The following is a 144,179-nucleotide window of genomic DNA, read 5'->3' on the forward strand; positions in this document are numbered from 1 at the left end:
TGGGAATTGGAGCTGAGACTGGCATAGCTCAATAGGTTCTATTGTAGGTAAATATTTCTAGATAAGCCTACAGAGTAAGATTCGTTATACTTATAACCACTTTTTCTTGATTAGTAAATTCTTAGGGAGTGGTGACCTAAAATTCACCTAGTAAGGTTTTGCCTACGAGTATTTTCCTCATCATTTTCAAATCGTTGTGTTGACCTTATTTTCTGCTGCACTCTAATTTAGTTTAGTGATTTAATTGTACCTTAATCTTATTTACAAGTAATTTGATTAATTAATCAAACTGAGTAATTGAATTGATTAACTGTGGTCAATCTATAACCCAACACAATTAATTAATACATAATTACTAACTCTAATATCTTAGACCCATTAGTTTGAGAAAATATGTGTTCAAAGTTAATGCTTTTGTAATATCCAAATGCACTCATTTTCTTACACGTTATCTAGTTGGGTGAATGTTAAGGCTATCATTAATGTTTGAAAAGATATTCAAGTTATTGGAGAAGTCTTGAATCTTTTTTTCTTTTCTTTTCTTTTTTTTTTTTTTTTTGAGAGAGAAGTCGACTTATATTATTCCAATGAAACGGCTTAATCGGCCTGAACAAAACAAAAAACTGATGGTGGAACATCCTCCATCCATATTATTAGGTTCTAAGACTTTAGGATCTAAATGTATTAGAACTTCAATGTGTAATGTTGGCAAACCATGAACAAAACTTAGAGTTTAGATTTAGGCTGCTCAAGGTGTGTTTATGTGTAAAGTTGGAATTGAGTAATTGTAGGAAATTACTATTCAATTTCTGCAAGGCTCGATCAATCGAAGCTTGTACAGATTGTTTTTTCTACAGAATTTCCAACTCAGCCCAAGCCCATATGACGTGTAGGGTTTTATGTTTTGCTTAAAGTATAAAAGAAAAAGCCCTAGCCACGTTTTAGAAGTTGTTAATATGCTGTGTGTGTGAATCTTCTGTGAGATCTAGAGGTGTTTACCTTCATACACACTTAGGGTTATCAAGATCAAGATTGGTGTCGAGAACTTGGTGATCTCTTCAGTTGCTATTTTAAGAGCTTAAAGAAAACACAAGTGGGAGTACTTGTGGTTGCTGTGGATCAAGGAAAGAAGTAGTCCATGGACTTGAAGCTGTCACGTGGTCGTGATAGTAAGTTTTTTACTCGAGGTAGTAACAGGATGTTAATGGTCTAAGTCTTATTGTAAAATTTCAATTTTTTCATAGTGGATCTATTTTACCTTGAGGATAGCTAGGTTAAATCCTCCTCAGGTTTTTTTACTGGTTTGGTTTTCCTGAGTTATCATATCGTTGTGCTATTTACTTTTCTGCATTGTTTACTTGATATGACTTGTTTGTGTTAACCTAAATCTGTATAATTTATCTAAGTGATCACTTAGCTAAATAACTCAGTTAAACAACTTGTGTTTTAAGGGGTCTAAAAACATACAAGTGGTATCAGAGCGGGTTAGCTCTAGTATTTAGATCCTTTGATTTAAGAGTTGATCCTTGACCCTTGTTGTCGTGGAACATGGTCACTCTCTTGTGATCCCACCTCACTTTGATGGGAACAATTATGCCTACTAGAAAGTAAAGATGAAAGCATTCCTGAAATCTATTGATGAGAGAGTTTGGAATTCCGTTGAATACAGATGTGAGAAGCTGACTACTCCTATAAGCGAGTGGCAAACTTCTCAGAAAGAAGCAGCCACTTTTAATAGCAAAGTCATGAATGCTATTTTTAATGTTGTATCTATGGAGGAATTCAAGAAAATCTCTAATGTTGAGGTTGCTTATACTGCAAGGAATATTCTTCAAACTGTGCATGAAGGCACAAAGGCAGTTAAGATTAACAAACTGCAACAGTTAACTACTAGATTTGAAAGTATTAGAATGTCTGATGATGAATGTTTTGATGAATTCTATGCTAAACTGAATGATATTGTTAACTCTAGTTATAATTTGGGTGAAATATATGATCAACCTAAGATTGTTAGGAAGATTCTTAGATCCCTGACTGAGGACTTTAGACCCAAAGTGACTACCATTACTGAAAGCAAGGATGTGGACTCCATCCCTGTTGATGAACTTGTAGGATCTTTACAGTCCTATGAGTTAGACCTACCTAAGACAAACAAATCCAAATCAATGGCTCTTAAGTCAGTTGATGATGTTGACAGTAATGGATTTAATGATGAACTCACTACTACTGAGATTGCATATCTTGCCGAGAACTTTGGAAACTTTCTTAGGAACAACAACAGAAGGGAAAGAGGTAAAAACAATGTTGTACCTAGGAATTTTAAGAGGAATGAACCCAATAAAGTGAACAGTACTGATAAACCTAAAGAGAAAGTAGGTCAAACCTCTAATAATCCTATGGATCAACAATGTTTTGGTTGTCAAGGGTATGGTCATGTGAAATCAGAATGTCTTACATTCTTGAGATCAAAGGGTAAAGCTATGGCTATAACCCTTAGTGATGATGAAGTTTCTGATCATGAGTCTGGTAGTGATGAGGATGGAAACTTCATTACTTTCACAGCTACTACTATAGTTGATGAAAGTGTTGTGATTGAGGAGAACCCTTCTAATGGGGAACTCTCTGAGAATGCTAATTTGCAAGAAGCATATAATAAGTTTTGCAAGGTTGCTGCAAAGGATGCTATGAATGTTGATTTAGGTTTAAAGAAAATTGCTTCTCTTGAACTTGATAAGAAAAATTTTCTGTTGAAATTGTTTGATGCTAATGAATTGCTTGATAAGGTGAAGACTGAGAACATGTTGTTGCTTGATAAGGTTAAGAACTTGGAACTTGAATTATCTATTGCTAGAAAACAAAAAAATAGGTTTGCTAGTTCTAAACTTAAACACATGTTGAGTATTCAGAAGTCTCCCTTAGAAAAAACTGGTCTAGGTTTTGAAGATAGCATCTCCATGTCTAAGACTCATTCCACAAACTTTGTTTCTTTTTCTGTGCCCCCCCGTGAGTGAGATTGTCAAACCATTAGAAGTTACACCTCCAAGGAAGATTAGGGTTGATCTTAAAGAATCTAAGCCTAAGAATCCTACCCTTCCTAAGGATAAGTTGCATGATAAACCTTTATGCATTTGTCATTTTTATGGAAAGACTGGACACATTTGTCCAAACAGTTTCAAGTTGCAAGCTACTAAACCTGCAAATAAGCCAAAAGTATCTGTGCCTCAAGTACAAGATCCTATGGTACTTATTGGTGAGTTGGTAAAGGCTTTGAACTTTTATACCAATCCTGGAGTTGCTCATCATTCTAATATGAATAATAACTTCAATGCAAGAGTGACATCTAAAAAGTTTTGGATATAAAAGGCTCAATCTAATTAAGTCTTTCTAACATGGTCCTTGTGCTTCATCTCTCTACTCTTTGTGACCATTCTTCTTCGTTGTTTTGTTTTCTTTATTTTTAGGATTTGCATTCGATAACATTCATACATTTTATGATAGGTTGTTTTTGTTATTCTTTTCAAAAATAAAAAATTTAAAAAAAAAAAAAAAAAAAAAAAAAAAAAAAAAAAAAAAAAAAGGAAAAGGAAGGAAAAATGTGTTTTGCATTATTTTTCTTGGATTTGTAATCAAGGCTAACCATATTATCTTTACATAACATGCTTATGTACTTTTTTTAGCTTGGATGAGCTTATTTTACTACACTTTGCTAGTTTTAGTTTTGTAGTGCATGTTGTGTGGGAGTTGTTTATAGTTTTTGATCACATGATCTTGATCTTGAAGTCACATGTTTTTTATTATAAGAACTAAAAAATCCTAAGAGAAAAGCATAAATAACCATCTCACCATTGTTTACTAGCCAATCATGAACACCTTAGTGCATATCATAAGATTTTGTGCTCGAGAAAGTATAGCACATGCACAAAAAGAACATAATGTGTAGTCTTGGCTTCATAATAAAATTGGTGTTAGGTTCTAAGGAATTATGAACTAATGTATTAAAACTTCATTTTGTAATGTTGGCAAACCATGATCAAAACATTTTAGTCTTGTTTAGACTTGCTCAAAGTATGTGTTTTTATATAAAGTTGGAATCAAGTTACTGCAGGATTTACTGTGTAAATCTGCCTAGCCACGTTTTCTGGTTGCTCTTTATGCTGTGTGTGTGAATCTTCTGTGAGATCTAGAGGTGTTTGCCTTCACATACACTTAGGGTTTCCAATCTCCAGATTGATGTCGAGAGCTTGGTGATCAATTCAATTGCAGATTCAAGAGCTTAAAGATACACAAGCACTCGTGCTTGTACTTGCTAGGAATCCAAGAAAGAAGTAATCCGTGGACTCGGAACTATCACGTGGTCGTGGTGGTAAGTTTCCTGCTCGACGTAGCAATAGAATGCTAGTGGTCTAAGTCGCTATTGTATAAATTTCAATTCTTTCATAGTGGATTCGGTTTACCTTAAAGATAGCTAGGTTAAATTCTCCCCAGGTTTTTTACCGATTTGGTTTTCCTGGATTATCATATTGTTGTGTTCTTTATTTTCCGCACTTTTCAATGATATGATATATTTGTGTTAACTTAGATTTGATAATTTGACTTAGTAATCACTTGGCTAATTAACTAGATTAATCTAGTTGTGTTTTAAGAGGTCTAAAAACAAACAAGTGGTATCAGATTAGGTTGTTCTCTTGTTGTAGATCTTTTGATCTAAAAGCTAATCCTTGACCCCTGTTGTCATGGAACACAGATACTCTCTTGTCATTCCACTCACTTTAATGGGAATAATTATACTTATTGGAAAGTAATAATGAAAGTATTCCTAAAATCAATTGATAAGAGAGTCTGGAACTCCGTTGAATACGGATGGGAGAAGCCCAATACTCCTGTTAGTGAGTGGCAAACTTCTCAGAAAGAAGCAGCCACTTTTAATTGCAAAGTCCTGAATGCTATCTTTAATGTTGTTTCTATGAAGGAATTTAAGAGAATCTCTAATGTTGAGATTGCTCATACTAATTGAAATATCCTCCAAACTGTGCATGAAGGCACAAAGGCAGTTAAAATTAATAAGTTGCAGCAATTAACTACTAGATTTGAAAGCATTAGGATGTCTGATGATGAATCTTTTGATGAATTCTATGTTAAGCTTAATGATATTGTTAATTCTTCTTATAATCTGGGTGAAATCTATGATCAACCTAAAATTGTTAGGAAGATTCTTAGATCTTTAACTGAGGATTTTAGACCCAAAATGACTGTCATCACTGAAAGTAAAGATGTGGACTCCATTCTTGTTGATGAACTTGTAGGATCTCTTCAGTCCTATGAGTTGGACCTACCTAAGACAAGCAAATCCAAATTAATGGTTCTTAAGTCAATTGATGATGTTGATGTGAATGGATTTAATGATGAGTTCTCTGCTACAGAGATTGTCTATCTTGCTAAGAACTTTAGAAATTTTCTTAGGAACAATAATAGAAAGGCAAGAGGTAAAAACAATACTGAACCTAGAAATTTTAGGAGGAATGATCCCACTAAGGTTAATAACACTGAAAAACCTAAAGAGAAAATAAGTCAACCTTCTAATAATTCTATGGGTCAACAATGTTTTGGGTGTCAAGGGTATGGTCATGTGAAATCAGAATGTTCTACATTCTTGAGGTCTAAGGGTAAGGCTATGGCTGTAACCCTCAGTGATGATGAAGTTTCTGATAATGAGTCTGGTAGTGATGAGGATGAAAACTTCATTGCTTTCACTACTACTGCTGTTGTTGATGAAAGTATTACTGTTGAAGAAAACCCTTCTGATGGGAAACTCTCTGAGGATGCAGATTTACAAGAAGCTTATAATAAACTTTGCAAAGTTGCTGCAAATGATACTATGAGTGTTGATCTAGGCTTAAAGAAAATTACATCTCTTGAACTTGATAAGAAAAATTTGCTTGTGAGACTGTTTGATGCTAATGATTTGTTGAATAATGTGAAGACTAAGAACATGCTTTTGCTTGACAAAGTTAAGAATTTGGAACTTGAATTATCTATTGCAAGAGAACAAACTAATAGGTTTGCAAGCTCCAAACTTGATCACATGCTGAGTGTTCAAAAGTCTCTCTCTAACAAAACTGGCTTATGTTTTGTAGAAAGCATCTCTATGCTTGAAACCAATTCCACAAATTTTGTTCCTTCTTCTAAGTCCTCTTTGAGTTGTCAAACCTGCTAAAGTTACACTTCCTAGGAAAATTAGGGTTGATCTTCAAGAATCTAAACCTAAGACTCCTAACCCTCCTAAGGGCAAGTTGCATGATAAGCCTGCATGAGTTTGTCATTTTTGTGGAAATTCTGGGCACATTCGTCCAAACTGTTTCAAGTTGCAAGCTGCTAAGCGAGCAAAAAAGCCAAAAGTACTTGTGCCTCAAGCACAAGATCCTATGGTACTTATTGGTAAATTGGTAAAGGCTCTAAACTTTTATTCCAATCTTGGAGTTGGTAATCATTCAAGTGTGAATATGAACTTCAATGCTTGAGGTGCATCTAAAAGTTTTGGATGCAAAAGGCTCAATCTAATTGAGTCTTTCTGACATGGTCCTTGTGCTTCATCGCTCTACTCTTTGTGACCATTCTTCATTGTTGCTTTTGTTTTCTTTGTTTTTCTAGGATTTGCATTACATAACATTCATGCATTTCATTCTAGGTTTTTTTGTTATTTCTTTTCAAAAATAAAAAATAAAAAATAAAAAACAAAAACAAAAAAAAAGGAAGGAAAAGGGAAGCAAAATGTGTTTTGCATTACTTGTCTTGGACTTGAAATGAAGGTTGGCCAATTTATCTTTACATAACATGTCTTTGTACCTTGTTTAGCTTGGATGAGCTTATTTATTGCACTTTACTAGTTTGAGCTTTGTAGTGCATGTTGTGTGGAAAAATGTTTATAGTTTTTGATCATATGATCTTAATCTTGAAGTCACATGTCTTTGATTGACAGACTTGAACTTATTGAGAAAGGTATAAATAACCATCTCACCACTGTTTACTAGCCACCTTAGTGCATATCGTAAGATTTTGTACTCGAGAAAGTGTAGCACATGCACAAAAAGAACATAAGGTATAGCCTCAGAATAAATGCTAAAATTGATGAGTACATTATCAGGGCTTTTATTAATAAGTTTTTGATCAAATAAAATTGGTGTGTACAATATGAGACAAATCAAGAAACTTACATGATTGCAAGCTTTTATTCTAGAAGATGTGGGAGTTATATGATGTAACTCTTTAGGTGATAGTCTCTTTCAAATCTATGTTGTTAGGTTCTAAATGTTAAGAACAATTGGCAAATCGTGAACACAAACTTGTCTAGATATAGATCTTAGAGTCTATAGGTTTTATTAGACAATGCTCAATGTGATTCAAGTCAAGATTCAAGAACATACAAGCTGCAGGAAGAAGATTTCATAATCTGTCTGGTTCGATCGATCGAAAGTCGTATCTCCAGAATTTTAATTAAGCCCAAACAGCAATTCAAGTCCATTTAGGATTAGGGTTTCTAATCTACTTCTCCCAGTATATAAAAGAAACCCTAAGCACGTTTTTATGAGGCTTTTTAGAGAGAAAAGAGTGTGCCTCTTTTGTATTTAGGGTTTTGTTCCTAAAAAGCTCTCTTATGTCTTCAACCGGTGCTATTCCTTGAAGAATCTCAAGATCCGGTATTGTAGAAGTTACTGCCTTCTCTTGTCATCAAAGGTGTTGATGATCTAAACCTTCAAGGGTGGTCTTGGAGTCACAAACAGGAGAGTTTGTTTTGCAAAATCTTTGAGTGGGATCTCAAAGTCACAAACGGGGGTGTTTGTGTTTTGCAAAAGCCAAAGAAAGAAGGAGTCCGTGGATTTGGAGCTTGCACATGGTCGTGTCAGTAAGTTCTACTGGTTGGTAGCAATAAGAAGTCAAGCATGGGGGTTTGTAAGTCTTATTGTATGAACTTCGATTCTTTCTAGTGGATTTGCTTTTTACCTTGAGGATAGCTAGGTCAAATCCTCCCCAGGTTTTTTACCGGTTTGGTTTTCCTGGGTGATCATATCATTGTCTTATTTATTTTCCGCTGCTATACATTGATATGATATATTTGTGTTAACCTAGATCTGTTAATTTGACTAAGTAATCACTTGGCTAATTACCTAGGTTAATTTGTTTGTGGTTTTAAGGGGTCTAAAAACTAACATATGTGATGAATTTTGTAGAAAGTGTGCTTAATTACTATTCACATATCACCTCACATGTATCTCAAGTTTTTGCTAGTTGCGCACACTACACATGTTACTCTTTCTAAACTTAGTACATGTTATTGTGTGTGATTTTTTTTTGGCCATCCAAGATTGAAAATCTCTTGATTGAAATGCAAAATATGTTTGAAGTTTAAGAATTTAAGGATAATTGATTGAAAACCTTATTTTTGAGAAGTCTGGGTTCAAAACAAGTGTTTTTGAAGAGCATTTCATTTCATACTCATGCATTTTATTCATAAAATACTATGCTTCGAGGAGTTTCTGCATAAAATTGCTCTGTTTTTACAAAAATTGTGTTTTCCAGATTTTCGATTGATCAAATCTGTTTCTCGACCGGTCAAAAATGCGATTAAAATTTTGGTTTGAATATGACCATTTCAATCGCTACTCGATTGGTTCTGGATCAATCGAAGGCATTTTCAATCGATCGAATCTAATTTTCGATCAATCGAAAATCGCATAAAGAGTTATTTTAAAACCTTGAGTTTTCACGTGTTCAATCACTTTCAAACTTTTTCAAAACACTTTTCTCTCTCTCTTCGATCGGTCAAGGCTTCAAATCACTATTTTTGTTGTTTTCCCTCAAATTTCTTTAAGGGTTTTTGTCCTCTAAGGCTGGTAAGACCTTTTTGCCCCTCCTTTTTTCATTTATTTTCATGTTTCATGCATTTTTTCATGCATTTTAGGGAGAATGTCAAACCTATGAAAATTTGGGATTTTTTTTAATTTCATTCAATTCTTTTAAAATTAATCATTGGGTTTTTGTTATGGGATGTTATTAAACTATTCCTTGGTGTTTAATTTGATCAATTTGATAATTTTGGAAAAATTGGATTTCCTAGGGCTGGTAACTACCCGAATTGGGGATTTTGTTCAATTGAGCTTCATTTGATAAAATTGGCTTATTAGATTGATTGCTTTGATCATTATTTTATGTTATCTATCTTGTGTAATGATCAATTTGGTCAATTTGCTGGATTTTTGAAAGTGGGTTTTCAAATTTGGGGTTTTTTTTATTTAAACTCTATGCTCAAGCCAATTTTGTGATTGTAAAGTGCAATTGAACTTATTCTCATTGCATTAAAACATGCATCATATGTTGATAATGTTCATGCATCATAAAGAATTATTATTTCTATATTTTTCTGTGCTAACATGTAGTCTACCTTTGGTTTTTCTATTTTTTCTTTCTCTCTATCTCTGTTGTGTCGGTCATTTTGATCCTTAGCATCATGGTTAGGAAGACTAGAGCCCATAGGACCTCCACCTCTTCTTCTTCCCCCACCTTTGATAGTGAGAGGCTCCTGAGTGAGAAAAACCAGGAAGCATATGAGAAGCTGAACCTTCGTTGGAATATTTGGGGTGAAAGGAAAGTTTTGTTAGACAAGCTAGATGGTGAGATTAGGAGAAACTTTAACCGTAGGGGCTGGTTACCTTTGTTGGATGTTGATCATCCTTCTCCAGCTACCTTGATCAGAGAGTTCTACTTGAACCTCTATGTCCACTCCTATGATTCCAACACTCCTGTGAAAAGTTGGATACGGGGTGATGAGTACACCATTACTCCTTCGGTAGTGGCTGCTGCTCTTGGGGTGCCATTGGTCCAGCATCCTTTTTATCCGAAAGATTAGTCTCCAGCCCTTGATGACATTATGTCATTTATTACTGGTACTTCTATCCAGTGGGGTTCTAATCCTCGGATCACCTCTCACGAGTTGACCAAGACTCATTATCTCTTTTTCCTAATTTCTTGCCATTCCATCTAGCCCATCTCTCATTTGCAAACCATCCCTATCGAGCGTTGTGCGTTTTTGTATGCCCTTGTCTCGGATGCTCCTATGAGCTTTTCTCATCTTTTCATTTGTTCTTTGATTGAGGTTCATAGGAGTAGTTCTACTGCACATGCCCTTTTCTTCCCCGTTTTTATTCACCAGATTTTGTTACATCTAGGTTTAGATGAGTTTCCAGCTCAGCCTCCTTCTCTTGATGACATTATGTCATATCTCACCAGTACTTCCATTCAGTGGGGTACTGATCCTCATATCACCTCCCATAAGCTTTCTGAGATCCATTATTTGTTTTTCCGGATTTCTTGTCATTCTATCTGACCCATCTCTCACTTGCACGCCATTCCTATTGAGCGATGTGCAATTTTTGTATGCTCTTGTGACTGATGCTCCTATGAGTTTTCCTACTCTTTTCATTCGTTCCTTGGTTGAGGTTTATAGGAGTAGTTCTACAGCACATGGTCTTTTCTTCCCTGTTTTTATACATAGGATTTTGTTACATCTAGGTTTAGAGGATTTTCCCGAATCTGAGCCCATACATATTATAGCTCTCATAGGTGCCACCTTTCTTAGGCAGAAAGCAGCTCAGATGAAAGCTGGCTCTAAAAGCCCTAGAGTAGAGTCTTCCACAGGTGCTGCAGCTCAGCCTCCTTCTTCAGGTAACCCTATTGCTAAGGCTTATGTCGATCCCACTGTCGCTGTTGATCCTCCACCTTCGTCTTTGTGTGATTCATCCATTCAGAATATGTTGGATACTGTCATAACCGTTCAAGCGACGCATGGATAGCTTTTTGTGGATGTGCTCACAGAGCTTCAGGCTTTGCGTACAGATTTGGCGAGTGTTCGATAGTCTACTCCACCACCTTCTTTTAATGATGAGTCTTGATTGCCCTTTGGCAATTCGTCACAAAAAAGGGGAGTATATATTGATGGAGATAAGGGGAGATTTTGAGTTTTTGGAGCTTTGGAGCTTTAAATTGTATCTAGGTGCTTCATGATGTATTATTATCTTTGGCTCATGATGTATTTATCTTGATGTATTTATTTTTATGGGTTGTATATGTTAGGGGGAGACACTTTGTTTTATGTTTTTATTTCTATTATTGTTTCTTGTTTCACATGTGCTACATTGATTATTGATTTATATTATAAGGTTATTCATGATATATGTCTTTTATTTTTTTTTTTTTGTGAAATCAAGAATTTTATTTTGTTTTACTTGTATTTTCCATACATGTGTTTATGTGTTTGTTGAGTGTTTCAGAAATATACAGGTTTATTCAGTCGTGTTGTTGTCTACACTGGCAACTGAGACATAGTAGTTAGGTTGAATTGTTTTTAGGCATGTTTAATGGGCTATTTTGTAACTTTAAGCATTTCAGTTTTGTTATATGTTTTGTCACGGATTGTCAAAGGGGGAATTTGTTAGGTTCTAAGACTTTAGGCTGCTCAAGGTGTGTTTATGTGTAAAGTTGAAATTGAGTAATTGCAGGAAATTACTATTCAATTTCTGCAAGGCTCGATTGATCGAAAATTAAACTTGATCGATCGAAGCTCGTGCAGATTGTTTTCTCTGCAAAATTTCAAACTCAGCCCAAGCCCATATGACGTGTAGGGTTTTATGTTTTGTTTCAAGTATAAAAGGAAAAACCCTAGCCACAATTTAGAAGTTGTTGATATGCTGTGTGTGTGAATCTTCTGTGAGATCTAGAGGTGTTTACCTTCATACACACTTAAGGTTATCAAGATTAAGATTGATGACGAGAACTTGGTGATCTCTTCAGTTGCTGTTTTAAGAGCTTAAAGAAAACACAAGTGAGAATACTTGTGGTTGCTATGGATCAAGGAAAGAAGTAGTCCGTGGACTCAGAGCTGTCACGTGGTTGTGGTAGTTAGTTTTCTACTCGAGGTAGCAATAGGATGGTAGTGGTCTAAGTCTTATTGTAAAACTTCAATTCTTTCATAGTAGATCTATTTTACCTTGAGGATAGCTAGATTAAATTCTCCCTAAGTTTTTTTCCGGTTTGGTTTTCCTAAGTTATCATATCGTTGTGTTATTTACTTTTCTGCATTGTTTACTTGATATGACTTGTTTGTGTTAACCTAGATCTATATAATTTATCTAAGTAATCACTTGGCTAAATAATTAAGTTAAACAACTTGTGTTTTAAGGGGTCTAAAAACGTACACATACAACAGTATCTGACAAGCTAAGCACTAATCTCGCCAAATAATGTGCAACTTTGTTATTCTCTCTTTTCGTATGAGAGTAGGATAATTCTGAAAAATTTCTCTCTACTATGTTCGCATCTTGAATGAGTAAACCATATGACGCTCAACTTATATTTTTTGACCTCAAGGCTTCCGTAACAACACTCGAATCCCCTTCAATCAAAACACTATCCACTCCAACTTCTTCAGCAAACTCAATGGCTCAGGTTGCTGCCATAGCTTCAATCTCCACCGGTTTGTAAGCTTGACTGAGTCATTGAGCAAGTGATGCGATCATCGACCCATCATGATCTCTAATCACAATGCCAATACCTAAACGGTTTGAGTTTGAACAAACAATGCCATCATAATTGATTTTGAAGGAATTAGAGGGAGGGGGCATCCACTATATTTGACTAGCTGGTACAGACCTTGTAGAATCAATTTGGAATAGAGAAAGAAGAGAAAAAAATTACAACCGCTTTGTTAATTGTACCCTCATAAAAATTTGATCTTTGATAACTGAATCTCAGAATAAAAAGTCATCAAAATATGCATGCCACTCTATTTTAAAGCTAACAATATGGTTTTATTATACCCAAAAAAGCAATGTGGATTTATTAGCCTTTGGTGCCAAATCAAATTTAAGAGATATATAAGTTTTTTTTTTTTCTTGGATGAATGAATGAATGAATTTATTAAAGAAAAACAACCTATACAAACAACAATTCAACAACTACTAATGTTGTAACAAAACATATATACAATTCAACGTCAATTAATGTTGTAACAAAACACATATATTCAGCAACAAGTGATACAAACCACATTAGCTGCAAGAAGGTAATTGGCATCAACACAACATCCCTCAATTAAGCCTATTAGGTTTTTAGTTTTGGCTAATTCTAGGACAAATTTCTATGTCTTTTGGGTTATGCTTGTATTGTAAGTTTAGGTACTGAAGACCATATTGAAGCTGGAAAAAAAGTTCTAATCAAGCCAGTTTAATTGTTCGAGCAAAGTCAAACCTCAGCTGAGCCAAGTTGAATATCTTAGTAGAGCAAGACCATTTTCAATCGAGCGAGATTGAACCAAAGACTTTCATTAGACCTTTGTTCAAGGGTGGAACCAAGGGGCGGCGAGAGGGGGCAACTGCCCCCCTTGACTCCACTAGAAATTTCGCATACATATTACCATTAAGCAAATTTAACCTAACATATAAAAAAATAAATAAATAAATAAATAAAAAACACTCCAGACTTGGGAACAGTGAAACCTAACATCAAAAAGAAGGAAAAAAAAGTTACTACGTAGTCTTTATACTCCAAAGTCTATATCATACCAATCTTGTCCTATGCTTTTTTTGCCTTATCCCAAATTTACCCTTATCATCACTCACAGACTCATTACACTTTTTCTAGCTAATCACTTTAACTTTCTTAGTAATCTTCAACCACAAGGCTTAAATTATTTGAACAAATTAAATTAGATGTTTAAAATTTATGAATTTAGATTACTATCTTACATTAATTGTTATTAACAATAAATTGATTATTTTCATTCATTGATGATATGAAATTAAGAAATGATTAATTTCATTGTTATTTGTTTTGATTAACAATTATTTGTTTATTTTTTTAATATTGATTAATATTTTTAAAGTTAATTTCATCTTACAATCTTGCCCCTCCTGGATTGAAATCCTAGCTTTGCCATTGCCTTTGTTAGAGGCTCCTCGAATGAAACTCTATTACATAAATTTTCATGATGTACTTCCAAAGTAATATATATATTCTAATAACAATTATTAAGTAACTTATTATATAATTTCAAATATTTAATATAGTTTTCTAGAAATATATCAAAATTCTCATTCCGAAGATATCTTTAACTTCAAACACATGAAAAGGGGTGACCGATCAATCCTCAAAACACAGAACCAACAGCGGGAACTATCTTCGTCTTTTGTCGGAGGTTAGTACGAGAATTTTGCCATTTTCTAAATAGATCAACCCTTTGATTTAGGCAATGGGGATCAACTTCCAATACAGGAAAGGGTGGTTTAGTAATATTATCAATACTATGTTCCACAGGAAAGCCGCACACCCTACTATTTATATAGTATTAAAAAAAAAAAAAATAGAAAACAAACAAACAAACAAAAACCTAGAGTTTTTGTTTTAGACCCCCGTATCTTAACCTCGAAGTAGGGCAAGGGCATCCCTAAGATCCTAAAATGCCCAACCCGCTCAAGTTATTCTTAAAAAAGAAAATCATTATGTTCAGTCGAAGATAGGAGCTACTAGTTTTCGTGTGATAAATTATTACTTGTTCCAAAAGTTTAAATAGTTAAAAAAATGTTAACTGTGGGGCCCAATAATCTATGGGCCAGGCCCATTTGCTTGTGGAGAGTCCGAAAGCCCAAGCCGAGGAGAGCTATGGCCCAAGCCGAGGAGAGCTATGGCCCAAGCCCGATAACATAGAGCACAAGACTATTTTGGAATACAGCCGAGGAGAGTTCAGTCCTCGGCAGATCCAAAATCCCACCGGAATAAAGGGGGTAAAACTGGTATAGGACTAAACTTGAAAGGAGACCTAAAATATCTTGGAAAAGTTACCCTTATGACCCTTCCCAGATAAGACTCTGCACCTAGCAGAGCCGTATTCTTCAGCCTTATCAATCATCTCCAACAATTCTGGGATTAGACTGATGGGACAAATATCAATCTTGTAAAGGTTGACCCTACACGTGGACGAAGGACAGTTAACGCAGACGAGTATAAAAGAAGAAAGTAAGTAAATCTAAGAGGAGGCCCCATTCCACCTCCAAAAACAAAGACTCCATGGGGGAAAATATCAGGAGAACACCTGCATATCACAGAAAAACCCACTGTCGGGTAACCGGGGTAAGACCTTAATGACCTTCAGATCAAGTCCGAGGAGTCCAACCCCATAAGATGCAACCCTGCAGAGCTTAAATATTCAAACCCAACTCCTCTTGCTATACGAATTCCTCTAAAATCAAGACCGGAGCATCGCCCCGTGACCAACGGCTAGTTTTTCAAGTCCACTCTCTACAAATCATATTGTGAGGGATCTTTCATGCGCGAGCCCAACATCCTTATTGGGCCGCCAAAGAATCGTGTCTTTACAATTGGCGCCGTCTGTGGGGAGAACTAAGGCATCAGCTAGCACGACGGTCAAGCATGGCAGAACTAGGTCCACACCAGGAGAATCCTCACCAGGCTAACTCCCAACAGGCACAACCCACCGAGTCCTAGAGGCAAAATAACCCCGTCAACCCAGGCCACAGGGGAAATCGTGAGGGAAGTGTGCATACTATCTGGATAAGCCAGAGTCACACTCAGATAGGTAGTCACGTGTCCCAGAGGCGAAATAGTCACCAGGCCATGCAGCGAGAGATAGATGATCTGAAGAGGAAGCTACGATGTGCACAGCGAAGGCGATCTCCTTCAGACTCAGACGAGTCCTCTAATGCGGAGGATGTGAGTTACCGACGGAGGTCAAGGACCCCCCTAAGTGAAACCTTTTCCTACGAAAAGGAACCACGCCCTGTGCGGAAGTATGAGAGCACATCCAGCAAAGGTTCAGGGAACGACGCCATGAAGAAGGCGTTGGACCAGGTTTCAAGGTCCCCCTTCACGTATAGAATTGAAGGGGCTAAGCTGCCTCGACGTTTCAACCAACCGGCATTCGCCATCTATAACGGTCGAGCAGACCCGGTAGAGCATGTGAGTCACTTTAACCAAAAGATGGCGATCTACTCGCAAAATGAAGCCCTTATGTGTAAAATCTTCCCATCCGGCCTGGGATCAATGGCGATGAGGTGGTTCAACGGCCTGAAGACAAATTCCGTAAGCTCATACAAGCAGCTCACTTGGGATTTCTACTCCCGCTTTATCACCAACACCAGAGTCCCCAGGCCCCTCGGTTCGCTATTGTCCTTATCCATGCACGAGGGAGAGACTTTAAAAGCATACTCAGATAGATACTGGGAAGTGTATAACGACCTGGATGACAGCCATGATGCTGTCGCTATCAGCACATTCAAAAGCAGGCTCCCCACCGACCATGGCCTAAGGAAATCCCTCACTGGTAAATCAGTTGCCAACATTGATCAGTTGAGAGATAGGATCGACAAGTACAAAAGAGTGGAGGAAGATCAGCTGCAAGGGAGGGGAAAGGAGAAGGTGATCCCCTCCAAAGCAAGTGATTTCAGGACGGAACGGCACAACCCTGGTCAGCCGAGGAGAGATTTTTCGCGGCAGGCTGGGCAGAGCAACCCGCAAACAGTGAATGCCGTGTTCAGAGAGCCAGTACAACAGGTACTGGAGAAAGTAAGGGATGAGCCCTATTTCAGGTGGCCGGGAAAGATGGCTAGAGACCCTTCCAAACGTAACCAGAACCTGTACTGCCACTATCATCAGGACCATGGGCATACTACTGAGGACTGCAGGAATCTACGGAATCACCTAGATCAGTTGGTCTGAGAAGGAAAGTTACGTCACCTGCTGCACCCATCGAGTGGCCATCCCGACCATGCAACACAAGAGCCTCGAAAGGACGTGTCCTTAAAACCCCCCACTGGGACAATACATGTCATCCTCGCTGCACCAGGAAGAACGGGGCCGCCCATCCCCAGGGTGTTAGCTGTTGATCGGCTCCCCTCCGAGGGCAGGCAAAGGGAACCCAAAAGGTCAAAAAAGGGAAGCTCTTTAATACTGGGATTCTCGGATGAGGATAAGAAAGGAACTATTCAACCTCACGATGATGCCTTGGTGGTCACGCTGAGGATTGGGGGCTTCGACGTGAAAAGGGTGATGGTGGATTCGGGAAGTGCAGTAGAGATAATGTACCCTGATCTATACAAGGGGCTGAACCTGAAGCCAGAAGATTTGGCAGCTTATGACTCCCCCCTTCTCAGCTTCGAGGGAAGGATGGTTACACCAAAGGGGCAAATCCGACTACCCGTACAGACTGGAGCGGAGGTGGTGGAGGTGAATTTTATCGTGGTCGACGCTTATTCACCCTACACCGCAATAGTTGCAAGGCCATGGATCCATGCCCTAGAGGCCGTGACCTCCACACTTCACCATAAAGTAAAATACCCATCCAGAGGACGAGTAGAAGAGATCTGAGGAGATCAGGCCGTATCCAGGCAGTGTATGGTGGCCGCCGTCTTACATCGGCCCCATACCGAGTCCTCGGCCCCTGAAAGTTTATAGCAATCAGCCGCCTCGGCAGAGCAAGACGATGGGCTGGCCGAGGAGATAAGGTGTGAAAGTTTAGATCGGATCGCTGTGAACGACGACCCAGAGAAGTTCTTTCAGGTCGGCTCTGAATTACCTTCTCAGGAAAAAGAGGAGCTGGTCAAATTTCTCAGAGAAAATGTCGACGTGTTCGCATGGGACGCCTACGACGCCCCGGGAGTTGATCCCAATCTTATTTGTCACCACCTAAACGTCAACCCCTCTTCAGCTCCGAAGAAACAGCCACCCCGACGTCCTTCGAAGGAACACGCTAGTGCCGTAAGAGACGAAGTGGCGAAATTGAAAAGGGCAGGGGCTATCAAAGAGGTCTTCTATCCCGAATGGTTGGCAAACACGGTGATGGTAAGAAAGAAGACAGGGAAGTGGAGGGTCTGCGTGGACTTCACGGACCTAAACAAGGCGTTCCCGAAGGACCCATTCCCCCTACCCCGAATCGATCGATTGGTGGATGCAACCGTGGGCCACCCTCGAATGAGCTTCCTGGACGCCTTCCAGGGCTATCATCAGATACCCCTTGCGCTGGATGACCAAGAGAAAACGGCTTTCATGACGCCCATCGGAAACTATCATTATAAGGTGATGCCGTTTGGGCTGAAGAACGCAGGCTCAACTTACCAAAGGATGATGACTCGGATGTTCGAGCCACAACTGGGCAAGATCATTGAGGTTTATATGGACGATATGGTTGTAAAGAGCAAAAGGGTTTCCGAGCACGTGAATGACCTCGGAGTAATCTTCGCTATCTTAAGAGAGCACCGGTTGCGGCTGAATGCTTCCAAATGTTCATTCGGGGTCGGGTCTAGGAAATTCCTGGGGTACATGGTCACCCACAGGGGAATAGAAGTAAGCCCCGACCAAATCAAAGCCATTAACAGCCTACAGGTTCCTCGGAATCCAAAGGAAGTGCAGAAGCTCACTGGCATGATTGCAGCGTTAAACCGGTTCATATCGCGATCAGCGGACCGATGTCGACCTTTTTACCTCCTGATAAACAAATGGAAAGGGTTTGAATGGTCGGAGGATTGTGTTCGGGCTTTCCAGCAGCTTAAGGAATACTTGTCACGACCACCCATCATGTCCAGCCCTGAGGCAGACGAGGTGCTGTTTGCGTACATCGCTGTAGCTCCCCATGCTGTAAGCCTGGTACTGGTACGGGATGATAATGGGGTGCAGCGACCGGTTTACTATGTGAGCAAATCCTTGCATGAGGCTGAGGTGAGATACCTACCTCTAGAAAAGGCAATTCTGGCGATAGTGCACGCAACCCGGAAGCTTCCTCATTACTTTCAGGCGCATACGGTCATCGTTCTAACCCAGCTTCCCCTTCGAGCAGTACTTCGAAGCGCTGACTATACAGGAAGGATCGCCATGTGGAGTGCGCTCTTGGGAGCCTTTGATATTAAATATATGCCCAGATCCTCCGTCAAAGGACAGGTCCTCGCAGACTTGGTGGCGGAGTTTGCTGAGCCCTCCATAGAAACAATAACCGAGAAGAAAGACGGGGATGGAAAATCAGTTGGTGCGGTTTCAGCAGTTGGGACCATGCAATGGAAGGTCTACGTGGATGGCGCAGCTAACCAGAGAGGGTCAGGAGTGGGGATAGTTTTAACATCCCCGGACGGTGCTGTCATTGAAAAATCATTGAGGCTCGGGTTTTCGGCCACGAACAATGAAGCCGAATACGAAGCCTTACTTCAAGGGATGACGATGGTTCAAAGATTGGGCGGTAGAATAATAGAAGCGTTCTCGGACTCCAGACTGGTGGTCGGACAAGTGATGGGTGATCTGGAAGCTCGAGACACCAGGATGCAAGAGTATCTGGGACAAGTCAAGCGGCTACAGGCGAATTTTGAATCCTTCAATCTGACGCACATCTCCAGGAGTGTAAACACCCATGCAGACTCGCTGGCCACTCTCGCCACGTCCTCGGCGCATAATCTGCCGCGAATGATCCTGGTTGAAGATCTAGCCCAGGCAAGCCCCATCAGCAGAAGCCCGGCCAGAGTCCATCAGATCAGAAAGAGTCACAGCTGGATGGACCCCATAAAGAACTTCCTTCAAAACGACGTCTTGCCGGAGGAAAAATTGGAAGCCGAGAAGATACGAAGGAATGCTCCTCGGTTCTGGCTATCAGAGGACCACAAACTATATCGACGTTCTTACTCTGGACCGTACCTACTCTGCGTACATCCAGAAGAATCCGAATCTCTACTTGAGGAGTTACACGAGGGGATTTGTGGAAGTCATACCGGAGGAAGGTCGCTGGCACACAGGGCACTCATCCAAGGGTATTGGTGGCCGAACATGCAAAGAGAGGCCCAAGAATACGCTAAGAAGTGCGACCAGTGCCAAAGATTCGTCCCGAATATCCACCAACCCGGAGGGGTTCTCAACCCCCTCTCTAGCCCATGGCCGTTCGCACAATGGGGCCTTGATATAGTTGGACCTTTCCCCAAAGCTGCGGGGAACAAACGATACATAATAGTCGGAACTGATTACTTCACTAAATGGGTGGAAGCTGAACCCTTGGCCAACATTAGGGACGTGGATGCCCAAAAATTCATCTGGAAGAACATCATCACCCGTTTCGGGACTCCGCGTACACTCATTTCCGACAATGGTCTGCAGTTCGACAGTAAGAACTTTAGGGAGTATTGCCGCGAGCTTGGGATCATTAACCGATATTCCACCCCTGCCTATCCCTAAGGAAATGGGCAGGTTGAGGCCGTGAACAAGGTCATAGTAAACGGACTGAAGAAAAGGCTGGATGAGGCAAAGGGGAGATGGGTAGAAGAGCTCCCACACGTTCTATGGACCTATCGGACAACGCCGCGACGATCAACCGGTGAGACCCCTTTTTCATTGACTTATGGGGCAGAGGCCGTGCTCCCAATCGAGAACAACTTTCCCACGCTAAGATCTATCTCGTTTACCCCAGACGGTAATGATGAGTTGTTGGGAAGAAGTCTAGACTTAGCCGAGGAAAGAAGGGAAAAAGCAACAATTCATATGGCCTATTATCACCAGAAGCTGAGGCAGGGATATGATGCCAATGTTAAACTGCGACCCCTCGGTCCAGGTGATCTCGTGATGAGGAAGGTTCTCGGCAGCGCAAAGAACCCCTCTTGGGGCAAGTTGGGGCCCAATTGGGAAGGACCGTACCGTATAACGTCCGTAGCCGGGATAGGCGCCTACTATCTAGAAGATTTGGATGAAAAAGCCGTACCTCGACCATGGAATGTAAATAACCTCAGAAGATATTATTATTAATGAAAATGGCTTCGCCCACATTTTGTTTCGTGACTATCCACTGCTTGCTGGTCTACATGACAATTTTTATAAGTTTTAAACAGAACCTAAGTCCTGCATGGCTCCTCGGACCACAGACTTAGGGGAAATTATCACTTAAGGCAACTATTCATAGTTTTAAACAGAACCTAAGTCCTGCATGGCTCTTCGGACCACAGACTATTACTCATGGAAGTCCTGCATCGGACCACAGACTTAGGGGAAATTATCACTTAAGCAACTATTCATAGTTTTAAACAGAACCTAAGTCCTGCATGGCTCTTCGGACCACAGACTTAGGGGAAATTATTACTCATGACAATTTTTATAAGTTTTAAACAGAACCTAAGTCCTGCATGGCTCTTCGGACCACAGACTTAGGGGAAATTATCACTTAAGGCAACTATTCATAGTTTTAAACAGAACCTAAGTCCTGCATGGCTCTTCGGACCACAGACTTGGGGGAAATTATTACTCATGACAACTTTTATAAGTTTTAAACAGAACCTAAGTCCTGCATGGCTCCTCGGACCACAGACTTAGGGGAAATTATCACTTAAGGCAACTATTCATAGTTTTAAACAGAACCTAAGTCCTGCACGGCTCTTCGGACTACAGACTTAGGGGAAATTATTACTTATGAGAGATTGGGAGATTATTACTTAAAGGAAATCATTTTAATGCATGCACGAAGTCTGGCACCATCGCAAACCTCAAATGCGCAGCCCAAAAACCCATTTTATTTTGACCGATTACCTGTATCTACATCGTTGCAAATGTTTAAAGAAGAGCGCTACTAACATGCATCCATAGTAAGCAAAAACGAACATTTTATATTAATATTCCAAGTACATTAGAAAGAGAGGTCCTTACAAAAGAATGGAAAAATAGGACGACTCTCAGTCAAAAAAAAAAAAAAAAAGGAAAGAATACAAAGATCAAAAGCCTAGAAGGCTAAGCCTTAGTAGGAGGATCTTCTTTCTGCTCGGGCTGAGGAGGAGGAACCTCGACGGTAGAGTCTGCGACGGGATCCTTCGCCATATCAGGCACAAGGACAGCATCAGGCACCGCCAGGTCCTGCTCTAAAGCCACTTGGGCGTCATCAGGCTTCTCTCGGATCTCCTGAGGATAGAAGATGTTCTCGGGCAGTCTTAGTGCCGAATCCGCAGGAACCCCTGCAGCGTCGAGAGCATGAGCCCATGAAATACTGCAGTAATCCCTGCACACCTCGGGGATCTCCTCGGATAGCCTGGCCTCCGTCTCTTCGGCCCCGAGCTGGCGAGCAGCATTCTTCTCAGCCTCTGTAGCCTCTCGGATCAGCTGGGCCTCCTCTTTGACCAGCCGCAGCTCATCCTCGACTTTTTGCAGAGCAGTCTTGAGATCTTGCACTGCCTGCCTCTCGGTGGCGAGGTTAATCTGTGTCGAGTACAGCTCTTTGCGCTGATCCTCCGCCTGCGTCTCGGCACTCTTCAAACCAGCCTCTGCACTTTTGCGCTGTTTCTCCGACTCCTTGAACTCCTCCGTAAGTTTAAGATGATCGTGCTGGAGGGACCCCAAGGTTTTCTCCATCTCCGTCCGAGCCTGGGTCTCGGCCTCAGCCCGATTACGGCTACCTCGACAGAATTCCTCAGCCACGAATACCTGCTGAGTAATCTACGGGCGAAACGAGAGTGCTTTAAAAAAAAAAATCTAACAAGGTCAAATAAATTAATGAAACAGTAGAAGGATTACTTACCATCGCGAGATCCCTTTTAAGGGATAGGAAGATCTCGGACTGAGAGAATCGCCTATAAGCCTCCATGTCCCGTGGAAGGAGTAGGGGTTGCTCTAAGGCCTCGGCCACGTACCCTGCTCGGCCTCGGTTGTACTCTCGGACCGAAGCGTTGTAAGGGATGGCAACCCCATCCAGCTCCAACTTGGGGCTCCATACACGCGGGGTAGCACGTACCTCCGCAAGGCTCTCCTCGTCCCGACTCTCCGAGGAGTTGCCCCTTCTGCTCCTTGGTGCCCAAGTAGTCTTTTGCTGCTTGGTCGGCTGCGCAACCACCTCACCCTTCTCAGGGGTGTCAACCGGCCTTTTCTTCTTCAGGTCCGGATTAGCCTTAAGGCCAGGTTCCGAAATGCCCTGAGGGACCACAGGAGGAAGGGTTTTGACTTGTGATGGAGGTGGTCCCTTCGATGACTGACCTTTCCCTCGGGAGGCCATCAGCTCCTTTAAAGATTTTCCCTTTCCTGCCATGGGCTGTGTCTCTTCGTCTGAAGTATCGTCCGAGCAGATAACGATGGAAGGAACACCAACTGCAGAATGTCGGTCCCGCTCTCCTTCAGGATCGGAAAGTCCCACCAAAGGGGCTTGCTGAACTTCCTCCTCAAAATAAAACTCGTCTATCTCTTCTTCGAGGGAAAGACGAGATGATTCGGCTTCCTCTTCAACCTGAACGGCAACACCAGGCTCGTTTGGCGGAGGTAGCTGCTCTGCTAAGTAGGGATTTCTAACACCGGGCAACACCACTGGTGGCAGATCGTGTTCAGCTAGGAACCCGTCCTTGGACACGTCAATCCTAGCCAACCTCGGACTGCCCGCCCTTATAGCGTGACCGATAGCCTGGAAAGAGCTGCTCAGGGGTTGATAGCCCAGAACCAGATGGGCCGCACGCAACTGTCCGTCCTCGGAAACGTAAATCTCCGACCTAAGAAGGTAGTTCAACACTGGCACGTTCACAAAGTTTAGCCGAGGAGCGACGTGAACTTTATCTGCAAGCAATCGAGGAAAGTGGGGTTAGTTCACAAAATTTTTCAATTACAAAGAAAGCAAGAAAAATAAACCCTCAATACTAAATCCTTTCCTAAAAAGGACCGATCCTAAAAACGCCGCACCTGGGTTTCCTGCCCGAGTTGGACAATGAATACCGTCGAACCACTCCCCAGAAGCAATCAGGAAGTCATTCTTCACGGTCTTATTGGATATTGAGAGACAAGAGATCAACCTAACGTCCTCGTTCCGGGATTTAAGATAATACCCCTCATCCCCGAGGCGGTGACATTCGTACAGATAAGCCACATCATGCCAAGTAAGGCCTACATTCATCCGCTCGTCTAAGACATCTACACAGCCTAGTATCTTGAACATATTCGGGACACACTGATACGGCGTCAACCTATGGTTGAACAAGTATTCTCTTGTGATCCTACGCATGGGAAGTGTCATCCCTCCCTCTATGAAAGCAATCATGGGGATAACGACTTCTCCCTCACCTCTATCTGTCAATACTCCTTCAAGAGGACAGTATCGCAGCCCAACCCCTGGGGGAATGTGGTATTTAGCCCTAAAGGCCTCCATAGCGGCTGGGGTTTTTACTAATTTCTCAAATCTACCCATCTGGACTGAACCAGGGAAACAAAAGTAAAGACTGAGAAGAAAAGTAGAGTCCGAGGAGGGAATTGAAACAGCGAGATGAACGAAATGTACTGGTACCTTCACAAAACGTTCAATGAAGACGCCTGGGAATCTCTCGTGGACGAAACGCTTCACAAAAACGGCTATGGTGGCGTAACGGATGCAAGTGTTCGTATATCTCTGGGGTTCGATGGAGTTCTCTGGAAGCCTCTGAGGTTTATGAAATGCAGATAAAAAGAAGAAACTGAACCCCTATGACGTCTTATATAGCCAGGAGGAGAGAGAAAAGATCACTCCTGCCTAAAAATATGGGAAAAAACGATAGCCGTTCGATCTACGCCACACCATTGGATGAGGGAACATAATGCCTCCAGAAGTTAATGGCCGCGCCTCATAAATTGTAGTGCGTCAAAAGTAACGGTCCGCACGCGCACCACACGCTCTCTTTATTTCCATCCTCTCCCAAACATCAAAACCCCGTTTTTCTCCTCGGAAAGAGATAGAAACCGGAGTTTTGAGGGGCTATTGTGGGGCCCGGCCCAGAAATAATGGGCTATTCCAAATTCAGGCTCGTCCGAGAAGCGTCCTGTCCGAAGAGAAACCACATATGAAGCATTATTCAATCCTAATAACAGCAAGGTAACCTATCCGAGGAGTAACTCCTCCTCGGACGTCATGAAGTCTAGACGAGGAACTCTCCCCAGCCAACTCGGTTCACCCTCCCAACATATAAAATGAATAAAATCCAAAATATCTCACGGGAAGCTACCACCACATTAAATGCGCCCCAACCACCCACTTGGCCGCATTAATAAGGAAAAGACCCCTGAACAGTACCACCTTGGCCTCTGCAACTCACAAAAAGAGTGATGAGGGCAGCTGATGGGACAGGTGCTCAAGTAGATGCTTAGATGATCAACAAGTGTAAGGTTGAGATGAGAGGAGGAGAACTATATAATGTAGTAGAATCCCTCAAAGAAGAGGATGAAAAGACTGTATCAGAAACAAAAAGAAATAGAATCAAACGTGAGAGATCCATTCTTGTGTCTTTATTTTCTGCAACCATACTGTCCATGCATCAGACCGAATAGGCTCACTGAGGCCAAGTTCTTTGACCCATCCTCTACAAATAATATATTGTGGGTTGCACTTTGAGCCAAGGTCTGATCAATAGAATTTGGGCCAGGAAAATCGTGCAACTACATTAACCTTTTAATAATTAATCACTATAATAATATTCTCTTTCACGTGAGACTTCTAACATTTTAAATAGAATAATACTAGAAATGCAAACTATTTTACAAATTTTTTTACAAACTACTGATGTGGTGAATAATTATTGGTAAATGAAAATGTGATATTAATGGTGGGTCTAGATAAAAACTAATAAGAGGTTGACCACATCAATATTTTGTAAAAGTGTTGGAAAATAATTTGTGACTGTAGCATTACTCTTTAAAATATAAGGTAGATTGGAGATATGATTCGAATTTAAGACCCCTTATTCTAATACCGTAATAAATTATCACTTGTCCAAAAACTTAAGTTATTAGAAAATGTTGAATTTAGTCATTTAACAGTTATTATAATAATATTGAATGAATATTTTTAGATAGGTTGTAGTGACAGTTTATATAATATTTTGTTACTTTTAATTAGTTAACATAAACTTCTTGAGGGCATGAATTAAAATGATTTACAAAGTTTATTTTTTAATTATAAATTTTAAAAATTTTAGGGTTTAATTGAATCACTCAAAGGTACAAGAAAACTATATAATTTATCCAAGTCTTTAGTTAAAAATATTTAATTATGAAGTACATGATTTGAATGCTAGTATCATTGGAATAAAAAGCTTTCATATAAAGGAGTAGAACCGAAAAAGAAAAAAAGAAAAACCTCATCTTTGTCTTTTTAATTCTTTGCTAAGGAAAAGAAAAGCAATTCAAGACATTGGAAGGTCATGGAAGAGAGAAAAAGCTTATGCTTACATTTATTTTTAAAAAAAAATAAAAAAATCAACTAATGGCAAACCTAATGACCATTAAAGTTTGGGCTTGTCAGGTCACCAATCTTATTATGTTTGTCTAATTGGAATAGAGGGATCAGTTGTTGTTAAGGCTGGTGCAACCGCAAGTTAAGTCTTGTGAAGCTTAAGATACGACCTAAGAAGCTTCCAAATGAAACCCCCATCAGCTTTATTAAAATCTATATATTCATCTTTCGGCTGTCCTTCATCAACAAGCTTTTGCAGTTAGCTCGTATGCTTGAGAAAAAAATTGCGTCAATTGAGGTTCCCCAACTATTCACCTATGATCTGTCCTCATGAAAATCTAAAAACTATGCATTCATCTGCCTCTAAAACGACTGCTGGATGAAAACCCTTCCTTTTCCTTTTTTACTAAGAATAATGGTTGAGAAAGCTAGTGTCATTCCCATGCTTCAATATTATTAGTGAAATTTGTAATTCCAAACAATGTGAAAAGTAAAAGTGTAAAACAACATCAAACCAAAAGTGAAAGATGTTGTAGAGAGGGAAAATTCCCGACCTATCACAAGCTGACTCATCATACTACCAAGTCCACAAAATACAGCCAATAGCAAAGCGCCACGTACTGCTACTAGGTTTTGCTATCACTCTCAGAAACCAACAGAAATTTGCCAAGTGTCATTGAAATAGAGGAATAAAATGCATGCAAAAACCAATCACACATCAGTGTGTGTAAGTGATGACATAAGCACTCCAGCACGTGTAAGCGATGACATGGGCAGTCCAGCACTTGTAAGCGATGACATATGTAATCTAGCACGAGTAAGTGATGATATAAGTGGACCAATCAAGCTGTGACATGTGTCACCAATCAGATTCCACCACGTGTCACTCACCCACCCCAAAACTCCTATAAATAAAAGCCATTCTAAGGCATTTCAAAAGACCAAGACATCTTGGGACAAACCAAGGCATCTTAGGAGAGGATCGGGAAGAGATCTTGAGTTCAAAAGTCCAGAAGCACTACTGGAACCAAGCCCTGAAGCCTCTAGGAACTTCAAAAACTTCAACTTCAAATACAAAGAACATTCGAAGAGAAATCATCTAAACTACCTGCCTAGATCTCAAAGGTTACTGGAATCAAGCTCAAAAGTCTCCAAAAACCACAACAAATCACAAATCAGTGAAGCTCTTCAAATTCAAGCCTCCAAAGCCCCAAAAAACTTCTGCCACAAACCTGCAAATACGAAGAACATTTGAAGCAGAATCATCCAAACTACTTGCCTAGATCTCAAAGTTCATTGGAATCAAGCTCGAAAGCTCCAGAAACCTCAACAAACCACAAATTAGTGAAGCTCTACGGATTCAAGCCTCTAAAGCACTAAAGAACTTCCACCACAAACCCTCAAAAAGAAGAAGAATGCATAAAGAACACAAAGAACACACGAAGAACACGAAGAACGTGAAGAACAAAGAATTTCTAATAAGCTCATAGCTAGAGATTCATTGTAATTCATTTTCAAAGATCTTCGATCCATTCCTCAGCCAAATTGAAGAATATTTTGTGTTCAAGTCAAAATCACATTACCACAATTTCAATCAATAAGTCTTGCAAGGAGATCGAATCAAAGGATTACTTTTTTTTTTTTTTTTCAAAGAATTGTACCACATATTCATCAATACAAATTCGCATTTATGAAACTATTTTACTTGTTTAACTTATTTCGAACTAAGAAATTTAGTCATCCACAAATTCTGGCACACCCGGTGGGACATCTCTGCCTCTCATCTCATTCTCCTTCAAAGAAAGAAATCTTTATCATCTTGCTACCAACTTCAATGGCCTCTAGCAAGAATATTCAAGCTTCAACAATAGCTACTTCAATTAGACTTGGTACAACTACCACCAACAATTGCATTGGTACAATCAATCGTAGCCAGCCTAAAACTCATAATCAACCTCAAGCTCAATCAACCAAGGAAGCCAAGGTCTAGACAATCATCTCCTTAGACTCTCTCACAAGAAACAAGGTCATCAACAAGGACATCTCCACCTTGGAACACCTCAAGTATGGGGGCAAATCCCCTTCTTCCTTCAAAAGAAGTTGGTCGCACGATTTCTCTCCCATCAAAGGAAACCCAAAAGATGAGATTTCACGTGCTCACTTCAAATCATTTTCTTCTCCATCATCTTGGGAAGTTGTGTCAATCATGATGACTAACACCTCTACCATGGAAGAAAAGATGGCTGAAATGGAACAAAGGGTTGTCCTTCTCACAAAAGCACTTGAAGATAAGGACCTCCAAATTGCAACTTTAATGAACAAACTCGAAGTACAAGATCTTGGTGAATCAAGCCATGGTTAGAAATTCTCATCTGCGAAGGATGATGAAAGGAGAGAAATTGAAAACACTCCCCGATGAGAACAATCTACTTCAGTGGCTTCATTGTTAATCCAACAATTACAAAACATGATAATAAATACCATCCGAGCAAAATATGGAGGTTCTTCTACATGTTCTCTCACATTTTTAAAACCTTACACAAAGCGCATCGACAACATGAGAATGCCAAATGGGTATCAACCCCCTAAGCTCTTGCAATTTTATGGCAAAGGAAACCTTAAGCAACACATTGCTCACTTCATAGAAACTTGTGAGAACGCAGGGACTCAAGGAGATCTCCTTGTGAAGCAGTTTTTTCCTTCACTCAAATGGAATGCCTTTGATTGGTATACAAACTTAGAACCTAAGTCAATCAATAGTTGGGAACAACTCAAAAGAGAGTTTCTTGACTGATTCTATAGCACGCATCGCACGGTGAACATGATGGAGCTTACTAATACCAAGCATTGGGAAAATGAGCCGGTGGTCAATTATATCAATCAATGGCGTTCTTTGAGCTTGGATTGCAAAGATAGACTTTTTGAAATTTCTGCAATAGAGATGTACATTCAAGGCATGCATTGGGGACTTCTTTACATCCTTCAAGGGATAAAGCGTCGAACATTTGAAGAGTTAGCAACTCGTGCGCACGACATGGAGTTAAGCATTGCTAGCCATGGAAGTACAAACCTCCCATACTTGAAAGCAAAAAGGAAGTAAGGAAGAATGATAGGAATGCAAAAATCAGCCTCAAATACCCAATGGCTGTTAACACTGCCAAAGTCAAGGTTCCAAGAAGAGAAGCAAATGCAAATGAAAAACGGCTTGAAGGATGGCAAAAGAACGAAGTGCATCGTTTGAATTTTAAGGAACGTTAGCAAAAAGTATATCTGTTCCCTGATGAAGATGTGCCAAACATCTTAGAACAACTATTGCAATTGAAGCTGATCGAATTGCCAGAATGCAAGCGGCTGGAAGACATGGGGAAAGTTAATGACCCTAACTACTACAAATATCATCACATCATTGGCCATCCAATCCAAAAATGCTTCGTCTTCAAAGAACAAATCATGAAGCTTGCCAAATAAAACACGATTGATCTAGACTTCGATGAAGTTGTCGGGTCAAACCATGTGACCATTGCTTGTGATGTACTTCCAACTCTCAGGCAGGGGGCAAACACCAACCAAGCTCACAAGTTGATCGACAATGATGATGCAAGAATCTGCCCCCATCAATAGGAAGTTCCTTAAACACTTCTACGCTTGAAAATCGAGGATTGTTCATTGGTAAGAGCTTAAACTGCCCATTGCAATGCTGCAAAGGTACATGATGTCTTCCCATTACCTTTTAAAGCATATGAATTAAAAAAAAAATAAAAACAAAAAACAAAACAAAAAATCATTAAAAAAAAAAAAAAAGCTTTTGAACTACGTGATAACTTGATCCCTTAACAAAGTACGTAGGCAACTTGGTATCATTTACTAAGTTTAGTCACATGAAAAGAAGAAGGATTACCAGTTTAGCTTGAAGAGTTTTCCAAAGGTCGTCAATATGCTTTTGAGATCTCTTTGATTGGCAGGCGTTGCTTAAGATCAGTCAATTGCTCACTACTTGATGTTCAAAGATCATTGTGGTAGAAAATGACAATTGTTAAGAATAGGAATGACGTCTGCATGGCATTGCCCCTCTTCTGTGGACATCCTCCCATGTCTTTATGGTATGCTTTGCATCACTTATCTCCTGAAGGCATCTTCTTGTACCTTGCAAGTCTAAGCTACATCGTCTCTCTTCTAGGTTGTGCCACTTCACAACTCTGAAATTTGAACCACGTCATCTCTCTTCTAAGTGGTGTCGTTTCACATCATGTCTCTAAAATCTAGACAACGTCACCTTCCTCCAGCATCTGAAGTTGGTGTTGCGTCATCTCTCCTCTAAGAGAATGTTCGTGCAATGTCAAAGTCTTGGCAGCATTCTTCTTGAAACTTCAAAGTTTTGTCGGCATCTCTTTGCATCTTCAAAGTCTTGATATGAGTTTCTTGAAACTTCAAGGTTTTGTTGGCATCTCCTTGCATCTTCAAAGTCCTAATGAGAGCTCCTTGCATCTTTAAAGTCTCGTTGGCATCTTTGAAATCTTGATGGCTGGCTACAGTGCTATGTAACCTCGATGTTTGAACTTTATTGCCTCTGAAAGTTGGTGCTAATGCAACTCCATTATAAAGGCCAATGTTGGTGCAACTTCAGTGCAGATGAAGTGTTGACGCAATGCCATGGTAAAGACGAATATTGGCATGGCTTCAATGCAAATAAAGTGTTGACGTGGCTCCATGGCAAAGATGAATGTTGGCGCGACTTAAGTGTAAATGAAGTGTTGATGTGGCTTCATGGCAAAGATTAGTAATGGTGATGCTTCAATGCAAATGCAAGTGTTGGCATAGCTTCATGACGAAGATAAGTGGTGACACAACTTTGATGCAGAGAAAAATATGGATGCAACTTCATTGTGAAGGCAAGTGTTAATATGGCTTCAATACAAGGACAAATGCTAGCGCGGCTTCATGGTAAAGACTCTTGATGTGGATGCATTGCAAAGACAAGTGTGGAACATCTTCATGCAAAAATTAGTGCTAGTATAGTTCCATTACAAGGACTGGTGCTAGTATTGCTTCATTGCCAACACAAGAGCCAGCACGACTTCATGGTAAAGACTATTGATGTGGCCATGTTGCAAAGGCAAGTGTTGATACGGCTTAATTGCCAAGATAAAGGCCAGTACAGCTTTGAAGACAAGTGCCAATGATAGCATCAATGTGTCATGAACACCAGTGTAAAGTTTGATGTCCAAACCTAAAGATCAATGGGATGCATGCTGCAAAACAAAAACAAGCAACCAAAAGAAAAATGTCAGAAGAAAATCTCATGGCATGCCAAAAAAAAAATGAAGGCAGAAGGAAAACTAGCTATGTGATGAACGAAGACAATCCTATACTCTTTTATAGAGAAGTTCTGGTAAACTAGAAGCCAAGAAAAATAAAGGGGGCAGATATGGTTCCACCAACGAACAGTGGAAAAAATGGTGTTCACGTGAAAATAGCAGAAGCTCAAAGTCATTTTTGCAAATTCACAAGCACTCAAAATCAAAGAAGTCTGCACCAAATTTTGAAAATAAAATTCAGCAAGCACAAGAGACATTTAGTAGGTATTTTGGCATCGTCCTGTCAGAGCAGCCACCGACCTGTTAGAGCAGCTAGCGTCAAAGTGGACTAAGATGGCAACAAGTCCAACAATGCCTACGGTCTCCTTTTCCGAATTTCTAAAACTTTTGATAAGATTTCACAAAACTTAACCCACAGAAATCTTCTAAAGACTTCGAACTACAAGACCTAGAAAATCCATCGATAATGAAGCCATAACACCCTGCCATGCACGGCCACAAATTCCCAAAGACTCGCGGATTTCTCATTCAAATTTGCGCAAATCTGAGAAAAATTTTACAAAACTAATGCAACCACTAGATCAATCAGCCCAAGATCTACCAAACCTGATTTCAAGTCTAGATGACCAACCACGTGCCTCCACGCACCACCAGAAAAGCCGGCAGTCACAGCCTCAATTTTACAGGCCAACACACGCCACCCTCAACAAATCACGCACTCCCACGCGCCATACTCTAACACGCACCTCAATTGTATGACGTCATGGATGACGCCACCAAACCCAGTTTGACCCGCTTGTATAGATCTGAACTAGTTTGACCCGTTGATCTTGATCCAGACTGAACCGCCGCAAACAAAAATAAAATAAAATAATAATAATAATAATAAATAAATAAATAAAAAAAGGAGAAAAGGGCCTTAACCATAGTTGACTTTGACCAAAAAGTCAAAATTTTCAAAACCGACCTATCCTACTCGGTTTTTCGAGTACATTCCAATTTTGGGATCCGTTTCTTCATTCGAAATTAGAAAATTGCACAAACATCTAATTTCCAAAAAAATTGACTTTTGCATAAATCTTGACCGAAAGTCAAAATTTTCAATAAAGAGTTGTCTTACTCAGTTTTTCGCATAGATTCCAATTTTAGGATCTATTTCTTCATTTGAGAATCCAAAAGTGCTCAGGACTTGAAAACCACCAATCTGACCCACTTCTCCAAAGTACTGGCAGTGTCTAAAACTCAAGCTCCCGAAATCAAAGTTTGAGATTCATCCATTTGGTTTGGATTCCTTTAGGGTTATCCTCTAGACTTCATCAAGCCTTCTCTTTCAAAGAATAAATGAACTCTCACAAGTGTATCCTAAACTTGGAATAACATTGGGTCAACAATTCAATCTCTCATTCCCGTTCGATGCCTATTGGTCTCCCACCTACCATTCCCATTCGATGCCTACCATTCTCACCAAAAATTCTCATTCATCATTCTCATCTAACATACCCATCTACCATTCTCCGTTTCTCCACTATAAATAGAAGGTTCAAATTCATTGAAGCTCACCAAGAAAAACACACTGAATCATGAAATGAATATTTGTTTCTTTCAAATTTTCAAATCCTCCTTCTCATAGCCATTTCTCACTATAGCTTCATCATTCCCAGCACCTAGCAACCACTGTTGCTTCATAATCATCTTGAACCCAATCTCCTTATGGTTCGGTAGAAACCCTCCTAACAACATCATTGTAGTTTTGAGATCCAAACAAGCTTTGTTTCTTCATTTAACGACTACATTTGTCCATAAAATTTCACATAACATAGCCCGTATCATTGTTCCTTGTAGTCTCAGATCTACCTAATCAGGAGATCTAAGGCCAACTGAATCTCCTGTACCCTAGCTCAAGGAGCTTCCTAACTGCTTTGAGAACTCTATAGTCCTTCTTAAGTTGTTTGGTCTTATAGTAAAGGTAGAGGTTTCCAAACCAAGTTCACAAGTTAGCTCCATCTTTCATTTTTTGGGCTTTTCCAACATATGGCAAACTCATTACCTCATCTGTCTCAACCAACCTCTCGACTTTGTTCATATCTTTCAACAAGTGTCATTATATAGGGGTTGTAAATGTGTTGGGGTATCCTACAAATTTTCCCCCATCCAACACTTACAATGACCTCCAAGGTACCAGCTCATCAGAAATCAACCTTTGGTGTTGGTAAATGGTCGCCAGAGCCTCATTCCATGTTCTCACTAGTGTAGGACCCAAAGGTCATCATTGCTGGTACCTCAGAACACACTTTTCTGGAATTACTCCAACTTAAATTTTGCTTGAAGTATTTCAAAAAGTAATCTTCAAAAATTACTTCAACTTAACGTCCGTCGGCATGGTCCCATCACACAGGCACATTCAATGACTTGCCACGAGACCTGATTCAACATGTAGTCAGTCCCATATCCTAAAATACCCAGAAACATCTACACCACAAAATCCTCGACGCACACAACTAGCTCCATGGTTATGTATGTTTCACCCATTCACCATCTTTGCTACATCCCCGTCTTCTTCACCACCACCATCAGCATACCCAGAATCCATAAGTTTCTGAAATTACCTCAACTTAACCTAAGTGATACAATAACACATGCGCACTCAACATCTTTCCCACATGTCCTCTCTGTAATCCAAAGTATATTCTTCGGAAATTACTTCGCCAGGACTTCTTAAAAATGCGAGGCTAGCCCCATGACTTTGCATGATGTACCCAACCAACATCCTTGCCTCTTCCCCATCTTCTACACCTTGTGATCACCGCCAACGATCCAAAATACTCTTCTGAAATTACCTCTACTGAAATGATTCAATCTCGCAAGTACATCCAACTACTAGCAAATAACATTCAGCCTCACCAACCCACTCCAAGTACCATGGAACACTCTTTTGAAATTACTTCAACTTAACCTCTGTTGAGAAGGCTTGGTCACGCAAGTACATTCAAATGCTTGCAAACCCCTTTTCGGTCTCATCAAAGCCTTTCTTATGGGTGGGTCTACTCTTCGGAAATTACCTCATCCTGCTAAAAGCTTCACCACTTTCAACTACTTCACTTGAAGAGTCAAGTGTAAAAATCCGTTTTCGAAACTCATTCTCGCACCACACTCCGAAACTGTGTGCGTGAACATGTCTCGAGGGCGCATTTGCAGAGAGGGAAAATTCCCGACCTATCACAAGCTGACACATCATACTACTAAGTCCACAAAATACAGCCAATTACAAAGTGTCACGTACTACTACTAGGTTTTGCTATCACTACTCAGAAACTAATAGAAATTTGCCAAGTGTCATTGAAATAGAGGCATAAAATGCATGCAAAAACCAATCACACATCAGCGCGTGTAAGCGATGACATAAGCAGTCCAGCACGTGTAAACGATGACATGGGCAGTCCAACACTTGTAAGCGATGACATAAGTGGACTAATCAGGCTGTGACATGTTTCATCAATCAGACTCTGCCCCGTGTCACTCACCCACCCCCAAACTCTTATAAATAGAAACCTTCCTAAGGCATTTCAAAAGATCAAGACATCTTGGGAGAGGACTGGGAAGATATCTTGAGTTCAGAAGTCCAGAAGCTCTGCTAGAACCAAGCCTTGAAGCCTCCAGGAACTTCAAAAACTTCAACTTTGAATACAAAGAACATTCGAAGAGAAATCATCTAAACTACCTACCTAGATCTCAAAGGTCATTGGAATCAAGCTCAAAAGCCTCCAGAAACCTCAACAAATCACAAATCAGCGAAGCACTACAGATTCAAGCCTCCAAAGCCTCGAAGAACTTTCGCCACAAACCTTCAAATACGAAGAACATTCGAAGCAGAATCATCCAAACTACCTGCCTAGATCTCAAAGTTCACTGGAATCAAGCTCGAAAGCCTCCAGAAACCTCAACAAACCACAAATTAGCGAAGCTCTACAGATTCAAGCCTCTAAAGCACCAAAGAACTTCCACCACAAACCCTCAAAAAGAAGAAGAACACACGAAGAACACAAAGAACACACGAAGAACGTGAAGAACAAAGAATTTCTAACAAGCTCATAGCTAGAGATTCATTGTAATTCATTTTCAAAGATCTTCGATCCATTCCTTAGCCAAATTGAAGAATATTTTGTGTTCGAGTCAAAATCACATTACCACAATTCCAATCAATAAGTCTTGCAAGGAGATCGAATCAGAGGATCACTCTTTTTTTTAATTTCAGAGAATTGTATCACATATTCATCAATACAAATTCGCATTTATGAAACTATTTTACTTGTTTGACTTATTTCGAACTAAGAAATTTAGTCGTCCACAGATGTGTCAAAATAAAAAGAGTGAAAGATGTTGAAAACTTAAACTTACTTGATTTGGAATGTCATTTTTTACCCTACTAATGAAAACTTTAACATACACATTATAGAATATCGTTGTTTGTGTTTTAAAGCCACGTGTTCATAGATTCTCTCAATTATTATATTTATCTAAGTTTGTGTTACTTTATGTAACCCAAAAAGGCTCTGTAAATTTTTAATGTGGGCAACACTTAACACAAACCCACTTTATTCCATATCCCGATCTATGACACCATATTTTTAACATAAATAACAATAAAGTAAATAATTTTCAGGAGCATTGCTTCTTCACTGTGCTTTGTTAGCATTCAAAGAGAGCTTTTATTAGCCTTTTCTTTTTTTTCTCCGTTATTGCTAATTAATCACGGAAGTAGGTCAAAATCACTTCTGTTCAGTTTAAGAACCATAACATCATAGCAAGGACAAGTTTTGACTTGAACAGAAAGGAGGTCAATTAAAATAGATTGTCTTCGACACCACTCTATAGTTGTTCTAACAACTGGTCCCATTAAAATTGTTATCCAAGCTCTTCTATTTATACTTTTGCCAAGTTAACTTCTATCAACTACTCAACCAAACACCCTTTCTTCTCCCCTATATAGACACTAATTACGTACCTTTGAGGTACAAAGACTCAAGTGTACGTTTTGGCTGATTCTCAACAACAACAAAAAAAAGTGTACGTTTTGGCTAGCACCAAAGAACATACTAAAAGAGCTTAGGTTAAAAACACATAAAAAAAAATGGGTGTGGCTCTTATTTCCTCTCCAGCATTTCCCAGCGTCTTTCTATTCTCATTGATTACAGTTTGTCTCATTCCTGAGCTCACACTGGCTGCAGGCATTACCAGGCACTACAAGTTTGATGTATGTTTTGCACACCTTGGTACCTAAATTATTAAGCAAATACTGTAGCAAATCTTTAAAAAAATTGATTTTACTTTTTTTTTTTTTTTGGTTCTTTCTTGCTATTAACGCTTTTGACTTATCTTGTAGATCAAATTACAAAATGTCACACGACTGTGCCACACAAAGAGCATTATTACTGTAAATGGGCAGTTTCCTGGGCCTCGCATTGTAGCTAGGGAGGGTGATCACCTTCTTATCAAAGTGGTTAACCATGTCCAGAAAAACATCTCCATCCATTGGTAATAAATCTGTACCAAGTTTTGTGCACTCATTTAAAGTTATGAAACAATTAATATAGTTATAAAATATATAGTTCCTAGCTTAAATTTAACTTCATGTTCTAATTTGCAATTGTGATAAATATATTTAAAACAGGCATGGAATTCGACAATTTCAAACAGGGTGGGCTGATGGACCAGCATATGTGACTCAATGTCCCATACAAACTGGCCAAAGTTATGTGTACAATTTCACCATTGTTGGCCAGAGAGGCACTCTTTTTTGGCATGCCCACATTTCATGGCTAAGATCAACTGTCTATGGTCCTCTAATCATTCTTCCCAAGCGTGGTGTTCCTTATCCATTCACCAAACCCAACAATGAAGTTCCCATTATCTTTGGTAAGTTAGACATGTGTTCAGATTAGTTCTTAATTTGCTGATTTTTTGAAAGTTGATAAAAGTATAGTTATAGCTAGAAAAATAAATAAATAGAGAAGTTAACCAATACTTTAACAGCATTGGCTAAGAAGAAAAATTAATTAATTTTTTAAGGAAAAAGAATAAAACAATGGACTTCTTTTTACTGTTTTTTATCAAATTCTCACGAAAATTGTATTAAAATTTTTCTAAAATGATTTATTAACAAATGTCATAAAGAAACCTTTAACAAAGCATATAAATAATTTTTTTTTTTAAATAATAAAAGTATAATTGTGCCTATAAATAAATATCTAACAATGAGATTTGTAAAAATTGTACGCAAGTCAAAAAGTTGAAAAAAAAAAAAAAAAACTAATTTATTCACATGTATCCATTTCTGCATTGATATATATACTAACACAAACTTTGATACCAACAAATTTCAGGAGAGTGGTGGAATGCAGATCCTGAAGCAGTCATTACCCAAGCTCTGCAAACAGGAGGTGGCCCTAATATCTCTGATGCATATACCATCAATGGACTTCCAGGGCCACTGTATAACTGCTCAGCCAAAGGTATCAAATGCTATATGGAACATTTTCAAATGTTTAAAGAAATGTTGTATGGGTCAACTTAACATGTTGTATAAATGTGTCTTCGCATGCAGACACATTCAAGCTAAAGGTGAAGCCTAGGAAGACTTACCTTCTTCGGTTCATCAACGCAGCACTCAATGACGAGCTATTTTTCAGCATTGCAAACCACACCCTCACAGTTGTTGAAGCAGATGCCGTTTATGTTAAACCTTTCGAGACCAACACGCTTCTCATATCCCCAGGACAAACCACAAATGTTCTTCTTAAGACCAAACCCAATTTCCCAAATGCCACATTCTTCATGACTGCTAGACCATATGTGACTGGCCTAGGCACTTTTGACAATTCTTCTGTTGCAGGTATCTTAGAATATGAATTTTCATCCAAAACAAAAGGCCTCTCATCAAACATTTCCATCAAAAAGCTTCCACGCTTCAAACCAGTTCTCCCTCCTCTCAATGACACTTCCTTTGCTACAAATTTCTCAAACAAACTTCGTAGCTTAGCAAGTGCTCAATTCCCTGCTAATGTCCCACAAAAAGTTGACAAGCGCTTTTTCTTCACAATAGGCCTTGGAACAAACCCTTGTGATCAGAATAACCAAACCTGCCAAGGTCCTAATGGAACAAGGTTTGCAGCTTCTATCAATAACATATCTTTTGCAGTACCAACCACAGCTCTTCTACAAGCCCATTTCTTTGGTCAATCAAATGGAGTTTACAACCCCAACTTTCCTATCAGTCCCTTAATTCCCTTTAACTATACTGGCAACCCTCCAAACAACACTATGGTGAGCAATGGGACAAAGCTAGTGGTTCTGACTTTTAACACTAGTGTAGAGCTTGTCTTGCAGGACACAAGCATTCTTGGCGCTGAGAGCCACCCTCTACATCTGCATGGCTTTAATTTCTTCGTTGTTGGGCAAGGTTTTGGGAACTTTGATCAGAATAAAGACCCAGAAAACTTCAATCTTGTTGACCCAGTTGAAAGAAACACCGTGGGTGTGCCTTCAGGGGGTTGGGTTGCTATCAGGTTTTTAGCAGATAACCCAGGTGAGAAATCAAGAACATCATATAATAAAATATAGTTGGACACATACAAATCTAATATAATAAAAAATATTACACCTAAGATCAAAAAAAAAAAAAAAAATATTACACCTACTACAAATTTTATTACATAAGCAATCAATTGCATTCATAAATTTAATGTGTCAATATTTAAATACAAAACAAACAAAAAATAATTAATAAATTTTTTTAGTTTATATATATATATATTGTAATTTTGAGAGTAACTTTAACATATTTTGAGAGTAACTTTAACATTTTAACATTTTATATTAGGAAAAGTACCTTCAAGAAAATATTAAAGAAAGTTGGCTATACTAGGTGATTAGGACCTCAATACCTATATAGCAATTGAATCCAGCACGCATGGTAACTTTCATTAAACCTTTATTTTATTTTTTGGTCTCATAAGAACAATTAGATTTGCTTTTACAGCTTTTGTTCAAGTTTATAAAATAATGAAATTGTCGCTGACTTGTTTGAAACTGATGATGATACGCTGACAATTGTATATATATGTGGCAACAGGAGTATGGTTCATGCATTGCCACCTGGAGATCCACACAAGCTGGGGTTTAAAGATGGCTTGGCTAGTCTTAGATGGAAAGCTCCCAAATCAGAAGCTGCTTCCTCCACCAGCAGATCTTCCTAAGTGTTGATCTTTGACTCACTTCTTGATTCACAGCAACTAGAAATTGCCCCTACTATCCTTTTTAACTTATTTTAGTTTTTTGGCCCTGCCTCGGCATTTTTTTTTATTGATCTTCAATAAGTATTTTGTTCATCCATATGGAGCTAGGTATAGAAAAAGAGTGGGAGTTTTTTTTTTTGTAACAATTTCAAATTAAGTGTTAGTGTAGTGAAGCCTCAATAAATTCCCTCAATAATATTGCCGGACAATGTATTACCATTATTTTGTTTCAATTACAAATTTTTATACTCGATATGTGTGTAGCATTTGCTCTTGGAATGTGAATCTTTATTTCTTAAAGCATGGTCAACTGTCTAGGAGCCGAGCTATATAAAAATCACTACATAAAATGTTTCTATTTGTGACGAAACTTTTCCAACTGATAAGAAAAGAAAAATACTTCTATTCTGTCATTGAAAATTACACCATAAATAATACTTCATTAGCGATGAAATCATGATTTTTCAATAGCAAGTCTATTTTGTCGGAAATTACTCGCCAAATATTGAAACATTTATAACAAAAAAAAAAAGTTTCTATCAAAAATGTCTACATTAATTTTTTTCATTGTTATTTGCAACAAAAAAACGTTTTGGTAGTTGTTAATGGTTAAAAATATTTTATGAAAAGAAAGTATTAATGACGGAATGATAGATCCATCACAATGAAGCTAATTTCCTATAGATATGTGACCGTTAAAAATTGTTATTTTCTTTGGAGGAAGAGCTCCCTCTTTTCATTTTCGTATTCTTCTTTTTCTTCTAAAAAAGAGTTTTCGTATTTGCAATAGCTTAAAAATTTATTACTCTGTCATTTGCAAGTTGCAATGAGGATTTGGTTGTTATAAATAATAAATTTTTCTTAAAGAAATAAAGTTTTAGATTTTTTTTTTTTTTTTGAAAGTTTCAACTTTGCTCTTGATGATAGTTTTTTATTATCAAATCAAGATACTAATCGGTTTTTGGTGTAGGCGGGAATCGAAACCCAAGTTTTAGACTCAGAGACAAATAATTATGATTAAGATCTTCTGGTTATTATAAATAATAAATTTTTCTTAAGAAGATAAGGTTACGGTACAATAAATAGATTTGGAATGTTTTGACTCTAAATTTATACATTATAAAATTCATTGTTTGAATTATTTTATACTTAAGGGGATTTGATATTATAAATTTTAAATCTACTGTTTAAATGCTTTAATAACCTAAAATTTTGAATTCATACTGGTACGAATATTAATAAAAAGGTAAATTTATGTGATCTTACACCTTACAAGTTATAAAGATGTGGCACAATTTTTATAGGAATATTGTTTTTCTTTTTGGATGTATAAAGAGAAAATTTAAAAAAAAAATCAGAAAAGCAATAAATTTTACCATTTGTTGTGTGATTATGATCTAAGTCATTAAATTAAAACAGATAGCTTTAAGGATTCTCTCCCATTGAACAATACAGTTCAATAAAAAACAAATTGAGCCCAAACTCGTTTATGAGCATGGACTTGAAAAAGAAACATATATCTTACTAATTAAGTTTTTAATTAATTGGGAATTGAGACTACTTGTCCAAACCAAATGGTCTTGCTAATGTACTTGTGTTGGATCTTAATCTCAAAAGCTTGATATTGAGCACAAACTCAGCTTGACTAGTGAATCAAGCTAAGCTCGAACTTTTAGACTTCTTGACGAATTCAAGAATTTGAACATTGTTTATAGACTTGGTTCGAGCTCTTGAGGGAATTAAAAAACCACCCCTAAACCGAACTAGCTGACCAACACCTACCCTGCTTCCCCATTTCATTTTTTCCATGATCTCCCATCCCCTTCATCTCCCTCCCGGCCTCCCCCAAATTTCATTTCTCCCTTCTTCTCTCCCCCAAATTTACCAAAAAAATCTATTGTTGCTATGGTCTCGTCTCTTCTTTTATAAGTTGTAACAATCCCCCATTTACAGCTTTCACGTCTTTAGAATTACAAAAGTATTTTTTATATATAATTTAAAAAGTGTTCTAATAATTCAATGTGAACCTTAAATAGTTGTGTTTTGGTATGATGTAGGGGATGGTCCATTTTGTAAGAAACCAGAGACAGAAATTTGTCCCACCAAAGAATGGAATCTATGCATATGCTTTCTTTTCTTTTCTTCTCTCTTTTTTTAAACAGAAAGATGCACCTTTGGTTGCCATTTGCCAATCACTCTCCCTAGCCTAGCCGTCCCAGCAGCCGGCCGGCCCCTTTGTCGTCCTCATTTGCTTGGCACTTTTTGGGGGGGAACATGTCAAAAAAAAAAAAAAAGGATCACAAGCTTCAGAAACAGTCAGTATATAGATAGTTACATTACATCTGTCACAAAACAGAAGAAGTAGAAAGTTTCTATTTTCTAGTCCAATTCAATTCGGCAGCATGAGCATGCTGGACCACTTCTCTCATGTACCACTTGGAAGCCATTATGGACAATTGGACAGTAAAGTAGCTTCCCTATGTCCCTTGTCCTTCACAAAAACTATGGTTGCCAATGCCACCATCTTAAGTTTAATTGTAACTTATACAAATCAATTGGTGTCTTATCCTGATAATAATAAATAATAATCGTAAAACGAACTCCATAGATTTCAAATACTATTTTATTTATCAAAAAAAAATATTGTGGACTTATCTTGCACTTGGAAGCTAAAAGAACCTGTTAGCACCTTGCAGCTCTCACTTGTCCTTTATAGCATCCAACATTATTAATGAACAAGGTAGATGACCTCAATCAAAAGCCAATATGTAAAGGATGACTCAAAAATCTTAGTATTTCTTTTCAATACCCTGACATAGACTATGAGGTGGTATTAGTTCTGTATTTAGGTTTCCTACTTTATGTGTTTCCCAACAGCTACATCTTTTTGAGGGAAAAGTTTTGGATTCCTTGTTTAGAACATTTGTAACAGTGGAGGTATAATGCTATAATGCTAAATTTTAGCACACCATAGAAGATTAATCTTTATTTACTGGCATGTATATCTCCTGTGCTTTTCAGGCTTGCAGCAAACTGGCTGCCAACAATGCAAATAGTTCGGCTAATATCTCAGGACCACATGAACAATAAGTAATTCTTCTGAGTGAAAATTTTGATTTTCTCTACTTATGCTTGTGTCTCTGTCCATCTATCTTTCTGGATTTGTTAACTTCATTGTGTTCAATATTAGGCAATATGTTGGAAAGGCAAATTTCCTAGTTTTTCGTGCAATGAGCCAGCATGGATTTCTTGGACAACTGCAAGAAAAGAAGCTTGTAAGTTGTCTTTAGCTATTTCTTCCGCCACAAACACCCTCCCCCCCCCCCCCCCCCCAACACAAAAAGGGTCAACAACTATGTGTATTTCTTCATTTTTTTTCCTCTGTTGTTCAGCATTAATTTCAGTATAATTTTCTTTTGTGGATCTAGAACTGATCTTTTACTAGGTTAGCATAATGGCGCCAACTCTGTGGCTTTGGATAAGTGGGAATTCTTGAAAGTATGATGATTTATCGGGAACATACTCTATAATACCAGATTTTGCACAAGTTCAAATGTTTACACAACTGGGAAAAGAGAGCGTAGGAACTGGGAATATGTTCTACACTAAGGACTACAACCAGCCTTTTATTAGCTAATTAGATGTTTTATTTAATTTTCTAGAGTCAAAGTTATTTTTGTAATTCAATAATTGGGTTTTGATCTAAGTCAATAAGGATTAGCGTTTTGATCTAACTCATACGGAGACAAGTTTATGATAATAAAATTTTAATTTGAGTGAGGAGCCTTATAGCTCAGGGCACCTCTTGATGTTTCCAACGTAGATGTCCAGGGTTTAAATTCTCCCTCCTGACCTATAGAATTATCAAAATAAAATTTTAGTTAGAATTTTTCAAATGACTTTGTGCTGACTCCAACCAACCCTAGTTGTTGCTTCCTAGGTTTATCTTATTTTTCTGTTTTGGATGCTCTGCAATTTTCTTTAGAAAATTTTATGCTGCATCAACTTTGGTATCGAGCTCATTGTTGTCAATCATTGAACTATACCAACATTTATACAATTAGCAGATGTTTAATGTGGAATGAGCTTTTTCAAATCTGATATTGAATATATATTCTACAGTTGATCTGGTATTTGAGCTAATTTAACTTGCTATGAAGTTTCCCCATAATGAAAATAATTGCTGCGTAGATTTTAAACACCAAGAGCCTTGTAGCTCAACTAGTTAGCACCTTCTTGTGTTTCCAAATGAGACATCCAAGATTCAAATCCCCTCTTCCCCCTATTATCAAATTATAAAAAATTATAAAAAAAAAAAAAAATTACACGGCATTTGAACCTTGTTAACTACTACCATTTGAAGCCTGCCAATCCCTAAAACATGTTTTAAGAATATTCCAAGGGTCTTAAATCCTTCAATTCTGAAGTGTTATAGAACAACTGCTTTGATTCTTCAAGACACTCAAATAAACCTTGTCGAATTGTTTACTTCAATAAGAATTAATAAGTCATATGCTTTAGAATTTGGATGTGTGGAACACTGTATCCCTATGTTTGATGACATGCATTTGGAGGGAGAGAGGTATGCATTTTTTATTAAACTGGGTTCTGATTGCTTAAACTAAGATTTTTATTTTTGAGATCACTTTTCAATTGGATAAGGTCATATAAGGGAAATTGAGGATTTTGCTTCTTGCTCTTTTTGGGAATGCTTAGATCTTTAGGGTTTTAGACCACATAAATTCTTTTCTTGTGTATCTCTTTTATGCTGACCGAATATTAGGGCTATGCCCTTTTTTCATACAAAATTATTACTTAAAAAAAAGAAAGTAAAATGCTTCAAAAATTCTGTAATGAACAAGTTCATGAATTATTTATTTTTAATTTTGGCTGGATAAGGGTTTTGAACCCCTGCTGCTTTGACCATGCATCATGAAGCTTTACCACCTAGATAAGGTGGCATCTTTGCTTCAATTTGATATTTGAAACAGCTTAAGTTTTATGTCTTATTTTGTAAATTTGAAACCACAAATGTATGTCTACTGGGATCTTTTAGTGTGCAGTCATTCAATTGCCATCTCAGACATTGCTGCTATCTGTTTCTGACAAAGCCTGCCGCTTGATTGGAATGCTTTTTCCTGGGGTAAGATTTTTGTGAACTTCAATTATTATCAATTAACTGAGATTTTGTTTAGTACATGCTATCTGGAAAATCTTATAGCCGCCACCTCTGTGCTCTCACATTAACAAAAAATTACCAGGTTCATCAAAACTAAAAGAAAGTTGCAAAATAATTTGTGACCTTGTTTTCTCGGAACTTACTTTTACAGTAAACTTTAAGTAGCTTTCCACAATGTAAAAGTTGCTTCCCACGATGTAAAATTTGCTTTTGCATCTTTGCATTTCTTTTTTAATCTTTAATGTTGAAGCCAGTGAGTTCAGGCTCCAAAACAAGTTTGTGGATGAACCATGTAGGATTACTCAGCTTTGCAATTTACTAAACCTAAACTATTTGTGGAATCAGGATATGGTTGTATTTAAGCCACAAATATCAAGTCAGCAGCAACAACAGCAACAAATGCAGCAGCAGCAGATGCAATCTCAACAGCATCCACAGCTGCAACAACAGCACCTTCCACAACTGCAACAACAACAGCAGCTTCCGCAACTGCAACAGCAGCAGCTCCCACAGATGCAACAACAATAGCAGCTTCCTCAACTGCAACAGCAGCAGGAGCTGCCTCAACTGCAACAGCAGCAGCAGCTGCTGCAACTGCAACAGCAGCAACCACTCTCGCAGCTGCAACCACAACAGCAACCACTCTCACAGCTGCAGCAGCAGCTTCCGCAACTGCAGCAACAGCAACAACTTCCGCAGCAACAACAAATGGTTGGGACGGGGATGGGTCAAGCTTACATTCAAGGTCCAGGCAGGTCACAATTAGTTTCTCAGGGACAGGTTCCATCACAAGGGCCACCAAACATGCCTGAAGGGGGCTTTATGAATTAATTATTGTATTGACTCATTCGGGACTTCAGTGTGTTAGGTTATACAGAACTTTCTTGATAAGTAGTTATACAGAACTTTGTTTGCTATCAGATTGAACCTACAATGGGCCTTATCAACTCATTACAAAGACTATAGTCAGCTTACGGATAAGAGTACCTGTAGGTTTACATCGAAGCAGATGTTTTTATGTCAAAAGGCTATCATAGCAGGAGTTCCAGTTAATGGATACTTTATTTTGGTGAATAAGATTAATTTTCTTCTACTGATCACAAATTTGGCTTTGCAAACTCACGTGTAACAAATAAATATTCATGCTGACATATGTTTTGGGGGCAGTATATTGTTGATCTTTCAGCTTCAGTGTTTGATCAGCCTTATTGTACATTCACAAAAATTGAGTTAAAAAATAATGAGAAGTTAGTTATGTTTGTCTGTCTATCTATCTATATATCCACATTTTAGAGATTGTCTAGTGTCATGTTTTCCAGTTGGGGAAACTGTGATGAAGCACATGTAATGCGCTAGGCTAATATGGCAAAAGCTTTGATCCTTGGGAAATTTTTTGCATACTTTTTGTTTCTCAGAGGACCACCCAATTTTGGTGAATATTCTGAACCACCAAGGAAATCATGAGCAGGTTTATTAAATCTAGAATTCCCAAGGCCCTAACCTGAAGTCTAGGGATTAAAGGAAGAAAGGTACTAGTTTTGAGATACATTGATGATTTGTAAAAATTTTGGGGAGAGAGATTGGAAGCTGAAGACGGCAGCTTTTCCTTTCCATATTCATTTGCAGTGTGAGAAAGATTCAAGCAAATGTGTAATTATTGCCAAGAATTGAGGTTCATGGGATGTCCTAGTGGTTTTAACACCTCTTGTGGTGCGTGAGCAAGTGAGAATTCACATAGCAAAAAAAAGAAAATATTGCCAAGAATTTTTATGGAATCACAGGCTTGAAAGCATCCTGTAATTCCTGTCTGCCATCTTCTTGCAAAAGTGAATGAGAGGTTCTGGTTTACATATTTGATTTTGACCCTGGAAGTTCAACCTGAATGCAAGTCAGGGCCAATTCTAAATCCATGATTAGTGAATGTGATGTATATATATATGACGACGATGTAAGATTAGCCAAAATATGAAAATTTGTGTATAATTTTTTTGTGGAATGCAGTGCCAAGCAGTTCCCTTTCGGTCTCCAAAGCCACTGGGGACACATCACAAATAAAGATAAGATGCCCACCAACTTTGACATAACAAGCAGGTAAGCAGCTTCCTCGCTTTAATCATTATTTCTGAAACTAATGTCCCTTTTCTGTAAAAGGGATCCAATTCATCAACCAACAAAATTTCCCACGATTGGTTCTAGTGGAAAAATAAGAAATTCCCATCAATTCCCTCTGATTCCCGGGTCTGGACCATGAAGTAGGTATTGTATTCCCTGGTCTGCACTAAGTCACTAACCCAAAAGTTAAACCTTGGTGGACCTGAATGTTCACACATAAGATAACAGGTTCTCCTACCATGTAGAAAGCCAGGATTAGTGTGACTAGGTACATTCGTACAATGACAATAAGAGTGGCAAGACAGTGCTTGGGAAACACTCAGCACGTTATTACTACTACATGGTTGAGTGGTAGACAGGGCCGGCCCTTCCACTAAGCCAATTAAGTCATTGTCTAAGACCCCCAAGAGGAAGAGGGCCCAAAATTTTGAAAAATAACGATTTAAAAAGAAGAAGAAGAAGAAGAAGAAGAAAGGTAAACTACATATTTGATCCCTATCGTTTACACTGAATGTCAATTTTTTTTTTTTATGAGACCAAATGTCAATTTGACCCTTAACCTTTCAAATTGACAGTTAACCTTTCAAATGTGTCAATTTGATCCTTAACTTTTTGGTATCGTATCAAAATAATTCCTACCATTAAGTACTAAATAAAAAATAGTGACGTTGCTAACAGTAAAATTAATATATTATCTTGCTAACAGTAAAATTAATATATTATCTTTTATGCCACGGCAATTTCCACATAAGCTTCCATGTGGCGTTATTAAAAAAATTCAACAATTTTCTAACTCAGTCCCTCTTACTCTCTCTGTCTCTTTGATCAAACTCAGACTCACTCTCTCTCTCTTCTATGCTCAGCCTCCATGACAGCATGACCGAAGCTCAATCTCTGAGTTCCTTCAACGCCACTGCTATTCTCCGCCGCTTGCCACCGCCATCATACTGGTGGTTGCCAAATCCAAACCCTCTTTTGTAACCTCCCGCTCTCTCACTCTTACTCACTCTCTCTCATCAATCTACCAAGATCGAAGCTCTAAGCCTCTATCTGTCTTTGAACTGTGCATGAGGGGAATCTAAAGGAGAAGGGTTTGGTGATTTCAGATGGGTATGTTTTGAGTGGATGAAGCCCTTTGCATTTGTGGGTATTGTTCATTTTTGCAAGCCATATAGATAGTATGATTTGATTTAGATTTTGGTTTGTTTTTCAAAATGGATTCGTGGGTATTCTAAGTTGATTTGTAAATGGGTATGGATATGAGTAAGCGCTCAATGTGATCTGACTAAAATTTTTTGTTTTGGTATAAAGGTCTGGGTATTTTCAACTTAGCTTTGCAAAATCAAAAACAAATTATTTTTGCAAAGGTCTGGGTATTTTAACTTATATTCTATTTCCATCTTCTATAATTAAGTTTCCCAATGCTATCCTTTCTTTCATTTTTCCATTGACGGAATAGAAATGAAGGGGTTTTTTTTTTTTTTTTTAAATAAAAATTATTCAAAGAGAATGAAGGATACAAATTACACATCTACAATGTGAATAGATTGTATTTTATCGACTTCTTTCATGGAGCTTTGAAGGAGCCAAGAAGTTACATGGTATGAGACAAAAGGAGCTCCATCAAAATAGATTTGGACTTGGAATGGGTATTTTTGTATTTGCCTACCCTTGAGCAAGCTTCGGTCATGGAGGCTGAGCAATAAGCAGAGAGAGAGAGAGTGATATATCAGAGACAGAGAGAGAGAGAGTTAGACCGAGATAGAAAAACTTTGATTTTTTAAATTAATTCCACGTGGCAGCTTAGGTGGAAATCTAGTGACATAAAAACAATATATTAATTTTACCATTAATCACGTCAATATTTTCTACACGCAACACCAAAATATTATTAGGAACTTTTTTTTTGAGAAACAATATTATTAGGAACTAAGCATGTAATTTATCCAAAAAATAATTAGTTTCAAATGAATCCTCTAAAAAATCTGATACATTACTGTGACAAAGAACAAAAAATTTAGAACATCTTTATAAATATCGCTATCCGAAGAATTCTTTGCACTAAACAAATCAATTATTTCATCAAAAAAAACTCAATTATCTCAAAAATATCCTTTAACCTCTGGACAAATCAAAATTCAACCGAATAAAGTGCAAATTCGATCTAAAAAATTTACCTACAAAACAATCTCAAATCAAAACACTTAAAAAATCTCAAATCCCTAAAATTTACTCGTACCTTCTCTCTCTCTCAGCTCTTGCTCTCTGCCTCTCTCATTCTTTCTCTACACTGGTTCTACTTTTAAATCTTTTGTTGGTGGCTCATGCTTCCTTCGATCTGATCAGTGATCCGTTCCGTCTCAACTCTGTGCTCTCTAGGTATAGACTATATATGACTTTTCATCTGCTCTGCACACTGCAGATCCAGAATCCAAATGGTACCATGGTTTACTGGTTTTGGAGATGGAGGCTTATAGTCTTATCTAAGAAGACTTGTGGCTGTGGGTGGACTAGAGTCTTATGACTCTTATGTCTTATCTTCGGCTGGGGCCGTGGGCCTAGAGTTTTGTCTTTTACATTTTTTTTTTTTTTTTTTTTTTAGGTAATAGGACGATCGGTTTTTGTCTTCTGCATCTTTTGTTTTTGTTTTTGTTTTTGTTTTTTTTAGGTAACTTTTGTTTTTGTTTTTGTTTTTTTAGGTAATAGGATCGTTTTTTTGTCTTTTGCATCTTTTGTTTTTGTTTTTGTTTTTTTGGGTAATAGGGTCGGTCTTGGCTGGGCTTTCAATTTTTGGCTGGGTTTTAGGTGGAGTTGTCCTTCTGTCTGGGCTTTCAAATCTTTTTTTTTTTAATCATGCGTTTTTATATTTGTGCAGGTTGAGAATTTGAGATTGATTATTGTTTAGTAAAGCTAGAGCTACAATAATACTTTTCTATAAACATCAGGTTCTATTGCTTTATATTTGAAAGTTATTTTTTATTTCAGTCATTATAAATATATTATAGATAGTGTTTATTTTATTTTTAAATATTATTTTATTAGAAATTTCTACTAAAAAATATATATCTGAATATGAAAAACTTAAAAAAAAAAAATTTATTGAGTCTAAAAAATAATCAATGAATAAATTTTTTATTAGTAATAAACAAAATACAACACAAAATTTAGATGAAAATATCACAAATAAACAAGAAATTCATCCAAAAGAGTTAGAAGATAATGAAAATGAGATGTTAGAAGAACTTAGATACAAAATTTTAATTAGTCAATTTGCATCTCAAAAAGTAAGAAAAACAGATTTTAAATAAAATATATTATAATATAAAAAGATTAAATAAATATTAATTTAATTAATACATAAATATTAAAAAAATGCCCAATTTTAATTCTCGCCTAAGGCCTAAAAATGTCTAGGACCAGTCCTGGTAGGAAAGTTTAATATCATTTTTCCAAATATCTGGAGTGATTTGTTACTTCAATTGTTAACCAAAGCTTTTATTTTTTATTTTTGATAGTTGTGGGAAGTAGATTTAAACCCTAGACATCTCTGCCTGAATAATAAGTCTAAGGATACACCCTATTTCATATTCAACTAATGTGTCAAGTTGTGATTTGTGCAGAACAAAAAAGTGTTTTTGATGGACTCATGTAAATGTGACATTACTCCCGTCATAAGTTTACAATTCCACTAGATTTAAAATTGAGCGTGAAATTGGTTGTGTACATTGTTGCTGCTAAAAAAAATAAATAATAATAATAATAATAATTTATCAATTGAGCTATGCCCTAAACAGCCAAAACTATTTTCAACCAAAACTATTACTTTATCCATCGTTATGGCTCTCTCATTTGATTATAGCCTTAAAAAGCACGTTCCACCTGAGGAAGCAGCGAAAACAAATACTAAAAATTAAAGTGGGACTAATCAATGTAAAATACCCATTTTTCACTTTATTCACTCGCCCGTACACTTTGAGTCACCAACCACAGCCACTACACATACATTATACATGACGACCATCAAGGAATTACTCACATATTGGAGGGAGGGGTCTGTCTGAGTCCTTGCTTTGGCTGCAAAAATGGTTTCAACTTCTCCTACTAAGGTGAGAGAGCATGACCACCCTTGTTACATATTCATACTGACTATTTTCTGCACCATATTAATTGTAGATTCCTTAGCTCACTGTTTGTAAATTATGAACTCTAGCAGGAAGTTGCTAATTCAGACGGCAAATGGATAGAGGAGGACACCTCACGCCGTGCCAAATGGTGGTACTCAACTTTTCACATTGTCACAGCTATGATAGGTGCAGGAGTACTCAGCCTGCCTTATGCTATGGCCTACTTAAGATGGTACATATTGGACTCAACTAAACTCAACTTATATATATTCTCTTACTCTAGAGCACTCACATCAATCCTTCTAAAATATAAAAAGTTTACAATTTTACATATTTTACCTTGAAAATCACCCGCGTCAGCTCTCCTAACAACTACAGTAATCATATAAAGATACACTGTTTCTATTCACTTGTGCATCAATATTTAATTAATTTCTCTTTCTTTCTATTCTAATATGCCCAAAACTACTATAATAATGCCGTTGCTAATATGCCCATGCCAAAACTACTATAATAACTGTTTTTTTTAATTATAAATAATAACTCATGTCCTTGTTCAGGGGTCCAGGGACACTGGTTTTGGCAATATTATGGTGCATGACCTTGAACACAATGTGGCAGATGATACAACTCCATGAATGTGTTCCAGGTACTCGTTTTGATCGATACATTGACCTCGGTCGACATGCCTTTGGGCCAAAACTCGGACCTTGGATTGTGCTTCCCCAGCAACTTATTGTCCAGGTTGGGTGTGACACAGTGTATATGGTCACTGGGGGAAAGTGCCTCAAGAAATTTATGGAGATGGCCTGCACCAATTGCGCACAGCTCAAACAATCTTACTGGATTTTAATCTTTGGAGGCATCCATTTCTTCTTGTCTCAGCTACCCAACTTTAATTCTGTTGCTGGTGTTTCGCTAGCAGCAGCAGTCATGTCACTAAGGTACCAACTTATGCATGCTTGTTCAGCTTAGATTTTGGGTAAATGGTAGACTTAGAACACCTTCTGGGAAATTAAGTCATTTTTAACTTTGATTTCTAAGCCAAAAGAAAAGAATGGAAAGAAAGTATTACGTTAGGTTGGGAAATGATGGAAGGCCTAAGTTGGGTGGTACTGGGACCGACTTATCTACTGTCTCAACTCTGATTAAAGTTGGTTTGACATAGAATTAAACAAATTAAGGGCTTATAACTGCATCAATTGAAGCAAAAACAACCCAAGTTCTGTAGATAAAGGTTGTGTTGCTTATATTTGAGTTGGTTAAGCAACACTTATTGTTTATTGTTTTAGTTGTTCTATACTTGTCAGAAAGTGACAAATTTTCATTAAATAAATTAGTTGGTCAAAGCTTCGCAATCCTTAAAGAATAAATTGGTAATTTTAGTGGCACAACGTCCAGCCCTGGTTTAAGCATCTAAATCTTGATATTTCCGGCAAACCAAGACATTATTAAGCCACCTGATTATAACTACTCTCAGCATAAATGAACTCATAGGCCATGCCTCCCCTGAACTATGAAGTATATATGAGAGGGTGTTCCCCCCCTCCCTCTATTTGTTCTTGGCCATTGAAATTCAACCATCCTTACTCAGATACCAGACAAGGAAACTACTGTTTGGGTCATAATTTTTTCCCTTAACATGGACATTCTATAACTATAATTCATGTCTACAGGTACTCGTTTATATATACAAAAGAGAGAGGTTAAAATTAAAGGCATCCACGTGCTTGATGAACTTTTGGTGAACCATGCACAACAAATCATGAACCACTTTGAGAAAAATAGGCAACTCAAGTGGCAAAAAGATGCATCCGAGAACACTAGAGGTTCATAAACTAGAGCAATTTTCCAATTTTTTATCCAACTTACTTGAGAACCATCATTCCTATGAATTTCTGGCTATTTTGTAAAGCAGCTTACTCTAGAAACAACCGTGTGAAATATTGAAAGATAGTGGATTTAAATACATCTTTCTAAATTGCAGTTATTCAACTATAGCCTGGGTGGGTTGCTTGGCTAGAGGTCAGATAGATAATGTGAGCTATGCTTACAAAAAAACTAGCTCAGCTGATTACATGTTTCGTGTCTTCAATGCATTGGGACAAATCTCTTCTGCATTTGCTGGGCATGCTGTGGCCCTTGAAATTCAGGCCACAATTCCATCAACTCCTGAGAGGCCTTCAAAGGAACCCATGTGGAAAGGTGCACTTGGAGCCTATTTTATCAATGCAATATGCTACTTCCCGGTGGCCCTTATTGGATACTGGGCATTTGGGCAAGATGTTGATGACAATGTGCTAATGAATCTCAAGAAACCTGCGTGGCTCATTGCCTCTGCTAACCTAATGGTGGTCATCCATGTCATAGGCAGCTACCAGGTACAAATTTATAGTTCTCAGTTTATATGGTATACATGCATGGTACACATGTACACGTCTGCTTATATTTGTCTCTACATTTAAAATCGATTCATTCATAGTTTACATTAGATACCACAAATCTAAAAGCAGATACAATGTCACTTTATTTAAAATTTTAAATGTCGTTTTAGTCCATACAATTTAAATCCAAGAAATAAAATTTAAACTATGAAATTGACTCTCTCCATTTCACTTGAAATGGAGGTGATTATGTTCCCTTATATATTTATACACACACTACATGAGGATTGCAGCAACATGTAATGAAGAAAGATGTGTAGGTCTATGCCATGCCTGTATTTGCCTTGCTGGAGAGGATGATGGTGAAAAAGATGAACTTCCCACCAGGAATTGCGCTCAGACTCATCGCTAGATCTTCTTATGTAGGTGGGATTCTTCTTGACATTTCAAAGGACCAGAGCCTGAGAGACAAAGATAGGCAGAGAGAGATAAATTTCGTCACACTCTTTTAATTAAAACCACTAATAAGTTCCTGAAATATTGCAGCATTTACATTATTCGTTGGAGTCACCTTCCCTTTCTTTGGGGATCTTCTTGGTTTCTTTGGCGGATTTGGATTTGCTCCCACTTCATATTTTGTAAGCTTCTCTTCTGTTGTATCATTCCACACCCCCCCCCCCCCCCCCAATGACACACTACAACTGAAAGAGTAAATTAATATTGAGCACTGTTGCAGCTCCCCAGTATTATGTGGCTAGTGATCAAGAAGCCAAAAAGATTTAGTGCCAAATGGATCATCAACTGGGTAAATCATATTGTGCAAACAGTATTCCTTTTCTTCTTTTGGTGATTATCCACTGATGCAAGTCGTTTATGTGTTGCAGAGTTGCATATTCGTTGGAGTTTTTATTATGTTGGCATCCACAATTGGCGGCTTCCGGAATATTATTGCTGATGCATCCACGTATAGCTTCTACGCATAAATTATGGTGATTTTATGTCAATTGAATGGAAAATGTAATTGAGTTGGCTAAACTCATTTTTCTGATGACCTTTTCTCTATATATAATGGAGTGGAAAATGTAATGAGCTGAAAAAAAAAAAATATATATATATATATATATATATACACATTTCAATAAGGGGCGGCTTTAGGATTTTTGTCTAGGGGGTCAATAAGAAATATAAATTATATAAGAGATGAATTTTGGGTAGGAGATAAATCTTGCAACCTACGAGATTTCTTTATTACAAATTTGTTCATAGTACTAGCAAAAAAATAAAAAAATAAACTATAAGTTCATTTGACATATTTCTTTCTTATACAATAAACATATTAATTATTGTTAAGTGATTTTTTTGCAATTATTTAATTTATAAGTTTACAATTCTTTAAATGTTTTATATTTTTATTGTCCTTTAATGTTAATGTATTGACCAAGTCACATAACCAACCACTACTCACAACTCACAAGTCGCATTCAGCAAAATTAAAAAACCATTCACAAGTTACAAATTAGTCAAATAGTCAAAGTGCAAAAGATAAGTCATAACTCAACTTTATATCAAATCAATACAAACGCTTAGAGCAACCACATCAACCCATCTATAATCTTCTAAAATAGAAAAAGATACCAATTTTACACATTTTTACACCCACTAATGTAGGTGTTTTTTTGCTCAAAATGTGTAAATATACACACATGAACAGTAACCATGCATATATACACATTTATTGTTCATTATATGCACAGTTACTGTTCATGTGTAAACGATTTTTTTATTCTTTTTTTCTCTCTCCTCTATCAAACTACTTCTCTTCCCCAGCATTTACAACAACCCTGTTGGGTTACACGTGTAAGTGAAGTCCCACATTGAATAAAGATGAGAAGAATGAGTGGTTAATATAACATAATTGAGCACATACCCATTGGGCTTAGGCCTTTTGGGTTAAAGTGTGTCTTTATATGTTATATTAATTACTCAAGGAAGCTCCCCAAGGTGTTTATCTCCCCGACAAGTGGTATCAGAGCCCATGGTGGTGTGCGGCGAAGGTGGTGAGGTGTTCATGGTCCCTATCCAGCGGGGACAGAGAAAGCCTACATGGCCCACACATAAAGATCCTGGAGAAGAAAAAAAACAAAAAAAGAGCCCAATAAATGAATATTGCTAATGGTGCTAAATAATGGTGTGATGCAAGGTTCCCATGGACATGGACGTGCGGGGTTCCCATGGATGTGCGTGCGGGGTTGACACGTGGTTCCCATGGATGGCGTACGAGAGACTCATGGATGATGCATTGATGAAGTGAAAAGCCCATTAGGCAAGGGGGAGTAAGTAGGACTTGTTCATGACCCATAGAGAGGTCTTGAAGCCCACAGAGAGGCAGAGACTCACACGTGAGGGGGAGATTGTTGGGTTACACGTGTGAGTGAAGTCCCACATTGAATAAAGATGAGAAGAATGAGTGGTTAATATAACATAATTGAGCACATATAGAGACACACTTTAATCCAAAAGGCCTAAGCCCCAATGGGTATGTGCTCAATTATGTTATATTAACCACTCATTCTTCTTATATTTATTCAATGTGGGACTTCACTCACACGTGTAACCCAACAATCTCCCCCTCACGTGTGAGTCTCTGCCTCTCTGTGGGCTTCAAGACTTCTCTATGGGCCATGAACAAGTCCTACTTACTCCCCCTTGCCTAATGGGCTTTTCACTTCATCAATGCATCATCCATGAGTCTCTCGTACGCCATCCATGGGAACCACGTGTCAACCCCGCACGCACATCCATGGGAACCCCGCACGTCCATGTCCATGGGAACCTTGCATCACACCATTATTTAGCACCATTAGCAATATTCATTTGTTGGGCTCTTTTTTTTTTTTTCTTCTCCAGGATCTTTATGTGTGGGCCATTTAGGCTTTCTCTGTCCCCGCTGGGTAGGGACCATGAACACCTCACCACCTTCGCCGCACATTACCATGGGCTCTGATACCACTTGTTGGGGAGATAAACACCTTGGGGAGCTTCCTTGAGTAATTAATATAACATATAGAGACACATTTTAACCCAAAAGGCCTAAGCCCAATGGGTATGTGCTCAATTATGTTATATTAACCACTCATTCTTCTCATCTTTATTCAATGTGGGACTTCACTCACACGTGTAACCCAACAAACCCAGCGCGCCAGAATAAGAAGAAGGAAGAAGAAAATAACCACCCAACCACCAAACCCAGTGCCACCACCAAACACCGCAACCTAGCACAGAGAATTAACCCAAAATCAACAGAAAATTAATCCAAAATCAACGAAAAAGCAATTAGAAAATCCAACTCAAAATCAAGACAAACCCATTGGAAAACCCAACCTAAAAACAGTCCAAACCCACCAGAAAACCCAACCCAAAACATACTCAACAGAAAACTCATGTGAAATGCCCAACGAAGTCGGATCTGCTGCCACTGCTGCCGCTCAATGGTCTTTTATTCCTGCCACCGGATCTTTCATTGCTGTCGTCAGTTAGGGGTGAAAGGCGAAGGGTCGTCAGTTGGGAGTGGGAGGCGAAGGGTCGGTGGTGGAGGAAGAGAGGGAGGGGCAAAGGAAAGATGGAGGGCGAAAGCGAGAGGGAGGCTGAATCGGTGAAGGGCTGAGGTGGCGAGCTGGACCAGCAGAGAGCTAGATCGGCGATGACAACGAGCTGGGTGAGGTGACTGTGAGGAAGAGAGTGAGGGAAAGAGAGGAATGGGTGAATGTGTAAAAATGGGTGTTTATGAGAGAGAATGGGTATTAATAACTAATAATAAAAATATTAATAAATAATATTATTTAATTAGAATAGATTTGTAAAATAGATAAATTGATGTGGATGTTTTGGAAATGTGATGGTATAAAATAGAAAAAGCAGGTTTTTAGTGTAAAATAGACAGAAATTTTTAGACGAGCTGATGTGGTTGCTCTTACAACAACACTACAACAGTAAAGAAACTCAAAACTCAACAACAGTAAAACACTATAAGTTTTATAACCCATTAACCCCCACAGGCCCACACACACGGTCAGACTTATTATAGACTCAAAACTTAAGTTGACCAGTTGAGTTACTCAACAACACATATCAGAACACAGTCACAATTCTTAACCCTACAAACACAGTCCAAGTTTCAAAACTCAACAAAAGAAATCAAAATATAACTCCACGCACACACGGTGATTCACTCACACAGATTCAATGAAATAGCATATCAAAACACTTTAAACACACTCTCACAATGAAATAAAGAGAGAAAGAGAAAGCTGAAAAACCAGATCAAGCGGCAGTAGAAAGCAGACCAAACGGCGATGGCAGATTAGGGACAGTTAGGTGGCGGCAGATCGTAGGGGCTATGCAGCGATAGATTTTGTGTGTGTGAAGCAGAGGCAGCCTTTTTCCTTTGGGTTTGGAGAGTGAAGAAAGATAATGAGAGATTTTGGAGGTTAGGCAGCTGCAAATTCTTAGGTTTTATTTGGCCCTTTTTTTTTGTTTACGATTTTTCAAAATTTGATTTATGGGCTTTTTATTTCTGAGATTAAAGACCTAAATTTTCTTTTGAACTTCTTTTTTTTTTTTTCCCGGAGTTTAAGTTGGGCTTTAAAAAAATAAAGAGTCAGGTGCATGGTGAGGGTGTGCAAATTTGTATTGCAGGGGGTTCAAAACAATTTTAAAAAATATATATTTTATATATATATATATATATATATATATAAATTCGGGTCAAGGGGTTTGAACCCCCTAACTATAACGTACTGCCGCCCCAATTTTCAATAGAGGGGATCCATTCAACATAATAACATTTTTTTTGAATATGAAATTGGCCTTAAAAAAATTCCTTTAAAAAAAAGGAATGGAGAACCAAGAAGCCTAAACCTGGCTTCTTTTTTTTCACTTTAGAAGTCGGGGATGTGCTTATTGTCATGGAAAGTTGGAAACCAATGCAGCGAAATCTATATAATCAATACTGATCAATAATTTATGTCAACTTGAAGTACTACACATTTACTAAAAAATAAAAGGGATAATTACAGATTATCCACCTGTGATTTAGCTCGAATTTAACTTACCCACTCGTAATTTTATTTTTGACACTTTATCCACCCATGATTCATTCAATCTATGCCCCGTAACCCACCTCTAATTTTTCCGTTACTCTAACATGTTTCATCAAAAAATCAAATAAGTAATCAAATCAAACACTCCTCTCCTGCATACTCTCTACGCTTGCTCACCCACTTGGGATCTTAGAAAATAAGAAGGGTTAAGACTCAGCAATTTATAAAAACATAAATTGTTGAGTCTAAACCATCCTTATTTTCTCCAATATCCAATACCCAAAAGCCAAATTTTATAAATTTTTGTTTAGATTTTAATTTTGGACCTACTCTCGCTCCCTTCTCTTGTTCCTCTTCTGGGTCTTAGTAAGTGCAAAATTTCTCTCAATCTCATTTCTTTTTCTTTATTTGCAGATCAAACAATTTTTGTTATAATATATCAATATCAAAAACGCATTTTTTTTTTTTTTTTTTGCTTACTAGATTATCTTTGTTCACAATTTTAACCAGGTTCTTTTGCTTTTTGGGGTGTTACTTTTGTCTTTCTAGGTTAATGGGTATGCAAATTTGTGACCTTTATTCTATAATCTTAAACAATGTTTCTGGGCATTTTTTTAATCTGGGAATTTTGTGGGGTTTCTATTTTTTGGGTTTTTTTTTTTTTTTTTGGGTGTGGTAGTTGAAAAGGTTGATGATGATTTAGATCTGTGAAAGACTTGCTAACTATTTGATTCTTTGCCTGTGAATGAATGTTTGACTATGAGAGTTTTGTGTTGGGGATGGTTGGTGTCTATTATTCATTAAATTACTGTGTTGATTTTTTTTTTTTTTAATTTAAATTTTTGATCGTGACAGAGTCAAAGGTAGTGGTGGTGGTGGGGAAAGAAGGGAGAAGAAAAAATGGAGGAAACAATGGCAGCAAGGTATTGGTGTCACATGTGTTCGCAAGTGGTGAATCTGGTTATGGAAGCTGATATCAAATGTCCATTTTCCCAAATGGGTGAGCAAGCGTAGAGAGTGTGTGGAAGAGGAGTGTTTGATCTGATTTCTTGTTTGATTTTTTGATGAAACATGTTAGAGTAACGGAAAAATTAGAGGTGGGTTACGGAGCATAGACGAAATGAGCAACGAGTGAGTAAAGTGTCAAAAATAAAACCACAGGTGGGTAAATTAAATTCGAGCTAAACCACATGTGGGTAATCTATAATTATCCCAAAATAAAATAAAACAGAAGTGTGCTCTATTTTTTAAGGAACAACACATAAGAAAATTTTAAAATGGATCATAAAAGAGTTCAATTGTTTTAAATGTTATATATAGCTAAATTTCCACGGAATATCTAGCTTTATTTATTAAGAAACTAGCCATGGTCTTGCGCGATGCATGGATAATACTTTAAACTGTTATGTAAAAAACTTATATAGAATATTCAAAATATTTTAAAGTAATAACATGAGGTAATGTTGCAATAACATGAAGAGACTTTTGTTAAATTAATGATTTAATACAAAATTAAAGGGATGGAGAATTTAAACTATAAAGAAGAAGTTACATAAATTAGAAATTAGTTATTATGTGGTGTAATATCTTCTCAAAAAAAAAAATGTGGTGTAATAAGTTGATTGTTTGTTTAATCATTTATTTTTTTGCTGAAATTTTTAATCATAATATATTTTTTTTTTCTACATTGGCTTGGAGTTAGCATAAAAAATTTGTAATTTCATGTAAATGTTTTTTTTTTTTTTTGAGAAAAAAGTAAATGTTTAGTTGGCTTATAGAAATATCATCTAAAATTTATGATGTCATATTTATGTTATTGAAGTATGATAGTGGTAAGTTAAACACTCAGTGAAAATAGTGATATCCTATTAATAGAATTCTATTATAATCCAAATATGTAAAGAAGTTGAGGTGTAAAGCTAAATGAAAAATTACTATTACAAAGCGCCACATGACAGAATCACATAGTTTCTCACGTGATGTTTTTTCTTTCATATATTATTTTAAGAAAAAAACCATATAAAATTCTTATATATATATATATATATATATATATGTAATTAGTGCATACTTATAGATAATTAATGTGTATTCACTTCATTAACACATTCAATGAATTAAAAGTTTTACATAAATGTAAACTTTGAGAAGGTGGAAACTTAAATGAGAGAAACTCAACAAATGTACCACTTGGCAAAAACTCAACAAATGTTTGACAAACTCGAGTTCCAAAAACAATCCAACTTACCAAATAAGTTCAAACGCATACTAGTCACTGAATTTTTTCCAAAAAATGTACTATTTACCAAATTTTGGCCAATAAGCTCAGTTATACATATTTACATTTTAAGTTTTTGGAAAGTCAGGTATCATAATATTGAAAAGGCAGTTTTCATACAAAGTTATGAACATCTGGCTTTTTACATAAATGGGTCTCATACACTCTTCTCTTTCAGATCACTTGATAAAAATTAAAAAGAGAAAAAAAAAATCTACCTTTTACATAATTAATGACGTGTTCCGGATATTATAAATTATCTTTTTCTTTTCTTACAATAAGATTTCAACATAGAAGAAATAAAAATAGATTAATTCCTTAATCTATTTGAACCTTGGACCAGAGTGCATAAGCGCTAAAGATTTAATGACAAAAGATTCATTGGATAAGTGTTAGGTCCTGATGATGATAATAATAATAATAATAGTGAAGGTGATTATTATGCTACAATGAAAAGAGACAAATGCACAAAAACAGATCCCTTGCGAATAAATATTGACCAAAAGAAGCAGAAGCATCAAATATTCTAATTGCATTGAAATACCAAATTATGCCTGCAATAAAAATGAGACATCTGCCTGGAAACAGAGATGTAGTTGTCGGACAATACTATAACAATTATTCACTTATATATATATATATATATGCCTCTCGAGAGGACAAAAGTATTCAACTGCCAAAAGCCATGGATTCATCCAAGCACTTTTTCTTTTTTATTCTTCATCTTCTCTTCATCACAGTTCCATCAATACAAGCAGCCGCAGCAGAGTCAAAGCTCTTCAGAGATGAAAGATTAACTCAAGCTAATGGAACAAAATTAATTATAAAATACCTAGAGTTCACATATGTAATGATGGAGTTTGCTTTGAAAGCTCCTGAAACAATTTCTGTCAAAGAAAACTCTTTATTAATTACTAAAGTAATTTCTATATGCCATTTTTGGAAAATTACTCTGTCAATTAAACTTAAGAAATTCTCTCTATTGCCATCATCATCATCATCATCAAATTTTCTGTCTGTGGGGTTAGAAAATTCTTTTAAATTTATTATTTCTACAATATTTCACTCATTTATGTCTGTGGAATTTTCTTCTTTAATTTCTTTAATTTCCTTTTTTCCCATTTTTGCTTCTGTCATTAAGTCTTGTAGAGCTACTGATTTTATTTCTACACCATCTTGTTTTATTTTCATTTTTTCCCTTTCTTTCTTGTCTTTTTCTTTCTTTCTACAATCTGTAACATGGTATCCATATTTTCTACACCTAATACAAGCAATAGGTATTTCTATAGAGTCTTTCAATTTTAATAAGTATCTCCTGTATACCAATTGTATTCAGGGATACAACCCCAATCATGAATAAGGACCAAAATGTGTACTGGCTGAGCTTCCATATAATAGCTATTATCCCAGGCTGAAAGAGTACTCCAGATTAGTATTTTCATATAATTAAGTCCTCCAATCTGTGCGGCTGCTACTCGGATGACATTGGGAAATAAACTAATCTGATTTGCAGAAGTTATGGTTAATTTGCTGATAAACCCTGCTTCTAGCATTTCAAATAGCCACAAAGGATCACAAATTACTGGATCTTCTGTCTTTGTATTGATAAGTAATCTCGGATAGAGATTGTATCTGTCTTCTAGTTGACTACTTTTACTACACTATCTCTTTCTATCTCTTTAGTATCAAACTTCCTACGTATTATTTCATTATTTTGTCTTTCATACAATTCTTTTGAACTATCATTATTATATCTAGGACTATTATTTGTTTTTTCTAAACTATCATCTTTTTTCTCTTTCTTTGTCATGTTTCTTTGTTTTACTATGTCTTTTCCTATATCTAATTCTTTACGTAGAGTTTCATCTTTTGAATTGGTTTGTTGACTTTCTATTCTTTCTATCATTTCTTTCATCTCTTTTACCATTCCTTTTTTTATTATTTCTTTATTATTATCTGTCAGCCATAATAGCACCATATGATGATGACTCTAGTCAGCCATATTACTTGGCTTTGTGGCGGAAGTATGGGTATCTCATTGACTATGTCAACTTTCAGTTCTATGCCTATGAGAAGGGGACAACTCTTCCTGAGTTTATTACACACTTTGAGACCCAGAACACCAATTACAAAGGTGGTAAAGTCTTGGTGAACTTTGGTACGGATGGAAGTGGGGGTCTATCTCCTGATAATGGATTCTTTGAGGCTTGTAGCCAGCTTCAATATCAAGGTAAACTTCATGGCATTTTTATTTGGTCTGCTGATGACTCCAAGAAGACCAATTTTTATTATGAAAGCAATCACAAACCTTTTTGGCAGCTCAAAATGATGGCCTCTAGTGCAGGATAAACAAAGGAAAAATAGGCCATGGCCTCAAGGGTTACTCCTCATGTGTTATTGTTGCAACCTTGTTTAATTTAGGTTATTTGATCATGGAAGGTATTAGTATAAATTAAGGGTCATGATTAAATTTCATTGTTTTGTACTCATCAAAAAAAAAAAAAAAATCATGATTTTGTCTTTATATAAATAGAAAATTATGCAGTTACTGTAATAGCTTGTTTTTTACTACCAATAAAAAATTTTGTATTTATCTGGAAAGTTATATTGAGGACCTATGGACCCATGGTCTGCTTGATTAAATACCCAAGAAGAGGTTTTTCTTTTGTTACCTTTAAAAAAGTTAGGTTTTAATTTACAATTGAAAGTAAATTTTTGTCTTATTACTCTCCTGACAACATCATTTGGTACTAGAGTTAGTCATACTGTGTCAATTGTGAAAAATCTAAGATTGACCCTATGTGTTAACTATCAGATTAATAACACATTAATTATTGCTTAAATCCAGAGTTAACAACTCACCAATTAATACATCACAGTAATCACCACAATCCAAAAGGCAATAAAGATCCAAAAAACACATTGATTTGGTGATGAAGTGGAAAAGTTTTGAAAAACTCTTCAAAAGAAAAACCACTCCGAGAAAACCAAACCTGTTAGAAATTTCATTATAGAAGAAACAAATGCAATCAATCTATACTTACATAACCTTTTACAGACTAGACTCAACTCAAAACCTCAGCAAGCAACCCATTTGCCTACTGCCGCAGTAGCTCCAAAACTTGGGAATCCTTCTCTAGAACTTCCTCCATGAACAATTTCGTCCACATCAACCTGAAACTCCAATGCTCCGAGGAACTCTCTGGTCTGTGGTTTGAAAAAACACTCACAAGGAGAAACTCTATAAGAAACTCTAAAGGAGTAACGCAAGGGAGATGATTTTTGAAGTTTAGTCTAAAGAAAATTACTAGCACGGCTGCCTCCCACCTCAAAAGCCATGCATCAAAGGATGTTCAAAGGTAGGTAAAAGTTTAGGTTAAATAAATCTTCAATTAGAATTAGAACTAAAAAATTCGTTATCTCACTTGAGTGAAGGTCGCACAAAGTCTTTGCCTGCTTTTGATGTTCACATGAACAAGGCCTGAGTTCGCTCAAGTGAGCCTTCTGAACTTTGTAATCTTCAAGTAGCTTTTTAGTGAAAACAACACCCAACTAAATTGCAATGATTAGAACCCTCATTAACACATGTTTTGATACATGGAATTTTCCAACACTAAGAAATAGGTATCAGACGTCGACCGCAACTTAAAAGCCAAGAGTTCATTGGCTTAACCAAGCAGAAGAGATGTTCTAAATGTAATGATGATGGAGCAACTTATGTAGAAGATGCTAGAACTGCATAGAGACCTGAACAGGTAAGAGTTGAAGACAATATATTATCATACTAAGTGGCCCTCACAAATATAAATCTGGGTAAATCCTAGTCTGCTAGGCCAAACAGTTGGTCTATTCAAAAGTAAATAAGCCTGTAGAAAATCAAGAGGTGACAATAACTGAATTGAAATCATCTCCTGCATTTCATGTTACTACAATACTTACTGAATCAGGCAATAACATTAAAGCAAAACTAATGACATGGTACTTGTTTTGCCAAAACTGTGGAATTCCCATGGTATGAGGCAACACACACAATGGGAGGACCAAAAGACAACCCATAGACTACAAATTTAGACTCTTAAAGATTTCCCAATGATTGCTTAAAAGTCAATAATTTACCCTGGACTCTGGAGATGTGAATTATCACATTGCCAATTACAAAAATTATTTCAAGAACCAGTACGTCATTAAGCAAGCAATTCTTACCATAAAAGATGATCCAAAGAATGCAAATGATATAGCAGTATCTGCATGTAGAGGTGATACCACTCCATACATGTTCCTTCCACTGATCAAGTTATGCCATAAAGAACATAATTCAATTGTATTTTCAATCCAGAGAGCACCCCCACCCATCGTCTCCCAACTTGGGAGGTAAAAGAGGTTGATATGCAGAGAGTGAATTCACACAGAAGAGACATGCCCCTTCCATTTGCACTCCTTCACCGGCAACCTCTCCATTTTGCAGTGAGTTTCTAATCTGCTTGTTTAGATCTACTGAGTATTGGTTGTGCTTGTGAGCGTTCCTAACTGGAATATTATAAAGGTCATACTTATTGCACAAAACTCCCACTTTTCCGGGTTCTTGGATAGGTCATGTTAGGCAACCTTATCCCTAATAATTTTTGGAGAGGCTTATTCCCAGACTCAAACCCTCAACCTCTTGCTTTTGGTGGAAGCACTTGTCATCGCATCAAGGCCGAACCTTTTTATCTGTTCTAAATTAGATTCAGGTTACTTTTATCTTATGGACTAGTCATAAATTTTTATCCCCTTTTCTGTAATCAATTTCTGCTGCTATGGTCTCATCTCTTCTATTATAAGTTGTAGCGGTCCCCCATTTACAACGCTCGCGTCTTCAAAACACCTTTGGTTGTCACTCACTGCCTAGCAATCCCAGCAGCCAACCCCCACGGTGTCATAAACTTCAGAAACAGTCAGTACAGTTACACCTGTCACAAAATAAAAACAAAGCAAAAATTTCTACTTTACAGTCCAATTCGTCAGCATATTGGACCACTTAGCTCTCATGTACGACATAGAAGCCATTATGGACCCTATGATAAGTTTGTCCAGCATCCTCAAATAAACCTTCTTTGTCTTGTCCACAAGCCGGTGTACATCTTCTAAATGGTCTGCTATTTCCACCTTCCACAGCAATTACTTTCACAAATTTGAGCTACTCCCTTCTTCTTAAACAAGAACTATGGCTGCCACCAGCTTAAGCTTAATTGTAGGCTACACCAAAGAAAAAAAATAATAATTGGGATATTGGCCTCATGATAAAAGAGCAAATCATGCAGAGGTTATTGGTAATTATGTCAAATTTATCAGCAAAACTTGTAGCCTTATCTTGTACTTCGAAGATAAAAGAACCTACTAGCACCTTTGCAGCCCTCTCTTTTGCTTTATACCATTCAACATTAAAATGTATTCGCCATCCAGAATATATTGCAAAATCCCTTTGGATCTTTGCTTCCTCCCTGCTCATTTTCTTGGCTGAACACCCAATGCATTGAGCTCAGTCATACATATTTACATTTTTAAGTGTTAGGAAAGCCAGAGCTATCATAATACTGAAAGGCAGATTTCATATGAACATCCAACTTGAACATAATGGGTCTCATCCATTCATCTCACTCAAATCACTTGATAGAAAATAATATAAAATCTTCCTTTCACATAATGAGTGTAATGTTGCCAATAGTAAAAAATATCTTTCTTTTTTTCCTTGCAATAAGATTTCAATTCAACATAAAGACAATGCTACCATCCTAGTCCTTATCAATTAATCATTGTGAAAATTAGACCAATGTTCTTTAAAAACATTTTCTTGTAAACATGTGTTCAAGTGGGACTTAGTCTCTCCAAAATTGCAGGTTAGGTTAGTCTCTCCAAAATTGCAGCCTTGTTCGCTGATTATTGCTAGATTACATAAGCACTTCATAGTTCATAAGTTTTTAACACACAACTTCACTCTTCACTCCATTCATATTAGTGAATTCAAGCCAGTACACTTTTTTTTCATTTTTATTATATTTTCCCTCTCATGGAAGCTTACGTGTAGATTTCCTTCTTTTTGATAGGTAATAGGAAGTTCTATTGAAAAAAAGTAGCTTATGTGTAGATTTCCATCAGATGAAACTATCAAAAATAAAGACATACACTCTCAGTCAAACAAATTATGCCATTCAACATAAGTTTCAATTCCCTTATATATTTTACATATAGAGATGATATCCAATACAGATTTCATTAATAAGACAATCACAAAAATCAAATTACTGAATTTTAGTTTGAGGCTATGCTCCATTAATTCCTTGATCTATTTAAACCTGGGACCAAAGTGCATAAGCACTCAAAATTTAATGATAACAGATTCATTGGACAAGTGCTAGGTCCTGAAAATAATAATATTGAAGGTGATTATGCTCCAATGAAAAAAGACAAATGCACAAAAACAGATCCTTGCAATACATGCTGACTGAAAGAAGCAAATAGCAATATATATATTAAAAAAACATTTATGAAATTAAGCTTCCAACAAAATGAGACATCTGCACAGAAACAAAGATGTTGACAGATAATATTATAACTATTATTCACTTAGATATATACCTTTCAAGAGGACACAAGATTCAACTGCTAGCCATGGATTCTTGCAAGATCCTTTTCTTTCTTATTCTTCATCTTCTCTTCATCACAGTTCCATCAATCCAAGCAGCCCCAGCAAAATCAAAGCTCTTCAGAGAATACATTGGAGCTGAGTTCCAGGATGTTACATTTTCAGATGTACCCATCAATCCTTATATTGAATTTCATTTCATTCTCTCCTTTGACATTGATTATTCATCATCTTCCCCTCCTTCCCCCACAAATGGTGACTTCATAGTCTACTGGGACACAAAAAACCTTACCCCTTCTAATGTTTCCTCCACCAAAGCCGATCATTCAAATGTCAAAGTAGGCTCTGAGTCTTGGAGGAGATACCATACAAGGACAAGATGTACACTTCGAACCTACATCAATTGACTCTTGGGTTACAAACGCCATTAAATCAATAACTCAGATAGTAAGAGTGTATAATTTGGATGGAATTGACATTGATTATGAACACTTCACTGCTGATCCCAATACATTTGCTGAGTGCATTGGAAGGCTTCTGTTAAACCTAAAACAAAGTAAGGTTGTGTCATTTGCATCAATAGCACCATATGATAATGACTCTGTTCAGCCATATTACTTGGCTTTGTGGCAGAAGTATGCGCATCTCATAGACTATGTCAACTTTCAGTTCTATGCCTACGAGAAGGGGATAACTATTTCTCAGTTTATTACACACTTTGAGACCCAGAACACCAATTACAAAGGAGGAAAGGTCTTGGTGAGCTTTGGTATGGATGGAAGCGGGGGTCTATCTCCGATAATGGGTTCTTTGAGGCTTGTAGCAAGCTTCAACGTCAAGGCAAACTTCATGGAATTTTTATTTGGTCTGCTGACAGCTCCAAGAATACTGGTTTTCGTTATGAGAAGCAATAACAAACCTTTCTGGCCAGCTCAAAATGATGGCTCTCTAATGCAGGACCAAAAAAGGAAAAAAGAGGTCATGGGTTCCTCCTTATGTGGTACTGTTGCAACCAAGTTTATTTCAGGTTATTGCATCATGGCTGGAATTAGTATAAACTAAGGGTCATGGTTAAATATTAATAGGGTTTCATGGCTTAATCTTTGAATAAATAGAAGATTATGCAGCTATTGTAATAGCTTATCTCTTATTATTGATAAAGATTTAGCATTTAGCTTGGAAGTTCTATTAAGAACCTATGATTTTCTTGATTAAATACTCAAGAAGAGGTTTTTCTTTTCTTTCCCTATAAGAAAGTTAGGTTTCAATGGACAATTGAAGTAAATTTTTGTCTTATTGCACTCCCAACCATGTGATGCAAGAGTAAGTCATACTATGTCAATTGATATAAGAGCAGAAATCAATCTTTTTTGTCAAAGGCGCCTCAAAAATCAAGAGCTCCTAGACTTAATCAAGCATAAGAGATTTTATAAATGTAAACGATGATGAAACAACTTATGCAGAAGATGCAAGACCTGTTAGAGATCATACAAGAGCCCAATTTGAGGGATCAGAAGTTGACAACCATTACTGTTGGAGAAAATATTATTTGAGCTAAAACTCAGTGGCAAACAAAAAAGAGAGAGTTGAAAAGCATTGTTTTGACAACTAGTGGATCGAGGAAAATCTAATCCAAGCTTGAGAATCAGTTCTATCCAGCCCAAGGAGAACTGATGCCGGACAGAAAAATTATTTATATATTAAGTAAATATAAGTCATTAAAAAAGCACTGAAAGGGACTCCATCCTAGTACATTAAAATTAAACAAAAGAAGTGCTAAAAGAGAAATAAAATAATAAATGTACAAATCTAGAAATCATATCGTTTAGAAAATCCAATACGCAAAATGAAGAGAATGGCATCGTAATCAATGCCCATTTGCATAAGGTCTTGAGAAATAAAAGGCAGTGGTGAGACAGAATCTCCATGACGTAGGCCTCTATTACTATTAAAAATACCAATAGGAGTTCTGTACTCCAAAACAAACTATGGAAATAGAATATTCCATCCATCCCCTCCATTTTCTCCAAACCCACACCTCTACATAATGTACAACAAGACAGCCCAATTGAGGCTTTTTCCAAATTAATTTGAACATTACCCCCAAGTTCCCAAGCTTCTGTTGGCTGTCCAAGTATTCATTTGCTACAAGAGATGAATCCAGTATCTGGCTCCCATAATAAAACATTCTGACTATTGGAAACTACCTTTCCTAGCAGTACTTGCCTCCTCTTTTCGGACGAAGCTATTAAAATTAAAAAAGGGTCAAGTCTCACGGATCACATGCTAAATAATAGCAGCCTAGTTTATTTTAGGTTTCAATCTTTTTTTTTTTTATTCATGGGTACTGCATTGTTTGGCCAAGAACCACCCAAGTTTTGAAGGGCAGGTTTCTATAGAAATAAAAGGATAAACAACCATAGGCTCAGCCTGGTTGGCCATGAAACATTCAATTTGTCAGAGATTATGGTTTTTGGGTGAATTAGTGACACTAGAGAGTCAATTTATCACTAACGCAACACAGTAAATACAAAAGTTATAGCTTGGAATCATTTACAAAAGCAACTGCTTGCTAGCATATAACATTTGATAATTCTAAAGCATAGATGTAGGCCAGCATTGTCCCCAAACCAGCAGAATCATTGGTCAGGTCCCAGCATTTACAGTTCAACTAGCCAGTCCAATGGAAAAATAAGAGACTTGAGACTACATAATTGAATATTGGTTTGGATCCAAATCCCAAACTTCTGAGATTTCATACACACTATTCAGTTTTACAATTGGAAGCAGCAACCTGCAAAAAGGGCCCTGAATAATTTATCAGGCCTGGACCTGGACTCAATGGAAATGCCCCAAGAAAACCGATCAAGCTGCGCCATCAACTATAGCTTGTCTTATAATGGATTCTCAATTAGAAAGAAACACTGGGACTCAGGCCAACTGCTAGCCAAATCCCAAGATAAAGCAAAGCAGGAAAAGCACAAAATAAGATTTATGATTATAAGAAAGGAGTACCTCTATCAGTTAATTTCTGAGGTAGAGTGGACTGCTTACTTATTAATCTGCTCATATTACTTCAATCCAAAATCTTTGAAAGAATGCCTCCTGGCTTCTGGGCCCAAGCAAACGCCTCTTCCTCCAAGTCCAAAATTTAAACAAGTCCTTGATCGTCCAATGTCATTAGTGCAAAAGTTTCACTCAGTTAATCACTTACACCGTATATAATCTTTTAAAGCTTTGAGGAAATCTCAACAGTGTGGAATAAAATAATCTGTGCCCTACAGAGAGGGTAAAGCATACAACGAAACAACATTGAGTTTGATATCTTTTATTGCTATCAACCGCTAAGTATACCCAGGAAAGCAATATTAAAGGTTTTAAGATGTAGCATAAAGTATGAACAAGAAAGGAAGCACTTTTGAGCATGACACTTTTGGAAAGGCATACACCAGTAAAAATGTAAAATAGATTTAGATTGGAAATAACAAAAATTAATGAAAACAAAACACTGGATGATCATTTTTGACATTTATTAATTGTGATGAATAAATAAACAGGGAAAAGTCTAAGACAATATAGTAGTATACCAAGTAGCCCTCACAAATATAAATCTAGGCAATCTTTACTATGCTAGGCCAAACAGTTGGTCTGTTCAAAAGTACTTAAGCATGTAGAAAATCAAGTGGTGACAGTTACTCAATTGAAAGCATCTCCAAAATCTCATGTTATTACAATGCTTACTGAATCAGGCAATAACAATAGCACAAACCTAATGCCATGGTACTTGTTTTTCCAAAAACTGTGGAATGCCCATGGTATCACAAGTCACAACACACAATTGGAGGACTAAAAACCTACCCATAGACTCCTAATTTAGGCTCTCAAGATTTCCCAATGACTGAACTAAAAATCAATCATCCAATCACTCTGGAGTTGCAAATTATCACATTTCCAATTACATAGATTATTTCAAGAGTCAGCAAATCATTAAGTAAGCAATTCTTACCATAAAGATTATCCAAAGAATATAAATAATATAGCAGCATCTGCATGTACAAGTGCTACCACTCAATGCATGTTCCTTCCACCAATCAAGTTATGACATCAAGAACCTAATCCAATTGAATTTTCAATCCAGCTAGCCCCCTACCCACCATCTCCCAACATGGGGGAAGAAGAGGTTGATACAAGGACAGAATTCAAAGACAAGAGAAATACATGTTCCTTCCACCAATCAAGTTATGACACCAAGAACCTAACTCAATTGAATTTTCAATCCAGAGAGCCCCCCACCCACCATCTCCCAACATGGGGGGAAGAAGAGGTTGATATGAGGATAAAATTCAAAGAGAAGAGAAATGCATGTGCCTTCCACCAATCAAGTTATGACATCAAGAACCTGATTCAATTAGAGAGCCCCCACCCACCATCTCCCAACATGGGAGGAAGAAGAGGTTGATGTGAGAATAAAATTCAAAGAGAAGAGAAATGCATGAGTTGATGCAAAGAAACAGATGAACCTTCAGTGAATTGGGTATTGATATATAATTTATTTTCAAATGAAAATTAAAGATCTTCACTGGTGACCTCTCAGTCCTGTAGAGCATTTACTAAATAAATAATGATGGTTTAAGGATTGATGGAAAAGCAGCAAAAAGGAATATATTTCTTTGCTCACTCTGCAACTATAGATTAGAGACTGCATTATTGGATAAATTGTATGCTGTTTTTTCTTTCTTCTTTTAACCAGGCATATAATGCATGCATTTAAGCTTTGGGGAAATTGTGCTATGGGTACAATGGCACAATCTAATAAAATATCAAGAAATTCAGAAAATGTAAAGAATAATTTGTGGAAGCACTATTCAACCATGAAAATAAAGAAGTCGGGCTCATAAATTTGTGAAATTTTCACTACTTTTTGACAGTTGAGTGTAAATACGTACAACTAAAGCTAACCAGCTGATTGTTTTGCTGATATTTGTACTGCTTTAGAGCAAAACTATATAGATTAGAGCACATTATTGTGAGTTTGCTTCTAGACAGACAAAGAGTGGTTAAATATCTCCATTGGTATTTTTGAATGAAGTTTCTTTATTTACTGGGGATTTGAGGATTCTCTGCAATGTGAAGTATACCTACAATTTGGTTGTTGGAAATAATGAAGATATACAAATGCTTGAATGTTCATGATGTCATAAACTGCATAATCATTTTTCTTTTCATAATATCTTGGAGATCACTGCTTCTACATATGTAGTAGCATTAAAGTTTTGCAAAATCTCATGTACTAACCAGATATGTTGTGACCAATATTATCCAAAACGAATATGCATTAAAAGTGAGAAAAAAACTGGATAAAGGTTGAAGCTTAATAAGATAACAAAGCCCAAGGCATCATACGATAATTTGAAGATGAAGCTATGAAACAAGTTCCCATAATTCCAGAACTTCGATAAACTTCTTTGCTATAAATCAGAAACCATTAAAACTAAAACATCTCAATGACAACATTACCTAAACTGACAATATCCATTTTTTGTAGTATTAAAAAGATAACCAAGCAACCAGATGCAGTTAGAACTTCCATCAGCATATAATGGCGAAACAGTCTCCAAAACGCCTAAACAATAACGTGTACAACATGGCACATAATGTAAGCATTAAATAGAACTTATAGCTCAAGTGAAGAACAACTTCCTCTAACAGACTATGTAGTAAAGGTGGCTTTGTATTTCACTATGCTAACATTAACATTCACATGCTCAATTCATCAATCATAACACTGTTATTGTGCTATTCAATACACTAAAAAAACCGAAGAAATAACATCAACCATAAAAAATATTTCATTTCAATCAAAAGCTACCAAGAAAAATATACTCTCAAACGTTACATCAAAAACATGATCCGATACTAAAATAAATTTACCCTTAAGAATCGATTGAGCCTACGAATTGCTTCGTAACGAAATCTCCACGGGTTTCCAAATACAACACCAATCAAAATTGATTGCTAAAACACCTAATTTAAGTCAAAATTAGCTCAACTCAACCAGTTTTCCTCCTCTTCTTCTTGTTCTTGCCATCCACTTCCACTTCAACCTCCTCGACACTCTTCCTCTTCTTGCTCTCCTCTTTTTTTACTTCTTCAATTCCAATATTATTCTCCTCCTCAGCTTCAATCACATTGTTCTCATAATCACCACCATCATTTTTCTTCTTCTTCTTCTTCTTTTTCTTATTCTTTTTATTACTCTCTGGCTCTTCCTCAATTACCATTCTATCCCCACCACCTCGAACATTTTCGATATTATCATCCTCATCCATCGCCTTCGCCTTCTCCTCCTTCTTCTTCTTCTTCTTTTTGTGTTTTTTTCTATCACTCTCTATTTCCAAGCTAGTTTCCTGGTCTCCGTGACCCGACTCCGCGACCCGAACCGAATTCTCTCCAACATCGACTTTCAGCTTACTCTCCACACCTCCGTTATCCGCAGGGGTCAGGTTCGTGCCAAAACTATCAATACTCTCCGGACGAAGTCGTTTTTTGGGTTTGTGACTCGGAGCTTGACTCACCTCGATACTCTGAATCCGTGTCGAGTTAACGCCGACGGTATCACCCTCGCTGAGGAACTCCGATTTGGACCAATCGCTCGTCCGGTCGGAGCCCGGAGCTCTTAGCTCCTTCTCGTGCTGTCTCAACTCCTTGAATGCAGACAAGGCGCGTCGGAGGTAGGCGGAGATGACCGGCGACGCGCCGTTATCGGAGGCGACGAAGGTGGAGAGTGTAGTAGTCGCCTTCTTGAGAGAGATTGGCTTCGACGAGAGGACCCTCCCTGAGACCGTCTTCATCGTTGTTGAGGCCATGGGTTTAGGTTTTGGTTCTCCAGGGTTTGAGTCTCTGTGAAAAGAAAGGGAGAGATTGCTAGGGTTTCAGGATTTATGAGAAAAGCTTCCGCCGTTTTTTTGATATTTGGGGGTGGTTTTCTGGGTCGGTTAGCCACGTCAGCTTGCTGTACTTTACAAGCGGAAACTTTCTTGAAAAATTGGCCGAATTTACTTAAAAAAATTAAGAGTTAAATACTATTTTGATCCTTATATTTTATTAAATTAAAAGTTTATTTTTCACTTCTAAATTTTTTAAAAATAAGATTATTCTAAATTTTGTAAAGTGTGTTTTGAATAGTATAGAAACAAAAATAAGAATAGAAAAAGAACTTTTTTAATAGTTTAAGGATAAAAAATAAACTTTTAGTAAAATTTAAGGACATAAATAAAATATTTTTAATAGTTTGGAGATGAAATAAGAACTTTTTAATAGTTTAGGAACAAAAAATAAACTACTTAAAGTTTATGAATGAAAAAACAAATTTTTGATAAAGTTTAGGGATCAAAATAGTATTTTATCTTCAAAATTAAAAAGATAATTATTGTTTACCCAAAAAAAAAAAGTATTATTTATACTTTAAACAAATTGTGAAAAAAATAGTAATAATCAATTAATTCAAATAAGTTACAACAAAAATTGTAATTATAAAATAACTGATTAATATTGAAATTAGGTAACTAGTTTTTTACTTTATTAATTTAATTCTTGAGCTAATGAAACCAACAACTTGTTAAAAATAACAAATGTCATAAGGGCATTAATTTAGAAAATATTTTTAAATAGTTTTTGTGAGAAATTAAAAAAGTTATTGATTTTTTTGTCGGCTTTTTATACTTCTCATAAAAGTAATATCAAAAATAAAATTGTCAATTAATAAATGCCCAAGGACATCTGTTAATGGAAAAAATATTTTATATTAAATGATATCATATCATCCGTATCAAAATCCAATAAACGAGAGACATATGTGCAAAATTAACTATCCAATAAACGAGAGACATGTGTTAGACTCTAAACTTTTGCAAAGTGGCACCTCCCTTTGAAGTTTCTCTACAATCTTCCAACCTAATTACCTAAGTTTACACCATGCCTCTCTCTCTTCTTTATGTCGTTTAGCATTTCCACCATTTCAGCATTAAAAACCAAAAAGAATTAAGCACTAATAATTAATAACTAATGAGATCGAGATCAAGGATTTATAAGAAAGCCTCTGCCGCTTTTCGATATCTAAAGGAGGTGCCCTAAAGCAACTCATTTTTGTTGTCCTCATCTCAATTCTCAAAGATTTTCAAGATAAATTTTGTAGTTGTTTTGGCCAATTGATTAGCATACCTAAATCCAAATTATTCTTTTCATCTAATCTTAAGCGCCAAGAAAAAGATCATATATCTAGTATTTTAAGTGTATCCACATAAACCAAATAGGAACATGAGGTAGCCCCATTTTTACATCAAGAAGACAAGCGAGTTTGTACCAATTTATTATTAATAAAACTAGAAAAAAAGATTGAAGGATGGCAAACTAGGTGCTTATCTATAGGTGGGAGAGTTATGATGATTAAATCCAAAGCAAATACAATTCCTATTAATTCCATTTGAACTACTTTACTTCTTGGAAAAACTTGTAAAGAGACAGATATATTAAATAGTGGTTTTTTGTGGGGAGACTCTACTCTTCATCACACTTGTCATACCATATCTTGGAAAGTGATCACAAAACCCAAAGAGGGTGGAGGTCTTGGTATCATTACCACTAGACATAGGAACCTAGCTCTACTTATGAAAAGCTTGGCATTTATGGACATATCCAAACTCCTTAAAGCCAAGTACTTTCCTAATAACACCCTAATGGATACCCACTCCTCTAGAAATTCATCTCATATTTGGAAAGCTTTTCAGATAGGTGGTAAATGACTATTTAAAGGCATGAGAAGCACGATAATTGGATACTAGGGGGAACTCTCAGCCTTTCAAGTATCATATTAACGGCCCGTTATCCCATGTAGAAGACTAGTATGGGTCAAAGAATGGAATGTTCAACATTATTAGAACCCAACCACAACCAAACCACAAAATTTGAGCTACTTGGCAACAATTAAATAAATGAAAGAGAATATTTAGGTTCAAAATTACACAATGGGCAATTTACATCAATATTTGGAACACACCTAGATAAATTCAGCTTTGTTGAGAGTATATTAGTAGAGCATATCAGAGTAGTAAATCATGTCGTATCAATTTAATTTATGCCATGTCAATTAATAACCTAATTTTTTTCAAAAAAATTTAAAATAGATCTCTAAAGTCTAAAAAATTACATAAACTACAAAAAATAAAAGATAACTTAAGAGTCAATTCCTAGGTTTGTTTGGAGTTAGCACAAAGCAAAGGAGAATCTCTACAAATCAACAATTAGAATTTGGCTGAAATTAGTACCAAATTATTAGGAGAATCTCAAGAGAAATTTTGATTCCATTAAAATAATCTATTTTGATAGGAATACAATATTATGTGTGGGGCCCAAATAATTTATGGGCCGGGCCCATTTACCCGTGAGGAGGCCAGAGGCCCAAGCCGAGGAAGGCTATGGCCCAAACTCGACAGGATAGCCTTGGGATTCAGCCGAGGACAGTTCAGTCCTCGGCAGACCCAAAGTCCCACCAAGAAGAGGGGTAAAAACGGTATAAGACTAAAACTAGGAAGAAAAATCTAAAATATCAAGGGAAAGCTGCCCTTACTGCTATTTAATACTCTGAACCTGACAGAGCCGTATTCTTTGACTTTTACAACCACCCCCAGCGACTTTGGGTATGGGCTGATGGGACAAGTATCAGTCTTGAAAAAGTTGACCCTATACGTGGACGAAGGACAATGAACACAGGCAGATATAAAAGGAAAGATAAGTAACCTAGAGAGGGGACTGGGAAAAATGGCCAAAAACCAGAGTCTCCCAGCCCACCTCCAGGAGAAAGATTCCAAGGGTGAAGACAACCTAGCCACGAATGAATACCACGAAAAACCCACCGCCTAGCGACCAAGGCCTAGCCTTTCAAACCCACACTCTACAAATGATATTGTTTGGGCCTTTTTACGTGCGAACCCGACACTGTTACGGTCCGCCGCGAATCGCGTCCTTACAATTGGCGCCTTCTGTGGGAAAGGCTTGTGTGTTGGCATAGGCGGTGGGTCGAGAGATTTCCCTTGTCATTTCTGACAACTGGTTATAGAGTTTTAGAGTAAAGTTCTGCTAGGGGCTATGCTTCTTGACTAGGGGCTACGCTTGGTAGCGTTAATCGCCCGGATAATTCTAGGGGCTTGGCCGAGGAGCTAACTCCCCTAAAGCCAAGGTCCAGCGCCAAAAGAAACTAGGTTTTGGATAGAACCAAGGCATTGCATGGTCCACGGACTCAAGCCTATGGGGAAACCAACTACTTGGATGAGGAAAACTAGGTTTTGGACAGAATCAAGGCATTGCATGGTCCTCGGACTCAAGCCTATGGGGAAACCAACTACTTGGATGAGGAAAACTAGGTTTTGGACAGAACCAAGGCATTGCATGGTCCACGGACTCAAGCCTATGGGGAAACCAACTACTTGGATGAGGAAAACTAGGTTTTGGACAGAACTAAGGCATTGCATGGTCCACGGACTCAAGCCTATGGGGAAACCAACTACCTGGATGAGGAAAACTAGGTTTTGGACAGAACCAAGGCATTGCATGGTCCTCGGACTCAAGCCTATGGGGAAACCAACTACCTGGATGAGGAAAACTAGGTTTTGGACAGAACCAAGGCATTGCATGGTCCTCGGACTCAAGCCTATGGGGAAACCAACTACCTGGATGAGGAAAACTAGGTTTTGGACAGAACCAAGGCATTGCATGGTCCTCGGACTCAAGCCTATGGGGAAACCAACTACCTGGATGAGGAAAACTAGGTTTTGGATAGAACCAAGGCATTGCATGGTCCACGGACTCAAGCCTATGGGGAAACCAACTACCTGGATGAGGAAAACTAGGTTTTGGACAGAACCAAGGCATTGCATGGTCCACGGACTCAAGCCTATGAGGAAACCAACTACCTGGATGAGGAAAACTAGGTTTTGGACAGAACCAAGGCATTGCATGGTCCTCGGACTCAAGTCTATGGGGAAACCAACTACTTGGATGAGAAGAAGATTGAGTTTTTGTAAGGTTGGCTACTTAATAACAATTCTAAGTTGCTCAGTCCTCGGCTCAAAAACTGTAAAAGGTTAATGCCAATAGGAGTGTTAAGAAAATGTTGAAACGCGTCACTATTTAATAGCCTAGGGGGCTGTTCATTTTGCGGGTGATATGTCCTCGAATGGTTACTTCCTACACTGCATCGTGCATTAAGCTATCATCTCGGCCAATTTTGGGGTAAGTATCGTTTTTTACAGGTCGGCATTGTTGTGCCAAACAACTGTATTAAGGTTATGGTGATATCTTTTTCTTAGCAAGCATTTTGGCCCTAAGTGTCATTGATTCAAATGCTATATTACTATATCGAAAAGCACTTATCAATACATAATAGCGCCTTTCTCTTGGATAAGGGATTATGGCCCCAAATATTGTACTCTAAGGTCGGCGGTATGGTACCCGACCGACTCAATAGACCCATCATAATGTCCTTTCTTTTCCTGCCTAATGAGAGTTTCAGCCCTAAGTATCTTTTGTTTGATTCAATATTATTAAGCCGGATTGTTTTTATAAGCGCAGAGCAAGATCTTTCTATTAACTGGGATTTTGTTCCTAGACGTCGGTCACAGTTTAAAAAAAAATCTTTTCATTCACAAGATTGTATGTCTATTCATTGCTTTATCATCCCGGAAATATAGAGATAGAGTATGTGAAATAAAGTGATAACAATTTTCATTAATACAAAGATGTATTACAACGTACAAAGAGGGGCTTAAACAAGCCTATACAAAAGGTAGATTGCCAAAACAATAAAAACAAAAAAAACAATACATTAAGTAAACGGTCAGGTCTCTTTTTAAACTCGTCTCCGAAGTCCTTCCAAACTCTGCCTCAGTAGTGCCCATATCGAGAGAAGGACCTTCTTCAGAAGAAGATGGAGGAGATGAATGAAGAAGATGGAGGAGATGAATGAAAAGAAGGAGGAGAAGAAGAGAGAAGAGAGAAGAGATGAAAAGAAAGAAAAATGAGCAAAAGAGGGAGAAGGAAAAGCACCAGAATGGATCTGGTGGTGGAAAGAAGAAGAAAGAGAGGCAAAAGGAGACACCAGTGAACGAAGAGAGGAAGAAGCAGGGGCACTTGGTCCCTGCCTCAGTCCTGACTCCTAGCACACTGGTGCCATGTTAGGTATGCTCATGAGAGAGCGGTTGGTACTGATAATAGGTGTCCTCGACTCAGTCACGCCGGAAGTTTGACGTGACGAGTCCCTGCTTCGGATTTTGGCTGAAAGAAAGGCGAGGTTGATTTTGAGTCTTCGCCATCCCTGTCCTGACCGAGCCATTACGAGCTTTATTGGTACGTGGCGTTTATGGGAGGGGTATGGCTCCTTCATTACTCGTTGTTATGGTAAAGCGTATCACGATTTAGTGTATAAACTAGTGGGTAAAATAAACTCTAGGGGAGGCCAAGTATTTCAAATCTCAGAAGGATGAGAATGGACTCTTTACAAAAAACAATAACCTCCTACCTTCTCTCTTATACGGAGGGTGGAGCGGGAGGCATTTAATAGGTTCAGATCTCCAAAGGAATCTGCAAACACAAATATGCCGGTTCCACTTCTCCACCTCATCAAAAAAAACCGTCGAATTAAAGTAGTCTCGTAAATAGAGGTCATTAAAAGCGCGTTTTGGATAACCAAACGGCAAGAACGCATCAGGAGTAAAATTAAAAAACTGACTCGTAGACCGGTGCGTTTCCTGGGCAGATGGAGAACCGCCAGCATTAGTGAAAGGCTGAATTGAATAAGTCATAATAAAAGCTCGGTATTACCAAAACCCCCATTTCCAACTAAGAAGTTGGATAGCAGGGTTTTGAGGGGCTATTGTGGGGCCCAAATAATTTATGAGCCGGACCCATTTACCCGTGAGGAGGCCAGAGGCCCAAGTCGAGGAAGGCTATGGCCCAAGCTCGGCAAGATAGCCCTGGGATTCAGCCGAGGACAGTTCAGTCCTCGGCAGACCCAAAGTCCCACCAGGAAGAGGGGTAAAAACGGTATAGGACTAAAACTAGGAAGAAAAATCTAAAATATCAAGGGAAAGTTGCCCTTACTGCCATTTAATACTCTGAACCTGACAGAGCCGTATTCTTTGACTTTTACAACCACCCCCAGCGACTTTGGGTATGGGCTGATGGGACAAGTATCAGTCTTGGAAAGGTTGACCCTATACGTGGACGAAGGACAATGAACACAAGCAGATATAAAAGGAAAGATAAGTAACCTAGAGAGGGGGCTGGGAAAAATGGCCAAAAACCAGAGCCTCCCAGCCCACCTCCAGGAGAAAGATTCCAGGGGTGAAGACAACCTAGCCACGAATGAATACCACGAAAAACCCACCGCCTGGCGACCAAGACCTAGCCTTTCAAACCCACGCTCTACAAATGATATTGTTTGGGCCTTTTTACGTGCGAACCCGACACTGTTACGGTCCGCCGCGAATCGCGTCCTTACATTATGATTATATAGGAAACCCTAATTCTAATTCTAATCGAATAAACAAACCTAGTTCAAAATGACTTGAAAAATCTCAATTATTAAATTACAAAAACAATTGACTCTAGAAATTAAATTACAATACTAATAAAATATAATTGGAAAAAATGCCCACATACTCTCTGAACTTTTAGATAGTGACCATGACACCCCCTAAACTTTTATTTTAACCAATTTAATACGTGAACTTTACACATTAGCCAAATTGGTACTTCCATTAGTCAGCTGTTTCTTAAGCTAACACTCTAGTCACCTGACAAGAACGTGGACTGGGTTTAGAGAGGCCAAGGAGAGAATAAGGATATGGATGGCACCGTTCGTAGTCTCACTGGAGATTGAGTTCGTGGTTCAACCGCCTATCGCGCCATTCATGATGTTGTCAGAAGGTTGAAGCCGAAGTCAGTTTTCTCTCTTTTGTGCAAGAGATAGAAATAGGTTGATTTCTACACAAACAACGATAAGGGATTTTCTGCATCCTAATTTTAATTTTAAGCTGATTTCTATCAATGATAAAAAAACACAAATTTTCATTGGCTTGATCTAATCCAAGATTAGTGAGCAACTTGATTTTTGTCCTCCGTTGAGCAATACAAGGCTAAATTAAATTTTTTAATGTTTAATGCTCCATTTTTCAAAATTGCTGGTATTGGCATGTCCTGAAACTTATGAAGTTAGAAATTTAATTTCTTTATGGTTCATTCTAGGATAAACTTGTTGTTTATATGTTTGACAAAAGAGCAATATATGATTGACCTGGTCTGGAAAAATTGATCTTCATGGATACCAAGAAAGGATGTGATTAGATCACCCAGAAGCTTCGCATGGATGTTTGGCCAGCTCTTTCAATTCATGGAGATAAAATCCAAGCAAAAAGAGCTATCCTCAACTCGAGTTCCAAAACACAATCTCCGGTATCACAGACCCATGCCCTTTCTCCCTAAACTTCCTCTGTATCTCTGATCCTCCTTCAAGTTCCCATTCACAACCACTTGCATATTAAAATTAAACACCTTTTGAAAATCTGTGTTCGTCCCCACTCCGTCCTCCTCACGAAGACACAAGATTCAAGAAATCAAACTGTTTCTCTCTCTTGCACAAAAAAGATAAAATTGAAACACCCATAACTCCAGATTTGGTCGACGGCGAGACCATGAACAACTTGATTGGCGGCAGGACCATGAACTCCAGTTCCAACAAGACCACGAACGGTGCCATCTAATCCGATCCTCAATCCCCTAGGTCTTTCTTTAAACTCAACCCAGGTTTGTCTCTCCTCTCAATCATCTCTGTATCGTTTTCAATTGGCTTTGAGAATTTTTTTTTTCCACACGCGTGTCACATGACTAAAACGTTAGCTTAACAAACAGCCGACTAATGGATGTAACAATTTGGCTAATGTGAAAAGTTCAGGTATTAAATTGGCTAAAATAAAAGTTTAAGTAGTGTGATGGTTACTACTCTCTCCGTCCCATTTTGTTTATCCTGTTTGAAAAGTCAAATATTTTAAGAGAACATCATTTATTATTTTGTCTACCTTTTAAAAATATATAAGTTTCCAAAATTATCCTTAAATAAATTTATTAAAAAATTAAATTAGTAAATTAATAGGGGTATAATAGGAACATTAGTCCTATAAAAAAAAAAATAGGAACATTAGTAAATTAATAACTTTTATTTTTAGAAACAGGATAATATTTTGGGACATCTCAAAATAGAATAGAGGACAAACAAAGTAGGACGGAAGGAGTACTTCAAAAGTTTAGGAGGGGTGTGAGGGCATTTTTCCCAATATAATTAACTACCGATATCTAAAATATAATTAACCAACAAAAATACAAACGACTGTAAAACTAAAGAAACTAAATTAAAATTAATATTTCTTCGTACTTCCTGCATAAAAAAAACTAGCAACATCATCATCCAACGATTATGGACTATAACCTTTATTTTCTAACGTGCAACCATGGCAAAGCCATAATGGAGCTCAAACAAAACCTCAAGGCATAGATTTGCATCATTAATCATTATACAATTTTCACTAGTTTCCAGGGCTCTCACCATAAACTGCTCTATATAACACTGCATCTTTCAGATATTCTTTTTTCTCTATAAAGAAAATCAGAAATCAAAATGGATTAAAGCAGAAAAAGACTCGGCTGACAAGCAAAAAAATTGTCATTTCTTATGTACACATGAGGTCTGGGCTTTTTTTTTTTTTCTTTTTCTTTTTTTTTGACACGGGGAACAAACCTTTTAATTTGGATAATCACAAACAGTAATTTGCAACTGGGAAGTATCCTGCTCAGCTGCAAATTGTCTGATGAAGGCTCTTCTCCACCAAACTTCAAATGCCCTCTGAATATTGGGGCAGTCATCTCCTTTGTTAAGAAATCGATCAAACCAATTAAGCAAGATAGCCTGCTGCTGCGGCAACGGCAGCGTAAGAATTGTTTGGCTTAATCCATCTTCAACCAGTTTCTTATCAACTGATCTAGAAGCCCTTCTCATCCATCCAAAGTCTTCATAAAGGGCCTCCAGCCATGTGGACAGTAATGAAAACCGGGTGTCTTTGGGCACCAAAATATGACCTCTCCCAATAGCAATACAAATTTGTGCAGTGATTCTGCTGATTTCATGCCTGTACATGATGGGAAGTTTTGAATGGAGAGTTGCAAGCTCCTTCTGATCTGCCCATAGTTTCACAAATTCATCTCCCATTTTTTTATCAATTAGAATATCCACGATCCATTGCATATTGTCAGCCTCTCGAGCTATTTCAGCCATTAAAACCCCTCGATCTCGATTCTCATCCACAGCTGTAGCTTCAGATAGGCATAGGCTAAGAGAACTAAGACATCTATGGCAAAGATGATAAAGGACATCCTTTGAGACATCAAGCCTGTTGCTCTCACTGGTTGCATCTTCTCTTAGTAGCCGAGAAATCAGAGATTTCATTTCTCGACGAGCTTTATCATCTTTTGCTAGCAGAACACCAGACAGCAATCTCAAGAAGATGTCATCAGCTCTTGTAGAAGTAGAAGGTTCAGATGATACTCTCAGCAGAACTTCGGTGACAGAGTCATTAAGCTCAAGTTTATTGAGGTGAGATATGACTTTTTCCTCTTCATCCTCAGACCATGGTATGGCTTCCAAATACTCTAAGCATGATATAATCCCAGCGTCAAACATGATAGCTGCAGATACCTACAAATATTTCACTACAACAAACTCAGTGAGGAAAAAACTAAAGAGAGATTTTACAGTCCCATATACAGATGATATGAACATGGTATAAGCAGTTTGAATTTGCAAAAGCAAAAGGTCAGTGCCTTGCTTTCTTGTTTTTCTGAGAATCAATAAAAAGTTAAAATCTTATGGACGGTACTTACTCTCTTCATAGCTACTGAAAAGAGAATACATAAAGCTTGAAGTTTATATACAGTAGTGTTTTAGTCTATGAACTGTTGAGACACAGAAATAAAGATTATAGGATGTTCCCACATTTCAAAATTATTCTTCTTCTCCTTTCCAAAATTATCAATGAAAATCACAAGTAATCTAAGTTTTGAATTGTATCTTCTATGTAGCCTTGCTTGGCAACAAGAAAAGGCTCAACATGAACATGCTAAGCCATTAAAATGAATCTAATTCATATTAATGAAGATTTTAGTCCCTGATGGATCCATAAAAGGTAAAATCCAACATTCCAAGTTACAGATTTGTCCTTTCTGATCCAGTACCAAATGAGAACCTTTCAATTCCCTTTTCTTCTTTTTGAGAGAGAGAAGGGGGAGGGGGAGGAAGGGGCGAAGTGATCGTATAACTTGAAGTGTCCTGATTTAACATTTCTTAAAGCCAAACCCTTAAACAAAGCTAGACCCAATTCCTTTAAAAAAACAAAATGAAATCATCTACAAACAAACAAGTAAATATAATTCCACTCTCTCATTTTCTTCAATTTCCAACAACAATATCAGCACACAAAACAAAGTATTAGAACCAATCCACCCATATCTAAATCATCGTTCACATCAAACTGAAAGTAGTGGACTCAACCTTGCCTCCCACAAACTGAATATGCTCTAGCTTCTTAATTCATATGACAGCATTTCACAACCACAAGGGGTTAGTCTAATGGTCCTTGTGTCTCAAGATTCCTACCATGAGGTATTGGGTCCTAACAATTACATGGTATATGTAAAACCAAACCATCCAAGGAATTTAGCCCTGTAATTATTTGCTGCCTTTGAGATGGAAGGATTGCACATGTTCAATTATTGGCCAAGTCACAACACACTAAGTTACATACAAACCAAAAACATCCACTTCATAAGACAGGTCTCTAGGCAATTCTAAGTGCTTCCCTCCTCTTGATACAAACTAGGAAGCACGGGCACTTCATTTAGGGTGCTATACCTATGTCATACCAACGTCATATTGGTGTCGTACCGGCCATTTCATGTCATATTTTTTTCAGAAATTACTCATGTCGCTGTGTCGTACTGTACTCCACAAACAAAGCACCCCCAAAATCATATATCCCTCCAGAAATTTACTCAGAAACCACATACAAAAGATAGGTACACAAAAAATTTCAATTTTTTTTTGTCCAATTAATGAGTATCCTTAAGGCATTTGTTAATAGACAATTTCCATTAACAATTTTAAGAAAGTTTTGATATTATTTTTATAGAAAATATAAAGAGTTGTTAAAAAAAAAAATCAGTTATCTTTTTCTTTTCCCATAAAAGGGAAAAAGATATTTTCTAAATTAATGCTTTTAGATCATCTGTTAACTTTTACTATTTTGTTTTACATTACAAATGACAAATTGTGATTAGAATTACATTACTTTCATAAGTTCACTATACCACTTTTATTAACACCAATCACATCATGCCAACTTAGCTACCACTTTTATTAACACCAATCACACCATGGACCATACCACCTTAGCAATTGATTATAACATATCTCACAACATACCACATTAGAATCCATAATAACATGTCAACTTAGCAATTATGAAATTTGTAGTTTTACTCTACAAAAACAGATTGGTGGGTCACTGATCATAAAAAAATTTAATTGTCACATCAATTTATAAACTATTTTTGTTTTTAGCATTAATATGAAAATGGTAATTGCAGTTAGTTAGTTAATATACTATGTTTGTACGGTTGGTTACCTTGAGCAAAGCCAAAATCTTGGACACGTCTTCACCCATCAACCTCTTCTTCAAGTTGAACTCATCACAGTACATCAAGACTAGGGTTTCCACGTAGACTTCCACGTCATCGCAATCGCTGATCTCGACGTAGTGGGCCACCCCTATCTTCTCGTCGAAGAATCGGCTCTTCTCTTCCAACACGCTCTTGTGCATTTCCATCGTCACTCGAAACCCGTCTCTCCCAACCACCGACACCTTCACGTCCCCGCCGCTTCCGATTCCGAAACCGAACCCCAAACCGTCCGTGCCGTTTCGGTCCCGGAACGACGTCGTCCTCGTCTGCGTTTCGTCGAGGATTTTCGAAACGCGGAGGTGGAGCTTGCGGCGTCTGTCGTCGGAGAGCTTCGATTCGCGGTGTTGCTCCTCCGACATCATCTCGTAGAGAGTTTGAGACTGAGATTGAGAGTAAGAATTAGTCGGAGGTGTTGGTTGTGGTTGTGGTTGTGGTTGTGGTGGTGGAGAAGAGGAAGGAGAGTAAACCCTAGGAAAGGAATTCGTGGTTTGCGGTGGAGGCGGTAGTCTAGAAGGAGAAAACGAGAGCGTATGGTGGTCTGAGATGAAGCCTTGCTTTATCATCGCCGATACCTCTCTTGATTTCAATGCGTTCTCCGCCGCCGCCGCCGCCATTCAATCTTTAGAGAGAGAGAGAGAGGGGGGGGGGAAGCACCAGAGATTGGAATTTTCTCGGGAAAGTTAGGGAGGGAAAATGAAGGAAACGAAAGTTTCTCGGAAATCAAACAGAGAGAGAGAAAGCAGAAGTGAGAGTTTTTTTGGTTCAGAATTGAAGTGGGGAGGCAATGGAGGAGAAAGAAAAAGAAATTTTAGATCCAAGAAAAGTTTTTTCTTTTTTTTTCCCGGGAAAGTAGAGTGGAGAGGAAAATGGTATCCAAGAAAGTGCTTTTGTGTGGGGGTGGTTTGGACCTGTCAGAAGTGTGTTTGTTTTATAAAATAAAAAAATGAAAATTTATTTTTATTATATTTACTGAGACTGGAAAAGGTAAAAAACACAGTTGTTTAGGAAAAAGAAATGGAGGGAGAGACTGGATGATCACCTCCACGTGCATAACTACAGCAAAGATAGACCAGTCTTTGGATGCTTTTTATGGGTTTGGGATCATTGAAAATAAGAAACTATTTTACACCATTTTATATTCATCCAAAAAAAAACAACTGAAACCGTCCCAAATTGTGATTTTAAGTCATAATTTTAGTTATTTTCTTGAGATGTGTATAAGATCCTGTTAAACAGGTGATGCAACAAGATTTTCTCTTATCTAGATTGTCATTTTTCATATTTTAATTATATAATTACTTAATTAGATGATGTATCAAATTTTAAGAGGGTTTTTGGGGAGGTTTAATTGTGGGGTTAGGTTAGCTGTGTGCATTTGTGGAGTTGACACTGCTTACAGAGCTTGGTCCTAGCTGCTGTTGCACTTGCACGCCGATAATACTAATCTCCATCATGTGTTGCATCTTACCGGTGCGAGTGGTCTCCACCTTTGACCTACACAGCTGTCTCAAGACTTTTGATTGGCCTACTGTAATCACTAATCAGGATTCAGCAACTTCTTTATCAGATAAGCGAAAAGGCGATGTGTAGGTCGTTGAGGACTAATAAGAAGGGAGAGAGTGTATTTCACGATTCAAAATCTATCTATATATTATTAAAAGTTAAAGGGTCATGTCATTACCATTTTTTTTCCTTAATTTATCCTATAATTTAAAAATAATTTTTTTAAATTTAAAAATCCCAATAAAAAGAAAATAATTTCCAATTCTATCTCTTTTCACGGTTAAAGTTTTAAAAATTTCCATCTCTATCTCTTTCACTATTACAATTTCAGACGACAACCCTTTGTATTCCACAAATACAATTTCAAATGGCAACTCTTTGTGTTCCATGGTTACAATATCAAACGACAAACTCCTTAACTTCCTAATGCCAAATTTTGGCTTTCTAACTTCTTCAACTCTTCCTCTCCTCACACTATATTAAAATTGAAAATCTATATCTATTTATATATAATATAAAACACCACTCCTTATTGTTTGCAATTCAGTATTGTTGCTGATAGTTCAATATCACTTTTCTTCTAATGCATGCATAAGTTTAGTTTCCATGTATAATATATTTTAGATTGTGTTTGGCAAGGAATGATGAAAAATTAGCTGTTTGCAAGGATTGTAGAGCTAATGTTTGCATCAATTACAAGATGGAGGATTTTGTTAAAAGGGTGAAGGAAGAATTTGGTGGAAAAGGTATTTTCTCTAATATTAAAACCTCACTTTTCTTCAACTACAGATTAGTGAAACTAAAGAATATGATTATTATCTTGTTAAATGGACATTTTCATAGGGAGGTTTTTGTTATTGTCAAGGAAGTTAGTAAGTTATTTCCTTTTTCAAGGCATATAAGTTGTACTTTTGGGAGTATCTAGGGTACCATGGAAAAGAGAGAACACTGCTAAGGGTCTAAAAACAACTTTTTGTTGCTCTTTAGGGCCATGTTTAACTTTGCCTTAAGGTGAAAAATAAGACTACATCATACAAAAATACAATCCCTCTGCAAAATGTACAGCAATATAGAGATACAACCATATATAGTAATGAAGATTTCCATCCATGAGAAGTGAAAGCATACAAGCATAAACAAATTATTTTTGTATTTATTTGTATGTGAGTTTTTGTTGTTATATTATTGCAATTTTAATGTGGAAATTGTTATATGAACCTATGAAATAATCATCAAATTACTATTAACCTTGATTTATTTGTTCATATATACTATAGAGATAGCATATATAATATTATATCATGTTAATATGAAATTAATTGACATTTTTTGATTTATTATTACTTAATAAAGAAAACAAATATGTATAATATATTAAAATAAAATTGCCAAACTTTCCCATGCATAGCACGGGTTAATAACTAGTATGTATAAGAATTGTGTCGTGATGTACAATTTTACACTTGTAGATTTATAACATTTTTAATTTGAATCATGAAATGTATCTATTTTCTAACGGGGAGGAAATGTTTGATCTAATGCGCTAACAATAATTGCAAAATTTGTGATTTTCTTGAGAGAATACTTGTGCAAGTTGATATCACAATGATTATGACACACTGCAAGATGACATGGGCGATCACATAGAACTAATGTAGGGTGGTATTGTTGGGTTATGCAAATGTTAACTCCCGTGGCTCTGAAAAAGAAGATTTAAACCTTCATGACACCTCTCCCCTCTCTGAAGTATGAGGTGATGTTGCCTGAGATGTTACGGCATACTGCATATACAAAGATTTTGACATGTGAAGCAGAGTTTGGATTGCAAGATTTAGTGGGGAATTCAAACTGCCGACAAACTTGAAGAGGAAATCAAAGCACAACAACAACAACAACCACGTACTAGAGTCATTAAATGATGTTCTGCTATACTGTATGTTGGGGATTAGAGATCATGTGACTGTGTGAGAAGCTTTGCAAGAGACAAACTGCAATGATTTTCTAGGAGGCTTTTGAGGACAGAAGTAATACACTTCATTGAAGTGCATATAATATTTTGCAGCATTATTGAGTTTACAGGCATATATGGATGGACAAGGAATATTTTATCCTGAAGAAAAATGTTTTCACAGTTTTGCATAGGCCCATATTAATCATAACAAACCATGTACATAAATTGATTCTCTTGGATGGCATGCTGTATTTGAAACCATGATTTTTTGGACAAGTATTCAGGTTGGGAAAGTTCTCATTTTTATTTCTGCATGGTTGAGAAATTGAGACGCGATGATTGATGAACAAACCAAAATACAATGAAGAATATATATATTGGCAAGGGAAAGCGTGGGAGAGAGAGAGGTGGAATAATTCAATTTAGACAAAAAATTTTAGTTCAAACCAACTGGGATTAAATTACACTATGCTTTAATTACATAGGATATAATTGAACCTTAATTCCCTCCTAATAGCTGCTTCCAAACACTGGCTAATTAAAATCTAACTCCACCCCAATAGAACAAGGAGCCCTTGAGAACCTCTATTTGTGTTTCCATTCTTGAAGCAGATAACAAAGAACTTGTAATTAATAATACCAACGAAAAATGGAGACACATTTATTAAAAAACATTCGTCTGAAGGTCCTCTAATTCCGGATTCACAATTTTGGCTTCCTTCTCAGCTTCAGTTGTTCCAAAGAGTGGAGCATCAAGTTCAGGAGGGTTCTGGAAATATATATCTATGTTAGTAATTAAATCCTATCAAAGAAATACAAAAATGGAAATTAGAGAACAGCTAGCACTATCCAATATAGTTTAAAATCTCCTGAATCCATTAACCAACAGTTACACTTCATGCCTCTAAATGTTTATGATCTTACCATACAGCGAACTAGAGCCCAATTGACACCCCGGAAAAATGGGTGACGCTTAATTTCATCTGCTCCTTCCCGAGAACCCAATCTGTTTTTGGGATCTCTGTGCAACAATCGGTACATTAACTGCTTTGCATGGAAACTTACCTGCAATAGACCAAATTTCTCTCAACACCAAGTCTTAAATTTTGGTTTCTACCCATAGTATTTGTATGCACCTTAAGTTAGTTTCCACATTCATGCACAATGTCTATAGCTGGGAATGAAGTTTGGTAAAGAGAAATTTTTGCAGTGGACATCAAATAAAATGTATGTAGTGTGATGTTTTGGTTTCTTTGCATAACTCTGCTTCTACTAAATCGAATGCTCTCAATGATTTAGGAAGACTTCTCCAAATGCCCTGAAGCATATATAAGTATTTCTTTTTTTCTTTTATTAATTGTTTTCCTTGAAACCCCCTTTTCTTTATCCTTTCCCAAAAGATTAATTTCACAATCATGCAAAGTATGTCATAAACTAGTCAAATTGACAATTATATCATAAGCTAAAACCCTGATGGATAATATAATCCACGTGCTAAAGCCAAATGATGACAGGAATAGGGGAATGGAGTAACCCACATAAAGGGCAAGAATTGAATATCCATAAAATTAATAGAAGATATGAGCATTCTTCAAAGTCAGATAATCATGTTTTTTACTGTGCTAGTTTAGGTTTCTATACAGGTTCCAAGACCACCTAGAATGAAACTTTAGGATCTTCATGCTTTGTCCTTATGTTTTAATTGTCCCTCTAACTGACACTCTTTAAGCATGGGACTTTAATGCAAACTGCTTTCTTTTCTTAGTCAAGGAAAAAGCACATGATATCCTTAATTTGTGTGTTTGAATAATTTCAAGATGGTGTGTTGGAAAGATGATATGCCAGTTCAATAATATTAAGCATTAATGAGGAGAGAATAGAGTTTAGTAGCAAGATCTCACCTGTATTCTTCCTGGAAATTTAAGATCCTTTTGAAGAATATTTGCAAATGTCTTTTGCCTTGTCTTTCCCCTAAATGGTGTATATGCGTAGAACATTTCATATAGAAGAATGCCTAAGAAAATGATGTCATTTGAAAAAGTCCATTAATATATCTCATATGTCAATTCTTTTTCTTGGTAAAAAATTTATGAAGAGTGTTTCTCACTTTAAGCTTTTACAGTTAGATTTGGAAATTTTTTTTTTTTTTGGCCATTTGTATTCTGATATTTTCCCCCCGAATCATAGTTATTTTAAAAAGAAAAAGCTGGTGTATCAAGTAGGAAAAAATATTCTTGAAGCAAAATTATGCATTTATGATGTTGCCTCACTTCATTAATAAAATAACAAAATTACCAAGAGCCCACCAGTCCACCGCACTAGTATGGCCTGCCCCAGTTATGATTTCCTGCCAGAAAGTGAAAGGTAATGGTCATTCAATAACAGAAAATATGAACCTGGCACCTAAGTTGAGGAAAAAATGAAAATGATGATCCTCAAGAAAGAACTGTCTCAATAGGTTGGAGAAACAACACAATGTGGCAGAGGATGGTTGAAGGAAAAAAGAAAAAGCAGTGTAGTTTTCCCGGTGAGTTATTTCACATCTCTTCCGACATAAAATTTCTATACTTGAACTTCTAAAATAATTCAAAATGCAACAATAGATGCATATTCATTTTTGTCTGCAACAATTTGTGCAATTACTTCAAGATAAACATATGCAACATGCAAATCTTGAAATCCAGCAACCATAATAATATTAGAAACATTTATGCTCAAAGTTGACAAACCGGAGCTATGTACTCCTCAGTGCCAACAAAAGAATTTGATGCTCGCATAGGTTCAGCCATAAAAATTGGATTTGGTTGACCCTTCCGTTTCTTCTTCTTTTCAACTATAGCTGGAATCAAAAGCTGCAAAAAAAACACAACCAATCCATCAGACTTATTCTAACGTGTCTCAAAATATATTGGATCTATGCAAATATTTTCCTTCGTTTCAAATATCTCTATTCCCCTTGTCCTGAGAAGATTTATGCTAAGCAAGATTTGATAACTAGAATACCTGTGGTTTGCAAGATGTCAAACATGACAAATCAAAATCTGTCAAGGACACATGCCCATTGCTCTGGAGTAAAACATTTTCAGGCTTCAAATCCCTGTAAATTATCCCTGTAAGAAAATCAGAAAGAGACTCAGTAAAAGTATGAAGATGCAAGTATGCATTACTCGCACTTTTTAAAATCACAAATACTCGTGCATCAAAACTTGGATCAGAAACTGCATATAAAATATGCTGGCAAGCTTTCAGTAGCATAAATGGTAGTGACTATAATCATTTGTGTATCTGAAATATCATTATGCAGGTATGACCGAACGAGCAAAAACTTCAGGAGGCATCACAGAAAAGTTCACACAGTGATCAGTAGGTTCACGTTGACAGTCTCATGTGGAGAAGAAAAATACTCTGGAGTCTGGATTATGGGATTTGAAAACTATTGGATGAAGTATTATTTTAGTCAACTGTCTCAGATAGAGTTACTTCAACAAATCCCTCGTTAACTGAGAATATGTTTTCCAATTTTCACTTATGGAAAATCATCACTTATACTGAAAAAGAAGATATACAAAATGAATAATAGCTTACCCAGACAATGAAGGTACTCCAATGCAATGACTACCTCTGCAGCATAAAATCTACGATCATCAATGATTTCATGTCAGTTAGAATAAAACTTAGCAACAAGTCATGGGAATAATGACCCTGATAGATTGACTAATGGGAAATAATGCGGAGAAAGAACTACCATGAGAATGAATTTGTTTACAAAAACAATTCTTCATTCTCATGTTTACACAACCATTCTTAAGTGTTCAGTACAAGGCATTTCTCAGAACAATTAGTTGCAACTTATAACAGTACTAATCAAAATCTGTTTGAATAGTTTTTAGGTATTATTTATAAATTTGAACATCATGATCAAGCTCAGAACATTAGTGTGTAAGTTTTACTTTCAAGATTACCATGAAGTTTCTGATGAAAGAGTGAATACATGCAAAAAAAATTGTTTTTATGCAAGCACATGATCAGCCAAATCAGAGTGGCCACACACACCCCCAAAAAAATGTGTATATACATACTGAAATGAAGTTACCACCTTCTTTCATCATAATTAGAAATGATTCTCAGTCACTGCTGAATAAGAATTTCTCTCTCATTCATAAAACCCGGGCATCCAAATAAGACTATAGAATGGGGATCAAAAAGGGTTTGATTTTTCCTTGTTGTGGAAGAAAATTTTCTTATTGAAAAAGTAATTGGTGTTCATTGTTCATCAATGAATAGAATTGGAACCTCATAAATAAGCATTTTTGCAAAGGGTTTGGTGGCTTTTGCCCAAGAGTCCTCTCATATGAGGAATGGAGAAAACTTTTAGAAGAACAAGGAGTGGGTTTTTTCAAAGAGTAGTTCGAGTTTTTTTTTTTTTTTTTTTTGTGTGTGCGTGTGTGTGTGAGAGTTACTGAGAGTATTAGGGCTTTGGGATTGTGTTTTTGTGAGTTAGTTTGTGTTTGTGAGAGATTTTTTTATGTTGTGAGTGTTTTCTGTGTGAGTATGTAAGTATGTGAGTTTACTTTGTGATTTTTGATTGAGAATAATTGATGGTGGATGTTGGTTGGTGTTGCCTGTTGATGTAGGCTTGGAGTTAGCCAAACCACATTAAATATTGTTATTTATGTGGTTGCTTCTGCTAGCCCAAAATCACAACAGGATCACTTTAGATACGGAAAGAAAATATGATCTTGAAGCAGTTTCCATATGACATATAAGCTAGGGAATAAGCCTAGAGAACTAATTACACAACTAGAAGAGCAATAATTTTAGCCTATTGTCATATTCTCATAGAATGCTCTCAAACATCTGTGCACTATGATCTGCCCTTTCCTCTTTGTTTTATCTGGCTGTGAATGTTTTGCAATTATCTTTCAAATAATTTACCTCACTGCATCTTCCTTCAAGGCCTTTGTGGGTTGTCTGTCCAAAAGCATGAAGAGTTCTCCACCAGGGCAGTAATCAGTTATCAGACAAACATGTGTTTTGGTCTGCAAAGTAAATGCCATCAATAGAACTAACTTTCTATTACACTTGTTAGTATCTCAGCTTTTTATACCATTGCTGGCATTAGAATCAAGTTAACCAAATAATCAATTTAGCTCCTACAGCTCATAACAGTTTCCCCATTTAAAACAGTCTCATACAGTACTAAGAGTCATAGAGGACTTCTAACCTGAAATGAAGCATACAGTGCCGGAAGAAAAGGGTGGTCTAACATGTCAAGGATTTCTCTCTCTGCACAAGCTCTATGCACCTGCGAAACATGAAGAAAGGGAGTTATGTAAAACATAAGGAAGAGTGCTGCGACTAAATGATCTATGAATTACCAATAAAAAATTACTCAGCATCTAGAGAAATACAGGGTAAAAAACTGATATCAGAATGCTGACTCATTTTTTGTTGTAAAATTCTCTGTCCCTTTGAACTGAAGCTATAAAAGTAAAAGAAAAGACCTGATGATATGGTAATATCTTCCAGTTCAATTATGTAATTACATGTAGATGCAATGGGATCATAAAAGAATGGATGACAGAATGTAGTGCATGTGTTAAGCTGAAAATTCAAAGTCTAATTCAATCAATTGGTAAGAAAAAAAAATGGGTCAAAGGAGAAGACCGCATAGCTAAAATAGTACATAATGTAAAACAGGATCTGGTGGGGCATGTTTAGTCACAGGCAGAAGTGATGACAAGTATGCTAGACTTCTAGCAAGAAAGAAAAAGAAATATGCATTTAATCAATTTTAATACCTTGTTTCGGTTGAGCATAACATCTTTATCCATTGCCTTCATGGCAAAATACAAGCCAGTTCCACACAATTCCACCAAATGCACACTGTCAACCCATAGAAGTTTGAGTTATGTTAGAGATATATTAGTCTATTAGCATAGGCCCAAGCCTAATTCTACTTTGTGTGCAAGCCAAATCTCCTACTTGTACTAGAAGTCTATTAGTTTAGGGTTTAGTCTACTATATATACACATGTTATGATTCATTGTAACACAGGATTTGTATTACACTCTAATATATTATTGATATAGCCCTTTAGGATTTCCTCCGTGGATGTAGGCCGTTAGGCTGAACCACTGCTTTCGCTTCCGCATCCATACTAGCATATTCAACATGGTGTATCAATGCTAATATTTATCATGGTATCAGAGCCACCTTCCTGTGGCCATGGTTTTCTGTCCTTACGGTATATTTAAGAGCAATCTTTGTCTTCCTCGGTGTTTTTTTCGCTGCGTTCATCTTCTTTGGGTTCCTACTGCTGCTGTCAAAACTCTCCGGTATAGTCAAGCCACCGTTAGAAGTTGCATCAACACTGCAAGACCATTGCCTTCCTCAAACTACCATCACAGAGCCAAATTTCATTCAAGGGATCTTGTCAACCTTATCAAATCTCAAGATTTCATCAAACTTCCATCTTGAGTTTGAGAGGGGGTGTTAGAGATATATTAGCCCATTAGCATAGGCACAAGCCTAATTCTACTTTGTGTGCAAGCCAAATCTCCTACTTGTACTAGAAGTCTATTAGTTTAGGGTTTAATCTACTATATATACACATGTTATGATTCATTGTAACACAGGATTTATATTACACTCTAATATATTATTGATGTAGCCCTTTAGGGTTTCCTTCGTGGATGTAGGCCGTTAGGCCGAACCACGTATTGATGTAGCCCTTTAGGATTTCCTTCGTAGATGTAGGCCGTTAGGCCGAACCACGTAACTCTCGTGTGTTACTGTGTTCTATACTTTATGTTTTCGCTTCCGCATCCATACTAGCATATTCAACATGGTGTATCAATGCTAATATTTATCAAGTTAAGATAAATAAAAATAAAAAATAAAAATAAAATAAATAAAATAAAATAAAAAAGGGGAAAGGAAGTCAGCAACAGACCAAAAATCAAGTAAATATCATTAAAGAAGCTCTTAGCAAGATTACCAAGCAATTTTGAGTTCAGCTTACATTTTCAGCAAAATTAGAAAAAATTTCATCCTCCTAATATCTTTAGGTAGCAGATAATTAACTCAAACTACTTAGATTTAGTTACTGAAACCAGCCAATTATACTCGCAACTTATAGCGTATAGCAACACCAGTTATGAACATCCACTAAATTGCCAGTAGTTGTTTCGTGGTCGAAACAGTTGAGGTGATACTACTGACAGTGCTTTGAAGTGAGAGTAAGATTTGATCTCATTCTAATAGCACAGTAAGTGCGGGTTAAGTCAAAGAACAATTCTGAATCAGAAATAAGTCAAGAAGTCAATATTGTGGTCTCATGGGGGTTTATATATATCTTACTATTCTATGGCTTGTTGTAACTTGTAACAGTATACAGTCATACTAATTATAAGTCTTCAGGCATTAATATTCTATGACTCATATTATATATATACCAAGATTATTATTACTGCAAAACTAAGGGGGAGATTGGAAAAAGAGGATCAAACCTCCCAGTATCACCACATCCCAAGGGTTTTATTGGCTGAAAATGTTTCAATCCTATCTGCTCTCCACTATCTAGAATCTGCAAAATAAGGGTTATGTAAGCAACTATAAAAAAAATATACACAATATTCAAGAAAAGAGATGAACAGAAATTGAAATACTTAAGACAACAAGGAATGCAGAAAAAATTATCGCACATTCTTATCTTGTTAATCAACTGACTGCAAAGTGCAGATTGTGTGAAGTAAAATGTGCTGAATGTGATGCATGCATGTACCTATAAATTACAAACGTTTCTAGCAAAATGATAGCATGCAGAATCAAACAGAAAATGTAGAAAATTTAAAGTATAGCTTCTAAATTTATAATTTATGGAGACAAGGGAGAACATATATTCCAGATGAATTGTAGCATGTGCTATAAAGTGAAAAAATAAATAAAAGGAAAAGAAAAAAAAATTTTGAGAAGCAGTGACTTGGTACTTTGTACTTTCTCAATTTCATTAGTTTGTGCCCTATATTTGTTAACACTAATGCTGAATTATTTTGAAGAAGTAAAAAAAATAAAATAAAAAAACTTTATAACTTTGCCATTATAAGATCAAATGACTCTATTTACAGGGATAAATACCTTTTGGATAGCACTCCAAGAGGTGGTGCCCTTCCTATGAGGTTTTGGATGAACTACCTTGGAATGGTTAATCCATAAATCTTCTGGTTTCTGCAGATAGCAAGATCCGTTCTCATAATTGTGCACCCAAAAGCTTTTCAGAACATGTGGTTTAAGTTTAGGGCATTACCAAATTGGCATCTGGAAGTTCTCTCACTGCCTCGTTAACATTTTCTGCAGTTGATATGACCTGAGGGTGGACGTCAAATATATTTGTTACAGCAAACCAACCAATTTCCAATAATTAGTAATTGACACTATATACAACGTGCATATTTGGCCATAAAAGAAATGTGAATCTCCATTCTTCCAAACAAAAGAAACAATATTAATAAACTAATATTCTGTATGCAGAAAACTTTCATATTCAATGCTAAAATATTAGACCTCTAAATTGACATTTATATAAGCTTGACACCTGAAAAAAATTCAAAAACATAGGAAAGAAATAATAATTTAAAAAAAAAAAAAAAGCATGTGAACAGAATAGTGACCAGTTTTTCACTCTCTTTTGCAGTGTCTTCCGGGATACAGTTGCCAAGTGGCTCAACATGCTGACTACCATCTAGTTGTACCCCAATAAAGTATTGTACTTCTCCCTGTTTAACAAGTACAGATTCCAATAAAAATTTGTCTCATAGACATCACATTATGCCTTGTGAAGAATATTTGAGGTTGTACGTACCTTTTGGTCACGCATAGGTTGCAAATGAAACAAGTTCCAGAACTTTTTACCTGAATTGAGAGCGAAGGTGTTTATTAAGGAGGGGATAAAAGTTATTTAAGACAGTATTTCATATGAGGATTGTATATAGAGTATATAAATTGCAAAAATTTAGCAACCAGTCTTCGTGTAGTTAATGAGCTGGACAGTGACTTCTGTTTGGTTGTCTATGGCCTCTCTAATTTTCCTCACAGTTGCAGGATCAGTTTCAGGTCCTTGCAGAAACCTGCAAAATCCAAAAAAAATATATATATGCATGTGGAATCTTCTTCGATTAAGAAAATGCAGTAAAGTGAAGAGTAACACTCCCTATTATTCCATTTTTAGAGTACGGTATTGGTACTGCTGAATAGATAATAACTTTTTTTTTTTCATTTTCATATTTTGAAAACATAACATTAAACAGTTTTGTGGCGCACCTGCAATTTCTTCCCAGGATTTCTTCACGACTATATTCTGTAAGCTCTAGGAAGCTATCAGATGCAAAAATCTGAAGTTTTGAAAAATAAGAAACACTAAACGTTTTAAATCTTCATCTCCAATGTGCAAAATGAAATCCAAACAACATTATTAACAATAACGTAGTTGGAGCAAAAAAAGAGATGACTTTTAATTAGGATTCTCACAATGGGATTATCAGGCAGCCTTGGATCAGTAATGACAAAGTTTTTCTCTATACGTTCGAGTGTAGTAGCAAGATCAATTCCCTTTCTCATCTCCTTCTTTCTGGTGTTGTCATCAACACTGTCACGACTCTCATCATCATCTTCATCACTCCAATCATCATGCTCAGCAAACTCAGAGTCAAAGATATCACTGTCGGGTTGGCTTTTCTTAATTTTCCTGAATAATGGATAGAAGGCCAACATGAAAAAGAGCTCACAAGATATACAAAGGCAGTGATAAAAATGTGGAAGTTAAATATGAGAACACAATTTGCAAGTATAGCAGTCATTCATAACAAGAGATTATACCCCATTAAAGAACGGCGACCAGATTTTTTCTCTTTCTTTTCAGGCAACTCACTGATACGCTGCATTGAAATTCTTGGACCACCCCCGAGTGAGTTCCTTCTAGGTGGAGCAAAACTCTCTGAATTTCTCCTTGCTATAACTTCAACTCTCTCCTCTCCCTCTTCCCTGCCACCTCCCGATTTTCGGAAGACGGGACGATTTGCTGATTCACTGAGTGCACGAGGTCTCTTCACCGCCTGCACAAGCTCAGTTACTGAACTAGTAGCTCTTTCTTTCTGACGAGCTGCAACAAACAGCATATTAGAGTATTCAATCAAGTCTAAAATCGTTGTACTTATTTTTTTTAGAAGCATATCTTGAACAACCATGAAAAACTTATTACATCTTGAAACAAAACTGTCAAAATTATTATACCTTAGGAAGTATCATTACATTATGCCTTCCTTTTTACCCTTCTTAGTCCTCTCATATTATGCCAATACTGGCAATCTTAAAATGCTTGTAGTATCTCATATTCTAATGAAAATGCTACTATTTCTTTGATGGTAATAAATCAATGCACAAACATTGAGCAATATAAAACAATAACAAGTTTGTTAACAGTTTGGTTGATCTCTACAATCAAACTGTTGCTTATTTCTTGGGCTACTGCTGGCTTACATATTAGGAAACCAAGTTAGAAAATTGTTCTTGAAGTCACACTAATGCCATGTTTGTGGAGAAATCAAGGAAAACCAGTTGAGCAAATAAAATCTGTAGTTTTTCAGAATAGTTGAAGTTAGCTTGTGCTTTCATTTTGGGGGCTGCTTGTGGCCTTGTGTCCCATTTATCATATTCATGATTACAAACTCAAATGGATCCCTCCATTTCCCAAGATTCCATTTTTTAATTGAAACAAATGGAGTATTACACATCATGAGAGATCTCAAAATTCCAGTCATCAAGATTTAATCTCAGTTTAATCAAGTTTTTCTAGACTTGATTAACTGATTTCATTCAGTTCAGTATCTTTAAAAAAAAAAAAAAATGGTTGCTGTACGTAGTTCAGTCTTTAGTTTACACTAATTCTTGAGCTATAATAACCAACAGAGTTGTTGCATTATCTAACCATCTCTAGACTTATATATGGCCAGCCTTTTATTACAAAATGACTCATTAGACAAATGTGTGCTACTTTTCAACGATCTATCAAAATAAGCATTATGTATATGGTAATTGATAATCCGAACCAAAACATTTTTTCTCTTGCAAGGTTATCGTCCATGGACTTTGTCATGAGTATCAATTTGGTAATTTAACTTTAAATTTGAAAAATTAACCTCCTAAACATTACATTTGTACAAATCAAACATTCTTTCATGGTCAAGTGATTTGAAACTAACTAAAACCTAATGTTGCAAAACCATTTTCACATAAAGTGATTAAATTCTTAAAATTTAATGAAAATATTAATAATAAAAAAATGATTTGTCACAATCCTAAAAACTAGGTGGTTGATTGTTCAATTAAAAGTCCAATAAACAAACTGACATTCATACCAAAATCAAAGGTGATATTTATAATTTTTTTTTTCTTTTTTTGTACAAACTAAATTATGATCATGCAATGCATGACTTAATCAATAATCATTATAACAACTAAAAAAATCAATATTATAATTTCTTTTAATTTATTGACTAATGCATATAGTGTAAATCTAAGTTTTTATAGTATATATATGATAGATTAAAAATAAGTTAAATAAATAATTAATCCACTTTTAGATATCATAAAATTTTTTATAATTGAGTTTTAACTAGATTAGCATTTTAATTGTTTTTTAATTTTGGCAATAGAGTTTCACTTAAAATGACTATTTTAATTATTTTAATGTACTTATAATTGGTCACATGGCAACATTATGTCTACAACTTGTAATGCATGTAGTGAGTCGCATAGTGTAAACATCACATGATGTTTACACCCAAAATTTATTACTAAAACAAAAAATTATGGTAGATTATGAAACTAATAAAATTATCTTAATTAAATTTCTAAAAATCTTGGTAATAGAATTTTAATCGGATTAGTACTTTATAAACTTTTTGAAACTTTAGCAATAAAGTTTGAGCATGTAAATTATTTTAATATATTTATATAATTTCACAACTCTTATATGATATACCAAATGTGTAATAAAACCATGGAAGTTTTTGTTGTTGTTTGGTATTTAGATATTTTTTAGTCACTACTTATGTGAGTTTAATTTTAAAACATCTATCAATTTAGGTTTAATTTGAAAAAAAAAAAAAAAAAACTCAAATAATAGGGGAATTATGTAATTAATTTATCAAAGTTTTTAATAAAATGTCATCATTTTTTTAGAATAATAATAATAAATTTTAGTCATTTAACACAGAGAAAAATAGACATTTCTCCATTTGTTTTGAAGTAAAATATTTTTCGGAAAATGTTTTCACATTTTTAGATGTTTGATGGCATGTAAAATGTGGTTAACTTTGTAAAATATTTTCCGTGGACCTAAAATCCTTTATAAGAATTTTGTACAATGTTTTATCACATTTTTAAAGATAAAACATTTTACAATTTTCTTATAAAACATGTTTTGTAAAATGTGGATAAGCTATTGATTTTTTTTGGGGAAAAAATTTACTTATCATATCAAATACTTGAAAATATCTTACATATAAAATATTTTACGTTTGAAAATATTTTATTTCAAAACAAATAGTGAGTAAATATCAATATAGGTTTTAAGTTTTATTATATTTTATTTCAAAACAAATAGAGAGTAAATATCAATATAGGTTTTTTTTTTTTTAGTGGGATCAATTTAGGTTTTAAGTTTTAAGTTTTATTATATGGAATATAATGTAACTTTTAATGATTTCTTAGATTTCATTAGACTAAGTGCCCCATTTTCCAACACTAAATTATGAGCTCAAATTAATTATAAGAAAGAAAGACTGCATGTATTGTTTTTTTCTGACTATAAGAAAGAAAGAAAGAAAGAAAGAGTAATGTAGAATAGGAATAGGACAGGTGCAGTACCATCATATCGAATCAATGACTCGGGCAATCCATTGGGACGCAACATCTTACCCTTGGCCCCTTCTGTATGCTTACTCACCTCCACTTGCATTCTGCCAAATCAGCAAACAAAAACAAAAACAAAGATAAGCATCTCAAAGCTTTATTACATAGAATTCTCTGTCCAATATTCCATCACCGCCGATCAAAGATTGGTCGGTACTAGTAATAAGTGAAACGACCATCAAGCCAGGTACTCTAAAATAGGGCCACATTTGAAAATATTCAGCACAATCAAAGCATTGAATCTTGCAAATGGACAGTGACATAGAATGACCCAGTTGGCCAAAAAAGTCGTCCTCAATTATCGGGGTTGTGAGTGACATCTCTAACATTCATGGGACAAGTTGCCACTCCCCCATTTTTCTTAGGTCTAGTCAGTTCTCATGTGCTATGTTTATGAAACAAATGCAGCAAAGTTAGTATGATGCTTTATTACTAGCACCATTTATCAATCATGATAATCTTTTACTGTAGATTTTCTGTCCAGCAATCTTTGTTGTCCAACCCTTTGGTGGTTTTCCCTCCACAGCTAGCCCACAGGTTTCTTTCATTTTGTTGATACACACAAAATCTATAGCCACGAAAATTTTCGCATAATGTTTCACTCTCACTTTGCTGTGTATTGTGAGTTGGTATTACCATGTATCGGATGTATATATCCCTCTTCTCACATGGGTGCATTGTAGATTTTCTCATATATGATAGTGGGCGCATGAGGTGAATTAAAGGGTGTATGTGGATTTATTAATTAATAAATAAAAAAATTCGGTGCATATAGCAAGGCTTTATGAATATAAGTCTTATCATTAAAATATTAGTGATTTAGAGGGACAAAGAAAAGAAATATGAGTAGTTTCACAGCTAATGATGTCCAAGTCCAACTCCTTGAAATCCAAAAATAAAATGTTACTAGACATTCTATAAATTGCATTAATTTTGGGAGACAATTCCTACTCATTGTCACTAAATAATATCACTTTTATTATACATCAATTGTAAAAGAGACTATATCATATCACTTATTTCAAAAGTTTAGATGGATTAAAAAGAGAAGCAACGTTAAGGACCAATTTTATTAACAATTTATTAAATTGATAAATTGTGATTGAATTAATTAACGACAATTTCATATGGGTTTATATGCCCCATAGTGATCCCTTTTTTTTTTTTTTTTATTCATCAATAACCATATATTACCTAAGTGGTTGTGAAAAAAATTTAAAAAAATTTGTGGCAGTGAACTGATTGTATGAATATTTGTGGAAGTGACAATTCTAGCCAACAAGGAGGACGTGGCCGCCATGTTGCCCGGAAAAAGAAAATTCTTTTTTCAGTTTTTTAATCACTGAGGAAAAAATCTAACCAAATTTGAACTGACAGTCAAACTGGAAGCTGGAGAGTAAGAACTAACAGTCTGAGTCAGTAACACTAAACAACCCCACGCAAAAGGAAAAAAGTAAACCTTTTAAACTTCTTTTATATTTTCTTTTTATTAGCTTCTCTTCTATTTTCTTTTTATTAGATGTGAATTTTAAAAATTTAAGATTTGGTTGCATATTTTTATTATGACAAAGTTTAGGTTACAACTTTACTCAATATATTTTTATTAGAAGTGAATTTTGACAAATCCACCATTGAATTACATCTTCTTTTTATATCTTTCATGCTTCCAAAATTTCTAAAAAAATTAAAGATTAATAACTATATCATCAATAAATTATTTAAATTGCAAGTTTTTGTAGTTTATAGTTTTGCATAAAATATAAAATTATAGATCATATAGTTTTGCGATGGTCACTTCACAAGTATAAGTGCTTGTGGAGTGTGGTGGGCAAGGGCCGGGGTTCAAGTCTCCAGGAGAGAGTTTCACACACATATACACTTAGATTATGTTAGAGTAGAATTCTATCTTGTATCAAAAATATATATATATATATATATATATATATAAATATATATATATATATATATATATATATCCGATAGGCACAAAATTTGGTATGTGTATTAAGAGCATAAAAAACATAAAATTCAATAGTTAAAATTTCAAAATATATAGTAATTTATTCTATTGATTAAGGTTGTAGCCTAAAACTATAACCAATTTTGTAGCTAAACTTTATCATTCTTATTATATCTTTTATGCTTGCAAAATTTTAAGAAAATTAAAAATCAATAACTATGTCATTAATCAATTGTTTAAATTTTAAGTTTTTGTATTGTAAAATTATGCATAAAAAATATGTTTATTGCTTAAATAGTAAATAACATCCGATTTAAACAAAATTTGACATGTGAATTAACTGTTAAGAACATAAAAAATATACAACCCAATTATTAGATTTTCAAAATTCACACATGTATAAGAGTAATTTGAAGTGTACACTGGAGAGAAACATTGTCTCATGCAAAATGTCAAGACTAATAACTCCCTCTTTTATCCATTAGTATTTTATTACGTTAATTATTGTTGTATGTCGTAAGCATTGAGTTACACGCTAACATAGTGATGTAATTTTACACGGCATTTTACCTTCTTATTTTTTTAATTCAATAGTTACACCAGAGTGTGTGAATTTAAATCATAAATATTTTAAATACACTGGGAGATGTAAAGCTACAAGATGGCAAACCAATGCTACTATGGTAAAGAGAAAGAGCAAAAACAATAAGAAAAAACAAAAAGAGAGAGTAAAAACAATAAGAAAGGAAAAGAAACTGACCCGATAAATTTAAGGACTTTGCCAGTATCGTCCTTGATGGGTGAAATGGTGAGTAAATTCCAAAAGGGAGTGCCATCCTTCTTGTAATTGAGCAATCTTCCACAGTAACTTGACCCTCTCTGCAACGCTTCCCTTATCTTAGCTACATCCTCTGGGTCCGTATCTGCACCCTGTAAAAACCGGCTGGACCACCCAATTTTGTGTCATTAACACCCTTTTCTACTACCGTTCTAACAGTAAATTACATAACCCAGAATGTTTGGTAGCCTCGAAATCGAATATAGTGGTTGGTATGTACTATCCGTTATGATTATTAATTGGATTTTAGTAAGGTATGCTCTTAGGGCGTATGCTCTTAGTATGCTATATTAAAAAACTTTTTATGAAAAAAGAAAAAATAATTTACTATTTTAACAGTTTTTTCAATTCTTCATAAAAACTTTTATAAAATGAATGGTTAATGTATGCTTTAAAGACAATGACATACATCAACCGAACTCTTATTAATTTGGTCTACACTTGTATAAATTTAGTATCTTAGTTGGTTTTTTTTATAGAAAGTATTTAGTCTCTTAGTTGGTTTTTTTTTTTTTTTTTTTAAATAGAAAAATAAATATTGTACCATTAACATTTCCATTGGAAATATCAAAATTCAGTTAGGTTCCCAGTTTTTGAAATCAAAATCATTATGAAAAAAAAAAACAAAAAAACAAAAAAAAAAATTCTAAAATCAAGTCAAGGTCGTTCTTGTTCATGAGTTTCCTTTCTATCTAAATTTTAACAAAATTAATAGCTGAAATTAACTTGATTTCGAAAATTTTACTCTTTTCACAATATCCCTTTAATGTATATTCCATTTACTAATTTATTAAAATATTAATGAAAGTGACATTTAAGGATGTAATTGACTTAACTTTAAAAGTTGAGAGACTATATATTAAAACAATATTAATACTTGGTCGGTGGGAGAATAAATTGACACAAATAATACTTGAGGATCCGGATTGAACTCTACCCCCATAGTTAGACTACCAAGTTATTAATATTTAGTCAAGCAGTTAATTGCAAGTATATTAATTTCAGTGTTTTGTTTCTATTTATGAGAGAATATATAGTAAATATCAAAACACTGTGAAACTACATATTTATAATTATAATAAAAAAATAATTCTTAACCAAAGTTTAAAACAAAATATATAATCCTTTCAAAAAAAAAAAAAACAAAATATATAATAAAACCAATTCATTAAAAAATAATAATAAAAGGAAAATTTCATTACGATGTTTAGACTAATGTTAACCAAATTTAAGACATTTTAAAATTGATTAATTAGATCCCTAAACCCAACTTAGCCGACAAAACTTTTTAACAAGCCTAACAATATTTAAAGACTAAATTGACTTTAGAAATTAAATTAATAATTTTAAAATATCTTAGACTCTACCAGTATTAGGTCAAGTTAACGGGGTTTACCCCCAAAGAAAAAAAATAAAAAAGTGAATCAACTACGTGGTTTGTGCGAAAGCAATACTAATCAGTAATCAGCAATAGTAAGAAAAACAGTACCAATTCCTTCCTACGATCTCTTTGGAAGTGTAACCGGTCATCTTGAAGAACCCGGCACTCGCGTACATTATCGGATAATCGGGTTTGGTCGCATCCGATACAACGAAAGTTTGTTGAAAAGCCGATAGTGCATCTTTTAAGTCCTCCGAAACTCTCGGAATGAAATTGTTCCCTCTCGGATCGTCCGATAACTCGCCCGAGCTACGCACCGAGTTGTTCGAGTTTCTTCTCGAAGTACCCACCTTATTATCATTATTATTCGCCTCCTCACTCGAACTCCTCACCGACACGCCTTGTGGCTTTCCGGTCTCCGTATCGGTTTTCAGCACCAATCCCCACTCGGCTGCTCTCTGTACCGCCGCCGCATCGGTAACCGCCGGTTCGCCCGATACCGAATTGTTTTCGTCGATGAATGCAGATAAGGTTTTCTGGGTCTGCGGCGGTTGTGACGGTGGTTGTGGAGTTGGGTCCTTGAGAGCCATCCATGAAGTGATTTCTTCGGCTCTGCCAGACTTGGAGGAGGAGAGCTGGTGGTCCGGTGGTTCCGGTATGCTGCCACGTGGCTCTTTCCAGTTCTGCCACGTGGGATGGGAGCTGAAGCCAGATGGGTTGTTGTTGGTTGGCCTGGTTGTGGAGTAGGTTGAGGGATTGAACACCTCGAGCGAACCGCGTGAGTCTCTTGTTAATGGCGGTATCAGAGTCGTTGGCTTATCTGATTCTTCTTCCATCTCTCTGCAAATAGTTCATAATAATTATGATAGTTTTACTCTACTAGTAAAGAACACGAAGAAGAGATGTGGTTGTAGAATAAAACTAAAAACGCGGAAAAGGTCTATTTTACAATTAATGGTGTACAATCTTTTTATATGAATCTAATGGTGTACAATCTTTGTATATGATAGGCTAATGTCACAGGTCAGTTTTAAATGTCATGGGACTGAATACAGTTCAAAATTCATAATTAATATATTCTGAATCATGAAATAATTTATTACAGAGAGAGATATTATATACCTATCACAACATTAACATCTTGATAATTAAGGGTATATAAAAATAAAAAAATAAAAAAAAGAAGTGGGAGCTTTTGTTATTGATAGCGGTTTGAATTGAAATATCCGGGTCCAAATGGGTGTTTTATGTTAGACAGCAACTCTACATATTGATTGCATGATGGGTTTGTCTCATCTGACCCGTTTTGAAAGAATCCTAGCCAAGAGTAAAAGACGCCTATGTAAACATGTTTTTGTGGGATGTGAATGGTGGGGCATTGCTAATATGCTATGAACTGGATTGGGGACTTTGGAAAGTGATGTTTTTGGAAATGGAATGCGAAACTAATGAGCAACTAGATTAGGAAGTGAATATATAATTTCATGGGTGTTTTCGTCAGTTCATGCTTTTTTTTTTCCTTCACTTAATTAGTAAGTTGTGTTGGTTGTAGTTTGGGGACAGGAAAGAAACTCTGAGCACCTCATATACTTGAGGGTAGTTTTGTCTAGTAAGATCAGTTGGTGGATTTTCAAGTTTCAACAAAGGGGGGACAAAGGAAGAGCACAAATTTCCAGAACTTGTACCTAATGAGCTAAGACAAATATGTCTGGGTAGTTTTGTTTGCTAATTAAAGCCGTGCAAACTCAGTTCTTTGCTGCCAGGAGAATAAGAGAAAATAGAACATACTATAAACACAAAGTTTCAGATTCTTGAAAGTCGTTTGGAACATGAACACAGATTTTTTATAACTTGGATAATGATCTTTAGAGACCAAATGGTAAGAATAACTTGTCAGGAAGAAGTTTCAGAACTGAAGGGGTTGCAGCTTGAAGTTTATGACTAAAAATCAAAGGAAGTGAGAACAATATTAAGAGGTACCTGAAGCAAAGCTGAGTGATCTGCTGAAATATATCAGGGCTTGGTTTTTCACATGAACTGGAAACTTGGACTTTTTTTGACAAACAAATAAAGAAACTCAACGACAACAAGCTGATATGAAGGGTTATATACTCTTCCAAGTTTCGAAAAAGAAGAGCTAGCTATAAACTTTTAAAGAAAGCTAGTGAGAGAAGCGACAAGAAGATAATGAAAAGAAAGACTTTTTAATTGGAGAAAAGACTGAGAAAAGAAAGATTGTTAAAAAGATTTGGGCTTCCCATCCCTGTACAGCAAAAACCTCACATGGCTCTAGCGCGTATTCCCACGTGCCTTCTTCAACATACCCATCATCAATTATATGAAATTATTGAAAACAAATACAGGAAAACAAATAGTTGATTTCTTTCTCTACGTAAATCTCTTACCTCAAGTACTTGTTGTGATTTCGTTTCGTGTTTCTTTATTATACAGACTGGAAATGGATTGGCAAATAAGGAAAGGAACAAAAGAAGAAGCAGGAAGGACCAGAAGAGAATGATCTTGTCAAGTGAACCACGTTGGAGGTTGCTGGCTCTACCGACCGGTTACTCCCTAGCCAATGCTGCTTTGTGTGTCCGTGTCTCACTTAATGTTTTCGCCCAAAATCAAATCAGACAGGTGGAAAAGATAAATATAAGTTAATTGTGCATTGGTAATAAAATGAAATGACTCTCCATAGGGATTTCTATGCTTATATTGAAGGCTTGCAAAGTATGGTCACTTGCAAGCGTGTCGTGACTCGTGAGTGGACACCTAGCACATGTAAAGCTGATGTTGGATGGCATTTTCTACCGTACACTTTTTATTTCGCAAATCATATCCTTAATCACTTATCATTTCGACTAATTGTCTCTAGCTATCAAGATTCCAACCTTTAACCTTCAATCTCTCTCTATCTCTCCAAAAATAAAAAAAAACCTTTAGCTTGAATTAGTGAGAGGTAATTGGTGGCAATATCTCTAGAGTCACATCATAATTCACAATTGTTTAAAATGGAAAGTTGTTACTGTTGAACAAAAGCATTTCCATTTAGTCTTTTAAAAAAGTTAGGCTATTATAGAGGGTGTTGTAGATGAAAAGAGAAGCAAAGTCCCTCACATCTGGCCAGGGATAGGTCTTTGTCCCCATCTTTCGTCTTGCCCCATCCTCTCCCCTTAGGTCTCTGTAAAGACCCGTCTCATCTCACAAAATTCTATTTCTTATTAATTTGTCAACAATTATTACAATTGTTTTTAATAAAACTTATTTCATTAATAAAAATATACTTGAAATTACAAATAAATTTATTCGATCCATCAAATCAAACTAATTTATAGCAAAAATTGAATAATATTATTAAAGTGTTTAACAAGACAATATCCTAACAAAAACAAAAATCTCATAATACAAAATCAATGATTCAATAGTATTTAAATTTTTTTATAATAAAGACAAAAGAAAATGTCAAAATTGGTATCTTATTTTCAACCTTCCTAGAGAGAGAGAAAAAAAAGTATGAAAAATAATAAGGTTTTAGGGTATGAAAATTTTACAATTTAACTCTTATCAATACGGGGCAAGGCGAGTTGGGTCTAAAAAGTCTAAATCCATCCCCGCCCCATCTCATGGTGCGGGACTAAAATCTTGCCCCATCCCCGTCCCACCACCTTTATGGGCGGAGAAAACCCGCATGGGACGAAGCGGAGAGGAGCGACTCAAGTGGGGCGGGGCAAAATTGCCATCCCTACATCTAGCTATGCATTTTGCAATTTCTACAATGGTCTTCTATTAGAAGACTAGATCTTGTAAAAAAAATTAAAATTGCTTCTTATTTAGTCAAACAACACTATCTCTCCTCTCTTGTTGTGGATCGTTGGCAATTTGCTTTGGTGGGATAAATCACAATGGTGTTGATACAATGGTTCTTGCCAATGCGTGGTAATTCTTGACCATGGTGATTCTAGTGGTGATAAGTTGGTTGTTTGGCATCAAGGGTTACTCGATTGAGATTTGGCTATGGGATATGTTGGTTAGTTATGGAATCCTAGTTGTTGCTAGTGATTATTGGGTGTGGGTTGCGGTGGCGCTGTGTTGGGCTGGAGTGGTTGGGTTATTTGGGTTGTGCTGATCTTCATTGTGAGAGACCCCCAAAAAAAAAAAAAAAATTTATATGGTGTGTTGTAAATTGGAGATTGAGATGTAGAGTGTATTGTTAAGGTGGTTATGTAAAGTAAATAAATTAACTTTTCTATAGTTGGTTGTAGTTGAGGAGGCAAGAGAGAGAAAAATAAGGAAGAGAATGAAAGAGAAAAGAAAGAAAAAAGAAAAAGGAAAGAAGAAGAGTTAAATATTCTATGCTTCCTTTGGTCAATTTCCAAACAAAAATGAAAGGAATATTTTTTTTTAATGTCTGTTCTCCATATAATAAAGAGTCCGAATTTGGTAAGGATAGAATATAGAGCCCGTGTTTTATACAATTCAATTAAAAATTGTCACATTAGCTTTTTACTTAAAACTTGAAATATCTTACTACACCTAATAACATTGCACACCATTTACATAAAAATTAAAATATGGTGTTTATTGAGATGTTATACTGTGTGATCAAATGTATTTATGTTTTAGTAATATGATGATGTGTCATGTCTTTATTCAAAAGTATAAATCAAAGAGTTTACATCAAGTCCTTTTAGACTTTAATCTCTATAATAAATAGTAAAACACTTGTGATTTATGAGGGATATATTAGTGATTTTAAAATATAAAAGTCAAAATTCACTGAATTTCTCTCCCTCTTCCCCATTGTTATTTTGTTAGAGCATTCACAGCAAGAAGGTTGTATGCCAAATGTAAGCCTATTTTACCATTCAAGCCCAGAAGACCCACTCCAACAGAATTTGTAAAGTTTAACTATTGCAAAAAAATTTGCGATTGTGCTACAGTGTGATTCTAAACGTAGAATCACACTATAACTCAATTGTAAAAGAGATATTAATATTTTATGCATAAATATCAGTTCTCTCTCTCCACAGTCTCTCATCTCTCTCTCTCTCTCCATCGCTGAAACTCTTTCTCACACCAAGCCTCTCTCTTCTCTCATCCCCTCTCTCTCTCTCGCCATTGTTGCCAATTCACACACCCATCTCCAAATCCCTTTAATCCCAGGCTTTTCTCTCTCCATGGTCTCTCATCTCTCTCTCTCCATTGCTGAAACTCTGTAAGGTTGAATTTAATCAACCATTTTGTTGGCTTTATTCCGTACCAATTTGCTTGTAATTCAACATTTAGAAAGCCTATATTTAGGTGGGAATCATGTAAGGGTAGTGTGTGTGAGAGTGAAAAAAAAACTCAAGAGTGTGCACTCAGTTGGGCCTCGCGACTGGCAAGTTGGTAAAGGAGGCACACATGTGAAGCATGCAAAGGAGTTAAAGAGTCACGTCAGCTAGAGCACTACAGGACAAAACTTCCAATATGACCAGGCAGTTAGCTCACAACTCAGTCAAGTCGCAAGGTCAAGTCGCCAGACCACTCTGTTTGGGAAAAACTAACCTTTCACATTCCAAACACACACCAGTATAAATACCCCTTATACCCACGTATTGTAAAGTGCTTATAGAGAGAATTTTGAGAGAGAAACTCTAGAGAAAAACAAGATTGACTCATCCACAATCTTCATCCTTTGATTTTCCAAATTCCTCTATTCTCACTCTCTCCATTGATACATCCTTGAAATGTACATTTAACCAAATCTTTATCTCACCATACCCATATCTGTGAAAATGTTATTTGGTACTTAGGAAGCGGTTAGGAAGGGACCAATTGATATTGGTTGATGCTAACAGCTATAGCGGAATCGAGTAAGCTAGAGAAGACAAAAGTTTGGCGTAACCTCGTTGGAGAAAGAAGCTTGGAGGGCTTAGGTACACTGGGTAGATTAGGCTTGGAGGGTCTTCTGCTGTTCATGTATCCCAACTTCATTCTCTAGTTGATTATTGACCGCTTGGAAACGGCAGAGAGGTTTTATACCGAGGACTTCGGTTTCCTCTTCGATAACACATTGCTGTGTTATCTTTATGTTTGCATCTCTCTTCCCTTAATCTTTGCCATTTAATTTCTGTTGTGATTGTTATTTTATTTGGTTTAGATTATTTTATCAATTCTGTTTTAGCTTATTTTCATATTCCGCACATACATTGTTTGATAATAAGCTTGAATTAGTATTTTGTAATTTGGGGGTCTAAACGTTCAAGGTGTTTTACACATAATTTGAACATTCAAACTCTTTCACACCAAGCCTCTCTCATCCCCTCTGGGTATTTTTTGTGGTTTCTGGAGGTGGAGATCGGCGAGTGATTTAGGTTTCTAGCGGTGGAGATCGACGAGTTGTGTGGGTTTCTGGCAGTGGTGGGTTTGTGACTGATGTGGGCGTGGGTTAGGTGGTGCAACGGCGGCGTGGGTCAGTGGTGGGTTTCTGGTTTTGATTTTGGATTCTAATTTTTTATTTTGATTTGGATCGGAGATCGGCAAGTGATTTGCTATGGATTTTGGATTTTGATTTGGATCGGAGATTGGCGAGTGATTTGCTATGGATTTTGGATTTTGATTTTGGTTGGATTTTGCTATGGATTTTGCTCAGCGGAGGTGGGTGGTGTGATTGAGAAGCTGGACAGTGGTGGGGGTGGTTGTGGGTGGTTGACAAAGTAAGAGAAATAGAGATAAGAGAGAGAAGTGAGAAATATTTTTATATATTTTTTTTAATGTGTAGTATGGTAAAATAAAAGTTGAGGTGCTAGGTATATTGTAAAATAATATTGTATAATTGATAAAATGACTTTTTAGGATGGTAAAATATGATAGGATGGCATGAACCATTGTGGATGTTCATACGGCCTAATTTGAGCTCATAACAAAAAAGTAGGTCCCATGGGAATTGCATCCTCCACATCAACTCATTTTCTCTTCTCTCGTTAAACCAAATCAAAGAAATCTAATCCTTTCCCTTCTCATATTTCTCTTCCCTCATTTTTTTTCTTTTCATCCAAACATGTAAATCTTTAATATTAGTGGCTTTTTGCAAATTCACCCTTAATTAATATTAAAAAAAAAAAACAACACCCAGATCATATGAACAAGTTTTTTAGTTTACACTCATACATTAAGATCTACTGAAAGAATTATTTTTCAAGAGAATGAGTAAGCTCATTGTCCACTCTTTTTATGTATCTGAAACTACACATGAAAAGTACCTTGACAAAGATTAAGGCTTTGTTTGATACGCAAGTTTAAACACATGTTTTCAGTTTTTAAATAATATTACATGTATTTTTATACATTTTTTTCACTCACACATATCTTAAAAAAATTAAAAATTATTATTTAAACATATATACCAAACGGTCCTAAATCTCTTCGATTAAATTGCCAAACAAAGTTTTTGAAGGTGGCTGGCATGACACTTGATATAAGAGGGATAATAAATAAGGTGGGCATGGCAGTGGTACGTTGATCTTCAAATGGTAGCTGCAAAATGGTTTGTTTGGCAAGTATTGTACGAAAATGTGTTTTCACAATAAAAATAGTAACGATACCAGGCTTTAAAATGAAGCGACTACACAGTAGTGACATAAAGCAGTTTTATAGGTAAACTGAAAAGAACCCCACACGTGGTCCACAGGCCACGTGAACCACTTTTGCAAAACCATCTTATCCGTTCACAGCTTTGAGGGGTCACATCCAACACTCCCTGTTGGTCTAAGTATTGCCCTTTTCCTGGTAGACCCCACCTGAAAATTTTAGAACCTATGCTGGTCCCACTTCAATGCAAGCATCAGAATCATATTCATATCATCATATGTAGCCTCAATACTTATCAAAGTTGTTCACGTGTCACGATCCCTTTTGTTTTTGTTTTTACCCTCTCTCTCTCTCTCTCTCTCGATGAGCCTTTTTTGAGTGAAAAAGAGATATGTTGTGGCTCAATAGCATCGAATGAACAAAGCAACCCACGACCTTGCGCCTTGGAAATGGGCTTCTTCCTTGCCCCAAGATGTCCCTGTAATACATGATCACTTTTGTGTGTGAGAAATTATTTTGGACTCCCCCAATTGTTTTTTGTTGGGTTTTCTCTCTCTCTCTCTCTCTTTTTTTTTTTTTTTTTTAAAGTTTAAACTACACTCTTAAAGTTAAAAGTATTTGGATTTTATATCCTAGAGTTTTAGAATTTGATTTTTACCTTCTAAGAGTAATAGCATCCAAGTTTTTAACACAGTCTCTGTCTTACCATCTAAAAAATTACTTTATCTATTATATCAATTTATTTTACAATTAACTTTACATCTCAGTTTCTATTCTTTAACCACCTTAGTTAAATATTCATTTTTTATTCTTTATTTATCATTTCTTTATTTTTATTTATTCTTTCTCTCTCATTCTTTTTGTACAATAACCACCACAAATCCTATCCAAAAAGAAAAAAGAACCATCACAAATCTATTGACACCATCACCAGTAGTAGCACCAGCCCACCATCGTTGCACTACAAACTTGACACCACCACCACCACCACCAATCCACAAAAACTCACAATCCACCATCAACATTCAAAATAATAATTAAAAAAAAAAAGCAACCCATAGTCTCTACCATCATGAGCATAACCCAAATCCACAGCGAGCACACCCACGGCAGAAAACAGCAAGCACACCCACAACGAGCACACCACAGCAGCAAACAGCGAGAAAACCCACAGCAAACCCACACCACTCAAATCATAAGACGCAATCTATAACCCCTTCAATCCATTGCCAAAAAATTGAGAGAGAGTGTGTCTAAGAAAGAATAGAGAAGAACCGCCTTTGTAATAACCAGATTCAAGCTAACGGGATTCTGTGGATTACTCTTTTTCCACTTGCGCTATGGTGTCTATGGAAGCATAAAAACAGAGTAGTTTTCAACAACTCTGTTAGTAATCCTAACCTCCATGCTGCATGTATTAATATGGCTAGAGAATATTATTATTGCGTGGGGAAGGGGCAGCAACTAAAGAGACATATTGTGACTCCTATTTGTTGGCGCAAACCTGAACAAGGATGGTTCAAACTTAATTCTGATGGGGCTTCTCAAGGCAACCCGAGAAAGGCTGGGGGTGGAGGTCTCATTCGGGATCATCAGGGGATGTGGATCAAGGGATATATGAGGAGAATAGGTGTGGCGTCGAGCTTTGCTGCTGAGTGCTGGGCCTTGAGGGACGGGTTGCTACTTGCAATTCAATTGGGCATTAAATATTTAGCTGTTAAACTTGATGCACTCACTGTTGCTAAACTTGTATCTAACAATTCAACATCTAATAGATCATACTCCCTTATTCTAAATGATTGCAGGTTCCTCCTGAGACAGTTTCATCGCTTCAAGGTCAGCCATACCTTTAGAGAGGCAAACCGATGTGTTGACTTTCTTGCTCGTGCTGGCTGCTCACTGGATGAGGATTTTGTTGTATTAGATTTACCATCTAGTAATGTATTACTTAATATGTTAAGTTCAGATGCTACTGGTTTGTACTCTTTAAGGCTCACAGCCACAACTTCGCCATTTATGGCTTCTTAGTTTAATATATATATTCCTCTTAACCCAAAAAAAAAAAAAAAAAAAAAAAAAAAAAAAAAAAAGAATAAAGAAGAACGAAGATAGAGAGAAGAAACAGTGAAGAGTCAGACGAAGAGGCAGAAAAGAAGAAAAGAATAAGAGAAAAGAGGGAGTGGAGAGAGAAAAAAATATTATTTTATTTATACATATTAGCTACAGCAAGTTCTAAATACCCATACTTATTGTAGCTAGGATGGAAAAAAATATAAGTTTACATACCCGGATGTGGGGGGCTTTTACGGCTTTAGTGGGTAAAATAGTAACAGGGGGTTTTTACATCCTCCGATTCTAATGCTTTAAAGTTATATTCAATTTGCATCAACAGCCCATCCGTCTATATTTTCCATTAAATGCTGCATAAACTAGGGACAGAGGGTTGGTTGATATAAACATAATATAATTTCAGGATGTAAAATTCAAAAACCCCGCAAACTTTAGAGGTTTAGTTTGTACTTTATCCTTTTTGTATGAGTGTAGCCACGTGTAGCTTTGTTAGGTTTGTATTTATTTTTAGGAGTCAATCCCAAAACTTAACATCGGAAGACCGATTGTTGTTGACGCACCTCAAAATAACTCAATTGTATAAGAGAAACCAAGCCCAAAATCTTAGAAGCTAAACATGTGTAATAAGTGAGCTTAGGGGTTGTCAATGGGCCAAGTCGGCCCATTTTTACTTGGCCCGTGAGCACTATGGGTTAGGCATAGTGGCCTATTAACTAGTCAACAAATTAGGTCAAGCTGGGCTAAAAGAGAAAGCCCATAAGCAATGCCAATTTTATCTTTAGCGAGCTGGACTATTAGATTGGGCCTAATGGGCTACCTATGGGCTTGTGTTAGCATCTTATTTTATTATTTTTTTATAAGGAAAGAATCAATTTTATTTAAAGGAAAGAATCAAAGAATTTAAACTTAATTCAAATTTTTTACGATCAAATCTATTTAATTTTTGTTTTGTTGATGGAAACCAATTTTATTTTTTTATTAAGGCTTTAAATGGTTTTTAATTTTTATCTTTAATAAAAAAAAATGTCAAATGGTTAAATAATTAAAGTAGCTAGACTACTAGAAAAATATATATTTAGTAAACTAAGTTTAACACAATCATTTTAAGTATTTCAGTGGTTGGGGGAGTTCTCTTAAGAAATTCCCACATAATGTCGCAAGATTAATCTTTTATACTCATCCTATATGTTTTTGTTATGAATTTTGAGTTATTAACCGCCCATTAGCCCAGTGGACCACTGGGGTACTGGGTTAGGCCATGGACAATGGGCTATTTGGTGACCCCTATGAGCTTTGATTCTAGTAACTCCAAAAGCACAAAAAATTCAAAACTATCAAGTTACTAATAGTAAATAAAAAAGTGTTAGTGATGGGTTTAAATGAGAATCAATAAAAACTTACCAACTCAATTATAATGAAAACTATTTTATAAAAACTTGCTAACTCAATTAAAAAAAATACACACGCATGTTTCTACTTAGTAAGCAACGGAACACATTCATAGTATTGCCAATAAAACTTGAATTATTTCCAGTTGAACAAGAAAATGGCATGAAAGCAAAATCATGCAAATTTGCTCTTCTTCTAATTTTATATATAGAGTTAGACATATGATTGGGATTTTTTTTATGGCTCTAAAATATTAAACTCCTCATTTTTTACATTGAATTAACTAACTTAATATAAAAATTAAAAAAAAAAATTAATTGGACACATGGCACAAATTAGACTCCAATTAAAATCTAACTTGGATTCTAATAGAATTTTTAATGTGCTTTAACTTAGGTTCATTTTTTAAGTTAGGTCGAATCTCACTCGATTGAAAAATGTTATTTTGGTGATTGAAAAATGTATAAATCTCATATATATATATATATATATATATATATATAGACAAAGCTGAGAGAAAATTCAATTAGATTTCAAATTAGAATCTAATTTTACGCAACATCTCCCATCTAAACTAAGCTTTAAAATTTTTGTGCTTAAGTGAGTTAATTCAGTGTTAAAGTTAGATTTCAATTAGAATTAAATTTTGCGCCACATGTTCCACCTAATTTAAGTTTTTTAATTTTTGTACCAAGTGAGTTAATTTAGTGTAGAAAACAAGGAGTCCAATATAAATAAACCATAACAAACCCTAATCATATGTCTAACTCTATATATAAATTAGCTTGTAACCTCATGCATATATATTGATACACTTAAAGATATACAATTGTGGGGCCCAAACGATTTATGGGCCAGGCCCATCTACCCGGGGAGAATCCAAAGGCCCAAGCCAAGGAGGGCTATGGCCCAAGCTCGACAAGATAGCCTATGGATACCGCCGGGGAGAACCCGAAGGTCCAAGCCAAGGAGGGCTATGGCCCAAGCTCGACAAGATAGCCTTTGGATACCGCCGAGGGCAGTTCAGTCCTCGGCAGACCCAAAGTCCCCCCTGAAAGAGGGGTAAAAACGGTATAGGACTGAAACTTGGAAGAAAGATCTAAAATATCCAGGGAAAGCTACCCTTACTGCCATTCAATGCTCTGAACCTGACAGAGCCGCACTCTTTGGCTTTTACAACCACCCCCAACGACTTTGAATATGGGTTGATGGGACAAGTATCAATCTTGGAAAGGTTGACCCTATACGTGGACGAAGGACAATGAACGCAGGCAAATATAAAAGGAAAAATAAGTAACCTAAAGAAGAGGCTGGGAAAAATGGCCAAAAACCAGAGCCTCCCAGCCCACCTCCAGGAGAAAGACTCCATGGGTGAAGATAACCTAGACACGTACGAATACCACGAAAAACCCACCGCCTGGTGACTAAGGCCTAGCCTTCTAAACCCACGCTCTACAAATGATATTGTTTTGGGCCTTTTTACGTGCGAACCCCACACTGCTACGGTTCGTTACTAATCGTGTCCTTACAATTGGCGGCGTCTGTGGGGAAGGCTTGTGTGTTGGTATAGGAGGTGGGTCGATAGAGTTTCTTTGTTATTTCTAACCGTTGGTTATAGAGTTCTAGTATAAAGTTCTGCTAGGGGCTACGTTTCTTGACTAGGGGCTTGGCTGAGGAGCTAATTCCCTTAAAGTCAAGGTCCCCCGTAAAGAGCAAACTAGGCACTTGGTAGCGTTAATCGTATGGATAAACTCTAGGGGCTTGGCTGAGGAGCTAACTCCCCTAAAGCCAAGATCCCACACGAAGAGAAAACTAGGTTTTGGACAGAACCAAGGTATTGCATGGTCCACGGACTCAAGCCTCTGGGGAAACCAACTACTTGGATGAGGAAAACTAGGTTTTGGACAGAACCAAGGCATTGCATAGTCCTCGGACTCAAGCCTATGGGAAAACCAACTACCTAGATGTGGAAAACTAAGTTTTGGACAGAACCAAGGCATTGCATAGTCCTCGGACTCAAGCCTCTGGGGAAACCAACTACTTGGATGAGGAAAACTAGGTTTTGGACAGAACCAAGGCATTACATAGTCCTCGGACTCAAGCCTATGAGAAAACCAACTACCTAGATGTGAAAAACTAGGTTTTGGACAGAACCAAGGCATTGCATGGTCCACGAACTCAAGCCTCTGGGGAAACCAACTACTTGGATGAGGAAAACTAGGTTTTGGACAGAACCAAGGCATTGCATAGTCCTCGGACTCAAGCCTCTGGGGAAACCAACTACTTGGATGAGGAAACTAGGTTTTGGACAGAACCAAGGCATTGCATAGTCCTCGGAACTCAAGCCTATGGGGAAACCAACTACCTGGAGGTTTAACAGAACCAAGGCATTGCATAGTCTCCCGGACTCAAGCCTCTGGGAAACCAACTAACTTGGATGAGAAAACTAGGTTTGGACAGAACCAAGCATTGCATAGTCCTCCGGCTCAAGCCCTATGGGAAAAACCAACTACCTGGATGTGGAAAACTAGTTTTGGACAGAACTAGAGCATTGCATAAGTCCTCGGAACCAGGCCTATGGGGAAACCAACTACTTGGAGAAGGAAAACTAGGTTTTGGACAGATCAAGGCATGCATGGTCCACGGACTCAAAACCTCTGGGGAAACCAACTACTGGAGAGAAACTAGGTTGGCACCAGAACCCAAGGCATTGCATGGTCCACGGACTCAAGCCTCTGGGGAAAACCAAACTCTTAGATAGGAAACTAGGTTTTGGACAAACCAAGGCATGCATAGTCCCTGACTCAAGCCTCTTGGGGAATACCAACTTACTTGGATGAGGAAAAAATAGGTTTTGGTAACAGAACCAAGGCATGCAATGTCCCACCGGACCCAAGCCTATGGGAAAATCCAACTACCTAAGATGTGAAAACTAGGTTTGGGAATAAAAACAAAAAAAAAAAAAATAAAAGAACCAAGGCATTGCATAAGTCCGGGACTCAAGCCTATGGGAAAACCAACTACCTGGATGTGGAAAACTAGATTTTGGACAGAACCAAGGCATTGCATGGTCCACGGACTCAAGCCTATGGGAAAACCAACTACCTGGATGTGGAAAACTAGGTTTTGGACAGAACCAAGGCCTTGCATGGTCCTCGGACCTAAGCCTATGGGGAAACCAACTATTTAAAAAAAAACTATGGCACATAAACCTCAAAATCCACCCGAAGAGAACTCCTCGTTAACAGTTGGGTTAATCCCTTAATTGCACGGATTCCCCGGTCTACCTTCGGATCCCCAGTACCAAAGGGGTTGATGCGATACGGTGCAATATATTACCCAAAAGCACAATCAAGGTCCCTCGCTACTCGGCTACCCTCTCGAACGAATTATTTAGAGTTTATCGCTCTCGGACAGTGGTCTAGCATGCATCGCGCAGCACTCGGCGGTTATCCCGGTTAGTTCCAAGAGTTTAATTTATTGAGGATTACCCTTCTTATACTTGATAATATTTGTGAGTTTAAACCAGTAGGAATCTGTGTTAAGGCATTTTTCTGTCCGGAATATCATTAAGGGCAAGCTTACATTTAATATTCATGCACCAAATAGTTGTTGCAGAGAAGAAAAGTATGTATAAAGAAATAAACACATCTTTTATTAAGGCAAAGGAACAGTACAGTGTACAATGAAAAGCTGAAACAAGCTTACATTAAAGCTAACTACGTAAGTAAAGGAAAATACAAGAAAATGAAGATAAAGCCGAGGAGGTAGCACAGAGAAGAGGTTGGCTACTTCTTTGAGACCTTATTCATCCTTAATGCTTTTGCACGCCCATAACTCAGGCAGCAAAAGAACCTAACTTGAGCCTCACACTGCTGAAGGAAAAGTGCAGGGAGCCGGAAGTTGAGGAGCCTTCACCAAAAATTTGCCTGCAACAAGGCAGAGGCGCTGATGGCGGAGAATCTTTCTTCTGACACACCAAAATTCTGGCATGAACAGAACCTGCTTCGGATTTTGACTAAAAGGGGGGGAAACACCCTTTCCCCTCTGTCGAAACGGAATGTTCCCTTGAGTTTACGCCTCCTTTGCCCATACCTCACTACTTTGAGTCTCAGGAGGACACGGCGCCTCCGTGGCGGACAGAGTTCCTTTTCCCCAACCCCAGCCTCAAACATGATATACTAAGGGAGGAAACTGAAGGATTTGCGCGCAGGTAAGGCAACTTTCTCTCCTATTTATTTAAAAAGATAAGGTGGTGGCATTTAATTCACGTAGCGTCCCAAGGAACGCTACAGACAAAATGTCTCCGGCTCGATTTTCCACGCCATCTGCAACCATGAGATTAAAGGAGTCTCGTGAAGGCGCACCTCGAACACTGGGACGCCAAAAAGTACCGCGTGACCAAAGACTACGGAAATACCTCTTAATTTGTGGGCCCAGTAAACTCGCGGCCTAGGCCCGTTCTGCATAGGGGCCCAGGGACAGAACCAAGGCCTTGCATGGTCCTCGGACCCAAGCCTATGGGGAAACCAAGTACAAAAAGAAAAATTGCAAGTTTTGGACAGAACCAAGGCATTGCATGGTCCTCGGACCCAAGCCTATGGGGAAACCAAGTACAAAAAAGAAAAATTGCAAGTTTTGGACAGAACCAAGGCATTGCATGGTCCTCGGACTCAAGCCTATGGGGAAACCAAGTAAAAAAAAAAGAGAAAGAAAAATTACAAGTTTTATAACTGCTCGGATGGGAAGAGTCCCCGACTCAGATATTGTAAAATGTTAAGGCCAATAAAAGTGTTAGAATGATGATGGGGCACTCCACTATTCGGTAGCCTAAGGGGGCTGTTCATTTTTGCGGGTGATATGTCTTCGAATGATTACTTCCTACACCGCATAGAGCATCCAGTTCTAATCTCGGCATTATTTCGGGCAATTGCCGTTATTCATAGGTACGCATTGCTAGTTCAAGCAATTCTGTTAAAGTTGTGGTGACTTCTTTTTATTAGCAAGCATTTTGGCCTTAGTTGTCATCGATTCAAATGCTATATTATCGTGCTGAGCAGCGTTTGCAAATTTGTAAAAACATAGAGACAGAGCATGCGAAGTAAAATAACAACAATTTTTTATTAATATGAAAAAATTATTACAACGTACAAAGAAGGGCTCAAACAAGCCTATACAAAAGGTGAGCTGCCGAAGCAACACTAACATTCGCAGTACAGATAAGTAAACAGCCGGGTGTCTTTTAAACTCGTCTTCAAAGTCTCTCCAATTTCTGCCTCAGTATTGCTTATGTCGAAAGAAGAACCTTCTTTGGAAAAAGATGAAGGAGAAGGAAGAAGAATTTGAAGGAGAAGGAAGAAGAAGATGGAGGAGATGAATGAAGAAGATGGAGGACATGAGTAAAGAAGGAGGAGAAGAAGAGAGAAGAGATGAAAAGAAAGAAAAAGGAGCAAAAGAAGGAGAAAGAAAAGCACCAGGATGGAACTGGTGCTGGGAAGACTAAGAAAGGGAGGCAAAAGGAGGCGCCAGTGAACGAAGAGAGGAAGAAGCAGGGGCACTTAGTCCCTGCCTCGATCCTGACTCCCAACACACTGGAGTCATATTAGGTATGCTCATGAGAGCGCGGTTGGTACTGATGATGGGTGTTCTCGACTCAGTCACGCCGAAAGTTTGACGTGACGAGTCCCTGCTTCGGATTTTGGCTGAAAGGAAGGTAAGACGAATCTTAAGCCTCCCCCATCCTTGCCCTGACCGAGCCATTTCGAGCTTTATTAGAACATGACGCTTTGAGAAGGGGTATGGTTTCTTCATCATTTGTTATGGTGAATATACTGTGATTTAGTGTATAACTACTGGGTTAAGTAAACGCTTAGGGAGGCAAAGGGTTTCAGATCTCAGAAAAATAAAAGGGTCTCTGCACGAAAGTGATAGCCTCCTACTTGTCTTCTTATAGGAAGGGCAAAACGGAAAGCATTGAATTCGTTCAGGTTTCCAAAAGAATCTGAAAACGAAGAGGTGTCTGTTCCCTTTCTCCGCCTCGTCAGACGAACCGTCGAATGTAAATGAGTCTCGTAAAGGGAAGTCATTAAAAGCGTGTTTTGAATAATCAAACGACGAGAACGCGTCAGGAGTAAAATCAAAAAACGCCTTGTAGATCAGTATATTTCTTGGACAGACGGAAAACCGCCAGCATTAATGAAGGGCCGAGTTAAAGGAGCCATCATAAAAGCTCGGCATTACCAAAACCCCATTTCCAACCAAGAGGTTGGACAGCTGGGTTTTGAGGGGTTATTGTGGGGCCCAAACGATTTATGGGTCAGGCCCATCTACCCGGGGAGAATCCAAAGGCCCAAGCCAAGGAGGGCTATGGCCCAAGCTCGACAAGATAGCCTATGGATACCGCCGGGGAGAACCCGAAGGCCCAAGCCATGGAGGGCTATGGCCCAAGCTCGACAAGATAGCCTTTGGATACCGCCGAGGGCAGTTCAGTCCTCGGCAGACCCAAAGTCCCCCCTGAAAGAGGGGTAAAAACGGTATAGAACTGAAACTTGGAAGAAAGATCTAAAATATCCAGGGAAAACTGCCCTTACTGCCATTTAATGCTCTGAACCTGACAGAGCCGCACTCTTTGACTTTTACAACCACCCCCAACGACTTTGAATATGGGCTGATGGGACAAGTATCAATCTTGGAAAGGTTGACCCTATACGTGGACGAAGGACAATGAACGCAGGCAAATATAAAAGGAAAAATAAGTAACCTAAAGAAGAGGCTGGGAAAAATGGCCAAAAACCAGAGCCTCCCAGCCCACCTCCAGGAGAAAGACTCAATGGGTGAAGATAACCTAGACACGTACGAATACCACGAAAAACCCACCGCCTGGTGACTAAGGCCTAACCTTCTAAACCCACACTCTACAAATGATATTGTTTTGGGCCTTTTTACGTGCGAACCCCACACCGCTACGGTTCGTTACGAATCGTGTCCTTACAACAATAAGATGTATAATATAATTAATTCCTATATATATAATTTAAATATTATTGATAGTCATTTTTATATTTTGTTAACTCTTTAAAAAATTTTGTAAGGATATTATTAGGTATAAAATGTAAATTGTCCATATTTTTTTTTCTTTAAATTATTATGAAGCACTTTTTTTTTTAATAATTTTTTTACGATTCATTTATTCTATACTCTTTGATTTTTGTACTTAATAACTCACTTGGATGAATAATTATGATGTGATCCCACATTTTATTCTAAAATTAAGAAAAAAAACTCTTTAAAAATAAATAATATAGGACACATAGCGCAAAATTGGAACTCTAATTTGGAATTCTAATTTGAGTTTCTCTCAGTTTCACCTATTATTATACATACAGAAAAGATGAAAAAAGATTTTGAATGATTTTATATATATGAGCCATTTTTTGTGTAACTAAAAATAATTCAAATTTATAAGTTATTTATGTAATATACCATGATTATGTACGGTCCATTACTAGCTAGGTTATATGGAAAACTACAACACACACATAGACACACACATACCAAAGGTTTGAGAAAATTCAATTAGAATCAAAATTGGATTTTGCTTTTGTTAGCTTTCCATAAAAATTAAATTATTTATATTTTTTTGTTATTTTCCTTTAAACTATTAAGCATATTTTTTTATACTGTTTCTATTCAGATATTTTGTATGCGAAGATCTTGAACCTAAAAAAGTGTAATTGAGCTAAACGATCCCATACACCTATCCTTATTCAATTTGAGATATACTATTAGACCAATCTATTCTTTTTATTTTGTGTTGTATTTAGTAGAATTTCACGTACAATAATTGTGAATTGATATTTTATATGTAGTATCTAATTCTGATTTTCAAAATTATATAAATATATATATATATATATATATATATAACAGCAATATAATGAGAAACTTGGTGTAATTGATATTGTAGGGACATGTTTTGGAGCCCAAACCCAAAATGTAAAGGGATATTGGCCCAGTAAGCCTAATATAATAAATTTGTAGAGAGTGAGTTAGAGAACTAGGCCCTAATGAGTTGAACAACGGCCAGAATGGGTTTGAAAGATAATCAAACAAAAGCAAGAAGGATCGATCCAAATAAATTCACTCTTGGAACGGTCTGAGGAGGTAAGTTCTAATATAAATCAGTTGAACAGATTACTAATACAATTTTGATTGCTACCGTCCTTTTTCTCTCTATTTTCCGATCTCATTTCCATGAAGGGTCTCTTATATTATATAGTTCCCTTTTGATGATCTTGACCCTACACTTGTTAATCATTTAAGCCACTACTTGAGTGTTTGTCCCATCGGACATCCCCTCAGGCCTTCTGTGAGTTGAGGTAGCCAAAACAACACTGTTTAGGGGTCTTCTCCACATTAATGTAGCCAGTAAGTTAGCTGTAGAGAATTTAATGCGGTGGTAGCAGCTTTTCCCTTAGATATTTCTGAGCTCCCATTCTTCCAGTACATTCATAAGGCACGTCCCTCTCAATGGCATTTCTAGGAAGGTCATTTTGAGTGATAGAACATACATTCGATCCGTGCTTCGTTTATTCGAGGAGACAATCCTCCTGGGACCACCTTTCTCAACCTTTCCGCTTGCACGTTACTCATGGGACTCTGAATTTAACACCCTCACAACTGCTTATTCGTTCTCGGACCAATCAATGTTCTCAGTCAAAGTTCAAGGCCCAATATACAATTTTGGTCCCTTATCCCTACAAATATTATGAAAATTTTAAGGAAAAATCATTTTAATAACCCAAGCTAACATTAATAGCATCTCTTCAATTTATTATTCTTGTGTGTAACCACAAGTTACATATATATATATATATGCAATGCTTAGAGAAAGTCAAATTAAAATCCAATTTTGCATCATGTGTCTACATTTATGTTGGGACCACACCATAATTATCTTCCCAGGTGTTCAATTTAAAACTGAGAGAATATCCTATTAGATTCTCAATTGGATTTATAATTTTGTTCCACATGTCCCATTTAAGGTTTTCAATTTTTGTACCAAGTGAGTTATTGTGTTAATTTAATTTCTTAGTTTTGCTGCGATATTTATCACACATTGCAAAAATCAAGGAGTCAAATTTTTGTTTTTAATAAATGCAATGGATTTGGCGCTCATGTGTGTGTGTGTATAGCCAAAGCTTAGATAAAATTTAATTAGATTCTATAATTGAAGTCCAATTTTGCACCATATATCCTACATTATTTATTTTTAGAGAATTTTATTTCTTAATTTTAGAGTCAAATGTAGGACCACATCATAAATATTCATTCAAGCAAGTTATTAAGTACAAAAACCAAAGAGTCTACAATCAATGAATCGTTAAAAAAAAAAAAAAAAAAAAAAAAAAAAAAAAAAAAAAAAAAAATTGCTTCACAATATCAAATATTAAGAATTAATAAAAATTAAAAAATTAAAGGTTTGGCACCTCGATGTCAGCTCTTCGTCACCTAGAGTTGTAGTATGTTCCAAGGGTTGGGTTGTTCGCCCATTAAAGCAGTACGTGAGCTGAATTCAAAATGTCATGAGAGAGTACAAAAAAAATGGACAATTCACATTTTCTACCTAATAATATTCTTACAAGATTTTTGTTTTTTTTTTTAAATTAACAAAATATAAGAATGACTATATATCAATAGTATTTAAATTATATATTTAGGAATTATACTATGAGTCTTAATGTCTTTTAAGTATATCCATGCATATGCATTAGGTTACAAGGTAATTTATATATATATATATATATATATATAGCCAAAGTAAAGAGAAAATCCAATTAGATTTCAATTGGATTCTCAATTTTGTGCCACGTGTTGTGTAAAAATTGAAGAGTCAAATCCAATTAGATTCTAAATTAGATTTCAATTAGAGTCCAAATTCGTACCATGTGTCCATCTAATCCAATTAGATTTCAATTGGATTCTCAATTTTGCGCCACATGTCGTGTAAAAATTGAAGAGTTCAAATCTAATTAGATTTCAATTGAGTCCAAATTTGTGCCACGTGTCCATCCAATCTATATATATATATATATTAATAGCCAAAACTAAGAGAAAATCTAATTAGATTTCAATTGGATTCTCAATTTTGTGTCACGTGTCGTGTAAAAATCAAAAAGTTTAAATCTAATTAGATTCTAAATTAGATTTCAATTAAATTCCAAATTTGTGCCACGTGTCCATCTACATATACATATATATATATATATATATATATATATATATATAACCAATGCTTAGAGAAAATTTAATTAGATTCAAAATTGAATTTTGCTTTTGTTAGCTTTCCATATAAATTAAATTGTTTAGATTTTCACTGTTATTTTTTCTCTAAACTAATAAGCACTTTTTTTATACTCTTTCTATTTAGATATTTTGTATGCCAAGATCTTGAATGGAACAAATTATAATTGAACTAAATGATTCCATACACCTATCCTCATTTAATTTAGGAGATACTATTAAACCAATTTATTATTTTATTTTGTGTTGTATTTAGTAGAATTTCACGAACAGTAATTGTGAATTGATATTGTATATGTAGTATCCACTAGTGATTTTCAAAATTATATATATATATATAATAGTAGTGTAATGCGAAACATAGTGTAACCAATATCATGAAAATTGCAAGAAAAAACTATTTTAATACATTCAAATGTCCTGGTCGTACTAATATTCTATATGTTTTTATAACTCAAGCTAACATCAATAGTACCATTACAATTCATCATTCCCATGTGTAAGCATGGGTTACATACTAGTATATATTAATAGCCAAAGTTAAGAGAAAATTTAATTAGATTTCAATTGGATTCTCAATTTTGTGCCACGTGTCGTGTAAAAATCGAAGAGTTCAAATCTAATTAGGTTCTAAATTAGATGTCAATTAGAGTCCAAATTTGTGCCACATGTCCATCTAATCTATATCTATATATTACTAAAAACTAAAGCGTAGTATTTAATGTTGCTACGCTTAGGTTGAGCCACATCAGCAGTCATGTCATTACCAATTTTTTTCCTAAATTTGTCCTACAATTTAAAATTTGTTTTTCTAAATTTAAAAATCCTAATAAAAAGAAAATAATTCTCAACCTTATCTCTTTCATGATTACAATTTTAGAAATTCCCAACCCTATCTCTTTCACGGTTACAATTTTAGGCGGCAACCCTTTGTGTTCCACAGTTACAATTTCAAATAGCAACTCTTTGTGTTCCATGGTTACAATCTCAAATGGCAACCCTTCAGCTTCCTAACGCCAAATTTGGCTTTCTAACTCCTTCATCTCTTCCTCTCCTCACACTATATTAAAACTGAAAATCTTATCTATCTATATATAATATAAAACACCACTCCTTATTGTTTGCAATTCAATATTGTTGCTGACAGTCCAATATCACTTTTCTTCTAATGTATGCATAAGTTTAGTTTCCATGTATAATATATTTTAGATTGTGTTTGCAAGGATCGTGGAGCTAATGTTTGCATCAATTTCAAGATGGAGGATTTTGTTATAAGGGTGAAGGAAGAATTTGGTGGAAAAGGTATTTTCTCTAATATTAAAACCTTACTTTTCTTCAACTACGAATTAGTGAAACTAAAGAATATGATTATTATTTTGTTAAGTGGACATTTTCATAGGGAGGTTTTTGTTATTGTCAAGGAAGTTAGTAAGTTATTTCCTTTTTCAAGGCATATAAGCTACACTTTTGGGAGTATCTAGGGTACCATGGAAAAGAAAGAACATTGCTAAGGGCCTGAAAACAACTTTTTGTTGCTCTTTGGGGCCATGTCTAACTTTGCTTGAGCTGAAAAATGATACTACATCATACAAAAATACTATCCCTCTGCAGAATGTACAACAATATAGAGATACAACCATATATAGTAATGAAGATTTCCATCCATAAAAAGTGGAAGCATACAAGCATAAACAAATTATTTTTGTATTTATTTGTATGTGAGTTTTTGTTGTTATATTATTGCAATTTTAATGTGGAAATTGTTATATGAACCTATGAAATAATCATCAAATTACTATTAACCTTGATTTATTTGTTCATATATACTCTAGAGATAACATATATAATATTATATCATGTTAATATGAAATTAATTGACATTTTTTGATTTATTAGTACTTAATAAAGAAAACAAATATGTATAATTTATTAAAATAAAATTGCCAAACTTTCCCGTGCATAGCATGGGTTAGCGACTAATCTATATATAAATATATATATATATATATATCTAAAAGCTGAATCGTAGCATTTATTGTTGCTATGCTTCAGTTGAGCCATATCATCGCCATATCACAAAGTTTTTTTTTTTCTTCCTTTTTTTTGGGTTTCCACTTCACACATTCTCTTTAATTAATCCCATTTTCTCCCTCTCAACTCATCATCTTCCCATCAAACAAACAGCTAATCTTTATTCTATTATTGACTTTCCCATCCAAATTGCTTTCATTTCAGCAATCAATCCTTCTCTCTCTCTCTCTGTGACTTATCATCTCCTTATAAAGAAAAACAGCTTTTCTCTCCATCAAAACATTCAATTGCCTCCCTTTGGATTTAAAACCCACCGATTTAATTTTTTATATATAGATTTTGAAGGTCTATTTGAGGTCACCAAATTACAACTAGAATTGGAAAATCTATTTGAGGTCAGTTTTTCTTTTTTTTTTCCCTTGAACTTCTTTGCTTTTTTGCTGCAATTTTTATGGTTTGTAGTTTGTATTGCTTTCTTTCCACCCCATAAGTCACCAAATTACAATTAGAATTGGAAATTCTATTTGAGGTCAATTTCTCTTTTTCTTGCCTTCAACTTCTTTGCTTTTCTATTGCAATTTTTATGGTTTACAGTTTGTATTGAATTTTCTATTCCTGAGTTGTCAATACCATGTTTCTTTTTTCTCTTTTTCAATTTTCAATTGATAGTCTATTTCTTTGTATTCATGTTCACAATTTTTCTTTACATAATCGCGTTTTACCCATTAAATTTTTTTGTATCTAAAGATTTGGAATGCATTTTTTTGTTTGAGTACATGACCATTTTCCTCCCATTTGTTTATTTTATTTTCTGAATGGCTTTGTAATTTTTTTTAATTAAATACTATATAGATTCTTGCTAATTTTCTTTTAATCTCATCTAAATTTATGCTAATTTCTAACTTCTTAGGATAACTTGGAAGAGGAAACAAAATATTATGATTGATAGGTATGGACCGTATGATCCTCTTTTTCTTTGTATTTGGGATTATAACTTAGCTTTATATGGTTATTTTCATTATTTTTTTTGAAAAATTACGATGTAAAGGTTTGTACTGGATTTTCTTTTCCAGGGTTGTAAATACCATGCTTCCTTTTTTCTTTTTCCTTTTTTTTTTTTTAATTTTCAATTGATAGTCTATTTCTTTGTATTCATGTTTACAGTTTTTCTTTACATAATTGCATTTTACCCATTAAAATTGTTTGTCTAAATAATTGGAATGCGTTTTATTGATTTAGTACATGATCATTTGCCTCCCATTTGTTTATTTTATTTTCTAAATGGCTTTGTAATTTTTAAATTAAATACTACATAAATTCTTGCTAATGTTCTTTTAATCTCATCTATATCTATGCTAATTTCTAACTTCTTAGTTCTTAGGATAACTTGGAAGAGAAAACAAAATATTATGATCAATAGGTATGGACCATATGGTGTTCCTCTTTTTCTTTGTATTTGGAAGTATAATTTAGCTTTATATGGTTATTTTCATATTTTTTTTTTTTGACAAACTATGATGTAAATTACATTATCATAAGTCAGAAATACTAAAGTTTTTTTTTTTTCATATATAAAAAAGATCTAATCTCTAATTCTTACCATTTATCTTCTAAAAAAAATCTTACAATTTAAAATTTTTAAGGAAATAAATTTTGGACGCTTACAATGTTTAACCATTGCATCCATTTTATGACTGTGGACATGCACGCAGTATTGATTTATGTTTTCCATGGTAATACTAATGTTCATTACTTTGGAATTAAAAAATTCTCTCAATTGAAGCATATACCTCGGTGTGATCTCATTCTTAAGAAATCCTGCAACTTAATTTAATCATGCTAACCAATATATAAAAACAAATAGAATGATTTTGTACGGTCCAACATGAATTAAATCATATTACCTTAGTTAGCACAATTAAACTTATTTGATTCTCAAAAAAAAAAAAAAAAACTTATCTAACTCTTGAGAGGAAAAAAAAAACTTAAACTTATTTCTTATATCTTATTCTGAGTTCAATTTGGCTATGATATGTTGCGCTTCAATTCATCATACTCCTTAATTATACATAAATATGATAGAAATAATATTTAGATAAATACAACAGGAAATCAACTAGGAATTTTTTTTTTGTACTTAAGAAAAAAATTATTAAATGCATACTAAAAATTCCACTATTATAATAATTCTTAAATAATATGTACTTAAATATTCACTATTAGCTCTTTTAGATACGTAACCAATTTTTTTTCCCCTAAAGTGGGTATAATTTTCCTCTTGAATTATTCCTAAGAGGCCTATATTTATTTTTTTAGTAACTAAAAAAGTCTTTTTTTTAGGAGAGGGGGGTGGAAGTAACCTAAAAGGCAAGAGTTAAAACAATTAATTTCTACGTACAATTTCCCTTCTGGTATAATTGGGAGAAAAAGTCGTTCCCTACCTATATATTTCTTCTATCTAATTAAAAAAAAAAAAAAAAAATTCTCATTTATGAAGGAAAGTCTCAAATTTTTCATAAAATTATATGGTAGCCCAAAAGTCCCTTATTCAGACTTATTATTATGTTACCACATTGGATTTGATGAGCTTTTTTTATAAGAACATATATATATATATATATATATATACATTAACTATGCAATTTACCAGTTATAAATACATTTTTCAATTACCAAAACATACAAAGTCTCTTCCTCTTCCCTAATTTTCCCCTCTCTAAACACTTATGTATTGTATACATATTTTCCCCTACATAACTTTTATATTTATATATGTTCTCTTTTAATCTCTCTTAAAACCAACAAGCATAGTATTTGTGATGGAAATTTTTTTAATTATCACTACATGTTTGTTTTTGATATCTACTATCAAAGGTACCTCTCTCTCTCTCTCTCTCTCTCTCTCTCTCTCTCTCATATTTCGATTTCTCTATAATCTTGATCTTCTATTTGTTAAAATTTAGAAAATTTAGAAATTGTGTTTGACTTCATCTTGCTAGGTTCTTTTTCATGATCATTGGTTTATTTGTTGTGAGTTGGCCTAAAGCTAAAGACTTGGGAGATATCAAACAAGATACAGTTGCTACATGAAAATTATAGAAATCAAGAGTATTAATATATACAAAAACAAATATGGACATATATAAAAAAATTATACCATGAATACGTTTGCTTTCCCCTACCCCTTTTATGTTATTTATTTATTGACTAAGGTCAACTACACATTTAACTTCCTTAGTTTTCACATTTTTCAAATTGTATGGAAATGAAAAATAGAAATCAGTATATGCTTTAGGGAGAAAATTTTTTGTAATAGCTGATTCTCATATATAAGTTTAGTGATTATGAAAATATAAATTGTTATAACTTTGTTTAATAGTTCTTATGTGATAAAGTGGAAACAAAGTTTGAATAAATTTCTCATTAACTTCTCAAAAAATGCAAAATAATGTTAGCTTTCATATGAAACATTCAAAATTCATTTTTATGTTCTAATAAAAATTATATATTTTCCATTTTTTAATTGTGTTATGTTTTGATGCATATCTCACTATATTATAATGCATTACAAATATTGTCATATATAATAATTGAAAGTAAAATGCAACATGTTTCCTTGCCAAAAAAAATATATTTATACAAAAAATCAAGATATAGACTTCATTACTTGCATAAAATATATTATATATATTACAATTTAATCACATTATTGTGTGATGAGTTTGGGACTATTACTTATAATTCTCAACTACTATTCTCATTCTTTACTTGGCAAAAAAGAATATAACGTTCCTGCGCATTGCACTGGTTTGCTACTAGTTTTTTTAATTTTTGAAACAAGTGAATTATTGGATACAAAAACCAAAGAGTCTAAAATCCGATTAAATTTTAAATCATATATGTAAGTACTCACAAATTAAAGGCCCAAACTCACTTAGATCAGTAGTACATTGTCCTTCAAACCAAGCCCAAACAATAGAATTTGTGAAGAGAGTGAGAAAATAATTCAAGTGCAATTCTAAGCTAAGATCAAGTCTAAGGCCGAAGGGCCCAGAGTAATAGATAAGCGTAAAGTAAATAACAATTGAGGATAATATCCTCCTCGGGTAGGTCTGAGGATCAATCTCTTGTATACATTTGGTTCAGGTTTGACACAAGATAATACCTTATTCTATTCCCTTTTTTATTGTTTCTTAGAGAAAATGTTCATCCCCTTTCTCAAATGGATCCCCTTCCTTTTATAGCCTTTTTCCATGCATCTTAGCCCTCCACTCTGACATCTCCAAGCATTTCTCAGGATACTTGTCCCATCAAGGCTTTGATGAAGGTGGTAGAAGGAGATGCTAACTGTGAAGTTACTATTCAAGAGTCATTTCCACATTAATGCAACTGATAAGGTTGGTGGGGGCATTAAATGCGGAGGTGGGTAGTATATCCTCCAGAAAGCTTCCTCCTATCATCCTTATTCAGGTTGCCATACCCTCTCCTCTCCTCAGGTCTTTAAGGGATATCAGTTGTCCTAATTCCCTTTCTCTCCTCGGGTAGGTGGAACTTTCGGAGCTTGCTAACCCCTCATTAACCTGGATTGTGAAGATTGTTCCTTTGTTGAGACTCCTCGGACCCAAATAATATACATATATATATATATATATATATATATGTTGAGAAACTATTAAATATTTTAGAAATGTATGGTTTTAAAAATATGTAAGCTAATACCATGTATAATTTGAAAATCTTCTCAAAAAAAATTATAAATTGAACCATGTAATTGTGATTATTTTTAATTGTACCCGTGCATATGCACATGATTACACACTAGTCTATAGGTCTATTTGGATACCGCTTATTGTTGAAAACTGAAAATACTGTAGCAAAATATTTTTTAAATGTGTGAATAGTGTCGAGGGACCTAGTTTTAGAGAAAAATTTGCTGAAATCCGTACTTACGAGTCTCGTGAATAGTGCACGGGACCTATACAAAAAACGCAGCCCATTCACAAATGTAAACGCATTTTGTATCCAAACTAACACTATTTATATAAATATATATATATATATATATTAATAGCCAAAACTCAGAGAAAATCCAATTATAATTTAATTGGATTCTCAATTTTGCGCCACGTGACCCTTTTAATTTTTAATTTTGTGCCAAGTGAATTATTTAGTGTAAAAATTAAAGAGTTTAAATCCAATTAGATTTTAAGTTGAATTTCAATTAGAGTCCAATTTTGCGCCATGTGTCCATTTATTTATTTTTTTTAATTTTTGTGGCAAGTGAATTATTAGGTAAAAAACCGAAGAGTTCAAATTCAATTCAATTCTAAATTTTATATATATAATGAGAAGCAATTACATATTTTACAAATGTAAGCTAATATAACTTATAATTTAAACATCTTCTAAAAAAAATGTATAATTCAAATCGTGTAATAGTGATTGCTTTTAATTATACTCATGTATATGTATAGAGTTACACACTAGTTAAACTAACGGTAATGTCCGTATCACATTACGAATCATATCTGTAATGCTTTGACCAAAAATACTAATATAGTGTTTGACTAGTTAAAAATCTAATGCTCAAGGTTAATTGTTTAAATAAAAAATTTAAGGATTACATTTGGATTTGACTGTCGCTGCATCTACATCTCAGACAAATGCACACAAGACATGAGCATCTCACACGACACACACATAAAGACGGAGTGACATCAAATAAGACACATGGTTAGCAAAAAGAATTGATTTTGAGACAGAGCAAGCAAAGAACACAAAATGAAAGAGAACTTGGATGATTGAAAACATCTTCATAAAGATTCACTACTTCTGTTAGAAAGAAATAAAATTATTGACCAGTGTTCAAAGCACCCCAACTTAAAACCCAAATCAAAAAATGAAAGAAGAAAATGCTTGAACAAGATGTCTATTAACAAACGCAAAAATAAAAAACAATCAAAATATTTGTCAAAAAATATAAATTGGGTAGAGGGTTTAACGTTAAGCCCTTAACAAAAGGGAGAAAGTTATATATATCCGGTTATATAGCCCATAAATAGGCAAAAAAATTAACAAACAACAAATCTACATTTTCTATCCTATATTTGTATAATAATAAAAACTGCAAGGAATGTGTTGTACAAAATCATATTCCAAATAGCAACCAATTCAAGGTTCATAACTTCATATGAATGCAAAAAACTAATGGCCTCAGATTAATCGCAATCACAGTTCACAAATCACAAGGCTTCCACAGTTCCACCTAAGATGCAAACTTCAACCATGTCTTTATGTTATCCGCATTCAAACTTTTGTTCCATTCCTTAACATACTTTAAATACCATGCCCCTCTCACCATCTCTTAGATCCGAACAATTCTCAACCCAACCTTTCTCCTCTCCTTGGCCACACCTTGAACTGAAAACATGGGAAGCAAGGACATCAAAGTTGAAGACACTGACAAAAAGTTTCCACATTGGTACCAAATGAGACCACAAATAGGCTTGAGAAACACCCTCATTTGGTTCTTCCTCATCGTCTCCATGCTCTACGTTATCTACTCCACTAATTTCATCCTCACCAGTGAACAACATAAATGTCCCACCTCTTTAGGTTCCTCCATAGAACAACATCTTCAAACGATCACCAACGCATCTTCCACCAATGAAAAAGACTTAAAAGATGAAGTCGTGCAACCTCTACTTCCACAAAAATCCCAAAGATATGACACTGAACTCAAACACATTGTTTTTGGGATAGCAGCCTCATCAAATTTATGGGAAAAGAGAAAGGAATACATAAAAGTATGGTGGAAGCCTAAGGTAACTAGAGGGGTGGTTTGGTTAGATAAAAAAGTGACAACTAGAATAAATGAAGGGCTACCGGAGATTCAGATCTCTGGGGATACTTCAAAATATAAGTACACAAACCGGCAGGGACAGAGATCAGCATTGAGAATTTCAAGAGTGGTTTCTGAGACATTGAGGCTTGGGTTTAAAGATGTTAGATGGTTTGTGATGGGTGATGATGACACGGTTTTTATGGTGGATAATGTTGTGAGGATACTTTCCAAGTATGATCATAGGCAGTTCTATTATATTGGGAGCTCATCAGAGAGTCATCTTCAGAATATATATTTCTCATATGCCATGGCCTATGGTGGGGGTGGATTTGCTATAAGCTATCCTCTGGCCAAGGAGTTGGCAAAGATGCAGGATCATTGCATTCAGCAGTACCCAGCTTTATATGGCAGTGATGACAGAATTCAGGCTTGCATGTCGGAGCTAGGAGTACCACTTACCAGGGAACCTGGCTTTCATCAGGTAATTAAGTCTCTTTTGAGTTTTGACAAAACCAGTGACTTCAAAATAATAGCTTCATTCTTTAAGCATTTAAAAGAGAACAAGGGGATTTCAGATCCACTTTCCTAATAGGAAAAGGTGCTAAAATAACAATGAATCATTGTTGCTTCAATTCATCAGTATATCGTTAAAAAAATGTCTAGTTTCTTTATTCTAGATTGTTTAACATTTGTATTTTTGTAATTATGCAGTATGATGTCTATGGAAACTTATTAGGCCTTTTAGGAGCCCATCCTGTCACTCCATTGGTGTCATTACACCACCTTGATGTGGTGGAACCAATATTTCCACGCATGACCCAAGTCAAAGCCCTCCAACATCTCACACAATCCATCCAGCTTGATTCAGCTAGTATAATGCAACAATCAATCTGCTATGACAAAAAACGATATTGGTCCATCTCCATCTCATGGGGTTATGCGGTTCAAATCTTAAGGGGAGTGATTTCTCCCAGAGAACTAGAGATGCCTACAAGAACCTTTCTCAATTGGTACAGAAAAGCTGATTATACAGCATATGCATTCAACACTAGGCCTGTGAGCAGGCATCCTTGTCAGAAGCCCTTCATTTATTACATGAGCACCTCTCGATATGATCCATCCAGGAAGCAAATAATTGGGATTTACTATCGCGATAAATCCCGGCCTCCTTACTGTCGGTGGAAAATGGAGTCACCAGAAAAAATTGATTCCATTGTAGTCATCAAAAGACCAGATCCTCTACGCTGGCAGAAGGTATTAGTGATTTCTTTTGCGTTCATTATCTAATGAAGCTTTTCACTCTAACCTGTAGGATCTGTTAATTAATTCTGTTTGATGTTGATCTATCATGTTTCAAAATATATATTATACATTAAAATTACATCAGAGGAAACAAGGAGCCACGGAAATACTTGGGTTTCCCATTTAGACAGTTACATGACACGAGAAATATGAAATTCTTTTCCATCAAATCCACCCATTGTAAGAATTTATTATAATAGGACATTTTCAAGGTGGGGGGGAAGATTCCTTCAGTAAGGCCAAGATAGGGGACAACATTTCAACGTTCCTTATTAGATGTGATTTTGATAATCTCTAAATTCTTCACTAGAATGAATTCTGAACACATTTTATTCACAATTTTCTGATACATGTCAAATACACCATCCAAACAATATCTGAGTTTCTGAGTCCCTCTATTTTAAGTTGATGCTATTACTAACTGGGTCACAAATGTCTTATGCAGTCACCAAGAAGAGATTGTTGTAGAGTTATGCCATCACAAAAGAGCTCAACAATGTACTTATGGGTAGACAATTGCCGTGAAGGCGAGATTAGTCAGTTTTAATAGCATCAAGGAACCTAAACTTGATCTCTCAGTGTTCTTATCTTCTTATTTGAAGATTTCTCAAAGGCAGATAAGCAATGGAATCAACGCTTTGGGTGTCAATCGGATCAGAGCTCAGCAGAGATTGATTTGCAAGCTCAAATCCCACCATTAAATCCACATATGAAAAGAACTTTTAAATCAACATCATTGATCATGAAATGAGTTAGCTACAATTAGCTATTTCTTGTTTTTTTTTTTTTTTTTTTTTTTTTTTTTTTTTTTTTTTTTTTTTCTTTTTATTTGTGTAATCTCGATACAGGAAAGTCAATGAGCAATGTTATATCCATATAATCCAGTCACAGAAAGCCTCTCCTAGTGAGAGAGGAAAAACATGCTGTGAAAATTTTCTTGTAATACTTCTTAGACTCTTAGCTCAAGCAAACATAATGCTGAAAGCAGCATCTCCCAGAATGGTTCTTAGGTCAGTTGTGCTCACCAGATGTGCTTCCGTCTCATTATTGCTTGTCAAATTCAGAGGAACTGAGGTGATTGGTGATGTAGCCACTGCCAGGATGGTGACATCAATATGAGTATCATTCCGAGTCACTGGTGTCTCAATTTGATGTGTAGCTGTAATTAAGCCATCCACTTTCACCAACTTTACTGCTTCCAAGCAAAGAAAAAAGAATGAAGTCTAATTAGGGATAACAATATGATATCTATTCTTGAAATCTTTATCCTAATGCTCCCAATGGATGCAGAGAACAGCAGAAAGAGGAAAGCTTTGATTTTCACAAAAATCAAAGCTTTGGAGAGCTTTAGAGAGCCATCTACCTCAAACAAGAAACACATCTTAAAAAAAAAAAAAATCTGCAATAAACTATCGTTTCCACAATACAAAATTCACAAAGTGACTTAATGATATATGATAAAGAAAAGAAAATTACAATAAAGAATCAACCCCATGTACCCAAAACAATAAACAAATCTAAAAATAACCCTAAACAAGAAAAAGCAAAGAAACAAATCCAAATGAAAATTGGGTTCTTGAAAATTTTTTTGTTTTATATATATTCGTTTTTTCAACCTTACCATGATAGGAGAACCACCAGAGCAGAAAGAAGCAAAGCAGAACAATAACTGGAATGGCATGGAGGACCCACTTGCTCGCAGACCAGGGCAGAAAAATCTTCTTCTTCTTCTTCTTGGTATCGAGATGAAGATCAGCCATGTCATCCATCTTTTTTGGTGGACACTGCTTCACTTGTACTGGCTGCTGCTGGCTCACGTTGATGACGCAGTGCTCATCACTTCCATGTGCTCTAGATGAGAATGAAGAGGATCTCTGCTGCATTTGAGAGAGAGAGATTGAGGTTTCTGTAATGGGGTTTGAGAGGGTTGGCGTGGGATTGTGAATTTGAAGCTGAAGGGTCTCTGATTTTGTGAGCTTATTATGGCTTGGGTTTAGACGTTTAGTTAGTTATACTTTCTTAACGCATTTTGGGCGGGAAAGTTCTTGCACGTGACAAAGAAAGATCGTTCAAGTAGACTTTTATATATATATATATATATATATAGGGGTGCACTTAATTAGAAAATTCTTCTTAGAAAAAGAATATTTTTAATAGACTATTTAAAAAAAGTTTTTATACTACTTTTATGAGAAATATAAAAAATTATATATATATATATATATATAGAGAGAGAGAGAGAGAGGGTCAGTTAACGTGTGCACCTAACTAGAAAATTCTTTTTTTTTAAAAAAGAATATTTTTAATAGACTATTTTAGAAAAAAAATTTATACTACTTTTATGAGAAATATAAAAAAAACTGTCAAAAAAGTCTTTTATTGAGAAAAATAAAGAAGTGAGTTGCTTTTTTCTTTCCTATAAAAAGTTTTTAAAAATATTTTCTAAACTAATCCTTTCAATAATTAGTTATAATTAGAGGGTGTGTATGGTTCGAGTTGGAGGGTTTTTTCAACCCAACCCATTATGGGAATTTTAAAAAGTTCAATTCAATCCAGTGACGGCTCCAGAAAATTATTTTAATTAGAGGGGGGGTCAGTTTTAACAACTTATTGGTCTTTGTAATTTTCTAATTATTGAAGTTTTTTAATATAGCATTAACTATTAAAAAGAAATTTTTTTGGGCGGTGCCCGCGAGGCGGGGGGGGGGGGGGGGCGGGGGTTCTATAGCAATAGACTATTAAGGATTCAACTCAATAATTCAATCAAAAATAATACGCCTTCGCTCCTTACTGTATCATACCCCATTGTCATTTTCCTTGTATCAAAAAAAGAAAAAGAAAAAAGATTTGTGTACCTTTCTCAAAATATAAATATCACTGATTATATCTTTATTATTAAGCTATTATTTGCAAATTAAATTAATGAACTTAATGTAATTTTTTAAATAAAATTCATAATAATATAAAATAATTAAATTGGTTATTCAAAAAAAAAATCAAATCTGATATTTTCTGTAAATAAAAAAACATGTAGGGATATTTGTTAGTTATGAAACTTCAAGTAAGCTTCCTTTAAACCATATACTCCACTCCTTATTAAAAAAAAAAAAAAAAGCTCTGCTCCCACCACCTACCCACATAATATCACATTTATTACTACTATTTTTTATTTCTAAATCTCATAAGTTATCTCACTTTTCAGTTTCCCTTCTCAAAGTTTCAAGTGTAGACGATGAAAAATAAAATTTCAGACTTAAGCTTCCTCTAGGGATTGTGAATTTTTGTTATCTTCTACTTCCTCTTCTTGTTTTTCTCCTCTTATGGTGTAGCTGTGCATCTTTTAATTTATTGTTGGATCTTCCCATCCTTTTTTTATCAGTTTTTAGTCTTAAGGTGGTCAAAATTTTATTTTAGGGGTTTCAAAAAATATTTTTTTTAAAGATATTATATTTAATTTTTTTTTTCATTTTCTTCAGGTCAGGGGGTTCATTTGAACCCCTTGCCTTTAACGTGGCGCCGCCACTAATTCAATCCAACCCATCACAAGGGTCCAACCTAACCCATAAGGATCCGGTTGGAACCATGGGCCATTGGACATTTTTTTTTAATAATAATAATTATTATTATTATTATTATTATTAAATTGAGTATTAGTATCAATGTAACTCCATAAAGGCAAACATCACTAATGACTAAATAGCAATAGAGAAAGTGAAGGCTAGACGAGGACAAACCTACAAAGCAAAAAGAAAGAGAGAAAGTGACACAGCAAGTTTAGGAAGATAGACAAAAAAGTAAATAACAAAATTGTATAATATATTTTTAAATATATATTAAATATAGTTGGGTCGGGTCAGGTTTGGCGGATTTGTGAATTTTATAACCCGAACCCAACCAAATTACTATAAAAAAAAATTCAAAACTCAACCCAACCCTTAGGTTGGATCAGGTCGGTTTTGGCGGGGTTGGTTGCACACCCCTAGTTACAATGAGAGAGGGTGGATTTGAACATTAGAAATCCACATTAGAACCCCAAGAGATGAAAATTGAGTTACAAAACCCTTGGTTCAGTCCAAGCGTGCTATGGGTAATAATCAATCTCTTCAAAATTAGAATGAGACAAATTATAAAAGGTCTGCTTAGTCATAATATTCATAAGATCTTATGTTCGAAATCTTTAGTCATCGTCAAGAGATTCCCCTCTGTAATTATTTATTGTATATGGGACAAGAGGCTACAATAGTCAGGCTCTTGACCCTACATAAGCCAAGCATTATGCACCGCCCAATCTTGAAATTCCGATTTTGATCTTGGTGTTGAGTCTCTGATGAGACCATCAGTTTTAAACTTTAAAGTCTAGCACAATGAAGATGTATAGGTCAAACCGTCAAAGTAGTTGCTGGGTAATGGTACATTACATGACATTGCAATGAGTCAAATATACCGAAAAATAAAAATAAAAAGACTTGGTGATATACTTCCATGGAGTATATTGGAATTATCCTCATACTTCATCACCATCATATATGGATTTAAGTTGCAAATCCGTCTATGGAAGTTTTGTAACGAATATCCCACCAGACCTAACCCTATTTCTAAGATGTAACATTCTTGGATCCGAGAAATTTGTTCTGCCTTGGATAAAACTGGGCTTGAGGTTAGTTCAGAAGCCCATAAGGTCATAAAGGTTCCAATTTAACAAGCGAAATTACTTCTTGGACTGGTTTTGGGTAAATATTTTTGCCAGGCCATTGTCTGTCAATGAACAGTTAAACATCAACCCTTTTTTTTTTTTTGGCAAAAATACTATTTTGGTCCCTACATTTTAAGGTCACAGTCAATTTAATCCCTATATTTTTGTAGCAGTCAATTTGGTTCTTGTTATTTTCAACTTGTAGTCAATTTAGTCATTACATTTATCTCAGTAACGGAACATGCCTACATGGCAAACAAATTGTACACTTGGCACACTTAAGCTTACATGGCAAATAAAATAATATTAAACAAATTTATATCACATTTAAATAATGTCATGTCAGCATTTAACTTAGAAAAATAATCAAAAATTAATTTCTTACTTTTAAAGGAGAAAAGAAAAGAAAATTTGAACAAAAAAGAAAAATCATATTCCATCAAAAAAAAAAATCATAAACCCAAAAAAAATAAAGAACAAAAGAACCTAAACCCAAAAGAACAACATGAACCCAAAAAAATTAATTTCTTAAATTAAAATTAAAATTAGAATTGAAGATTTAAGGTTAGAAAGTATCAATTTTATTTGGTTTGCTGATAACTCATAGCCTTTTAGATTGACTTTGCAAACTGTTGTGATTCAAAAAATAAGAAGGAAAAAAGAAAAATTATCCGAAGAGGAAATTCGAAGAAACGGTAAAAATCAAAGAGAGCACAAATCAAATCGCTCAAGTGGGTCCACAAATGAAATGGTTGATAATTCAAATATATATATATATATATATATATATATATATATATATTTCCAATCTATGAAAGAAGTGAGATTTCAAGTAAAACCAAAGCAAGAATACCCAAATCAGAACAAAATACCCATAACATGTAGCAGAGT

The 144,179-nt window shown here is 36.1% G+C and overlaps 7 protein-coding genes, 2 long non-coding RNA genes and 2 pseudogenes across 11 annotated transcripts; 5 read left to right on the forward strand and 6 right to left on the reverse strand.

Annotated features, from left to right (window-relative positions):
- Positions 1–36,682: 36,682 nt before the first annotated feature.
- LOC115951579 (laccase-17-like) lies at positions 36,683–40,043 on the forward strand. Its single transcript, XM_031068776.1, has 6 exons — positions 36,683–36,805; positions 36,935–37,086; positions 37,223–37,467; positions 37,935–38,063; positions 38,156–39,136; positions 39,683–40,043. Exons 1-6 carry the CDS (start codon positions 36,683–36,685, stop codon positions 39,811–39,813), a joined length of 1,761 nt encoding a protein of 586 aa, XP_030924636.1. The 3' UTR covers positions 39,814–40,043.
- A 2,204-nt stretch (positions 40,044–42,247) lies between these two features.
- Positions 42,248–46,754, forward strand: LOC115953072 (annotated as a pseudogene).
- Positions 46,755–47,808: 1,054 nt separating this feature from the next.
- LOC115988506 lies at positions 47,809–49,675 on the reverse strand. Its single transcript, XR_004091534.1, has 2 exons — positions 49,376–49,675; positions 47,809–48,831 (listed from the first exon to the last, which is right to left on the reverse strand). It is a non-coding gene; the product is annotated as an uncharacterized LOC115988506 (long non-coding RNA).
- A 1,264-nt stretch (positions 49,676–50,939) lies between these two features.
- On the forward strand, positions 50,940–54,642 carry LOC115988514 (lysine histidine transporter-like 6). 2 transcript variants are annotated; one of them, XM_031112085.1, is made up of 8 exons: positions 50,940–51,242; positions 51,347–51,492; positions 51,821–52,204; positions 53,248–53,641; positions 53,965–54,070; positions 54,191–54,282; positions 54,381–54,449; positions 54,529–54,642. In XM_031112085.1, exons 1-8 carry the CDS (start codon positions 51,219–51,221, stop codon positions 54,625–54,627), a joined length of 1,314 nt encoding a protein of 437 aa, XP_030967945.1. In that variant the 5' UTR covers positions 50,940–51,218; the 3' UTR covers positions 54,628–54,642. The 2 variants fall into 2 exon arrangements, with proteins under 2 accessions (XP_030967945.1, XP_030967951.1); XM_031112091.1 differs by having other exon boundaries at positions 50,942–51,242; positions 51,350–51,492.
- A 10,273-nt stretch (positions 54,643–64,915) lies between these two features.
- Positions 64,916–67,606, reverse strand: LOC115988542. The gene is made up of 2 exons (XR_004091567.1): positions 66,405–67,606; positions 64,916–66,256 (listed from the first exon to the last, which is right to left on the reverse strand). It is a non-coding gene; the product is annotated as an uncharacterized LOC115988542 (long non-coding RNA).
- A 52-nt stretch (positions 67,607–67,658) lies between these two features.
- On the forward strand, positions 67,659–70,649 carry LOC115988525 (annotated as a pseudogene).
- A 2,763-nt stretch (positions 70,650–73,412) lies between these two features.
- LOC115988534 (protein FAM133) lies at positions 73,413–74,669 on the reverse strand. The gene has a single exon (XM_031112107.1). It carries the CDS (start codon positions 74,507–74,509, stop codon positions 73,694–73,696), a length of 816 nt encoding a protein of 271 aa, XP_030967967.1. The 5' UTR covers positions 74,510–74,669; the 3' UTR covers positions 73,413–73,693.
- An 8,487-nt stretch (positions 74,670–83,156) lies between these two features.
- LOC115988566 (BTB/POZ domain-containing protein At5g60050) lies at positions 83,157–87,403 on the reverse strand. Its single transcript, XM_031112137.1, has 2 exons — positions 86,426–87,403; positions 83,157–84,441 (listed from the first exon to the last, which is right to left on the reverse strand). Exons 1-2 carry the CDS (start codon positions 87,092–87,094, stop codon positions 83,491–83,493), a joined length of 1,620 nt encoding a protein of 539 aa, XP_030967997.1. The 5' UTR covers positions 87,095–87,403; the 3' UTR covers positions 83,157–83,490.
- Positions 87,404–90,342: 2,939 nt separating this feature from the next.
- Positions 90,343–109,751, reverse strand: LOC115988549 (phototropin-1). 2 transcript variants are annotated; one of them, XM_031112123.1, is made up of 23 exons: positions 109,491–109,751; positions 107,194–107,925; positions 105,627–105,809; positions 102,862–102,953; positions 99,811–100,093; positions 99,463–99,679; positions 99,256–99,326; positions 98,956–99,062; positions 98,798–98,847; positions 98,607–98,711; positions 98,243–98,302; positions 98,074–98,163; positions 97,446–97,522; positions 95,736–95,820; positions 95,159–95,239; positions 94,870–94,973; positions 93,520–93,569; positions 92,938–93,044; positions 92,664–92,786; positions 92,230–92,281; positions 91,836–91,948; positions 90,859–90,999; positions 90,343–90,703 (listed from the first exon to the last, which is right to left on the reverse strand). In XM_031112123.1, exons 2-23 carry the CDS (start codon positions 107,919–107,921, stop codon positions 90,599–90,601), a joined length of 3,024 nt encoding a protein of 1,007 aa, XP_030967983.1. In that variant the 5' UTR covers positions 107,922–107,925; positions 109,491–109,751; the 3' UTR covers positions 90,343–90,598. The 2 variants fall into 2 exon arrangements, with proteins under 2 accessions (XP_030967983.1, XP_030967989.1); XM_031112129.1 differs by lacking the exon at positions 109,491–109,751 and adding an exon at positions 109,066–109,174.
- Positions 109,752–136,713: 26,962 nt separating this feature from the next.
- LOC115988577 lies at positions 136,714–139,387 on the forward strand. The gene is made up of 3 exons (XM_031112145.1): positions 136,714–137,774; positions 138,005–138,547; positions 139,041–139,387. Exons 1-3 carry the CDS (start codon positions 136,878–136,880, stop codon positions 139,140–139,142), a joined length of 1,542 nt encoding a protein of 513 aa, XP_030968005.1. The 5' UTR covers positions 136,714–136,877; the 3' UTR covers positions 139,143–139,387.
- Positions 139,388–139,415: 28 nt separating this feature from the next.
- On the reverse strand, positions 139,416–140,588 carry LOC115988604. The gene is made up of 2 exons (XM_031112170.1): positions 140,217–140,588; positions 139,416–139,787 (listed from the first exon to the last, which is right to left on the reverse strand). The coding sequence occupies exons 1-2, from the start codon at positions 140,476–140,478 to the stop codon at positions 139,558–139,560; spliced, it is 492 nt and encodes a 163-aa protein (XP_030968030.1). The 5' UTR covers positions 140,479–140,588; the 3' UTR covers positions 139,416–139,557.
- Between the last annotated feature and the right edge of the window lie 3,591 nt (positions 140,589–144,179).

Source organism: Quercus lobata, chromosome 1, assembly GCF_001633185.2.
Source record: "Quercus lobata isolate SW786 chromosome 1, ValleyOak3.0 Primary Assembly, whole genome shotgun sequence".
NCBI classification, from domain to species: Eukaryota; Viridiplantae; Streptophyta; class Magnoliopsida; order Fagales; family Fagaceae; genus Quercus; species Quercus lobata.

What these genes read in the sequence shown, in the direction of transcription:
- LOC115951579 (XM_031068776.1), top strand. Translation starts at nt 36,683, where the DNA reads ATGGGTGTGGCTCTTATTTCCTCTCCAGCATTTCCCAGCGTCTTTCTA. An exon ending in TGAAGTTCCCATTATCTTTG is followed by an intron (nt 37,468 to 37,934) that starts GTAAGTTAGACA and finishes AACAAATTTCAG; the next exon opens with GAGAGTGGTGGAATGCAGAT. An exon ending in GTATAACTGCTCAGCCAAAG is followed by an intron (nt 38,064 to 38,155) that starts GTATCAAATGCT and finishes CTTCGCATGCAG; the next exon opens with ACACATTCAAGCTAAAGGTG.
- LOC115988514 (XM_031112085.1), top strand. Translation starts at nt 51,219, where the DNA reads ATGGTTTCAACTTCTCCTACTAAG. An exon ending in ATGTCATAGGCAGCTACCAG is followed by an intron (nt 53,642 to 53,964) that starts GTACAAATTTAT and finishes AAAGATGTGTAG; the next exon opens with GTCTATGCCATGCCTGTATT. An exon ending in CGCTAGATCTTCTTATGTAG is followed by an intron (nt 54,071 to 54,190) that starts GTGGGATTCTTC and finishes GAAATATTGCAG; the next exon opens with CATTTACATTATTCGTTGGA.
- LOC115988534 (XM_031112107.1), bottom strand. Translation starts at nt 74,509, where the DNA reads ATGGCCTCAACAACGATGAAGACGGTCTCAGGGAGGGTCCTCTCGTCG.
- LOC115988566 (XM_031112137.1), bottom strand. Translation starts at nt 87,094, where the DNA reads ATGGCGGCGGCGGCGGCGGAGAACGCATTGAAATCAAGAGAGGTATCG. An exon ending in AGATTTTGGCTTTGCTCAAG is followed by an intron (nt 84,442 to 86,425) that starts GTAACCAACCGT and finishes AAATATTTGTAG; the next exon opens with GTATCTGCAGCTATCATGTT.
- LOC115988549 (XM_031112123.1), bottom strand. Translation starts at nt 107,921, where the DNA reads ATGGAAGAAGAATCAGATAAGCCAACGACTCTGATACCGCCATTAACA. An exon ending in ATCCTGGGAAGAAATTGCAG is followed by an intron (nt 99,063 to 99,255) that starts GTGCGCCACAAA and finishes TGGATTTTGCAG; the next exon opens with GTTTCTGCAAGGACCTGAAA. An exon ending in GGTGGACTGGTGGGCTCTTG is followed by an intron (nt 91,949 to 92,229) that starts GTAATTTTGTTA and finishes TCATTTTCTTAG; the next exon opens with GCATTCTTCTATATGAAATG.
- LOC115988577 (XM_031112145.1), top strand. Translation starts at nt 136,878, where the DNA reads ATGGGAAGCAAGGACATCAAAGTTGAAGACACTGACAAAAAGTTTCCA. An exon ending in GGGAACCTGGCTTTCATCAG is followed by an intron (nt 137,775 to 138,004) that starts GTAATTAAGTCT and finishes GTAATTATGCAG; the next exon opens with TATGATGTCTATGGAAACTT. An exon ending in ATCCTCTACGCTGGCAGAAG is followed by an intron (nt 138,548 to 139,040) that starts GTATTAGTGATT and finishes TGTCTTATGCAG; the next exon opens with TCACCAAGAAGAGATTGTTG.
- LOC115988604 (XM_031112170.1), bottom strand. Translation starts at nt 140,478, where the DNA reads ATGCAGCAGAGATCCTCTTCATTCTCATCTAGAGCACATGGAAGTGAT. An exon ending in CTGGTGGTTCTCCTATCATG is followed by an intron (nt 139,788 to 140,216) that starts GTAAGGTTGAAA and finishes GCTTGGAAGCAG; the next exon opens with TAAAGTTGGTGAAAGTGGAT.